Below are 144,179 nucleotides of genomic sequence, written 5' to 3' on the forward strand. Positions count from 1 at the left end.
GAAATACCACAAGGTATAGAAAATACGTATTCGCCTTTATACATCTAATCCTTTATATTGAACACTCAATATTTCATATATTCAATAAGACATATTCCATATATTCAATAAGACATTCAATACTTCATTTCATTGTACCATCCATTTTTATATTCCATATTCTATATCCCACATTAATTTTACAAGAATATAAATAAAACATAAAAAACAGACAGAGTTGAAACTCTTTTAAATAAAATAATATATTCCTCTATACACGATCATACAAAACCCCCTTTTTTGTATTTATTTTTACTCATATATATATATATATATATGTGTGTGTGTGTATATATATATATATATATATATATATATGTGTGTGTGTGTGTGTGCGCATGTGTGTATATATATATATATGTATATATACATATATATATATATATATATATATATATATATATATATATATATATATATATATATATATATATATATATATATAGGCATCATGTGCATTGGAAGTGATATGAATATAGCAACCAAGAGAGCCTGTTTTATTTTGTATGACCAAGAAGTTTACTTCACAAGTGTAGGCATAGCTGTGTGGTTAAGAAGTTCACTTGCATGTGCTTACATGTTCAGTCCCACTGCCTATCACCTTGGTCAAATACCTTCTACTATAACCCTGGGTTGATCAAAGCCTTGTGAGTGGATTTGATTGAGAGAAAGTGAAAGAGGCCCATGATATATGTGTGAATATATGTGTTTGTGCATGTATATGTGCATGTATGTGCATGCATGCATGTGTTTGTGCACACATGTATGTATGTGTATGTGCGCATGCATGTGTATGTGTGTGTGTGTATGTGTGCATACCTGTGTGTCCTTGTCTTAACATGACGTGATGGTGGCGAATGAGCATCACTGTCATACAAGCAATATCATTTGCTTCCAGTCTTCTGTAAAAAATATGTCTAGTCGTGAGGAAATATGACCTTACTTGGAAACAGGTGAGAGTCGGTGACAGAAAGGGCATCCTGTCATAGACAAGTGTACCTCAGCAAATTTTTGTCTGATCCAGATAGTCCTAGATACACTATGCTAGCAAATATGTGAGATGGTCAAAGCTGGAGTGTTTTTAGACTAGGGCTTAAACAATGGCATTTGGCCCTCAAAGACAGAACTATTGAATACTAATCTCTTGCATAATAGGTGACTGAAATTTATCACTGTACCACCATTCTACTGAGGTTGCTGCTGTTGTTCACCATAATTCATTTGTTTCTAATGATGCTAATCCTCCTCCACGACCACTGCCGCCACTACCATCTACTACGACTACTACCACCATCACCACCACCACTACTACTTTCTACAGATTAACTAGCCTTGATTAATTTTTAGCAGATTAACACTATCCTTGATCCAATTGCAGTCTTAAGTTTATCCTCTTATATCTCAATCATATTTCCATCTTATGGAGCTGACAGTTTACAACTGGTTAACCTTACAACACTAGTGTTTTCTGATGCCAACAGACAGTTTTGTTCATCTATTTAGTTTTATTTTTTCTATTTGTTTTTTGTTTTTTTTTACAGCTTTAACAAGATAGAAAATTTCGTTGAAGGTGAAATGTCTGACACTATTATTATATCTTGATCACCAAGGTTGACTTTACCTTTCATTCTTTTGGGATTGATAGAATAAGGACCAGTTGAGCAATGGGGTCAGTGTAATCAACTAGCCCCCTCCACCACCACCTTTCCCAAACTTGCTGGCTTTGTACCAAAATTTGAAACCATTATTATATCTAGATCAGATGGTGATGCTCATTTACAAGTATCACATGATGTCAAGACAAAGAAACACAAACTCATAGACACAGACACATATAGACTCCCCTATATATATATATATATATATATATATATATATATATATATATATATATATATATATATATATATATATTCTTTTATTTGTTTCAGACTGCAGCCATGTGGAGCACTACCTTGAAGGATTTTAGTCAAACAAATTGACCCCAGAACTTATTTTAAAAGCACCATACTTATTCTCTCAGTCTCATTTGCCAAACCACTAAGTTATGGGGACATAAACACACCAACACCAGTTGTAAAATGGTGATGGAGTAACAAACAGACATACAGACACACACATAACACAAGCTTCTTACCACACACCCACACCTGCACCTATTATATATGTCTGTATGCATATATATATATATATATATATATATATGTATAATCATCATCATCATTTAACATCTGTTTTTCATACTGGTATGGGTTGGGTGTGGCACCCACACAAGTGCATTTTACATGGCACCAGCACAAGTGTAATTTATGTGGTATTGGCATAGGTGCATTTTGTGTGGTACTGGCACAAGTGCATTTTACAAGGCACTGCCACCTGCAAGACAAAGACTTCTCAGCTGGGAGAGAGAGAGTGGTGGCATGATCATAAAGGACGTGCCTATATGTATGGATGGCCACAATTTTACTTAGCTTAATCACACAGCCATGCCAGCATCAAAGAAGAAAAGATGGAATAGTCATGCCTGGAATGTCTTTAATCATAGGTTTGCTCAGTCAGAGCTGATCTGAGGCGAAACAACAGCTACCACCACCACTAACCCTGTTGTCTTACAGAAAGGAATAACACCATGGAAAATGTTGTTCTGGATAATTTATGTCTATAGAAAAAATTGCTTTTGACCTTAGGTTTGCTTAATCAACGATTGTTGCTGTTGTTGGCACTCCGTCGCTTGCGACATCGAGGGTTCCAGCTGATCCGATCAACGGAACAGCCTGCTCGTGAAATTAACGTGCAAGTGGCTGAGCATTCCACAGACACATGTACCCTTAATGTAGTTCTCGGCGATATTCAGCGTGACACAGTGTGACAAGGCTGACCCTTTGAAATACAGGTACAACAGAAAGAGGAAGAAAGAGTGAGAGAAAGTTGTGGTGAAAGAGTACAGCAGGGTTCGCCACCATCCCCTGCCGGAGCCTCATGGAGCTTTAGGTGTTTTCGCTCAATAAACACTCACAACGCCCAGTCTGGGAATCGAAACCGCGAGTCCACTGCCCTAACCACTGGGCCATTGCACCTCCACTTAATCAATGGTAACCAAGGATTAAACAACAGCAACAATAAAAAGCAACAGCATCACATCGTCCACATTTTATGCATTTAATCCTTTGCTTTTCCAAAGTATTTTCATAAGTTTGTCCCAAAATAAAAAGCTTTCCTTTCGTAAGCCCCAAGTTACTCTTGTGGTTGAAAAAAATTGGGAATGTGTATCATACATGATGCATGGATGCCAGGCTACATCCTGTATGTCACATGTGATACACAGTATAGGTCAGTGTTTCTCAACTGGGGTCCATATAAGATTTTGTTGTTAAAGTTTATGAGCAATAAATTGTTTATACTTTTACAATGTGGAGGCGCAATGGCCCAGTGGTTAGGGCAGCGGACTCGCGGTCACAGGATCGTGGTTTCGATTCCCAGACTGGGCGTTGTGAGTCTTTATTGAGCGAAAACACCTAAAGCTACACGAGGCTCCAGCAGGGGATGGTGACGAACCCTGCTGTACTCTTTCACCACAACTTTCTCTCACTCTTTCTTTCTGTTTCTGTTGTGCCTGTAATTCAAAGGGCCAGCCTTGTCACACTGTGTCACACTGAATATCCCCAAGAACTACATTAAGGGTAAACGTGTCTGTGGAGTGCTCAGCCACTTGCACGTTAATTTCACGAGCAGGCTGTTCCGTTGATCGGATCAACTGGAACCCTCGACGTCGTAGGCGACGGAGTGCCAACAACTTTTACAATACACAAAATGTTTTAACAATTTTTAAATATAATTCTTGATAATATTTAATTGTATATATATAATAGGATTTATTGTTTATGGGGGTTCATGGGCAAAAAATGGTTGAGAATTGCTGGTAGAAGCAAATGGATAAATGCCACATGTTGTTTTTTCCATTTCTCATATTTTCATTAATACTTGTTTATAACTAGAACAAGTCTAATGAATATTACAGAATTAATTTCAAAATTAGATCAGGTTTAATCTAGCAGTAATAGTTTTTATGGATATGCTATTCTCATTCATTTTCTTCCATTTCTATACTCGTCTGATTTTCTATGCAAAATAAAATATTCTTTAAAACTTTCTTGTGTTAACCTGAAAGGAAATAACTCATAAAAAAAAATTGTTCTGAAGATATTCATATAGCTCTCTTGTCTCTACCTTCCTATCTATCTATCTGTCTAATATTTCATAGCGATACTAATAAGCCATTTTTATATCTATCTCTGGTGCCTGTTTTTTGGTGCTCCTTTTGTGTGCGATCTACAAGGGAGATTACTTTGGGTTACTTTTAAAATTATTTTGTACATACTGTAAATCCTCAAGTATAATCCACACTTTTTTCCCAAAATTTAAAGGTCAAAATTTCTAGTGCGTACTATATACGAGGTTAAAAATGAAAAATATTTTCTCAGCAAAATTTTCTAAGTGATAAATATGTAAAGGCAATTTACTTAATATTTATTTTTCACTGACGTTATTACTGTTATTTCTTTATTTTCTGCAAAGTGCACAAAAAAGCTACGTTTGCATTATGTTATATATACAATAATAATAAAGGACGTTACCATATATACGTTTACAAACCAAGGATGTTATATAGACCTCCTTGACTCAAGTTAGAGAAGGGGTTCGTATTATACACAAGGGTTAGGTTTTTCAGAGGTACAGCCCCCTAAAAATCCCGTGTATTATACTCAAGAGCAGACTATATTCGAAGATTTATGGTATTTAGCATTGTAAATGTATTTATTTTTTAATTCTTACTATTTTAATAAGAAAACCATATAATAATTAAACTGAGCATGTAGATCACCCACTAGAGTAAATTTGTTCATGTAGATCACACAGAAAGTAGCACTGACACAGAGTAAACTAAAAAGTAACCTAAAGTAATCTCCCTTTAAATTGTAGATCACACAGCAAAGTGGCACATTTCTGTTTTTTAAGAAATGATGTGAATTTAGTGCTGGTTTCTTGTAAAAATGCAACTGCTGTCTGGTTTCTTACAGAAATGCAACTACCTTTACCTTGTCACTAATCACATTGAAAGATCTTTACACCTTATGGGCTGTTAGAAATTGAAAAATAAACTAAAAAGTAACCTAAAATAATCTCCATTGCAGATCACACACCAAAGGAGCACCCTTGTTTTTATATCTGCATTCTTACGGTCAATATTAACATAGTATTCTGTCTGTTATGTATGCGTATGTATAGTTATATACATAGGGATTCATCATGCACCTTTGTATATACATACATATACACAAAATTACATAAATCTACATATTTCTAGGAGTGGCTTTTATCCTTCAAGCTCCATGCAAAATCATTTCTTATGCATTTTTACATATTTTCGATGGTGATCTCTTCCATATAAGTAAATGCTTCTCTGAGTGCCCTACATCTTATAGCAGAAAGAGTTGTAAGCAAATTAAATTCATTGCATAATCTCCTGTTCCTCTGTCCCTATATGAATGTGTTTGTGTGTGTGTGTAGGCACATACATAAATATGAAGACTATACAATGTTAGTAAGAATAAAATTGTTATATCGTCAATGTAACAAGAATTGGTTATCTTATTATAACCATTTGCACAATAACAATCCAATACTCCAAAGCAGAATCAATAGCAAGACTAATGCTCTCACAGTTCGACCTCAACTGCCTACCAACACATCTATTTATAAGACTTGTCCGGTCCACTGACAGTCATATGCAGGGGTGTCAGTTCACTCCACAATAAAGGTAAATCACAAAGAAAAACAAAGATAAAAGTAGCACCCATATTCAACTAGTCATATCAAAGAAACAAGCTATTGAACAAAACCACCCTCAGCTCATTGACTGCCCCATCAATAGGGCTCTGAGAGTAACTGAATTTCAGGATCATGCCACCCACCACACTGACGACAGCCATCCCAAACACTGTGCTAATTATTAAGCAGATGTAAATATTAAGTTAGAGACTGTTTGTGTCCCAAGGTAATAATAATAAACTTTAAAATTTATTTATGAACATAAAGATAAATCTGATACATTCTGGGAAAATGTTCTTTGGACAGACAAGTGGAAAATTGAATTGTTTGGACGAAATTTGCATAACCATGTTTGGAGGAAAGATGGTACCACCTATTCGCCAAAAAACACAATTCCTACTGTAAAGTTTGGAGGTGGCAATGTCATTGTGTAGGGGTGTTTCTCTGCAAATGGCACTGGCAATTTACATGTGATAGATGGTAGAATGAACGCAGAGATGTACCAAAATATTTTGAACAATAATTTATGGGACTCTGTAGAAAAGCTCCAGCTTTGTGAAGGGTGGGTTTTACAATAGGATAATGACTCTAAGCACACGGCGAAATCTACCAAAAATGGATTGTCAATCACAATATAAAATTATTAGAATGGCCAAGCCAGTCACCTGACTTGAACCCCATTGAAAATTTGTGGTGTTATTTGAAAATTAAAACTCATTCAAGAGCCCCAATGTGCATTCCAGATTTGAGGAAAATTTGTCAAGAAGAATGGGAAAAAATTCCTAAAGAAACATGCAAGTCATTCATTAAGAACTACGAGAAGAGATTTGTTGTAGTGTAACTGAATAATGGTTATGCTACGAAGTATTAAATCGGAATTATCAGTTATGTTCTGTACGAATACTTTTTTCACCCCTAAATATTTATATTTGTATATAAATTCATTAGTTACTATAATTTATTAGTTTCTTTTGCATATTCTTAGTTTATGCATGTGTATGCAAATATAGCATTAGTATATCCCATTTATGTTCATTAGAAATAAAATAATTTTGACATGTACGAATATTTACACCCGATAAGCCAGCTGGAGGAGATGTCCTCCTGGGGCTAAAAGCAACAGTAACATCCACCCCTAGGGGTCAGCCACACTTAAGTGGCAATATACTACACTTTATCGTGCAGTTACTGTTAATACTTCATTTAGAGAATTAACATTGCTTGTTTTCACCTTTTCAATATCAGTGAAGAATCTCACTGGAAAAGAAGATATAAGGTTTGCCAGGTTTTTGTCTCTCTCACCAAGGTCATCAGCTGTCGAACGCCGACGAAGGGAAATAACCCTGAAATCCGGATACGTTCGTGCTGCTGGTCGAGGTGAGAGGGATAACTCCCTTGGCAAACAGGACACAGTCGTGTGTCGATAAGCCAGCTGGAGGAGATGTCCTCCTGGGGCTAAAAGCAACAGTAACATCCACCCCTAGGGGTCAGCCACACTTAAGTGGCAATATACTACACTTTATCGTGCAGTTACTGTTAATACTTCATTTAGAGAATTAACATTGCTTGTTTTCACCTTTTCAATATCAGTGAAGAATCTCACTGGAAAAGAAGATATAAGGTTTGCCAGGTTTTTGTCTCTCTCACCAAGGTCATCAGCTGTCGAACGCCGACGAAGGGAAATAACCCTGAAATCCGGATACGTTCGTGCTGCTGGTCGAGGTGAGAGGGATAACTCCCTTGGCAAACAGGACACAGTCGTGTGTCGATAAGCCAGCTGGAGGAGATGTCCTCCTGGGGCTAAAAGCAACAGTAACATCCACCCCTAGGGGTCAGCCACACTTAAGTGGCAATATACTACACTTTATCGTGCAGTTACTGTTAATACTTCATTTAGAGAATTAACATTGCTTGTTTTCACCTTTTCAATATCAGTGAAGAATCTCACTGGAAAAGAAGATATAAGGTTTGCCAGGTTTTTGTCTCTCTCACCAAGGTCATCAGCTGTCGAACGCCGACAAAGGGAAATAACCCTGAAATCCGGATACGTTCGTGCTGCTGGTCGAGGTGAGAGGGATAACTCCCTTGGCAAACAGGACACAGTCGTGTGTCGATAAGCCAGCTGGAGGAGATGTCCTCCTGGGGCTAAAAGCAACAGTAACATCCACCCCTAGGGGTCAGCCACACTTAAGTGGCAATATACTACACTTTATCGTGCAGTTACTGTTAATACTTCATTTAGAGAATTAACATTGCTTGTTTTCACCTTTTCAATATCAGTGAAGAATCTCACTGGAAAAGAAGATATAAGGTTTGCCAGGTTTTTGTCTCTCTCACCAAGGTCATCAGCTGTCGAACGCCGACGAAGGGAAATAACCCTGAAATCCGGATACGTTCGTGCTGCTGGTCGAGGTGAGAGGGATAACTCCCTTGGCAAACAGGACACAGTCGTGTGTCGATAAGCCAGCTGGAGGAGATGTCCTCCTGGGGCTAAAAGCAACAGTAACATCCACCCCTAGGGGTCAGCCACACTTAAGTGGTAATATACTACACTTTATCGTGCAGTTACTGTTAATACTTCATTTAGAGAATTAACATTGCTTGTTTTCACCTTTTCAATATCAGTGAAGAATCTCACTGGAAAAGAAGATATAAGGTTTGCCAGGTTTTTGTCTCTCTCACCAAGGTCATCAGCTGTCGAACGCCGACGAAGGGAAATAACCCTGAAATCCGGATACGTTCGTGCTGCTGGTCAAGGTGAGAGGGATAACTCCCTTGGCAAACAGGACACAGTCGTGTGTCGATAAGCCAGCTGGAGGAGATGTCCTCCTGGGGCTAAAAGCAACAGTAACATCCACCCCTAGGGGTCAGCCACACTTAAGTGGCAATATACTACACTTTATCGTGCAGTTACTGTTAATACTTCATTTAGAGAATTAACATTGCTTGTTTTCACCTTTTCAATATCAGTGAAGAATCTCACTGGAAAAGAAGATATAAGGTTTGCCAGGTTTTTGTCTCTCTCACCAAGGTCATCAGCTGTCGAACGCCGACGAAGGGAAATAAACCTGAAATCCGGATACGTTCGTGCTGCTGGTCGAGGTGAGAGGGATAACTCCCTTGGCAAACAGGACACAGTCGTGTGTCGATAAGCCAGCTGGAGGAGATGTCCTCCTGGGGCTAAAAGCAACAGTAACATCCACCCCTAGGGGTCAGCCACACTTAAGTGGCAATATACTACACTTTATCGTGCAGTTACTGTTAATACTTCATTTAGAGAATTAACATTGCTTGTTTTCACCTTTTCAATATCAGTGAAGAATCTCACTGGAAAAGAAGATATAAGGTTTGCCAGGTTTTTGTCTCTCTCACCAAGGTCATCAGCTGTCGAACGCCGACGAAGGGAAATAACCCTGAAATCCGGATACGTTCGTGCTGCTGGTCGAGGTGAGAGGGATAACTCCCTTGGCAAACAGAACACAGTCGTGTGTCGATAAGCCAGCTGGAGGAGATGTCCTCCTGGGGCTAAAAGCAACAGTAACATCCACCCCTAGGGGTCAGCCACACTTAAGTGGCAATATACTACACTTTATCGTGCAGTTACTGTTAATACTTCATTTAGAGAATTAACATTGCTTGTTTTCACCTTTTCAATATCAGTGAAGAATCTCACTGGAAAAGAAGATATAAGGTTTGCCAGGTTTTTGTCTCTCTCACCAAGGTCATCAGCTGTCGAACGCCGACGAAGGGAAATAACCCAGAAATCCGGATACGTTCGTGCTGCTGGTCGAGGTGAGAGGGATAACTCCCTTGGCAAACAGGACACAGTCGTGTGTCGATAAGCCAGCTGGAGGAGATGTCCTCCTGGGGCTAAAAGCAACAGTAACATCCACCCCTAGGGGTCAGCCACACTTAAGTGGCAATATACTACACTTTATATATATATATATATATATATATGTATATGTATATATATATATATATATATATATATATATATATATATATATATATGTATATATATATGTATATATATATATATATATATATATATATATATGTATATATATATATATATATATGTATATATATATATATATATATATATGTATATATATATATGTGTGTATATATATATATATATATATATATATATATATGTCTAGATGCTAGTGCAAGGATAGAACAGATAAGTACTGAAACAAGTTTAAAAAAACAGAAATTAAATATGTATGTGATACTAAAGAAATTTACATAAGGTAATCACTGAATTTGGTTGTTTTGCACCAGGTCAGCCATAATTGAGCTAATCTGTGATCCAGGAATTTCAGTTGTAACATTTCCGTCTCCCCCACCCCCAACATACTGTAATTTATCCAGAATTATATGGTGTTCCCACATAATATAATCATAAATTATCTAATATACCAAAATCATTAATTTTTTGAGATCTGTTTGCTTTGAGTTTTGGGAGCTGTACTTTTGTGATCCTTTCTAACAATTTGTGTAAGAGTCCAACGGTTCCTATCTGAAAGTTTTAGTTTTCTTCCGGAGTTTTGTTTTGACGAGGAGTTTTTTCCCTCTTTCTCAAAGGCTGTCATTACTTTCAAGACAGTACTTCATGATACACCAAACATTTCGGCTGTTTTCGTTATGCTAGCACCTGCCATACGAGCACCAACAATTTGGCCTCTTTGAAAGTCCAATCGATCTATTATTTTAATGAATTTTAATTACCTTTTTCTGATGATATCTGAAAAGAAACAGCGATTTTAAGCAAAACATACTAAGCAACACTAATAATAAATCAAAAAACAAAAATAAACAAGCTTTTGACGGTTTTATAGATATTTCAAAATTATGATGCTATGATACTGGGTGTTTCCATTATTTTGTCCAACCCCTGTATATATATATATATATATATATATATATATATATATACATGAGGGAGTGCTGAAAAGCTCCTGGTTTTGGGTAAAAGAAAATACAGGAGGATCAGTTAAATATGATTTTATTCAACATATTTCCCTCTCAGATTTACACACTTATTGCATTAGTCCTTTAGTGTTTTTCTAAGCCCCATAAAGGAACTTGGAATGTTGGGCCTCCAACCAATCCTTTCATGATATCCTCAAAGCCAGGAACTCTTCAGCACCCCTTCATTCATTCATTCATTCATTCATACATACATACATATATACATACATACACAGAGTGTTTCAGCTAAGTTTGACAGTTTGCATAAAAGGAAAAGAAAACACAATAGCCCATTCAAAAGTAAAAGTATTTTTAAAAATCAAAAAATATCAACTAGATAATTGCTGGGAGATAACAGTTTGCTTAAAGTAGCTGCTCTAAGATTCCACTACAGCATCAAGAGGGTTCCAGAGCCTGATGCATGCACTTCTCTCTGTATCTGTGGTAAGATCTTCAAACACCTCCTTAATCTTGGCCACCAACTCTGCCTTGGTGTTGCAGACAGAATGGTTGATGTCTTTCTCAACTGCATCTTGCACATAGTAATCCATGGGATTACAATCAGGAGAATTAGAAGGTCAGCAAATGGAACTTATGATTCTTTCTGGAGGTGTGGCAAGGAGCCAAATCCTGCTGCCACACATATGACCTTACAGTAGCAAGCCTCTCCAGCCAGGGATTGACCACAGTCGCCAGCAGCTTCACATAACTATGTGAATTGAGATTAAGGCCCTGATCAAAGACGTGGGGATGAATTTTATCTCTTTATTGCCCATAGGGGGCTAAACATAGAGGGAACAAACAAGGACAGACAAAAGGATTAAGTTGATTACATCGACCCCAGTGCATAACAGGTACTTATTTAATCGACCCAGAGAGGATGAAAGGCAAAAATCAACCTCAGCAGAATTTGAACTCAGAACGTAATGGCAACGAAAAACCACTAAGCATTTCGCTTCACATGCTAACGATTCTACCAGCTCGCTGCCCTACTGTGGGGATGAATTCTGGCATACAGACCCAGTCAGAACGCCTGCTGTACCTTTTCCTTCATAGTGTCCATTGCAGCTGTCTATGTCATGACTTAAATGCTCACATAGCATTGAGTAGCAGTCATGATATTGGCCTTTTGATACCCAGCATGAATCATCATGATATAGACAACTCTTTTCCAATATTGAAATGGCTTCCAGTCCTTCATGTCAGCTAATTTTTTCTCAGCTACAGCTTTCATCCTTTTGCTCTCCAATGCTGTTGACTGTTCACCAATACATCAAGCTGTTCCTAAAAAAAAGGGAAACATAAAAACTCATCAAATTTAGTTCAAACACTTTGTAGACCAGAAAAAGTCAAGAGGTATGAGAGGTGAATACATTTATTTAACCACTTGTCATCATTGGGTATTACAGCTGTTTCGCAGCCTTCATCATGTCATAATAATTTCAGTATATTTATTTATTTATTTATTTATGTGTTTCAGCCAAGTGGCTGCGGTCATGCTGGTGCACCGAATTATTTTTCATGCTACACATTATACAATACAACTGTATATTTAAAATCAGTGCAGTTAAAGAAATCTAGTTCAGCAGATCACTAAAACATCATGGTTACACTAAATGTGAGTTGAAGCATTAATGTAAACATGATGTTCTAATGATCTGATGAGCTAGCTTTCTTTATCTGCATTGATTTGTAAATATACAACTGTATTGTATTGTGGAGACATGTAAAATAATTCAATATACACTGCAATTATTATTACATAATGAAGGCTGATAAACTACCAAGATCCTGAGGATGACAAGTGGTGAAATAAATATATTCACCTCTCACACGTCCTGATAGTTTATATACTCCTTATGAGTGTATATTTTATATACTTCTCATGAATTAATTTCATCTATCAGATCTGGATTTCACCAGCATAGAACTCTACATCATACTCCTCCGTAGTTGGTTATTATGTGGTCTGCTAACTGGGTTCACTAGAGGAACTTTCAGTGATAGTCATATAATCCAATGAATCGATATATTGCACTTCAAATAAATGGGAGGATGAACAGAGAATCAAAGGGTTACGCATTTTCTGTTCATCCTGACGAGGGGGTCATTGCCTAAGATGCATATAGTGTGCATAGAGGCAACAGCAATGAATTCCTGAAATAGCCATAGATGTTGGAAGTTAAATTACCTTTTGAACTGATTCGTGAAGATGTGAATTAGCTACCTGATTGGATTCATATCACACACCTCCAATTATCATGAACTACAACTATATTGACTTCTACATTTTAAATATAATTTTCATAGTTGGGTATAATTTCATTTTATATACATTTCTCTTTAAATTTTTTGTTGATTTACTTACTGTAATAATCTTTCTCAGATATTTTTAGTCAATTTTTCTATACACTTTCTGGACAGATCCTGTGTATTTTATACTTTTTTATATATGATTTTTACTTGGTGTTTGTTTTTTTGACATTTGAAAGCCATGGTATCATTTATGTCATGAAGTGTAGAAGCATGGATATGTAAAGTCCGTTAACCTAAATTCAATGTTTGTTCTTAAATTATATTAATGGCATTTAAATAAATAAATAAATATATATATATATATATATATATACATATATATATATATATATTTACACATATATATATACATACATATATATATACATATATATATATATATATATATATATATATATACATACATATATATATACATACATATATATATACATATATATATATATATATATATATACATACATATATATATACATGCTTATATATATATATATATACATATATATATATATATAGGCCATTACGTTTCCACATATAGGTATATATATATATCTATGTGTATGTATCTGTCCCTTCATCACCACTTGACAACCGGTGTTGGTGTGTTTACGTCCCAGTAACTTAGCGATTCCGGAAAAGAATCCGATAGAATAAATACCAGGCTTAAAAAATACATACTGGGGTCGATTTATTCGACTAAAAATTCAAGGCGGTGCCCCCATCCTGGCTGCAGTTTCACGATTGAAACAGGTAAAAGATATATGTATACACACACACCCAAGATGTAAACTACGTTAAAAATTTATTTTATGTAATTCAAAGATTGTCTGGTAATGAATTCAATGCACTGGTTAAAGAGAAAAATATGTTTATTATATTTATAAAATCGAAAGTATATATAACACCGGGTCGGTGTGATCGGTCGTTGGAAGCTAGATAAATAAAGCATTAACGATACGAGGTGAAATGACCTCAACCAAATTTTGATGATTCATTCTCAAAATATCGTCTATGAAACTTATCTCTTTAGTGTTACGTTTCAAGCTTCGTTTGAATTCTTTTTGATATGAACGAAATCCTCATAGGAGAAAGAAACAATTGTTGCCGTGAACCGGAATGCGGTTGAAACTGGACAGAGAAAATTATTTCTTGCATGATGATTTGAAATTAAGAAAGTATTAAAGGCCGAACTTTGAAGAGACTGAGCAGTATATTCGACTGAATTAATAGAGTTTGTTTAATATGTATCAGGTATTAATAATGATACTTATTTTATTATCTTGAGTGATGTCAAGCAAATTTTACTCTGACGTATATTGAACTCAGAAAGAATGATGTAAAACTAGATTTTGTACAGTGTCCAGTATGATTTGCTACTATATGCAGCTTAAGCTTTAAGAGTGAAGAATTAGTGAACTGTTATGATAACACCACGTTGAAAGTGAAAAGATACAAAGCATAAACTGAAAACGATTATCTTAATATATATCACGATAGCTACGTGAGAAAAAGATATCCACAAAAGATAATCGCGCCAAACACTACGTGATCGCTAGAAACAGTAGCTGAATCGTTCTCAAACCCACGCCCATCGCCTTAGAAACAAAAGATACATTGGGTAATGTAACCAGGACACATATGTGTCTGGCAAAATAACAAAATTCTGGAATGGGAAAGCTGCTAACTGATCATTTAACCGACTAAAAACAAAGTAAATTTTTTTCAAATCATACTGTCGTCTTACATGAGGTATGGATTGAGATATATTATATTTAGAATAAATAAAAAGGTGGAAGGGTCGCGGTTGCAATGTTTTCGCTCATTGGTATGCTCGATCAGGGCTAACTTGAACCTGAACATCAACAACATACGACGTGCGCCAGAGATATGCTTAGCCAAGTGGTTACTTGGAGCCATGTTGGTAGTATATCACGCTTCAAATTACGAAAATAACAGTTAACCCATTTATGTAACATGTCTTTAGAGACGTTGTAATTACTGTAAATATAGAGGGAATATTTTTAAAAACTATTTAAGTAATATTTTTTGTCGGTTTTACGTTTCTAAAAAATATCAAGTTGTTATCTTTTGAACTTTGGAATATTACTAAACTCTGTATAATTTTAGAATTCAATATATGGTAAGATCTGTTGCCCTTGTTCTGTCCGTCTGCTTACAACACCGACAATGTTGAAAAAAGCTGTTGAACTACAGGTTGAATACCAGACGTACTATCTGCACCCATAAGAACCACAGAGGTAAGATAATGAACGCACAATAACCGTGTTATTGTTTAAACCATGTGTTTCGAACTGAAAATATTAACGTGATCCAAGTCATGAGTCGACTCGATCAGTGGTACCGTCGCTTCTTGATATCGAAACTGTTCACCAAAGGCTGGGGTAAACCAGAAAACTTGAAAAAACTGTTCAACTGTAGGAAAGTTATCTCGAATCGAGAGGAATGCATTAAGTTGGTTCCACCCGACTATCCTGTCCATATCGACAAGGATATAGAACAGGATGACCACCGCATATTGGAAGGACATTTCCTCTCGCCCTTCGCAGTCTATATGTCAGATGTGATGCCCAAAGAAGTTGAAATCGCCAAATTTCAAATGATTTTACCTAAACTATGGAAATCTCAACTAAAGCCGGTTTGTGTTCAGCTGGGTGGCACCGGAGACCATTTCTACTGGAGAAGACGAACGCTGTTAGGGAAACCTTTACTGAAGGAGTTTGGAATCGCTTCAATCATCCTTGAAAATCCTTACTATGGCATGCGAAAACCAAAACAACAGTTACGATCGGCGTTGCACAACGTAAGTGACCTTTTCGTAATGGGCGGAGCTCTCATCCTAGAGTCGTTAGTATTGCTTAACTGGTGTGAACAACAAGGGTGGGGTCCTTTGGGCATCACTGGTATTTCCATGGGGGGACATATGGCTTCCTTGGCTGCGTCAAATTGGAATAAACCTCTTTCACTAATACCCTGTCTGTCCTGGAGTACCGCGTCTGGTGTATTCACACATGGTGTTCTCAGTGAAGCCATCCCCTGGCGAGTTTTACAGTCTCAGTATCTGGAAGAAAGTCAGTATGGGACCGATATCAAGAAAATGATCCACTCCCCCGAAGATGTGGCCAGAGCCTTCCGCCTTGGACAGAAATATGTACAAGATATGGACGAGTCCTTAAAAGATGTCCTCAACTTTTATCGTAGCCAAAATAAACCGTCTTTATTAAATCTAAAACTTGATTTTGAAACCAAAGAAGAATCCCTCTCTTTACGCAAAGAAGATGAAAACAAGATGGTCGATTTTAACCCTAGCAATACTATATCTTTGGAAAATACACAAGCTACTGCTGCTGATTCTTTTCAAGCCCTTAACAACACTAACATTCTCACAACTTCTTTGTCCAAACCGTCGAAAACAGACTGGAAATCTCGGTATTTATCCCTAAGCTATGCTGCTGCCAAATCTCACATCACCAGGTCACAGACAAGTAAAGAAAAAAGGCATTCGACTAAAAGAGTTTCTGAAGAAGCGTTAAATTTTATGCGAGACGTGATGGAAGAGTTCACTCACCTTGGCAATTACACACAACCCGTAGATACCAGTTTGATTATCATTGTGGCTGCAAAACAAGACGCTTACATTCCCCACGAAGGGGTCCTCAGCCTGAAGCAGCTATGGCCTGAAGCTGAAGTGCGCTACATTGATTCTGGTCACATATCTGCCTTCTTGTTCAACCAAAAAACCTTCCGAATGGCTATCAAAGATGCATTTGATAAACAGATTCAGAAGTATTACACGTAGATGTGCTCAAGTATGTTAAATATGCTAAAGGTACGCCACATGTCAGTATTTTTAGATAATTTACGGAGAAAATACTAAAAAAAATCTATTTGAGGTTTTAAAAATGTGATATTTAGAAAACGATTTGATGAAGTTATTGTATTTTATTTCATTTTTTTAACCCCATAATTTGATTTATACCAAACCTGGACATATTTCATGTCACTTGAGTTAAGGGTTGAGTTTTGTCATTTCTACTACGTTTTGTTTGTATGTGAAACCAAAGCCTCTCAGTTTAGTTTTAAATTACTTTATGCGGCGTTCTGCATCAGTGATATTTGTGTGTATTGCAGAAATAGAGACGTAAGAGAAATAAATATTTTAAGCTAGAAACTACAAAGTGAATTTTCTTAACTTCTGTTTATTTATTAGTGAATAATTTTTCATAATTCCCCCCTCATGTTTCATGCTACTTGTTAATCATTTTCCTAATCCACGGGTTCGTAAGGCTGTACACAGGCCGTTGTAGCATTAAGTGGATGATACACTGAAATTATCCTTGATTCATCGTAGTAACACCTGTGGAATAACAGATTTAGTTTACTTTGAAGATCGACTTTCTTTTTTATTTTCAGTGTACATATTTTGAACTTTATGATCTTGTTTAGTCTTTGATTTAATTATAATCGGTTTATGAAGATATTATGCTTTTATTATTATATTTACAGTTTATTTTATTCCCTACAAGATTCTTTAATTGAACAATTAAATTTCAGAACTCTACTATAGCAATTTAATTTTTATTAAAAAAAAAATGGCAGCACTAAAACTACACCTTTGTTTTAATTCTATGCTTATTTTTCCTTATTTTCAAAGGTTTACTCTGTCTTGTCTGTGATTAAACTACTGGCAAACGTGTCAAAGGAGGAGCCTTTATGCAGTCGTTCGATCTGTCAGAAATAGCAGCATAATCACCTTAAAATCACATTATACAAGTTTAAAAAAGGAAGGAAACATTTATCCAGAATAATGTTTTGGATATATTATACCTTGAAAAGAGACAAGTTTGAATGCCTTAAAACAAGCCTCCTTTCAGTATACTCTTTTGTAATAGCAAGAGTAACCAGTTGTAAATTCTGTCCCAACTTCTTGCAGCTTGATAGCAGTTTAGTATGTAGAACTGAAATGAATAGAAAGCTATTGTTTGACCTTTACATATTCTTTCTAGCAGATGCAGAAGTAAAATGGTTGAATTGATAATATGGCAGTGTTCTAGCATTCCATAGATTATTAATTCTATTTCACTGAAAATGTTTCTGTTAAAAAGTCTGCTTCACAACAAGGTAGTTCCAGGTTCAGTATTCACTATATGGCTCCTTGAGCCTATATACTACAGCAAAGCCTTGCATGTGAAATTGTTTATTGATAACTGTATCAAAGCCTATCAGAGGAACCTTTCCTATTCTTGGATGGTAGGCTTAATCTGTCATTTAGTTTATTGCAACTACCTTACCTTTTGGTGTCTTTAGCAGAGTTCACTGTTACCAAAATCCAAGTGAGGTCCCCTGTCTGATAATAGCTTTCATCTCAGCAGTCTCAGAAGCCCTAAAAAAGGATCTAAACCTTTACATGCATACATCATTTTACTTCACTGTTGAGGATAGGAACCAGTTTATGAGAAAAGTTTATTTGAAATAGGCCAGTTTCTTATCCAGGAGAATGTGTATCTTTCCTGTGATTAAAGCAAAACTGGAACTGAGAACCTTTCCCCTGCTCTTAAAAGTCATTTAGGGTTTCAGTAGCATTTGACTTCAGCTTAATTTTCCAGCATATAGTAAAGGAAGAAAAACCAATAATAACGAAACCAGTTACATTGTAATTGTTGCTAAGTAACAATTTCTTAACCCTAGGTCAGCCTTGATTGAACAAACCCATGGTCAAAGGTATTCCAGATGTGATCATCTCATCTTTACCACCCAGTTTGAGAGGACCACATTACCAAATTAGTCTTTCTATAAAATGGTAGGATATGATTTATGAGATTTGGCTGGTATTTCTAGCCAGCTGTGTGACTGTATAAAGGCTTTCCTATGTTATTGTTTATACAAAAATATGTGGTTTGCAGCGCAATGTACTTTTCTATATCAATCAGGAGGAGACTTGATTTAGCTTAGCATATATTTACAAGATTACTGTCTTTATGGTCGTATCAACTTACCCCAGTATTCTTGTCTGTTTTAAAAACATTATTCACAATAAAATATAATGATAGATGTTTATTGTTCTGCTTATGTAAGAGATTATTAAGAGGATAGTGAATAGCAGAATTGTTAAAGCAGACAAAAATGCCTTACAATATTACTTCCCTTTTGCAGCCAGTAATGGATAACATATCTATATCAGTCAAGTACTTGCATTTAAATCAACTACACTTCTCCCCCGGTATTTATGACCTTCTGTCTATGACATTAGTTTTATTGTCTGACAAAATATACCTTGTGATCATTAGTTGCACGGCTGTACATTTTTAGTTCAAATCCTGCCAAGTCGACTTCCCTTTTGTTTTTCCAGGACCAATGAAATAAGTACCAGCTATGTACCGGAATCAAATTTACTAAAAATGTGTAGCTTTGGAACCAATGGAGATCATTTTTAGTACTTCCTTTCTTTCTTGTTGTGTCTTAAAAAGTTTGCTTCACAACTAGGTTCAATATGCATTGTATGGCTCTTTACCACAGCAAAACAGTAGAACAATTTAACAACATAATAAAAATAAGTTTTATTTTTGATGATGCTTGGTTTTACAGTTCCTGTCACTCAGCTTAGCAGCTGATTAAGTTGTAATTTGGTATTGGAAGGTTAAGGGCTTCCTTGATGCATGCCAGAGGAGCAAATAGCTATCATATTGATAGCATCGTGGTGAAGAGTGCTTCGTTGAGGAGCGAGAGACCTTTAACGTGACAACTCCTCGCTCCTCAACGAAGCACTCTTCACCACGATGCTATCGATATGATAGCTATTTGCTCCTCTGGCATGCATCAAGGAAGCCCTTAACCTTCCAATACCAAATTACAACTTAATCAGCAGCTGCTAAGCTGAGTGACAGGAACTGTAAAACCAAGCATCATCAAAAATAAAACTTATTTTTATTATGTTGTTAAATTGTTCTACTGTTCCTGCATGATTAATTCAAAACAATGTGAATAAAAAGGCATTACATTTGACAGAATCTGAATGCTAAAGGGTTAAAGCTGTTACACCTGTGACTCATACAGTCTTTCTTTAATGGTTAGTACTGTATTACCTAATGTGTGCTTCCTTTTTCGAAAATGACAGAGTGTGATTTGAGGGAAATTAACTGCTAGTAGCTCTTTTGAATAAGTTTGTATGCCACAATGGAGATATAAATTCTAATATTTCATTAAGGGCACTTCTTTGGAGATAGAAAAAAACCCCAACAAAATTCTCACTTTTACTGCAGCATACAGAGAGGAATTCAAATTTGCTAAAATTTATTAATTACATTTTTGCTGATATGCTACACACTCTTTCCTTTGGAGTCTGTCTTTATTGCAGACTATATTGAGTCAAGATGCTGGTATAAAGTTGGCCATAACACTGGTTGATATAGTAAGGTAGCTGAATTCATGCACTGTGTAACAAAATTTGAAATTTTTGTCTTTGGTCAGTAAGTGCTATTTCCTATTTGCTTCTATCTTGAAATCAAAGGAAATGGCTACTATTCCCTTCAAACTTTGCTTTTGTGACCTGGACGTCAATGTTTTCAAACTGACCCATTTTCTATTCCATTTCATACAGGTTCAGCACTGAGTTGCTGAAGCAGAAATATCGTTATAGCTCAATATCACAGATTTGCTTGACCTTAACCACTTGAGAGCATATCCCTTAGTGACAAACAATATGTGCATCTCTGATTACGAGCAGCAGTAGTGTGGGAGCATCATAGCCATGTGTTGAGAGGGATGTTTTGGGGTTTGAATAAAAGCAAAGTTTGAAGGAAATATTTGCCATTTTTCATACTTTCTAGGGGTAAGCAAATAGGAAATAACAGTTGCTACACAAGAAATAAAAATCATGTTACACAGTGTTATATAAAAATGTTTACATATATCAAAATAGTCCATACATTGTGTTGAGCTTTTCTATGATGAACCTGTTTTTGGACATTTGTTGTTCTGAACAACAAATTTTGGAGAAAGAATATATTCTATTAAATTAAATTGGTATATTACTGGTACTTTTCAATTCAGAAAGGATTTGAGTCAAAGAGTATGTAACAAATTATGACAAAATTTGCTTGTACACTAATAACAATAACAATTCTTTCTAATTTTGGTATAAGGCTGGCAGTTTTAAGAAAAGGATGTTACTTGATTACATCAAATTTGGTGCTTATTTTATCAACCACAGAAGGATGGAAAGCAAAATTGACTTAGCAGAATTTGAACTGAGAGCTTAAAGAACCAGAAAGAATACTGCAAAGCATTTTGTCTGATGCACTAACGAATTTACCTACTCAAACTAAAAACTGGATCTTTCGATTCACTTGTCATATTCCTGGTAATATGGTTCACAGCATAGAGACATTGTAAGGAAAGTTGTCAACTGCCTCAACCAAGTAACATTCTACAATTTCATCATTGTTTTAACATCTACTTTTCCATGCTTGCATGAGTCAAACAAGAATACACTGGGCCAGTTTTTTATGGCTGGATGTCCTTGTTGGCAACCGTCACTTGGAAACAAGTGATGGCAATAATTTCCCAGTCTATCAAACAAGAAACCAGCCAGACGTGTTTTGGAGAACTGAAAATGACATCAGATGAAAGAGCCTTTTGTTTACAAAGGTTATGTAGAGTAGGTCAAGAAGCTCAAATGACAACGCTAGCAAAACCATTGTTTATAATCAACCAAGTAACATGTAGAAGAGGACTTCTGAACCCACACACACCTATACAATGAACTTTTTTCAATTTCCACCAACCAAATATATCCATAAGACTTTAGTTGGCCTGGGACTATAGTAGAAGACACTTACTCAAGATGCTATGTAGTGGGATTGAACTCAAGGTTGGGAAGTGAACTTTTTAACTACTTAACCATGCTTATGCCTATGACGATGATGATGAATTTATACACAGATGACTGGAGCCTGGTGCAGCTCTCCAGTCAGCCAGCTCCAATCAAACCATCTAACCCATACCAGTATGGAAAATGGACATTACATGATGATGATAAGTAAAAATGTAACAACAGAATGCTCCTATGTGCCAACACAGAACATCATTAATTTCACGAAATCTACTGTTTCATATAAAAAATGTGGTGTCATTTGGCCAGTTGAACAATATACTAAGGCACCAATTGACAAAATTTAATCCAAGTAATTAGTAATATGTCAGAAATTCAGGATGACTATTGGAATTGATTTCCATACTATACTGAAGTTTGGTGAATTCTGAAGTACAGAAAACACAGTTTCTGTGTGTGTGTGTGTGTGTGTGTGTGTTACCATGTAATAAAAGGGCTAAATAGCTGTAAATATGCATGCTGAATTATAACAGGTCATTTAGACTAGTGTTTCCCAGACAAAGCAAAGCTCTGTGGGGCCACAGAAATATTTGGGAATTAGGGATGGGTTCACACAACTACCACTCTGTTTCTTCCTAAAATTCTTTAAAATTTATACACAAAAACATACATGCAATGCATTATCTGTATCTTATGTTCCTTCATAAGAGTAAAAAAAGAATTCATTTGTCACTTTGAAAATAATTTATTATTGATGTGGAAAGTGTTGTATGAATTAAACATGTTACTGCTTTGAAGTTCATACATTCAAGGCCAATCTCTAAGAATAATTGCCTGCATTACTTCACTGAAGTTTGAGACAATGTTGCAATGTTTCTGAATGGTAAGCAGCATGGAGAAAAAATACTAACTGCCAAATGTGATATATTCTACCTTTCAGATGTATCTGAGAAGCTAAATAATACTAATCTTTTAATATGTAAAAAGCCTACTAGCACTTTTCTTGGAAAACTTAAATCTATTTAATACTGGGCATAAGTAATTCATACATTTTCTATCCCTTGCCACTAATGAAGAGGAGCTACTAGAGAATATTTTAGAGCACTTGAAATTGAACAATGAGATGGAAAATAGGTTCAAAGATCTCATGAAAATGCACATGCCAATTTGGGTAGTAGACTTATTTGTAACAAATACAGCTGATATTGATATCAGACTACAAAATAGCCTTACTGAGATGCACAGTAATCAAATTGTTCAAGCTAAATTTTTACCATGGGCTAGTAGTGAAATTATGATGAAATTTCCATTGCTTTTCCCTACTTCTTCAGTGAGTCAGGTTTTAGCCAAGTATCCTTCCTACTAACAGAACCTCTCAATCACTTAGAAATTTTAAGTAGAAGTGGTCTCCAACCAAGGACCCAGATATTGAAAAACTTGTGAAACTGCATCAACTGTAAGGATCTCAATGAATAAGTACAGTAAGAAGATAATACATGTTTTTATTTTGGTAAAATGATTTTACTTTTGTGCTCAAAAGGTAATATTTTTTTAGAAGTTACTAATTTTCTGGATATCAACAGAAATTTTTTTGTCCACAAATTATATTAGCAAAATATTGTTTGACTATAAATGGTTTTATTGCACAAAATATTTTTAGTTTTTTGTAAAATAAAATAATAGAAACAAATGTGAAATTAACTGACACTAATAGTTTGATGGTGTTTATTATGTTAATGTTAAATGTAAGTTTTATAATTATTTTTCAACCGTGACTTCTTTCTACAGTTAACTATTTGTTACAAAATTGAAGTGTTTTCAATAATAATGTCTAAGGGAGAGGACCTCAGAAAAATTAAAGATTCCAGGGTGGGGAAGCATTTTTGCTTGATACAACTTTCTTCAATCAAATATTTCAAAATATAAATGGTAAACATAACTTCACCCTATATACAGTAGTCGACAGTCTCTAGAATTTTGATAAAGTAGACATTGCTGTGTGGTTAAGAAGTTTGCTTCCCAACCCACATGGTTTTGGGTATGGTTCCACTGCTTGGCACCGTGGGCAAGTGCCTTCTACTATAGCCCCAGACTTGCTATCTGTTTCTGAGTGGATTTCACAGATAAACTGAAAGAAATCCATTGTATGTGTGTATGAAAGAGTATGGACTATGGGTTAGGGTATTGCACTCAGAATCACAAGATCATGGTTACAATTCCTGGAACAGGCAGTGCATTGTGTTCTTCATTTAAAGTGACTCTGTGATCACTTTGACATCTAATGTGTGGCACCTGTACAAGTAAATTTGATTTGATGGAGGTAGTAAGCTACGTTTCTGTCTCCTTGTCTTTACATTATATGAGTTATAAATGGGTGTCACTGTCATTCATTTCCATTATTCTGTAGAAACATGTCTGCCCATTAGGAAATTTTAGCTTGCTTGGAAATAAGTAATGGCTGGCAACAGGAAAGGCATTTGGCCATAGAAACTTAGCTTCAATAGATTCTGTCCAACTTTATGTGTGTACCCACACATACTGTGATGTTAGAATGTGAATTATTTGGATGAAACTTTTTCAGGAATACAGATTAAGAGACAGGACCTGTTAAATGGTCACTTAGGCCCTGACACCTCATATTTTCTTGCAGCATCATCTAAAGCCAGTAATCTACAAGAATCGACCAAGAACCATCAGTGTACTAAAGGAATTAGACATCTGTACAAATACTCCGAGTGTTTCAAAATCATGTGAGTATAACCAAAAATGCTTGCATGTTGAAGAATAGTTTGTACATTTGTTGTTATTTCAGAAAATGAATTAACATGTAATCACTCTTTCAATGTATTCAGATTTTTTAACCCATCTCCTATGTGTGGGTGTAGTGTGCATGTGCACAGGTGCAGAGACATTACAGGAACATTTTAAGATTAACAAGCATTTCATTGCAAGAAAGCACAGAGAAAATAGTTCTTAGTGCTGTTTGAAACATGTTGGGTGAATAACAATTTAGATAATATATAGAACAAATACACATTTTTCATACACTAAGAAAAACAATATGAGACAAGGAGTTTAGATAGAACTCTTATCTGTAGTTCTGACCATGAGACAGATTCAGCTGTCAGTAAACATAATTTGCATATGGGCATTAGTAGTGTAAATCATGTGAATTGATCTCATCTGAGAAGTGAGTGTGTGTTGTGACCATGTGTGAAGAACTTACCTTTAGACTATGACATAATTTTTTTTCTCTGGTTCCAGTAATATCATCATTATTTAATGTCCACTTTTCTAAGCTTGCCTGGGTGTCAGATGGAACTTGCTGGGGCAGATTCTCTACAGCTGGATGTCCTTCCTATCACCAGCTCTTGCCTGTTTCCAAGTAAGATAATATTTGCTGTGACCTGACATGTTTTTACAGAAGACTGGAAATGGAGGACACCAATTGCATGATGGTGATATAATTATCACATGAAGTCAAAGAGACAGTAAAATACACACACATATATATCTTATCTTTTACTTGTTTCAGTCATTAGACAACAGTTATACTGGGGAACAGCCTTGGAGGATTTTTAATGAAATTAACTGACCCCCAGTACTTTTCTCATTTCTAAAGCCTGGTTTGTTTTGCCAAACCACTAAGTTACAGGGATGTAAACATACCAACATCACTTGTCAAGTGGTGGTGGGGGACAGACACACACACACACATACATACATACATACAACAGGCTTCTTTCAGTTTCCATCAACCAAATCCATTCTCAAGGCTTTGGTCAGCCCTTGGCTATAATAGAATACATTTGCCCAAGGTGCCACACAGTAGAAGTGAACCTGAAAGCATGTGGTCAGGAAGCAAGTTTCTTACCACACAGCCATACACACATGGGCTTCTTTCAGTTTCTGTTGGCAAAATCCACTGACAGGGCTTTGGTCAACCCAGGGCTATAGTAGGAGACATTTGCCCAAAATTCAACATAGTGGAACTGAACCAGAGATCATGTGGCTGGAAATAAACTCCTTACGCAAAACCATGCCTACACATATCAATACAAATACTGAAAGTAATAAATATAAATTTAAGAAGAAAAAAAAGAAAAAAATTTAGTAAGTTTCTACATGAAAATATTGGTTTATTATCAATCCCTTACAGCGAAATTATGGAAAAACATTTTTAAACAATGGCAATGTGAAAAAAACAAAGAAAAATGTATCATTTAACCTGTTTTCTTAAGCAGATATAGATTTTATTGGTATTAACACAAACTATGATGACAATGATTAACCCCTCTTACTGTATTTCTGGTGAAATACCCTGCTTTATCTGATTTTTTTTAAATAATGAAGAATTGAGTAAAATAATTTTTGTCATTAAGATTTTGTATGGAACATAAATTAACAGAAAGCTTTAATTTAGATCCCTTCAATACAAGAAATTTGTATCATGGAGTTAGGGGAAAGGGGTTCAGGTGGGTGGGTGGGTTTGTTTTATTATAAAAAATAATTGAAATATATACACACACACACACATATATATATATATATATATATATATATATAGATGCATACATATACATTTATATACATACGTATATATAAATTTATATATATGCATACATACACATATAAACACATATTTAGAATTTATATATTTAGCATGCATGTAATCTATATATACATTTGCAACGTGTGTATAATATATATATATATATATATATATATATAGACACACATGCACATATATTTGGCATCTATATACATATATTTAGTATTTGTATATACATACAGGTGCAGGCAAGGCTTTCCAACCACATGGGGTCCTGTACCACTGCATGGCACCTTGGGTGAGTAAATTTGGTAGGTAGAAATTGAAAGAAGCCTGTTGTGTGTGTCACTGTCATACAAGAAGTGTCATGCATTTCCAATGCTCTGTGTAAACATGACCATGAGGAAATACTGTTTTCCTTGGTAGCAGATTAGGGTTGGCAGGAAGAAGAGTATCTGCCTCACTAAGCTCCATCCTACCCAAGCAAGCATGGAAAAGTAGATGTTAAAACAATGATACACACACACATATATATGTATTATGGGTAAGAAATTTGTTTCCCTACCATGTAGACTTAGGTGCAGTGCCTTGTGCAAGTATCTTCTACTATAGCAACCTTGTGAGTGGATTTGGTAGTCAGACGCTGAAAGAGGCCCATTATATATATATATATAATGTGTCGGGGCCAGTGCATACTCTCATCTTGCATCATGTGATGATTGTAAATGAGCATCGTCATCATACAAATGATGTTCATTTCCAAGCCTTCAATGAAAACCATGTCTGACCATAGGAAAATATTACCTTCATTAGAAACTAGTGAGGGTTGGTGACAGGAAGGTAGAAAATCTACTTGAACAAAGTATCTAGCCCATGTAAGCAAAGAAAAGTGGACATGAAACAATGATGATGATATACATATGTATGTCTGTGTGTATTGAGCGAGCATATATCATGCTTGCATGGGTTAGATGGAATTCACTGAGGCAAATTTTTTACATCTACATGCTCTTCCTATTGCTAATCCTCACCTGTTTCCATGTAAGTTTGAAAGTAAACTCTGCTTGTATGACGAGAGAGAGATGTAGACATACATGATGAATTCCTTTCAGTTTCTCTCAAGCAAACACATTCACAAGGGTGTGGTTGGCTTGGAGCTAAGCAGAAAATACTTGCTGAAAGTACCACATAATGAATGAAAATCACATAGTTGGGAAACAAACTTCTTAAGCACACAGTCATATATATATTTCATATACATATAATGTTTATGCATATATATTTATACACATAAAAGTCATTATCATTTAACATCCATTTTCCATGCTAGCATAGGTGGACAGCTTGACAGGAGCTGATAAGGCCAGGGGCTGCACCAGGTTCCATTGTCTCTTTTGGCGTGATTTCTATAGCTGAATGCCCTTCTTAAAAACTATAGCTTGAGGCACAAGCATGACTGTGTGATTAAGTTTACAGTTTCCTTTCTTCACAGGAACTGTGAAGGACAGAGTCTGGAGTAGTAATGAATAGGTGCTATTGCATGTTTGAATCATGGCATGGCTGTGTAGTTAAGAAGTTTACTTTCCAACTACCTGGTTTTGTGTTTGGTCCTACTGTGTAGCAATTTGAACAAGGTCTTGTGAGTGGATTTTGTAAATGGAAACAAAAAGAAGCTTATTGCGTATATGTATGCATGTGCACATATGAGTGTGTATCAGTGTGCTTGTTTATATTTGTACTTCTCTGAAATCACTGATGCTGTCATTTTCTGTTGTGAAAAATCATTTACTACCTTCATGCCTTCAAAGACATAAGGAATTCTTTACTTGAAAAGCAAGTACATGTTAGTAAATAGAAGAGCACTGAGCTGTAAAAAAATGCCTCAATAATATATACATCTAACTCAAACTACCATGGCATAACAGACATAAATCAAAGGTGTGTGTGTATCTATATATATATTATCATGAAATATTAATTTTATTCAATTTATTTTCCCTTCTCTTATAGCATTACTAAGTTATCTTATACAATTGAAACCGGTAGCATATTTTGATAAGAATATATTTTCTTCCTTTTATTCATAAATAGAATTCTCAAAATATTTTCTTTGTTTTTAATGTGTGTGTGTGCATTTAAAATACAATACATAAAAAACATATACACTTACATATATATGTATACAAACACATATATATGTATACAAACATACATATATATATATACAAACATACATATATATATATACAAACATACATATATATATATACAAACATACATATATATATATATACATACATACATATATATATATATACATACATATATATATATATACATACATATATATATATATACATACATATATATATATATACATACATATATATATATATATACATACATACATATATATATATATACATACATATATATATATATACATACATATATATATATATACATACATATATATATATATACATACATATATATATATATATACATACATACATATATATATATATACATACATATATATATATATACATACATACATATATATATATATATATATATATATATATATATATATATATATATATATGTGTGTGTGTGTGTATGTATGTATACAAACATATATGTATGTATACAAACAGACATATATATATATGTATGTATGTATACAAACATATATATATAGTATGCATGTATTTTTAGTATACTACACATACACACACAAATATACTGAATAAACACAAAATTTTTGTTTAAATAAAGATTTTAAATACCAAGTAATAGTTAAATTAGTGCAAACAAATTTCATATATCAACAAATGTTGAATTCACAAAACATCTTAAAGAACCCCTGCAACCACTACTAATACTACTACTACTACTACACACACACACACACACACACACAAGAGTATACTTTATAAATGAAGGGTTAGAGAAAATATGTAACGTGTCAATATGCAATGTTCTGATACAGAAAGATACTGTTAGGTTAAAAATGTTAATATTTTCCCTTTCCCATAGAATGAATAACAAAGACAGCTTGATAATAGGTGAGTTTTGTGTCGCTCAAAATACAAGACGGATGGAAGAGAGTATCAGAAAGGTTCAAGGAAGTGAAGTGTGTGTGAGTGTATGCATGCAGGATGGGGAAGGAGAATAGTTTTGAGTATTGAACTCCCTTACAGGGAAGGAAACCTTGCTAACTAGTGGAATAACATTGGGTCAGCAATGATGAATGTATTTACATGTAAGAATCAATATTGGAGAATAAAGGCATTTTCCTTTTGCCTTCTCTAGAAACTACTGGAATGGCAATACAAAATATCATTGTATGTATATGTATGGGAAGGGCATGGGAGGGTCAGTCAAAGAACCAATTTCATCCATATCAGCATTTGGATGTCCTTAAATATAGCTGACTCTTAGAATTCAAGGATAAATAAACATTTGGTCTGTTGATTGTGTCGATTCATGATTTTCTACAATCTTAAATCTTGCATAAAAACAAAACAACTTTTCTTCAAAATTTTAGCAGTCGTCAAACAAGGATGATGATGATGATGATTATGATGATAGAAAAGTCTCTCTGAGGAAGTTAAAATAACCATTGTCTAAGAACAAAAGAAGCAGTAATGAAAGACATATACAGGGCAATGATTGCTGTCTATAGACGAGGATACTCTTTCTTGGGATATAGTTAACAATGACAATAAAAGTAATTTCATCAAAGGTTATATATACATCTGTTCACTTGCTAAATTATCCATGAATGGTCGTACAAGGCCACGGGTGGCAAAATTGAAAATCAGTCCAAATGTAATCGAGATAGGCAAAGCAGGTAGAGCTTTTCGAAATATTGCCAACAGAAGCAGAGTGAAGCATAATCCCTGAAAAGAAAAATAAATATAACATATATATATATATATATTAATATTTTAGAACTTCAATAATAAATATATAATAAATCAATGAAAAAAATTTTCTAATATTAGTTTTAATATAGTAGTTTAACAATAGTGAAAAAGTTGCAGTTTGATCCGAAGTCATTCTCAGTTCATGAGACCTATAATCAAAGGTGATCCAGCCATGCCTATTCCAACATTTGTATTTTAGACAATATCTAGGGCCTCTTTATTGTAGACTTCCATTTTTAAAATGGTAGAGTGTGAAGTTGAGAGAGATTTGACTCCTATTTCTAATTAGATGAATAACTTGTTATATTGAAGGTCATGCAGAACATCAACCATTACTGACTATGTTTTCTAGTTATAATTTTGTGCTCAGTCATTATCAAGATACCATAGCATTAAGATGCTCATAAACCTTTATGAATTCCAACTGTTGTAATATTTATGCAGTGAGAACAAAGTGTCTAATTTAACAAAGAATTTGAATACAATCTGGCAGCTATTTCCAGTATGTTAAATAACCATTTTGAGCCATTTCCCCCTCATCGAGCTATGTTGACGGACAAAATTTTAAAAATGAAAATTCAAAGCACAAGTTCGCAGGTGGAAAAGAAAACAGAAAGGAAAGCACTTGTGACCATTGTGCAACACCTTTGCTAGAGTCATCTTTCATAGACACAGGTTGAGCAAAGTGTTATATATATGTATAGGCTTGGGAGTAGATTTGGCTGAAAGAAGCCCCTAATATATGTACAAGGGAGTGCAAAAAGTTCCTGATCAGTTAATTATGATTTCATTTAACATATTCCCCACTCAGATTTACACACTTATTGCAGCAGTCCTTCAGTTTATCTAAGCCCTGTAAAAGAACTTGGAAGGCTGGGCCTCCAAACAGGCCTCTCGCGAAACCCTTAAAGCCAGGAACTTTCCAACACCCTATCAGATATATTTATTCATAAGTACAAGGTGCAGGCATAGTGGTGGTAAAAAGTTTGCTTCCCAACCACACGATTTCAGGTTCAATCCCACTGCATGGCACCTTGGGTAAAAGTTTTCTACTATAGCCTCAGGTTGACCAAAGCCTTGTGAGTGGACTTGGTAGAGGGAAACTGAAAGAAGCCTGTTGTATGTATACACACGTGTGTGTGTGTTACTGTCTCCTTGCCATGACTTCATGTGATAATTGTAAATGCTACACAAAAAATATTTCTGGACATGTTACTTTACTTGTAAATAGGTGAGAATGGATGACAGGAAGGGCAGTCAGTTGTAGAAAATCTGTCCAACCCATGCAAACATGGAAAAGCCGACATTAAAATAATGATTGTGCTAATGATATATATGTACATGATAGGCTTCCATAGTTTCTACCAACCAATTTCAATGAAAAAGTATTGGTTGGCTCAAGGTCTCAGTAGAAAACACTTGCCTAAAGTACTGCACAATGAGATAGAACTCAAATCACATGGTATCAAACTAAACTTTGTATCCATACAGCCAAATATTTTATGGTACTTATTCTGAGTTGTACAGGCACTCCACTGTTACTCTCCAATCAGAACCAGTGACTGGCCTTTTAGAAATCTCAAGCCAATGCTTTTATTCACAAAAAAAAAAAAAAGAAAGTAATAAAATGACATAATAATTTCTGATACTTACAATCAATATAGCTACAAAACATGCCAGTGTTGTGTTCCAATCTCCATAGGAAGAAGCCTTACCAACTAGAACACCATAGAATATAAAGTCTCCAAGACCCAACTTTACACCTCCTAGAAAAACAAAAAACATTTATGATTAAAAACAGGAGAGTTTAGATAGAAAAAAAAAACAGATTAGGACAAAGATGCAAAACAGACAACACATTAAATTAAAGTCAGCAACTAGAGAGAGGACAGGAGATCAGGAAAAGTGATAAAGAAGGAAAAGCAAACAGAAAAGTAAAAATCATAAAAGATGAGAAAGAGAGTTGGTAACAATGCACCTACGCATATATTGGCAGAATTGAGTGCAGACCTCCACAACACACAATCATTATCATCATCACCACCACCATCATTTCAACATATACTTTTCCATTCTTGCATGAGGCAGATTTTTTTAAGGGCCAAATTCCCTTCCTATAAGGAACCCTCACTTGTTTCTGAACAAGTCAATTGAACTATAAACAACCTAGACATGCTTTCAGAGGATTGCAAACAAATGACACTCCTTGTTTGAATAATGTCTCTCTCTTTACAGTCAGCATGAATGTGTGAAAACATCATGGTAAACACACTCAGTCTCACACACACACACACACACACACACACACATTATAGACTAGCTGAATTACTTGGCATTGCCAGATTTACTGCACTTCTTATTCAGATTAGTAAACAATAAATATGAAGATATATTTTTTTCTCATAATTATTTCAAAATATCTATATTTTATTTTAAAATATCCAAATTGTAATAATAGAATTTAAAACTGAAAATCTGTCAATCTTGAAGCACCTCAGGGCAAACAATATTCATTGAGTAATTTTTTTGTTGGTGTCCAAATGAATAAATTGTTGCTGCTTCCAACTCGTGAGCAACCCAACATAGATTTGGTCAGGGGAGAAGCATGTAATAGAGAGAGAGAGAGTGATAAATATAAATTTAAAATAAAAATTTAGTAAGTTTCTACATGAAAATATTGATTTATTATCAATCCCTTTACAGCGAAATTATGGAAAAACATTTTTAAACAAAAAGAAGAAAACAAAGAAAAATGTATCATTTAACCTGTTTTCTTAAGCAGATATAGATTTTATTGGTATTAACACAAACTGTGATGACAGTGATTAACCCCTCTTACTGTATTTTTGTTGAAATACACTGCTTTATCTGAATTTTTTTAAATAATGAAGAATTGGGTAAAATAACTTTTGTCATTAAGATTTTGTTTGGAACGTAAATTAACACAAATTTTTAATTTAGATCACATCAATACAAGAAATTTGTATCATGGAGTTAGGGGGAAGGGGTTCAGGTGGGTGGGTTTGCTTTATTATGAAAAATTGAAATACACACACACACACGTGTGTATATATATATATATAATAACATAAATAATATATAATTATATACATACAAGCATATATGGGTACAGGACATCACAAAAAACATTAAACACACACACACACATATATATATAAGGGCATCCAGCTGTAGAAACTCTGCCAAATCAGATTGGAGCCTGGTGTAGCCATCTGGTTTCACCAGTCCTCAGTCAAATTGTCCAACCCATGCTAGCATGGAATGCAGACGTTAAACGACGATGATGATGATGATATATATATATATATATGTACATATGAATATATAATTTATATATATGCATACATACATAAATGAACACATACATTTAGAATTTATATATTTAGCATGTATGTAATCTATATATACATTTGCAACGTGTGTGTGTGTGTGTATATATATATATATATATATATACACACAAGCACATACATTTGGCATTTATATACATATATTTAGTATTTGTATATACATACAGGTGCAGGCAAGGTTGTGTAGTAAAGAAGTTTACTTCCCAACCACATGGCTTGGGGTCCCCTCCCACTGCATGGCACCTTGGGAGAGTGAATTTGGTAGGCAGAAATTGAAAGAAGCCTGTTGTGTGTGTGTGTGTGTGACTGTAAATGAGTGTCGCTGTCATACAAGAAGTGTATGACAGTCCTCTGCATTTCCAGTCCTCTGTGTAAACATGACCATGAGGAAATACTATTTTCCATGGTAACAGATTAGGGCTGGCAGCAAGAAGAGTGTCTGAACAAAGAAAATCTGCCTCACAAAACTCCATCCTACCCAAGCAAGCATGGAAAAGTAGATGTTAAAACAATGATGATACATACACATATATATTTTGCATATAACATTATATATATATAGAATAGGTACAGACATGCCTATATGGGTAAGAAACTTGTTTCCCAACCATGTAGTCTTGTATGCAGTGCCTTGTGCAAGTATTTTCTACTATAGCACTGTGCCAACCAAACCCTTGTGAGTGGATTTGGTAGACAGACACTGAAAGAGGCCTATTATATATATATATAATGTGTGTGTCGGTCAGTGCATACTCTCATCTTGCATCATACAATGATTGTAAATGAGCATCATCATCATACAAATGATGTTCATTTCCAAGTCTTCAATGAAAACCATGTCTGACCATAGGAAAATATTACCTTCATTAGAAACTAGTGAGGGTTGGTGACAGGAAGGTAGAAAATCTACTTGAACAAAGTATCTAGCCCATGTAAGCAAAGAAAAGTGGACATGAAACAACGATGATGATATACATATGTATGTCTGTGTGTATTGAGCATATATCATGCTTGCATGAGTTAGATGGAATTCACTGAGGCAAATTTTTTACATCTATATGCCCTTCCTATTGCTAATCCTCACCTGTTTCTAATGGCTAAACATGTTTCCATGTAAGTTTGGTAATAAACAATGCTTGTATATATATATTTATCAGATGAATGTATATTCATCCTTTAATAGGAATTATTTTCCTTAGATTTCTAATGCCTTTTCTTCATATTTTACTTTCGAATTTTTTTTAAAAAAGCTGTACAGGTATGAAAGCTTGTATAGAAACAATCAGTATATAACTTAAATTATTAAACAAAGGAACACCACACAGAAAAATGGAAAATTACAAAAAGAGACTACATACATTCTTTAAGAACCATGGCCTATCAATATCAATTGAAAAAGAAAATAACTCTGTAAACTTTCTTGATGTTAACTTTAACCTTAAAACAGGTATTCACCAACCTTATCAAAAACCTAACGCTAACATTATATATATATAAATGCAAATAGTAATCATCCACATAATATTATAGAGAACCTTAGTATGAATATCGAGAGAAGAATTAATTATCTATCTCAAAATGAAGAAGTATTTAAGAAACACAAAGGTAATTACATTACAGCACTTAAGAAGGCAGGATATAGTTATGAAATTAAGTACAATAAGAACTGCAACATCATGGAAAATCAAATTGAAAAGAAGTACAAAAATAATAAGGATAAAGCTAAAGATTTAGACACCTACAAAGAAATAGTATATCCTCACAAAGTAAGGATGAAAATACCCCAAAACAATTATAAATATAACAAACATGTTAAACAGGATTATTACAATAAAGAAATCAAGCCAATACATGGAGAACATAATACCAAAAAAAAAAAAAATTAAAATAGGAACAAGAATCATAATAATAATAACACAAATGACAATAAACTGAAAAATAATACTTGGGTAAATAACAATTATAACGACCTTCAAATAAAGAATATGAATAAAAACAAAAAGATAAGAAATAAGAAAAATATAAATTGTCCAAGTACGATTATTAACAAGAATAATAAAATGATAATAATGATGATAATAAAAACCTAGAAAGGAAGAAACTAAATACCTTGTGTGAGAATGAATGATATTGTGACTAAAAATCAAAGTATGAGTAAGGTAGACCCAGATAAAACTACTTGGATCATAATACCTTTCGCTAAAAAAATTAAAGACAAATTTTATTAAATCTATTTAAAATATGGAAAAAATATTTAATAAAACATATAAGATTTGGATTTTCTGTTTCTTCCAACCTTTTAAGGATAATATCTTCCTTTAATAATAAAAAAAACTCTGATTTATTCTATGTAAATAAAAAAAAAACACAAATTGATACTAAAGCACACAACAAAAAAGTAGAACATAATAGTGTAAACAACATCTTTAACAATATAAATACCTCTACTAACAATAACTTATATAACTCAACAAAGAATAATATTGCATTATCTAGACAAAATATAAATTGTAATTGTAGAGACTCAAATACATGCAAGTTAGACAGGGATTGCAGAAGAAAAAATGTATACCAGGCAACAATAATAACACAAGATATGACTAAGTTCTATTATATCGGATCGACACAGAATTGGATTAAATTAAGAATTGCAAACCATTCAGGGGCCAAAACAAAATGAATAGTACAGGACTTTTAAAGAAAATATGGCATCTCAAAAAAAAAAAAAAAGTTAATTTCACAATCAAATGGAACATTTTAGAACATGCACCTTGTTACAAAATTAACAATAAATTCTGTAGATTTTGCCTAGAGGAAAACTATAAAATAATGAAAAGAAAAGGGAACCTAATTAATAAAAATGCGAAAGTTTTTTCATGTAGACACATAAGTAGGTACCAGTTTATTAAGCTAAAGTGATTTATTGATATGATTTAATGTCACCTAAACATCAACTTTTCTTAAAATATAACCACTATGTAAATTATAGATATACCATCACATTATATATTAATAGCTAATTTGAACTATACAATTGAAGAATTCTAATATAAATCAATAATACCCTAATAGTCAAAATTAACTAATTGATTTATAACCAAACAAAATGACTATAATAGCTTATTTGGACCAATCAGATTTTTAAAAAAAATACGTATATCCATGTTTTAAGTATGAAATACCTATAGATTTAATATCCATGTTTAAGTATGAAATACCTATTGATTTACATGTACAATCAGATCCATTTCTGAAGGTGTATATTTTTCTGATTGTACATGTAGATGATCTTAACACCCAGAATTTGCGAAACAAGATATTTGTATGTCTATATGTGAATGCAGATATGTATGTATATATATATATGTATGCATGTGTGTGTGTATATATATATGAATGTATATGTATGTATGTAGGTTACACCTATCCATTGCCACTATATAGAGTATGGGTGTATGTGCCGATACACACACACAAGAATATATGGACTTATTCTCAGAGAGTGTGTAAATCAAAGTGGCAAATACACAATTTATAATTTCTATATAGATTGATTTAAACATGTAGAATATATTCTTATCGGGCAAATATGTAGGTGAGAGAAAATCTTTCACCATATGTATTTGCTTATTTGTGTTTTTTCTTTTGTATGTGTATATGTATGTATATCTAGGTATGCACATGTAATTCAGTATATATTTTTGTAAAAAATCATGATTGTATATAAGCATATATACAGAAAGAATTTGTAGATAGTATTTGATAGGAGAAAGCATTGGTCATTCCCCTAAAATTCTGTATAGATATTTAAATATGATCTCTGATGAAGTTTTGACTAATCAATACATGCTTTCTTCAGTCCTGCAAAGGACTTACAGTCATTTGCCCAGAAGTGACAAAAAGCACATCTAGCTACAGTATTGTTTTTGTGAACGTTCATATAATATTTCAGTCCACCTCCTGATGTATATTTTTTTCTACATTCCCCACATGTAGAAATGCCATACAATGCAGAATCAACAACTCCCTCATGTGTGTGGATTTTTTATGACTTCTAAGGCTTGCCTTACTTTATCAGACACAACCGCACTCATCACGTTTTAAATTGGGCTGAGTACCAAAATTCTCAGGCAAATTAAATTTAAAAGCCTTATGAACATCTCTCTTGAGCTTTTCATGCTCAATGATTTCATTTGAATTCTCTCCTCCCATCATACACTGCTTTCTTCCGCAATGAACAACATAGAGCAAGGTTTTTCCATCCATTTTCCAAAATTTCGACCATCTCCACTGTATTTTTAATGCAGTTGTTATACCTTATTTCAGTTTGTGCACTGGTCATTTACCTTGGGCTAACTCACCAAATAGAAATTGCTTAGGGATCCAATCATCTTCCATCATGATCACCTAACTACTCCATTGTAATCTGTGCTGAAATACTAGAAATGCTGTACTGGTAGACTGACTGCATTCAATAACTTCACTGTCACCCACATACATCAGCCATTGGATACTCAGTATACAGTAGAGACACCATTGATGAAATGGCTCCAGCCTTTCCATGTCTCAAGTAACCCAGATCTCACAAATATACAGTAACAAAGATAAAACACAAGTATTGAAATTACACACCGAGACCATAAATATCTCACCAATTTTCCAAATGCATCACTGGCTTTTTGATTCGGAAGTAGATTTAATCAAGAGTATTTGACATGTTCACAGTACTTCCTAAATACACAAATGAGTCCACAACCTGCAATTTTTATCTATACATATAAATGTTTGGCTCAGAGTAGGGTTTACCTGGTGCAGGTTGGTACATTATGACTGTCTTTTTTAGGCTGATTGAGGAGTCCATAACATGGTGTATATTACTCTGAGAGTGAACATTTAAAATCATAGTCATCAGCTCACAGGAATTTATATATTAGTGATGAGAACAGCTTCGTTTTTGGTAGCAAACTGTTTTATATTTAATATCCTATTCATTGTTCAGTATTTGATGTAAACCCCAAACATGCAACCCTCAAAAGCCATCAAGAAAACTATAGCAAAGTACAATGCAAACAGAGTTGCAGCTGGTATATTCCCTTGCTTAACACCATTTTCAACCAAAATTAGATCAGAGAGCTTACCATAAATGTTGACACATGCTTTCATTCCATCATGAAATGTCTAAGCACAGAGATAAACTTATCAGGACACCCACGTTTCTTCAGAATGTTCCAGAGCATTTCTGTTCTTAGTATCAAAAGCCTCAGTCAGATCAACAAAGGTTTGATACAGGTCCATCTGCTCAATGTACTTTTCCTACAATTGCATAATAATAAAGATCATATCTACTGTCCTCCTACCATGTTTGGCAAGAACTTCCTCAGCTATGTTGTTGAGAAGTCTGTCCAGCATGATCCTAAACAATACCTTGCCTACAGTCATCCGTCTTACTTTTCCCTTTATAGAGAACAACTATCAGTGTATATTTTTCTAATCACTTGGAACATGCTCTTCAAACCAAACCTTTTACATGGTTCCTTACCTCACACATCAGGATCTCAGCACAGAGATCATCCATCCTGGGCAACTTACCACCATTTAGCTTTTTTACAGCACTTCCAAGTCTTTCAAGGAGTTACTGCCAAATGGTCTTTTGTGAGCATTCAGGGAATCAAGCCAACAAATTCATCATCAGCCTGATAAGGCCTATTTAAGAGTTCATCTAAGTTCAGTAACAAAAAGCAAACACACTTGCATACATAGACGCACAAAAAAAAAAGCACTTACTTTCTTCTTCCTCTTCTTCTCCAGAGCCTTGAGAACGTTGGTTTCTATCAGCAGGAGGGCGATTATTAGCTTCTGAATTTGGATCATTCTCCATTTCGCCAAGGGCATCAATAGCTCGGCGTGCTGTTTGGGAATCAATACTGTTGGTTAAGTTGTGAGCATCAACATCATTACGGTAGATATTAGTTCCTGCTTCTGGGTTAGATGTAGCATTTGTAGCTAACAATGTAAACAGAATCATTATTAGGAGTGTGAGTATGTGAGAGAGCTGTATGTCTGTGCATAGTGCTGAATAAGATATATCAAGACTACAATATCTCAAAAAGTACAAAAAAATGATGTTATCTGGATCCCCAAAACTGAACCAATTTATCTCCTATGCCATTAATTAGACCTTAACTAAGTAACAACTTCTAAAATAGTCACAAAAGTATACAGGCGTTTTTTTGAGGAAGGGAACAACTGATCTAACTGATCCCTCTGTTTGGCAGGTTCTTTCTTTACCGCCTCTAGAAAGATGAAATGTAAAGCTGATGATAGCAGGGTCTAAACTCCAAATACACCTCAAGGTATTTTGAGTTCTGATATAAGAATAATTTTTTACATTGGTACTAGGTGTCAACTATATAAAGCAAGCATGGGCAACCTTTATCAAGACACATGGCACATGAGACATGGATCATCATCAGGCAAGCCACACTACAAAAAAAAAAAGAAACTCCCATGGGTTGCAGGTTGTCCATGATTGCTAAAAGAGAAGAGTGCAAACCACTTCAGTAGATTTATTGGCAGGGTGCTGATTTTTTAAATTCTTTAGAAATGAAAGACAAGGTAAACTCTGAATGAGTTGAAAGCAGAATAAACAGACAGAATTAATACAGTATTTCATTTATTTATTCAGTCATTACACTGTCTCACTTATTTTTCTGGCTTAAAGCTCCTGGATAACTCCCTACTTTGGTACAACACCACAATTATATGTCCTTTTCTATTCTAGGCACAAGGCCCGAAATTTTTGGAGAGGGGGCCAGTCGATTAGATCAACCAGAGTACACAACTAGTACTTAATTTATCGATTCCGAAAAGATGAAAGGCAAAGTCAACCTCAGCGGAATATTGAACTCAGAATGTAACGCAGACAAAATACTGCTAAGCATTTTGCCCAGTGTGCTAACGTTTCCGCCAGCTCACCGCCTTACCACAATTATATATTAGACACATAATGGGCATATATTTGCCAGTTAGTTTATGTTCTGAGTTCAATGCTACCAAAATCAACTTTACTTTTCATTATATAGGATTAACAAAATGGTACCAGTTGAGTACTGAATCAATGTATTTATTTCCTCCTCTCCTCAAATATTTGGCCTTGTGCCAAAATTAAAAAGAAGTATTCATTATTATTATAGAAAGGATTGAGGTAATTCCTCCTGAAGATATAGAGTCAAAATTAAAAGAAGAATGCCATTGTTATTTAGTGAACGATATTTCGACATCTTGTGTGTCTTCAACTGGTTCAAAAAATAAATTTGTCAATCTACTTGAACCAGTTGAAGACACACAAGATGTCAAAATATCGTTCACTAAATAACAATGGCACTCTTCTTTTAATTTTGACTCTATATCTTCAGGAGGAGTTACCTCAATCCTTTCTATATTAACCAAAATGAAGTAGATTGACAAATTTATTTTTTGAACCAGCTGAAGACACACAAGATGTCGTCACTAGATAACAATATTATTATTATTATTATTATTATTATTATTATTAAAAGCAACAAGCTAGTAGAATTGTTATTACACCGCACAAAAATGCTTAGCAGTATTTCTATCCAACTCTAATTCTGTGTTTCAAATTGTGCTGAGGTCAAATTTGCCTTTCATCCTTTTGAGGTCAATAGAATAGTACCAGTTGAATACTAGGGTTGATACAATTGGCTAACTCCCTCCCACAAAATTTCAGTCCTTTTGCCTATAGAAGAAAGAATTATTGTTATTATTATCATTATTTGTATGCATAGCTGAAAAAGCTGAAGGGAAAGATAATATAGAAAACAGCTATTACCTGGTGAAGAATGGACATCTGTAGCGAGTGTTGAAGTACTGTTTGCACCAGAATCTCTTTTAGGTGACTCATCTGCCATGGTAACAATCTGCCATACCATTGTGGCTGAAATAGTGAAAGATTCATTAGAAGAAACACAGTTCAGTTTTTTTGTGACTATATTCCTTACATATTGATTGTGTAATAGTTCTCAATAAATTCAACTTAGGAAAGAGTTTATCTGTAACTTTTATATAAGATACATTACTGTGGATCAGATGTACTCACAATCACAAGATCGTGGGTTCAATTCCCAGACTAGCAGTACATTGAGTTTTTGAGCAAAACACTTCATTTCATATTGCTCCAGTCCACTCAAATGCGACAGACCGCAACAATTAACTCTCTACAAACCTCAGAAGGAACCCACAGTGTGAAATCACTCTTACATCTGAATGGTGCCACTGTTACACACATACAATTGATTGGTAAGAAGTCAATCACAATTACATTCTAACTTCTAGCCAACAGACGTCTCCACTTTCTGTTTTTTCTATTGTTACTGCTGTAGTCTTGGCTCATCAGAACCAGACGGTTTCTTGCCACTTCCACTCATGCACAATCAGTTCATTCATTTCTTCAGCTCTATCATTCATACCATGTCCATCTCCATCTCCAATATACTAACCATTACTCCCAGTTTTTCTTCCCCAGAATTCTGGCTGTCTGAAATTCCCTTTCTACACATGCAGCTGTAAAGTTGCAACTGTACAAGAGCAATATTAACAGTATCAATTTCACTTGTCTCAGAAGGACTATGAAAGACACAAGGACAGCCCCTTCCTCCAGACCAAACCAAATAACTGTACTTCATTACTACTCAACATCATTATCACCACCCTACATCCTTACTGCCATTGCATTACACCAATTACCTTCACTCTTATCAAATAAGAAAGATGCGTATTTTGAAGTACATAGAGTTGTACAGTACCACTGCTGAGGTATGAACTCACAACTTTTTGGTTGCATGACCAACATCCAATCTACTTTATCCAAACACACACACACAGAGAAACACTTGAAACACACTTACAGGAATATATCAAAGCTGGGAAAATATCTTCGTTTCTGTGCTGAGCTGTCTCTACTAAGACACGTAGAGGACCTTTAGGACAAAGTACAGCAACTAAATCTGAAAAAAATATTAACCATCTTTCAAAATAGAAATAAAAAAAAAATTATCAACATGTAATGATATCTCCACCTTAGTTCAATATACTTGCTTTTCCTTCCTATCATGCTTCACTTCTTAAATTCCTAGTGAACACTTTGCTCAACTCTTTCCATTCCAAAACCATGACAGTGGAGCATCTCTTTTGTCTATGAATTCCAATTAAACTTTAGTTAATTGTTTCATGGATGAGTGCTGGATAAAAGAAGTGATGTATGCAAACAGTGAATGGCATTTATGGTAGAAGTACATGGGAAGAAGTGATGACATTTCAGAATATTAACAGGGTGTGACAACTTGTTAACATTGCAGTCTTGTCTTACACCAGAATAGAGGGAATAAATTATGATAGTGATGAACAATCAATCAATGGAGCTGATGCTTAACTCAAATTTCTGAAACAAATCTCTCTTCAGATAGTGGCTTCATTGTTGTAGATATTTAACCTAGAAATGTGTTGCATTTCCAACAGTTAGATAATATGAAAACTGAAGAATTGCACCTTGTCCATTGATGCAATAAGACAAGTGCATGAGATATGGACACAAAACCTATGAGTTGGTAGTTAAATATCTTATACTGTTGACCAGTTTGCCATCATATTTAAACATAGTAATATTGCTTCTCATCCACTTATCCAGAACACTCAGTTTAGGAAAAACTTATAGATGATTAGGACAAACCAAGCACTCACCAATCTTGTTTTTCTTAATCTGCTTGAACTCAATTCATCTTTTAAATGAGACTGAGCAATAAAACAGACCAAACATTAAGTTAATTCCACTCCAGTTACTATACATCCTCTGCCTTCATGGTCATACAGTCTTTCCAATTATTTACAAGTCATTTATCTTCATAGTCATACAACAGTACACTTCTGGCCCCCTAGACCATAGTTTCTACAGTTGCTTCAAGACTTCTCGTTAGAGGTATACAGTATCACCTTTATCGTGTAGGCATTACATAGCTTCTATTATTATTGTGTCCTCATTAGAATATAGTATTCCAGCTCTAACAAATACAACCATAATCTGTACTAATGTGTTACTAAGTTGTTACCCTAGCATCTCACACAATTACAAGCACAGACACAGAGAGCAGAAGAGAGAAGGAAACATAGATATCACTAAAAGGAAATACTTGCAAAGATAAGCAATGTATTACATATAAGGTAATTTTTGAAGGTTCACTAACTATTGTCAACAATCAAGACCAACAAGTGATTTATACTTACCCCAGAAAACCATAATTCCAAGCACTGACCAAGTAGTCCAATCAGGTAAGTATTTAATAAAAATAAGTGCCATCAAAGCACTAATCATCAGGAGGTAGGCTTGCTGCAATAACAATGGGCCCTTCCAGTGAATGCAAATCATTCCAATGACCCCAAAGTTCCACATTAAAATGGCCACAGTGATGTAGTCCATGGGAGCATTGTAAGCTTTTAATACTTCCCTACCAAATAGAAAAAGAAACTGTTTTACATGCAGTAACTGTGTGCTACCAGAACTATCTCCTGACAGTCTATGATCAAAAGTCAGTAAATTATCTTAGAATACTCAAAACATATTAAAGTAACATATTTATTTACAATATAAAGTAATTAAATAAAGCAATAACCATTAAATAATGCCACCAGTAGGTACTCAGTGTAATGTAATGAACAGTGAATAATTATGTATAATAGTAACCTTTACAACCCAGAAGCTATGGAACTAAAAGGACAGAAATAGATAACACTGTGTAACATAATTTTTGCCCTTGAATAAAATTTCCTATTTGCTTACCCCTAGAAAATATGAAAAAGGGCTAATATTCCCTTCAAACTTTGCTTTTGTTACATTTATCCAAACCCCAAAGAATCCCTCTCAACACATGGCTATGATGCTCCCACACTACTGCTGCTCATGATCAAAGATGCACATATTGTCAGCCACTAAGGGACATGCTCAAGTGGTTATGGTCAAGCAACTGACTAGCAAATCTGAGGTATTGAGCAGAATATTTGCTATAATGACATTTCTGCTTCAGCAACTCAGTACTGAATCTGTCTAAAATGTAATGGAAAATAGGTCAGTTAAAAAAACACTGATGTCCAGGTCACAAAGGCAAAGTTTGAAGGGAATAGCAGCCATTTCCTTTGATTTCTAGATAGAAACAAATAGGAAATAACACTTACTAACGAAAGAAAAAAAATATTAATTTTGTTACACGGTATCCAAAATTTCAGCTAGTGAAATTCAGATAAATTTCATCAATTGTTATTCGCAATCAAAAATGTAAGTGTGAAATAATCTATCCAGTTTTCCATCTGTTAAATAGAAATAATTATAGTTCCCATTTTTCTTTTTAATTTCAACATAAATTAAAGAAATGTTGCTTAAAAATTACATTCACATGACTTTTCTTTTTTTTTTTTTATAGATTTATTCACTGTTCACTTCCTGTGCATATTTCTTTGTACTGTTCATGCAGTTTTGGTTACTTTCTTTTCAATGAGTTGTAGTGCACCTGAGCACTAAATAAATTAAATAAATCCCTTACAATGGAAAAACTACAGAAATAAAATATGATGATTCATGTTGTGCAATAGTAATTTGAATAGGAAAAAAACGTCAGACCAGTTTGTATTGAGAAAACTTCTTTATAATATCATTCTTTAGAACTCCCATAGGGTGCTTTGTTAAAGTCTTTAAGACTATACCCCTCTAGGTCTGACCAAAAGAGGGTTAACTAGCAGGCATAATTAATTAGCGGTTTAGTTACCATTGCTACAGTTGTTACTTAGCCTCAGATCAGCCCTGATCAAGTAGACATTCTTGCCACAATCATCCAATCTTTGCAAACAATTTCTCAAACTACGTTACTCAATATGCCCTTTCTTTGTAAAAAGGAAAACAAGTGTAATTTAAGAAGGATTTGGCTGCTGTTTCTAGATGATCAAACATTTTTTTCATTTGCTTGCATGGTTACTGGCATTAGTAACAAGTATTTAAGATTTGGTTTAATTAGAACAAGTCTGGTGATACGAGCGTTGCTAACTCCAACCAATAAAGGGAGGGAAGAATCAGGAACGTTATTCCTCAGTTGAAGTTAAAATGAATAAAAATCAATTACTATTATGAGTGAACCTAAATTTGTTGAAATTTTGTCAACAACAGAAACAGACAAAAACAAATTGGTTAGTTTCAGTGTTAGGAGATTGGCAATGTGCAACACTTACCCTAAGTACATGTAGGAAAACATAAAGAGCAACAAGAGGGAGGATACAATAAGCCAGCCATGTATGACCTACAAGATGGTGGGAAAAAAAAGAAATAGAAAAGGAAAACAAATATCAGAATGTTTGACAGATAAGAATCAATAAAACAAATAATCTTTAAAAGTATTGTACTCGAGAAACATGTTTTATTTTTTCACAGACGCTTCTAAATGAAATACTAAAAATTATGTCTTCAATCAATAAAATAAATAGTAGCAGTAGTAACATTGCATTAGTACACTGACTTTCCACAACCATTAAAATTTATAACCTCATGCTTAACTGAGAAATTATCATTATTATTATTATTTTAAATTCAAATTACGACAAACGTAAATAAACAAACGAAGTTTGCTTTTAGAAGCGTTGAGATGTCTTAGAAAGTTAAAGAAGTGATTTTAAATTCTCAATCGCAGAATAATGCTAATAATATAGCCTGAACAGGATAAACTACCCCTATTTTGCAGAGAAAAGTGTAGGTGGCTAGCTGTGGACTAGAACTCACATCCCCGTGATTACGCGTCACGATGCTTTGACCGATTAAGCTAAACTACCCACTACAAATTCCTATTATTATTATTATTATTATTATTGTGAGAGCGCATAGCTTAGTGGTTAGTGTATTGCACTCATGATCTAGCAATCATGATTTCAATTCCTAGATCAAGTGGTGTGTTGTGTTCTTGAGCAAAACACTTCATCTTACATTGCTCTGCAATCACTTCAACACTTGACATGTGGTGCACAGTGCACCTGTTCAGACAATGTCGATTTGATGGAGAAAGTGAGCTAATGTGCGGCACGAACATTTGATCACTATAAACAAATCATTTGTGCAGATCGTTCGGAAAAAACTGAATGCTCATACATCTTCTTTGATGGGAGAGTCCATCATCATCATCATTGTAAAGGTGATGAGCTGGCAAAGTTGTCACCATACTGGACCGAATGCTTGGCAGCATTTCTTCTGGCTTTATGTTCTGAGTTTGAATGTAGTCAAAATCAACTTTGCCTTTCGTTCTTTCAGGGTCAGTAAGATATTAGGATATGATCTGAGGGAATTTAGCACTTATTTCTAACAGGTTGAGACCTCAAAGATACTTACTAGTTGATTTGGGTATTGCATCAATTGATGCAATAGCAGCAGATTAACTGCTATACAGTGCAGTAAGAGGAAGAATAACTAAAATATTGTGAGATGTGAGATGGTCAGTGAAAAACCAGAAACAAAGTAATATACTACCAGAGGGAAGTTAAATCAGTAACAGTACATTGTGGTGAGAGACAGATTGACAGTGTTGTAAGATGGGAAGCAGATTAACAGTAATGTTGTCAGGTGGGAATCAGATTAACAGTGATGTTGTAAGATGGGAGATAGATTAACAGTGATATTGTATGATGGGAGAAAGATTAAGTGCAATAAGGTAAGTTGGGAGACAAATTAACTGAGATGTTGTAAGATGGGAGACAGATTAACAGAGACATTGTCAGATTGGAGGCAGACTGTGTGTGACAGGAACTGATTAGAGCATTAGACAGTGTGACAGGGACAAAAGATTAACCAACTGGCTGGAAGAGAGCAGAGATTAAATAATGTAGAGTATTATAGTGGAGGGACATACTAACCAAGATGGCATACAACAAGAAAAAGCATAACTGATGCACTGTGTGTACAGCTAACTGTCACCCATGAGCAAGTAAGATATGTACCATGCTTTTGCTAATTGTTTTTCTATGCTTATGAAGTCGTGACTTGAAATAGACACTCTTCCGGTTCCTTCACCCTTCATTCAGCAGCATATCCAGGATGTAAGAGAGAGAGAGAGAGAGATATTGAGCGAGAGAGAAAGATTGAGAGAGAGAGAGAGAGAGAGAGAGAGAGATATTGAGCGAGAGAGAGAGAGAGAGAGAGAGAGAGAGAGAGAGAGAGAGATTGAGAGATATTGAGCGAGAGAGAGAGAGAGAGAGATATTGAGCGAGAGAGAGAGAGAGAGAGATATTGAGCGAGAGAGAGAGAGAGAGAGAGAGAGAGATATTGAGCGAGAGAGAGATATTGAGAGAGAGAAAGAGAGAGCCTTATACCACCATCTAGCTAGTACTCATTTTCAGCTGAGGAGATTGAAGCAACACGAAATGAAGTACCTAACTCAATGGTAGTGCATTGCGCCATCTAGGAATTGAACCCATGAGCATGAGGTGAACACCCTGACAACTAGGCTGTGCACTTTTATAATGTGTGTAGGGAAATATGCTAGTTAATTATTAGCAAATGAAGTAATATCCTGAAGACTACCAAAGCAATCAATCAATATGATTCAAATACTCACCTTATAGCACCTGTATTTATATAATAACAGCAGCACAACAGTCATAACAGCTATGACTCCGAGAAGAATGAAGGCATTGGCAAAGGATTGCCAAACTTTTGTTCCAGAATCATCTGTTTCTTCGTGAAATGGAGTGTAGATCCTGTGAAAAAATGAAATTCATTCAAGAATAATAGCAAATCCTTTGATGAAAGGGGGGAAAACAAAGATTTTGCTAAAGAGTTATAAGTTAACTACAGCTATTACAACATGCACATACATAGTGAAGGAGGGAGAACATAACCAAAGCAAACGTACCATTCATTTAGTAGAACTTATTCATATATGTGGTAAGAATTTTGCTTCCTAACAATATAGTTCTGGGTTCAGTCCCACAGCATGACACTTTGAGCAAGTGTCTTCTACCATAGCCACAGGCCAACCAAAACCTTGAGTAGATTTGGTAGATGGAAACTGAAAGAAGCCTATCATATATGTATATATGTATTTGTGTCTGTATTTGTCCCCCACCACCGCTTGACAAGTGGTGTTGGTGTTTACATCTCTGTAATTCAGCAGTTTGGCAAAAGAGACCAAAAGAATAAGTACCAGGCTTTACAAAAAGTAATAAGTTATAGAAATAGCTATTGCAAAATTAACTACGAACATGGTTATCTTGAATGAAATACATTTTGTCTTTCTGTTAGGAAAGGTATCACCAATGCCATATTCCTAAGTGAGACAACAGTAGGAAAGTACTTATCAAAGAGTAAGCCCCTATAGCATTCATTAACCAAAGGATAGACTTTAACAGATTCTCTTGCTCTGTAATCTGGTGGTCACTATGGGAGTTAGATTTAGATAAATGGTTTGTAGGGGTTATGACAGCTATGTACAGAGGTGCAGAGAACAAGGTGGAGAGTTAAAGAGTTCAACAATGAATTTACCTTACAAGTAGGGATCTATCTTTTGTCTCCTCTTATTTATTATAGTGCACCAAGCCATGACAGAGGAGTTTCAGACCAGCCGTTTGTGAGGACTCTTCTATTCTATGTCAATGACTTAGTTCTTACAACTGACTCTGTAGAACTGGAAAAAAACTCCAGATATGAACAAACTCTGGAACTGAAGGACTCTAAAGCTAACTTAGCAAAACTAAAACTTTTAGTAACTAGGGAAAAGACAGGACCCTGCTACAATCATGGAAATGGTTGTGCCCTATATACAGAATAGGAGTATGTAGAAATTCCAGTGTAAGTATTGGGCACATCAGAGGTATAATTGGATGACAGGAAGGTTAACAGAAAAGGTACACTTCATATGCAGCAGGTGCACAGGGGCAATAAATACTAAGAGCCCTGAGAAAAATGTACTTCCAAATGCCAAAGTGGTTTCCAAGAAGTAGTTGACAATTACTGTTACCTAGGCAACCTAATTAACAGTGAGAGTGCTGTGAAATTATTGTAGCTAGAATAAGAAAAGGAGAGAGAGTGAGAGAGGAAGAAGACAAAGAAGAAGAAATCAAAACTGATCTGATGTTCCCTTACAAGTATCCACCTGGCTGAGTGTAGTATGTGACAGAGCTGATTGTTGCCACAACCACAATCATACACAATGTGACAGGAACAAACAACATGATGACATGTTTGGCACCATACAGTAGGGTCTCTTCTTCTTCCTCAGTGCCAGAGCTGTACCCTTTCCTACGGGCCACTGTTGCAGGAATGCTAACTTCTGATTCTGAGGGGTCAACCTCAGCTTCTCGATCATTCTGAAAAACAATGGCATCACAGAGCAGGTTATAAAGTCATATACATATGTACATTCACAGATTTATACAAACAATCATGTGTAGACATACAAAACCACACATATACACTCATGTGCATACATACATGCACATACATATATACATTCAAATATATACACATATTTATATATACATTCAAATCGGCTTGCAAAGAACTGTTGAGGCAAGCGAAAGTGAAATCGTGATGGCACCTGTGCCAGTGGCACGTGTAAGGACATTCGAGCGAGATCGTTGCCAGTGCCGCTGGACTGGCTCCCGTGCAGGTGGCACGTAAAAGACACCATTTTGAGCGTGGCCGTTGCCAGTACCGCCTGACTGGTCTTCATGCCGGTGGCACGTAAAAGTACCCACTACACTCTCGGAGTGGTTGGCGTTAGGAAGGGCATCCAGCTGTAGAAACTCTGCCAAATCAGATTGGAGCCTGGTGTAACCACCTGGTTCACCAGTCCTCAGTCAAATCGTCCAACCCATGCTAGCATGGGAAGCGGACGTTAAACAATGATGATGATTGAAATGTACACATATGCATATATTACTGATGCACATGTGCACTTACACATGTACGTACACATATACTCAAGTATACTCAACATATACACAGAACACTGAATAAAAAAAGTATACAAACGTTAAGTAGAGAATTTGAATGAAAATGAGCTGAGAGAAAAATAGAGGGAAAGGGGGAGTTTATAGAAGAGAGAAAGGGAAGGATGATGGAGAAGTAAATGAAATTAATAGAAGGGAAATAAGAAAGTGAGAGATTCAGAGAGGAGAAAGAGAAGAGAGATAAAGAGAGGTTGCTAATGAAGCTAAAGACAAAGATATTTGACAAAGGATAGTTACATCATATATTCCGCGTATGTCGGGTCGTTGACCCCGTCGATTCATACGTTCAGTGCGCTCAGCATCAATATATGTCTCCATGTTGGGATGATTTCGAGGTGGGCTGCCTGAACTGGCTGGTGATGAAAGCAAACTAGTACGTTCGGTAGGTTCGTCGTCACTGGAACTCTGATTCATACATAAGTTTCGGTTTGTTGGTTTGGGCAAACTGCAATAGAAATTGTTTAAATTCCAAAAGGAATCAATTATGGAACTTCTTTCTTTATATATTAATGGTAGCATTATAATTTTTTTTTTTTTTTTTGCTATTTAGTCCCTGATCAGCCCTAATAATTAAGGACATTCCAAGTATCATCATTCCCTCTAATAATAGGGGTATCTATAATTTATTCTGTCCAATGTACTTACTAATTTTTGTTTTTGAAAACAACAGGGTGTGATTTGATTTAAGTGATATTTGGCTGCTATTTCTAGCAAGCTGAGCAACCATGTTGAGGCTTCCAATGTAGACTTGTTACAGACCAAAGAGTTCAACTTCATCGAACTGAAGCAAACAAAAGGATCTCCTTTAACCAATACTAGAACTGTAAGGTACTGTACCACAGTAAGTCAAAATGCAGTTCATGATGGCCGAGACCAGTGTTTTCTAACCTATTTTCCCCCAGGCCCCACTATAACTTTCCAGAAAAATATATGCCCCACTGCTGGTTAGAAAAACAACTTTATAATATTTCATAATTATATACTTTCCTTAAAGAAATATCCACACTAGGGCATTAGAATAGTGCTATACTGTAGCAAACAGTCTTCACACAGTGTGCTTGACTGGAGGGATTTGTTTGGCTAGACTGATTATAGGTGTAGTGTGTTTGCTGTGGAAAAAAAGCTTTTTACAATCCCATGTCCCACTAAAAAAGAAAAAAAAAATTTTTTTATCCCATGCCCCCACCGGTCGGGTGTATACCCTACATTGAGAATTACTTGCCTAAACTATATAATTGTGAGTGCTATGGCGGGGCACAGTTCACTAAAATAAGCAGTGAGAGCACACACATAGTTGACCAGCATTTTGTAAACTTATATAAATATACCTGCAAAAACAGAAATTGTGGGGAAGCCAATCATGTGTGTGTTTGTGTGTACAAGTGCATGTGTATGTACATTTGCAGGAGGCAGAAGAATCAGTAGTGCTAAACAAAAATACTATGATATTTTGTCATGTCTCTTTAAAGCCCTGGTCAACTTTGACTTTCTTATTCCACATACAAAAAATCCTTGAAAATAGTGCCCTATGATGACTAAACACACACATACACACTCTCTCTCCCTCGGAAACTACCCTAACATGAATAAAACCAGTAAAAATACATACACACACACATATCAATAGCTTGGCGTGAAACAGAGATTTCAACTCTTATTTTCCTTAGATACATTACACATAGGTGAGGTCTTGTGATGCTTCAACATCCTCATAGGTTACAGGTCATATCTTTTTTACCTTGTAAGTCACACTAGCTTACTCTTTATTCTTCTCTAAAATGTCATTCCTCTACAATAAGCCCCCCCCCACACACACACACACACATACACCTGTATATGATTACTCGTTCCAATAACTTGAAACAATTTAAAGAGACACCATCACTTTATCCACCCTACCAGCACCAAACATTACACCTGTCAATCTAATGAAAGAACTTTTACAGGCACAGGTATGGCTGTGTGGTAAGAAGAAAACCTTTTGAGTAGATTTGGTAAGCAGAAACTGAAAGAAGCCCGTAGTATACATGTATATATACATGTGTGTATCTTAGTGTCTGTGTTTGTCCCCCACCACCGCTTGACAACCGGTGTTGGTATGTTTACGTCCCTGCAACTTAGCGATACAACAAAAGAGACCGATAGAATAAGTACAAAACTTTAAAAAAAATCCTTGGGTTGATTTGTTCGGCTAAAAAAAAAAACCCTTCAAGGTGGTGCCCCAGCATAGCCGCACTCAAATGACTGAAACAAGTTAAAGATAAAAGATAAACCAACAAAAGACCCTCTAATGGTTGTTAGAAATAGCAATTTTAAAAAAAGGAAAGACACATTGGGTACTATATCTGGAAAGAAAAAGACAAACTAGTCATGGTTAGAATGTCTTTGGTCATAGGTCTGTTGAATCAGATCAAACTTGGAGCTGAACAACAGCTAGTGTTGAGGTTGTATTCATAATGCATTCTTTCGCACAAAATTTCAAACGTACGACCAACCAAAACACAAAATAATAATTTTAAAAAACCTAAAAAATTATATGTACATATATTTAATATACTGGCACTGTGGCTTGCCATCAACTATTCTTGGATACAAAAAACATGCCAAAACTGCAAAGATGCACTTCCACCCAACGAAACTTATGATGAAGTGTTGTGTGGCTCTGAAATCAGACTAAAACATGGTTTTGTTTAGATTTACAGGTCAACCTCAAACAGATTTCGGCGATCTTTCGGATTTCCTTCGTCAAAGATGTCGTGACAGGATAGTCAACAACAACAACAGTTGAAGACATACAAGGTATCTGGACTAGACAACAACAAATAAGATATAAGAATAAATATAAAGGAGTTCATTGTTATTGCGCCTGTTCAACACCACCACGTAGCCCTTGAGTACCTTAGCAGAATCCACTGTTTGAAACATTCTGACGTAAGTCTTTGATCCGAGGATCATCAAGATGTTCCTCCATTTCTCTCACCAGTTCTGGAAGTGCTGTAAAAATGCTATGGGCAATGCCCTTCCTTTTCTAAATCTAGCAACAAAGCCATATTTCTAGGGAATACAGTTTTAGTCATCTGTTATAATTCTATTCACATCTTGGCTGCTTTACAGAAATATTAAATCAGTTTTCATGCTTGACTGGTACTTATTTAATTATTCCTTGAAGGACAGAAGGCAAAGTAGACCATGGCGGGATTTGAACTCAGAATATAGAGTAAACAAAACTAAATAGTATTTTCATGTAGTCTGTCACTTTACTAGTTCTACCAATAATAAAGTTTAGAGGAAGTCTGCTGAGAATACATTAAAAAACGTGTCTTTTGATTTTGAGTAATAGGAATGAACTTACATTGGATTCAATGGTATATCTTCCATTAGTTAAACAAATATGACTTGTTTTTAGTTTGTTTTTTTTAACTATTGATTACACACACGCATGCAAGTGGTGGCATTTTGCACAAATATACTACTTTCTTGTGAAAGGAAAAACTGGAGAAATTTTCAGAGCAGTCCAATCAGTATTTTTCAAAAATACACCGTCTGGCTGAGCCGTGTCTATAATAAACATCAAAGACAGAAAGAGTAACGAATGTAACTGTAACGGTAACAGCAGCAGCTGTAGTGAGTGAGGTGTATTACAGAGGTTGAAATAACAAACTTGATAGAGGCAGTTAATAAAGTGAACAGCTATGGCCAAAATAAGATTAATGAAACACCAGTGTAGAGAAATCTAACAATCTGATGCTGGGCCAATTAAATTAAAAAAAAAAAAACATACTCAATGACTGGTTTAAGTACACTGGTTTAAATACCTCCTCCCAATTCATTCAATATATTGAATTATATATAGTCATCAATGTTTGCTTATCTTTCTCTTTTTGTCTTTTCCCCCCAAAGAGAGAAGGGGAGGAAAGAGGACGCAGCTTGTATTATTATGGTTTATGTATGGAAGTGTCAAATTGTCTAACACACTGTAACTACTACCACCTAAGATTATATTTTAAAGTATGTACACATACATTGTATTAACTCTTTATCCTAATATAGTTGTCAGTCAATTCAGCTTAAATCTATCAACCATAAATAAGACCTTCCAAATTATGGAGGTTACAAAAAGATTTTACAACAAACATTTAACTGGTCTTTGCTTCCCCCCCCTCTTTATTTATCATCAGTTTCTTCTTATATACAAGTGATGTCAGATGTGTTTTTTTTTGTTGTTTTTTTGGTCTCCAGAGGCTTTACAGCTTCGTATGGACGCTTAAAATGGATAAATAATGGCGTGTCAATTAATCTGAAGATAGATATATTTTAAGATGAACATGTCTGAAAATGAAACGAAAAGAGGAGAGAAAAAAACAGATTAACTGTTCAACATTTTTGTCAATTAATAATTGCTTGGCTAATCTTACTTGATTGAAGTTCTATCAGCTCACTATATTACAAATTATTATATATGAAACACTCTGCTGCATTTGTATTTAGTATACAGAGTGCTCCCTTGAATTTTCTCTCGGCCATTTTGTTTATTTTCATAATTAGCGTCGGTTGCAAATTGTTTTCCGTCGTAAAAAAGTGAAAGTAAATTGTCCTAAAAATGAAAATAAATTGCGATAGAAACCATATGAGACGACTGTGATATACAGAATTTCATAAAAAGGAGAAACAGAACTCCCACATTATGACACGCCTGTATATATATATGTTAACTTCAAGCATTCACTCGATTTTGCTGATCCAAATGAAGACAGACTAGCGAAGGGCGATGGATGCTCGCCAAGAAACTTAGGTGACAATGTGGGACTAGCGATGATTTATTTACATATCTTCCTGAGCATGTGTAGCGAAACAAATTTGGAGATCGTGGTAAAATATTCACGAATCTCGTTTCATGTTTCAATGACAGGTATGTTTTTCCATGAGTGAAATTGTTTCCATCTTAAATAAAATATATGTACAGTTTTCATGTTATATTAAATATTATATTAAATACATGTACTTTCTATGTATTGGAATGCCACTCGCCACTTGCAGCTTCCATCACAATTTCCTTCCATTATTTTTAGGCCAATTTAGTTTCCTTTTTATGACGGTAAACTGCATGTTAGCCATTAGTGTTATCTCATTCTCTCTACATCTAAAGCCAACTAAGACTAATACACTTCACTGAGGTGTGTATTTTACTGAGCAAAAATAAGACAAAAATATCCATTGCTCTCACCTGTCGGCTTCAAAGAACAAATCCGCTCCAATCTAAACTGACCATACTGTACAAAAATTTCAGTCAACTGATCTTATTGGTATTATCTCCCTTGCTTGTTTTTCTTTTCTTTTTTTTAGAGCTTAAATATTCTTAGAGGAAGTTTTGCTCTATCAATTGCTTAGATAAACTCAAGTGATAAAAGTTTTTCATTTCATATTATGTATGAGATATGCTCCATATTTGTACTATTACATCAAACAAATATAAAATTAAATTTCAATTACAATAATGATTTCTAATACGAGCACAAGTCCACAAATATGGAGGTAGAGTAAGGGATTTGTTGATTAAATTAACTTCAGTTTCAAGTTTGGTATTTTATCAGCCCCGAAAAAATTAAAGGTAAAGTTGACCAAGATAGGAATTCAACTCAAAGCATAAAGAGACAAAAGTAAGAACAGCAAAGTATAGGCACGATGCTACACATCGAGTCACAGGGTGTAGTCAAATTGATTCCAGTATTTTTTCAGGACTTATTTTATTGTTGGCAGAAAAATGAAAACCAAAGCAGACACCAGCAGGAATTAAATCCAGGACAAAACATAACTAAATACCACACCACAAGGCATTAACACCAATTCACTACCAAATACTAATGAAATACTAAAAAATATTTTTGAAGGGAGAATGGGATAGGATTTCAATCAAAAAAGCTTGAGAAATGATTTTAAAAATAAAAAGATAACAAATACAGTAGTGATTCTTGCTTAACTCACCTGCCCATCAATTTATATCATACCTAATTGGGTAGACCTATGTTCAAAGACATTTCAGCCAGGACTATTTCATTTATTTTCCTCACATATAGAATATATTCTCGTCTACATTATCCAATACGTCAATTTTTAGGAAAATGGGGGCGCAGTTAGAAAGAGATTTCACTGCTATTTCTATAATGTTGAGAATCCTCACTGTTAGGTATGTAATTCACTTTGCAACTACACTGATCACACTTCTCAGTACTTTGGGTAGGTATCTTCTACCATTGTCTTACTTCAAGCAAAGCCTTGTAAGCAAAATTTGGTAAATACTTAATCTGGGAAAGCTCTCCATAAATCAAATCTATGGACAGAATATACAGAAAGCTAATGAGGATGGATGCTAAATTCATTATTGTCTACCACAGTTAATTTCCATCATATTGTGACAAGTGATTAGTTATATTAGAAACAAACAACATGACATGGTCACAGTATACATAGGTAGCTTACTCTCAAATGCATATAAGGAAGCTAACAACCTCTCAAATCATGTCCCACCCCAAACTAGCAGCCTGCACATGCTACTGAGAGTACTAATCATCATCATCATCATCGTTTAACGTCCGCTTTCCATGCTAGCATGGGTCGGACAATTTGACTGAGGACTGGTGAAACCGGATGGCAACACCAGGCTCCAATCTAATTTGGCAGAGTTTCTACAGCTGGATGCCCTTCCTAACGCCAACCACTCAGAGAGTGGTATAACAGAGTGGATGTCAATTACAGTGTTTGTGACATTAAATTACTGGTCTACTGTAGACAAGTTTATATTTTCAAACCTTCACACTGCTATTGTTGTGACCGTGAAGCAAAGCTCATGAAACACCCACCTCTACACTGACTGCAATCTCGCAAAAGGACAATTCACACTTGAGTAGTTAGTATTCTTCTGGAAAAATAAGTACTCAATTTTTGCAAAATTATATCCAAGCCTTTCTAACAAAAAAATTTAGATGTGGAGCTTAAAAAGTAGAAAAAGAAAACTCAATTCTTATTATACATCTTTAATGATATTAGATAATGAAAAGCTAAGTAACTAATGCCCTAGACTGCTAAACCAGAAACCAATACAATAGATGTGACATTATAGTTCCCTTGGGATATGATATGTGAGGCTGTTTCAGAATGGCACTTGCATTAATCTGCTAATAAACAAAATGAGATGCCAAGATCAGATGGAGAACACAAACTATATCATAAAGTTACAAAAATAAAACTATGAAAATAGTAGAAAGAAAACGATGCCACATGAATGATAGATAAAATACTACATTAATGACAGGAAAAAAAACTATATCCTGCAGCTGCTGCTTCATGCTCTTGCTTGATGGGTCTGGGGTCAACCCAGGTTAGTGGTCCCAGAGACATCTTCATGTGTAGAGCCAACTAGGCCTACCAGTGCTCTCCATTACTGGCAGTCCTATGCCGGACCCTCTGCATTTTCTAAGGTGATGTCAAGCCTCTGGAAATCTTCCCCAATCACACCTAGCCATCTGGGGCAGGGCCTGCCACAAGGCCTCTTCCAATACACATGTGCTGTGTTAAATGAGAGTAATGTCCTGGTAGGATGATCTAGCAGAAGACAGAGGACATGTACCTACCAGACATTCATCATCATTTCTAACTACAAACATCCTTTAGCTGTTGGTGAGAGATGGAGGAGGACTACATTATAGAATAATTCTATTTCACAACAGACGTTGGTTTCATCCTTAACAGGTAAAACCCCATCAATTTGAATGAACTTCTCCATTGGAAAACATTCAAATATTACTAAATGTATCCAGCTTGGTGGACGAAGCTATCTCCTAGATCAGTGGTTCTCCACAATTTTTTACATATGGACCCCTTTGATTACTATTTTATATTGGTGGACCCCCATTGCCATTTGATACTTAAAAACTAGCTTTATAGATACTTCTTTCAAAATTGCAGTTTTTTTTTTTTTCACACATTAACATGTGTAGGTTTGCAATAGTACTAAGAGACTGGAAACATGTTGAAATGTGTAAAACATTACAGAAAGAAACCTAGTGATTTTTTTTTTCAATTATCCTTTAGATATTACTGTGGATCCAATTTACTATTTTACTTGAGTGGACCCCCAAAAATCTTATATAGACTCTGGGTGAGAACCACTTACTAGACCAATGTGAACCATATCATAGACCAAGATCGGTGTCACTTCAGTGTGCAGTCTAGCCCTAACCTAACCTAAATCAGGACACTTCAAAGTGTAAACTATGGATGCTATGGTAGACTGCTTGCTAAAGTAGTGCCCCTAAATCTTAGTTCTGATTGTGAGCTGTATGTATTGAATTTTGAACAAGTAGCTATCAGTGAATGGATTTTTCAACTGAATACAAGAGATTGCACGACAAGACTGCGAACTAGACAGAATGGTAGAAGCATTTCCTTGTAACTTTTAGCCTGTTGTCAAGCCTAACAAAGCTCCAGCCTTTGGAATGTCATCCTCGCTGTATGTAGCCAAACATTATCCTGATAGAAGAGCACCTTTCATCTTGAAACCAAAGATGGTCATTTTTCTTCAAGTGCTGACTTAAGCTGCTTGCAGTGAATCTCCTGTTATCGTTTGGTTTGAGTTTAAAAGTTCAAAGTGGACTAAACCTTTCATATCCCACCAAACAAATAAGAACAACTTATGTGGGTGAAGACCTTCTTTAGCCTAGGGTGCTGGTGTTTCTCCTCTCTCTACCCACTGTCTTCGGCACTTGACATTTTTATAGAGAACCCATTTTTTGTCATCAGTCATTATTTGGTCCAAAAAAGGTTCATTTGTGAGACATGACAGCAAAGAGCACACATTCACCCTTAGGAAGATGATCCCAAATATTGGTCTTGGTCTCCAAAGAAATTGATGCTCTTTTATTTTTCTTAGATGTATCAACCAACATTTTAGGGTAGGTTATCACTATCACGATCACAAATAAAAAATATTGTGGAGAATGAAACTTGTGACATGTCTTTCGTATTAGACCCGATGCTAACGACTGCCACTGCGTACCATCTGATGGAGCAGTTACACACATCCAGAGGTATGTACAGTGCATAGGTCCTGCCCACACCAGAGAGTGAGGGATCACTATAGGGAAAAAATAGATTGGATTCTATTTTACTTCGCTAAATTGTTATTTAATCATGTTACATAGAGTTTCAGCATTTTGTAAATTATAATTGATTAATGTTACTTAATCATTTACTTGCCATTTATAATAAGTTCGGTGGTCACACAAGGACAGAGGTTTAAACCGTGCTAAAGTAAAAAAATAGTGCAAAAAAAATAATCGGTTCTTTTTGTTGGACAGTGTTATTTCAGAACTGTACAAAAAGAGAATTGAGTATGTATGTATATATATATATATATATAGAGAGAGAGAGAGAGAGAGAGAGGGAGAGAGAGAGAGAGAGAGAGAGAGTGTGTGTATTTGGTTAAGGTGTCCTGTTCATGACTACTAGGTCATGAGTTCAATTCCTGGACCAGATAATGTGCTGGAACCAAGGAACTTCATTTCAAGTTACTCCAGTCTACTAAGATGCAATAAATAGCAGCCAGCAGCTCAGAACTCATTAGACACCTACAACAATAAGCGAAAGTATAGTACAGCTGGGTATTATGTAAATATTCTCATGTATGTAAAAATGTGCTTGTGTTTAAATATACTTATATTAGAAAAAAAGTTTGCTATAAACTTCAAGTAAACCTATGCCTTCTAAATAAATTGGGTAAACAGAAACTATGTGGAAGTTTCCTTGTTGCATTGTAATTGTACTTCAAAGATCTGGCCTAGCCACATACAGAATAATGCTGATCTTTTGTGTTTGGCTGCACCTATGGAAATTTTAAAATTTGTTGTATTGATGTAATTTTCCATGCTGAATCTCAGGGACTAATTCATTTTTTCCAGAACATTTTTTGAAAAAAGTTAGAGGTTTAAAGTTTGATCATTTTTACCTAGTCAGAAAACAGGGTTTGGAAGCTGTTGTTTTGTGTATGACAGCACATGTCAACTGTAAACAAATGAAATATTGGCAGAATTCTACTTTATGCACGTCATATAACACCTCATAACATTTTAATTCTTTGGAATTTTCAGATAATTTTTGTGAATTTGTATTTTACACACGGGAATTCATACAATTATGCAAACCGCCCCCACCTCCCAAAAAGCTTTTGGTGCGTGATTTAAAGCTTATTTAGTTATTACTTTTAGCACATCTCACGACCGCGTGAGTAAGCAGCTTGGCTTGTTACTATGGAAACAGGCACTTATATGTCTGTGACTTTCGATTGGCTAAAATTACCCAAACTTTGCAAATTTTAAAAGTAATCAACTCTTTATTTATTAATTTATGGCGAAAATGAATTTCATGTCAATGATTACCTTACAAAACTACACCAATACGCCACATATGAAATCAATTGGAACAAAAATTAGAGAAATTGAAAAGTAGTAGCCAAACAGAAAAGATTCGGCGCGTGAATTATGGTAAAGGTACAAATGTCAGTGGAATGTTTCCACTGAATACTCATTAAAAACAAAAAAAACATTTATGTATGTGTATGCTGAGTGTGTATTTGAATATAGTGAATGCTGGAAACAGGTTGTTTTTTTCTCTTTAATATAGATATTAAAATAATTTATACCTAATTCGATATTTTCGTAAATATATATATATTTTGTGAGGGACTTAATAATGAAGAGGTGAGGAAGAAATAACAGAGAAAAACAACAAAAAGAGAAAGGATTGAAAATAAAGAAAATAGAAATAAGTAGAAATTAAACGGAATGAAAACTAAATGGAGGCAAAAAAACAGTATGGAAAAGAAAGACGACAAAAAAAAAAGAGGATAATAAAGAGAAGTGATTCATTTTACTACTTGAATTTGAACAACCACACATGACAAATTAATTTTACTAGTGGAAAAGGACCCGTGAACAAGCTCCTAGAAGCTTCAACATGGAAAGTATCCAGTATATCAAAAGGGGATCCAAAGAAAAAAATAAAACGGCATTCTTTCGCTACTAGCAGCAAACTTTAGAATGCCAATAAAACATAAAACATTCACATGACTAAACTACCACTGCTACTCGGCACAAGTTTTTTTACCCTTTACGCACTCGTTTGACCAGCTAGAAATAGCAACCAAATCTTCCTCAAATTCAACCCTAGCATCTTAACAAAAAAGAAAGACACAGTGGATAATATAGTCCATGATAAACTACACGCCAAATCGATCAAGGTTAAATAACACAATGGGGATACATTAGATATTTAGGAGGAAGTCAAGTCAACAACAAACAAGTAGATTTCACAAAGAAAGTCACAAGTTAGACAGCAGTTAAACGAGAACGGATATTAGCTACATTGACTTTACAGTGAGCTTTAAGTGGTAATTATTTTCGACAAAGCACAAAAACTTTTTTCTTATTTTGTTTTTTATATGAATCGCGGATACAACACTGATTTCTATTAACAAGGCTGTTTGTTTGTTTTTTCTTTGGTTTGTGTAGCGGATGGGATATAGTTGATTATATCGACCCAAAAGTTTTGAAATGTTGTCCATCGAAGTTCATGAGAAAGGAAAAGGTGCCGAAATGAGGGCAAAAAATATTTTTTTAATTTGAAATTTTTAGAATAAATTTTATTTTAGAACCGTTATTACTGAAATACTAAAATATATAGGTGAGGGAATATCCTTTTCCTTCGTCATTGGGTACGAGTCTTCGAGAGACAGCTACGCCAAAACCCCGCCAAAGAATCAAAGGCATAGCTAATACCTTTAATGAGGGCTGCCCATGGTTTTAAGTCCGTAGTCCCAAAAACTTGGCTAAAAAGAAAAAAATCACAAATTTTCCAAAATTTTTTAATAAAAAGATAACACCCCACGCACCTTTATTTTCAAGGCTATGCTATAAAAAAAAAAGGAAAAATCCCAGTCAAAACGGAGAAAATCCAACTGATGTGGCCGTCCTGATCCGAAACTTGCTGAGTAAATTAGTCTTGAAAAGTTTAAAAGGCTTAACTAGCTAACACGGTCATTCAAACCTGCTAGAAATAGCAGCCAAATCTGCCACAAATGACTTCTGCAATTGGATTGCTCAACCTGCTAGAAAATGTAGCCAGATCTCTCCAAAATCACATCCTATCGTCTTAAATAAAGCGGAATATATTGGACATTATAGTCCACGATTAACAAAAGACAGGATTGTCACAGCTGGATCAGAAGTTTACTAAACAACGACCACCGAATACACAAATTCATTATTGACTGTCAACTTTTTAAAAATATAAAACCCATAAAAATAAAATAAAAGTCGTGACAAAATGACAAAAGCTTAAACAAACAAACTTCCTCCCAGCTGAACGTTTATGGAGGAAACTTTCTGGTCTTACCTCATGTTTGTTTAAAAGAACGTCAATAGGATAGTATATATGTGTGTGTAAGTTTTAAAACGATCCAAATACCATAATGATATCAGAACTAGCAGAAGTAGACGTAATAGCTGTAGTGGTAAGATGGTTGTGATTATTAAAATCCAACCTCGAAAACAAAACAAAAAAGCTTGAAACAAAGTCCGGGAAGTTTTATAATGGGGTGAGGTTGGGGTAGAGCCAAGTGGAGATAACCTACAGTGCGCTTAAATTACAGAAGTCAAACGCATATACACACACAGATTACTTCAACTCACGTCGTTTTGGGTTACGTCTTTTTCGACTTTAGTTTTTTGTTTGCCTTTTCTTTAAGAAAATTCATGGCAAAAAATAAACTTACACTTCAGTCGATTTATCCGACTTTACGTTGGTCTCACTAAGCGCATAAAAATTCAAGAAGAAAACTAATACGGAAGTAGAAAATCACACGTGAATATACTACGTACAAACCACTTATTAAAACATATGAGCTACTAAATTTTTTTGAATGATTTTTTCGAGTCATGTCCTTTTCGAATTAAGTCGCTCTTCCTATCAACAACCTTCACCTATTTTCCAAGTAATTAATTTTTTTTTTTTTAATGTTTAATGGTCTTCAAAAATACAGAGCAACCTGTCAATTCTTTCAACTATAAGCAGAAGGCCTGAAATTTTAGGGGAGGGGCTAGTCGATTACATCGACCCCAGTACTCAACTGGTACTTATTTCATCAACCCCCGAAAAGAGAGCAGCATGTCATAATATCCACAAGGAATGTAAACATCACTACTGCTTCATTCATGCAGTAACATGCATGGAATGTTAACATTCCCAACATTCCTGCACACGAGTTTCATTTTATCTGCCATCATACAAGAGCTCCTTTTCTCCAGTACATCTTGGATCTGATATCATTCTGTTTCCTGGATCATAGTGCCTTCTATCATTGCCCTATCTTCTTAGCTATATCGTCTTGACTATACATACACATCTCAGAATACTGAGAACTACTATCGCTCATCTCCCTATCATGTATCCCTGTTGTACACTTATCAGATATTCACACCCCTACCTTTCTCTCTATCACTCTGAAAAGAGATTGTTGAACAAGCAGATAATGTTGGATTGTGAGGTTCTTCTAATCATGTTAAAGATAAGACATCACAACCTCTTCAAAATGCTGTATTAGAAGGGGCATACGGCTGTAAAAACAATGCCAAAAATGAAGAAACACAGGAGAGATATAGTCTTCTGAGTGAGTAGTATCCCTGAATACATGTTGATATTAAGCTTGTTAGCATGGAAAGAATGTAAAATGATCACACATATATATATATATAAAATATATATATATATATATACATGTCAGCTTTGGCATGGTTTCATGACTGGATATCCTTCCTAACATTGACCACTTTACATTTGTACTGGGTGCTTTTTTATGCCACTGGTACTAGTAAGATTATCAGGTAAGTTGCAAAACAGGAAAAGATCAAGAAAGGAAAAAAGCACCCTCAACTAAGTGGGGGAGAAGTGGCTTTATGCCATGTGTTTTAGGAGGTTAAAGTATGATAAAGGGACAAGCATAAATGTCTTGAAATAAAGAAGATACACAGCTACTCCGCATTACATACAGGTGGGGAAGAAGATAAGACGATAGTGACAGTGTGTCACGAAACAAGAGAGGATACAGACAGCAGATCAGGAGAGAGGAATGAAAGGTGAAGATTATTAGAGTGTAAGAGGAGGGTAATAGATGGTTAGAAATGAGGGTAGAGGTGAATGTAATGAGTGATGAACGGGAGTGGAGATGCATCTTGAAGAGACTTAACAATATGAAGCTGTAAAGAGAGACAAGTGGCTAAGGAAGTAGGAGCAGTGGGAAGAGAGAGATGTAGAGGTACATAAGGGTGGTTATAGTGAGTGGTCATGGTAGTAGATATGAGAGAGCACTGAGAATGATAGCAGATATAAGAGGTTTGAAGATGATGCATGCCAGAAGAGAGGGTGGGGGTTAATGGAAGTAAGAAACAAGGTAGTCAGTGAAAATAATGTGGGAAAAGATAATAATGAGAAAGATGATTGGAAGCAGAGAGGAAGGCAGAAACAGGTAATATAAGGAATTGGGGGATGTAATAGGTATCAGGGAAGGATGGGTGTTGGAGGAAGGAAGATACAATGTGAGAATGCTCGACTGAGAGAAACAGGATCCAGCATGTACAAACATAGACAAAATGTTTTTAGGACATCATATTTGCTGTGTTGGATGGGTTTTCTCAAGCAGAGCAAATTGTCAATCATCTTGGTCCTCTGTCATCCTCATGAGACTTAGCATCTTGAGATCAACCTTCACTGTTTTGTCATATCTTTCTTATTTCTTTACTGCCCACTAGGGGCCACACACAGAGGGGACAAACAAGGACAGACAAACGGATTAAGTCGATTATATCGACCTCAGTGTGTAACTGGTACTTATTTAATCAACCCCGAAAGGATGAAAGGCAAAGTCGACCTCGGCAGAATTGAACTCAGAACGTAACAGCAGAAGAAATACCGCTAAGTATTTCGCCCGGCATGCTAATGTTTCTGCCAGCTCACCGCCTTGTCATATCTTTCTGGGTCTCCTTCTCCCATAAGTTCCATCCAATTTAAACATCCAGTGCTTTTTAAGGAAAGATTTGCCAATGTTCTGCGCCGTGAGGACCAAAGACTCGAGGTATTTCGGGTTGCAAGACAGTGTAGGAGAGAGAATAGTGATGTTGTAGGAGAGAAATGTGTTCGCATGGATGATGGTACGCTTGCATTAAATGAGGATGCAAAGAAAGAGGTCTGGAGATGCCACTACGATAGATTGCTTAATAAAGAGAATGAATGGGAGAAAGAGAGCCTGCCTTATGTCGACCCAATAGAGGGACCAGCTATCCGAGTTGATAGTACCAGGGTAGATAAAGCAATTAAGAGTATGAAGACCGGGAAAGCCCCCGGCCCATCAGGAATCACTGCAGAGATGCTCAAAATATCTGGCAGTGTTGGCTATAACCTAGTCACCCGTATTACGAACCAGGTGATACACGAAGGAGTCATACCCTATGACTGGTGTAGCAGCATCATAGTCAACTGCTACAAAGGTAAAGGGGACGCTTTAGATACAAATAATTACAGAGGCATCAAGCTGTTAGATCAGGTTATGAAAGTTACAGAGAGGGTCATAGCCCAACTAATTAGGGAGCGAATCAATTTAGATGAGATGCAGTTTGGGTTCGTGCCAGGTAAAAGCACTACTGATGCCTTATTTCTAGTGAGACAGTTGCAAGAGAAATACCTAGCCAAGGATAAACCTCTGTACCTGGCTTTCGTTGACATGGAGAAAGCCTTTGACAGGGTCCCCCGATCCCTTATCTGGTGGTCAATGAGGAAACTTGGGATAGAAGAATGGCTAGTGAGAGCTGTGCGAGCCATGTACAGAGATGCGGCCAGTAAGGTGAGGGTTGGAAATGAGTACAGCAATGAATTCCGGGTAGAGGTAGGGGTCCACCAAGGTTCCGTCCTCAGCCCCCTATTATTTACCATAGTCCTCCAGGCAATCACAGAGGAGTTCAAGACAGGTTGCCCCTGGGAGCTCCTCTATGCTGATGACCTTGCCCTAATTGCGGAGTCACTATCAGAACTAGAGGAGAAGTTTCAGGTGTGGAAGCAAGGTCTAGAATTGAAGGGCCTTAGAGTCAACCTAGCTAAAACCAAAATCCTAATAAGTAGGAAGGTAGATAAAACACAAACCCCTTCAGGTAGATGGCCCTGCTCAGTATGTAGAAAAGGAGTAGGTAGTAACTCTATAAGATGTACCCGGTGCAAGCTATGGACACATAAGAGGTGCAGCAACATCAAAGGCAGGTTAACTAGCAAGTTAGTTTTTGTTTGTGGCAGATGTTCAGGTGCAATAAAGACTGCAAACAAACAGGAAACAACTTCTATCTCATTCCAGGGTGAAAAACTAGAGGTAGTCGATAGCTTCCGCTATCTGGGCGACCAAGTTAGTAGTGGGGGTGGGTGCGCTGAAAGTGTAGCTGCTAGAATAAGAATAGCCTGGGCAAAGTTTAGAGAGCTCTTACCCCTGCTGGCGACAAAGGGACTCTCACTCAGAGTAAAAGGCAGACTGTATGACGCATGCGTACGAACAACCATGCTACATGGCAGTGAAACATGGGCTGTAACTGCTGAGGACATACGTAAGCTCGCAAGGAATGAAGCCAGTATGCTCCGTTGGATGTGTAATGTCAATGTGAATACCCGTCAGAGTGTAAGTATCTTGAGAGAAAAGCTGAACATTAGAAGCATCAGTTGTGGCGTGCAAGAGAGACGATTGCGCTGGTATGGACATGTGGTGAGAATGGAGGAGGATAGCTGCGTGAAAAAGTGCCACACCCTAACAGTTGAGGGAACCCGTGGAAGAGGTAGGCCCAGGAAGACCTGGGCTGAGGTGGTGAGGCAAGACCTTCGTACATTGGGCCTCACCGAGGCGATGACTACGGACCGAGACCTTTGGAAATGGGCTGTGCGTGAGAAGACCCGGCAAGCCAAGTAAGATCGTTGCCAGTGCCCCTGGACTGGTTCTTGTGCGGGTGGCACATGAGATGCACCATTTTGAGCGTGGCCGTTGCCAGTACCGCCTGACTGGCTCCTGTAGGATTTTCGAGCGAGATCGTTGCCAGTGCCCCTGGACTGGCTTGTGCGGGTGGCACATAAAAGACACCATTTCGAGCGTGGCCGTTTTCGTGCGGGTGACACGTAAAAGCACCCACTACACTCTCTGAGTGGTTGGCGTTAGGAAGGGCATCCAGCTGTAGAAACTCTGCCAAATCAGACTGGAGCCTGGTGTTGCCATCCGGTTTCACCAGTCCTCAGTCAAATCGTCCAACCCATGCTAGCATGGAAAGCGGACGTTAAACGATGATGATGATGATGATGATGTTATCTATACACATCACATGACAAAACCAACAGTCTTCTTGCTTGCACACTATATGCGATACATCATCTGCCTAACGTTCCTCTCAATACATTTACAATTTTTTATACTTGCACTCAAATATTGCACATCCAATAGGGCATACTAGCTTCATTCCTCTCTAGTCTTTGCAAGTCCTCTACATTCAGGACCTACATCTCACTATCATGTAGCATTTCATACATAAGCATCATGCAATCTACCTTTCACTTAGAGTCAGTAACCTTTTGTTGCCAACAGAGATAATAGCTCTGAACTTCCTCCATCCTGTTCTTATTCTAGCATCTATACTTTCAGAACATTCCTCTGCTATTGCTAATTAGATCACCTAGGCCATCATCATCATAAATTAACATCTGTTTTCCATGCTGGCATGGGTTAGATAGATTGACAGAAATAAGTATCTTACTGTAGATATATGGATACCCCAGTTGGAAAAGAAAGGAGAGTAAAGATAGGATAAGGAGAGAGATGATGGTGAAAATGTGCAAAGACGTGCCCTTGAATGACATTGGGGATGTGATACAGAGATTTGAATGGAGTGAGTGAGCAGGATAGAAGTCACTGTAGCAAATGATGGAGAGAAACCTAGGAGAGGGTCAAGGGCAGGAGTTGCAGTAGATATGTGAGGGCATTGAGGTTAATAGCAGATAGGTGAGGTATTAACGATGGAGAACAGCACAGGGGATGAAGGCTGAGAAAGGAGATAATTAATGGAGACAGCAGGTAGAAGGTAATAGGAAACGGAAGAGGTTTGAGGTGAAAAAGAAAAGTAACTGAGAAAGCCAAAGCATGTACTACATGCCTGTTCTAATTTTAGGTGATAGAGAAGTAATGGATGTCAGAGAGATGAAATGTGAGGGGGGGGAAGGTTGATGGGGCAGAGAGCATTACCAAGATGGTTTTAGGATATCAATTTTGCTTTGAGTACAGCACAATGCATGATATCTTGGTTCTTTGTCACTTCTTTGAAAAGGCTCAGCATCTCAAGATCATCCTTCAATGCTTCATCTCATGTCTTCTTGGGTTTGCCTCTTCCACAAGTTCCATCCACTTTCAGTGATCAGCACTTCTTTATGCAACTGTCCTCATCCATACACATCACATGACCAAACTAGTGCAACCCCCTCTCTTATACACTGCATCTAATTTCCTTCATGCCTAGCTTTTTTTCTCAATACACTAGCACTCTGTTGCACATGTACACTGGCATTCCACATGCAGCAGAGCATACTAGCTTCATTCCTCTCTAGTATTCATATTTCAACTGCATTCAGGGCCCATGTCTCACAATCATGTAGCACTGCTGTTCATACACATGCATCATACAACCTTCCCTTCACTTGGAAAGAATGACCTTTGGTTGCCAACAGAGGTAAAAGCTCTCTGAACTTTCTCCATTCTATTCTTATTCTAGCAATTAAACATTCAGTGCATCCTCCTCTACTGATAATCAGTTTGCCTGGGTAGCAGAAATTATCCACTACCTCTAGAGAGCCACTGAGGCATTTAAGTAAAACCATTTTCCTGTGTATCAGTAGACTTTATAGCTCTTGTGCACTTTCTACATAGAAACACAACTTTCTCTGTTAACCTTCCTATTATTCCAATGCACCTCTTGTGTGTGTATTTGGTGCACCAAATGAAATTCCTGCCTACACCTTTCCTACATACTGAGCAGGGCCATCTCCAGGGCATTTCAGAGAATCTATTTCCCATGTATCCTTAGTGTCTTGCACATCTTCCATTACTTTCTCCATTAGTCTTTCCGTGATTCTGAGCAGACCATTTACCTGAAGGGCAGAGTCCTGTCTCTGTTATTATTATTATTACTATCATTTTAAGGGTAAGTGATTGGCAGAGAACCAAAAACAAAACATCTGGGAAACATTTAGTTACATCTCTCTATTTTAAGAGTTCAAGTGTCATTAAGTTAATTTTGTCTTTAATCACTTTGTAATTGATAAAATAAGTACTAGTAAAATACTGGGGTCAATCATCTGATTATACTCTCCCCAAAGTATATGGCCTTATTCCAAAGTTAAAATAAATATTAAGTTTACAATCTCATTTGAAGTCATCCTCCTGGAGTAGATAAAATAAGTACCAATCAAGAATCCATATCCATATAATCAATTAACCCCTCTGAAATGTGTGGTTTTGTACCTGTGTTAGAACAGTGTAGATGACTTAGACAGTAGAATAATATGCAAAATGCATTGCACTATTTAGTTTTGTCCTTCATAGTTCCAATTTTATACGTTATTGTTCTTGACATGGCCTTTAATTCTTCTAAAGGAATAAATTATGTACCAATAATAACTGAAAGAATCAAACTAAAGAAAAACCATCTCAGGAAACACTAGAGTCAATGAAGAGAGAAATGACAAATAAAAGGCAGTGCCCAGAAGGTGGAAACATGCAGTAACTTGTAAAACCATTAGGGAAAGATGGAATACAAAATTTTTAATCTGCACAAAATTGAGCAAGCAATTTAGAGAAATAAGATCTTCAAAAAAGATAAAGGAACTCTTGCTTTATGAAAATCACAAACTATTACTTTGAAGTTAAGTAATGATCAAGTTATAAATGAAGAAATCATTCATAGATTAGAAGATTCCAATCAATATATTCACTCAAGAAAGAAACATTTAAAGGTCCATAAATACTGATGATGTAATTGTAGTATCAGATATATTAAGTGACAAAATTAGGAAAGATATGACACTAGATGAAGATAAAATGCTTATTGGGTTCTTCAAAGAAGAAAGTCTCTTGAGTTTGTACATAGCCAGCAGCTGAAATAATCCTTTCTACCATAGGCACAAGGCCTGAAATTTGAGGAGAGGGGACTAGTCGATTACATCGACCCCAGTGACTCACTGGTACTTAATTTATCAACCCTGAAAGGATGAAAGGCAAAGTTGACCTCGGCGGCATTTGAACTCAGAATGTAGTGGCAGATGAACTACTGCTAAGCATTTCACTCAGCGTACTAACAATTCTGCCAGCTCACCACCTTCAGCTGCTGAAATAATGCCATCATCATACTTCTATCTAAGGTGACATTACAGATCTTGAAAATGACAAATCAATCAGCCTACTACCTGACTTGTATAAACTACTTGGCAAAGTGTTCACAAATTACTTGACTAATGCCTTAGACTTCAATCAACCAAGCTGAGTTCAGAAACATATTTTCAACAACTGATCACCAACAAATCATGAAGCAAGATATTCAGGAAACATTAAGCTTACAAGTAGATTTATTAAGACAATATACATTAGGTTAAGAGAACTTTATTTCCATGAGATTTAGCAGCGAAAGAAACAAATTGAATTTTATTGAAAGAGACGTAAGATAAGCAGATATATCACCCACATTATATATATATATATATATATATATACACACACACACACACACACCATCATCATCTAGCATCCGTTTTCCATGCTGGCAAGCCAGAGACCTGCACCAGGCTCCAACTGTCTGTTTTCGCATGATTTCTACGGCTGGATGCCCTTAGTAACACAAACCATTTTACAGAGTATACTGGATGCTTTTTACGTGGCACCAGCACCAGTGGGGTCACTAACAACCTTGCAAGACAAAGACCTCTTCGTTGAGAGAGAGAGTGGAACCAAGGGGAGTGGCTGTGTGCCAAGCAAGAGGTTAGAGTATAATAGAGGGACAGAGATAATTGTCTTACCATAAAAGAGATACATGGCTAACCAAGTAGGACAAGGAAGAAGGGTGGGGAGATAGTAAGAGAGAAAGACAGAGAGCGAGTCAAAGTGAGAGAGAGAAACAGATGATGCTGGAGATGTATTGGGACCAGAGAGAGAGAGAGAGAGTGTGTATGTGTGTGTGAGGTGGGGGAGAACATGGACGTAAAGTACATGCCTGAAGCGAGTCGACCTCTATGCCAAAAGTGGGAAATCCCTCGCTAGCATTCCAATCTGAAATTACCCGCTGACGAAGTTCTCAACAAAACTATTATAAAAAAAACCAATTTAAGCCGTAAGATCAAATTAGTAATTTTTATATAAGTTATGTAAGTTTTTATATAAATTTGTAAAAGTCCATTATTTTTCTCAATACAAATACATCCTGCAAAAGTACTGATGCACTAGCAATTCGCTTCTGGTATTAAAATGATTCCCCATCCCTCATCTATATGATTGGTCGACCGGCAAAAAAAAAATAGTAACCAAATCTTTCTCAGATCAGTTAACCATTTTCAACAACATATATTATCTTCATCCTGCGGTATTTTCTTCGGTTGGTAAGAAATGACTAAGCATTCGTCACAGATGAATTTGATCAAACACTCAGTCAGATATGACAAGTTTTATCACAAACTAATAAAGAGTTATAAAAAATATTTATGGTATCATTTTGGTATTCTAATTAACGAAATACAATTATAAACAAGGGAGAAAACTGTTTTTGTTTCTTAATACAAATAACAATAATGATTTATTACATTAGCATAAGGCCACAAGTTTGTAGAAAAATAGTAGTCCATTGATCGACCACTGTACATATCTGGTGCTTCTGTATCAATCCTTAGAGAAATGAAAAGTCAAGTTGACCCCCACCCCGTGGGATTGGGCCCTACATCGTACAGGAATTAGCCTTAATACTGTATGACGTTTCATTCCGTTCTCTTCTATTTGTTCAGCTCTAGCCTCTAATAATTATCGTTTTAAAGTTCGCAGAATAAACAAAAAATATCCTATTGAAAGCTGACAAACGAGGAAATGTTAGGTTGAGTGTATTGTATGTGTGTGTGTGTATATATATACACACACACACAAGTGTGTACTTAAACTGTTTACCAAGAAACTGCTATAAATGTCAACGTATGTAAAAATGGTTTTACTCTTAAAGCGAAGTCGTGATTTCGAGGAGTTGAACTGAATAAAAGTGTGTATTAAATAAGGAAACAGGGGCAAGAAAGAAAAACCAAAACAAAAATATTTGTATTACTCACTTATATTCTTTCTTTCAGAAGCGATTTCATGACAATCGAGGAATTCTGATGTCATATCCGGTTAATAACCGGTGTAGTAGGATTTATTGTATCTAAATACTTAAAAGACCCACATGTCTACCCGACCTATGCCGTCGGTAATTTGTTTGTTCTTTAACGTTGGTCTAAAAACACAGGTGGATTTCGGAAACATTCTGAGTTCACAACTTGCCGGGACCGGTCGATTTTATTTTTCGCCCATCTTTGATCGATAGTACAAAAAATACCAATAATATACAAAGTGAATTCGATCGACAGTGCACCACTCCCAAATATGAAATCTTGTGCAAAATTGATTCTCGTGGAGGTAATCCTCTCAATAACACAGGACTGGATTTCGACGATACTTTCTCGCTTGTTACGTCTTGCTTCTGAACCCAATTTAACTCAACAATTAACCCTCTTGTTAAGCAGAGATCTATAAATTAAGTTTTTAATACCTCCTTTAGGTAATCTTGCTCGAAACACTTGTAATGAACTTTAGGTGCAAAACAAAAGTGACGTAATGTATTAAACAACTGATCTAAGAGAAATAAATTAACACATTACAAAAAAAAAAAAATATCTTAACAGCAGATCTTGGTCCAAAATATTGACGTTTATTCATGTTATCATTTGATTGTTTCTTATAGCTCTCAATGAGAAATCATAGATATTACAGAATTTGTTGATTGTAATAAAACAGTAACAATACGATTTAAATTTGAAAACAAAATAAAAATAGTAATGACTAAAAGCTATTTCAATGTAGTAGAATTATAGCTCTTGAGTTAGTAACTTTGGATGGATTTTTAGCATCATGTGAACAAGACGTAACATGTAAATTTATTAACCTTTAGCCCAATTTTGCTTGTTTTCATTTTGCACTGAAGGTCAAGGATATTTTATTTAATAATTGCCAATTTGATGGCTGCAGGAAAAATAGGTAGGGAGAGAATTCCAGAAGTTTGATGATCTGAGAAGGAAGATCTGAGCATAAGGGTTAATGCAAAACTGGGTGCCTGGATGAGAAAAAAATATGAATGATGAGAGAAGAAAAAAATCAGGAAATTGGGAGTGCTTGAGAGGAATTTTTTCAGTATATGAAAAAAATTCCATGAGCAGGCTGTTCTGTTGATTGGATCAACTGAAACATTCATCTTAAACAAGAGAGTGCCTGTATAAATAAATATACATGTATACACACACATATATAGTTCAGCAAAAATTTAGATTCAGATGAATATGCTACTTAAGTTAAGGCACCAGAATTTAGTACGGTATTATCCATACAATTTCAAGATAGGGTGATTAAAATCAAAATAAGCAACAAGGATATCCAGAAGTAATGCAGTACAATCGTTTCATGCAACTCTATTTAATTGAACAATGCAACCATTAAATGCAGAGCAAAGATATAGAATTTAATTAAATTGAAACAGATGGACACATGAGTATAATTTTACTTAAAATCTCCAAGAAGTTAAGGAGATAGACAAAGAACATGCTGCCTTCTCCTTAACTTCTTGGAGATTTTAAGTAAAATTATACTAATGTGTCCATCTGTTTTAATTTAATTAAATTCTATGTCTTTGTGCAGCTGAGGATTGCTCTGCATTTAAATTGATGTAATGGTTGCATTGCTCAATTAAATGGAGTTGCGTGAAACGATCGCACTGCATTACCTCTGGATATCCTTGTTGCTTATTTTGATTATCTATCTATCTATCTCTATATATATATATATGGATCAAAACAGTTTGATTCAAATTCCTTAGTATTTTAAGTTTCAAAGCGTGATGCTAATCCTCAGCCATTGGAAATTTGAATGAGAGATTAGTTGGAGAAAGTCAATTATTATTACTGGAAGGTGGGCTGTGATTGGTTGAGAAAGGTCATGTGGAGTCACAATTTGATATTGATATTTCAGCAACAATAATTACTTGGAAAATACTAGAAAATCAACTGTGTGGTGGACAGGAAATTGGTCACATTGTTGAATGGAAAATAGAAAGGGGTAGTGTGATGTGTAGATGTGCAAGCTTATACCTATATATGAGTGTGTATGTGCTAATATGTCTGATGGGTGTGTCTGTATTTGTGCATGCATATATGCATAAGTGTACATGCACACATCCACACACACACACACACATATATATCTATATGTGTATGTATGTATGTGTGTATCTATGTATATATATAAATGTATTTATATGTATATGTATGTGTATGTATATATAAGTGCGTGTGAGTACATACATGCACACATACACATACATATATAGGGATGCACATGTGTGTATGTTTGTATGCATGCATACAGTGTGCACATGCATATGCACATGTGTGTATATATATATATTGGTGTGTACATTTGTATTTATGCGCATGCATGTATGCATACATAGGCATACACATATACATGTATATACATATATATATATATATATATATATATATATGTACATGCACATACATATACACATAGACACACAGGGTGTACTTGCATATCCACTCACATGCAGGCACGTGCATATATATTCATGTGGGTACATACAAGGGGTGAGGGTATGAAGGCGAACAGGCATGAACAAGTGTGGGGGATTGGTGATTGGCAGTCCTGCTCAGGGTGATAGTGACCTTGGTGCAGGTGATGCAGGGGAGCAGCTGTTACTAAGGTGATATATCTGGGTTGCTGACGGCCAATGGCTTGAAATTTACAAGAGGGGCATATCTCTGGTGACAGCAATGGAGGGGCGATTAACCAGATAATTTTCCTCTTCCTAATCCTCTTGTGGTGAGGAGAGGGGGTTTAGGGATCGTCCACATACATTGAGCTTCTCAGTAACCCAGCCAAAGCACCATTGTAGGTGGTGGTGGTGGGGGCTATTAAAGATCTTTGTGTTGGCCAAGAGTTTATATACATATGCACACATATAAATGTATGTGTATGCATGTATATCTACATACACAAAAATGTTTTCATTCAATACAAGTGGGTGTATGCTGACAACAGGAAGGGCATCTGATTGTAGAAAGTCTGCCTGAACAAATTCCATCTGACCCCTGCAAGCATTAAAATGACAATGACAACGACCATGATGATGATTCAAAGAACAAGAAAAGTAATTAATGAAAAGATGATATAATTAAAGTCTAAATAGAACAAATTAGTAGCAGGTGAAACAACAAAGATATTACATAATCATGTGACTGACCAGACTATCTAATGTTGTTACACATTGCTGGTCACAATGCACTTTGCATCATTTTAGCCTTTGAATGATGCCACCCTACTGGCTAAGTGAGCAGGCCAACATTCTCTCCTGATTGAAAGGGGGACTGGAGCAATGTGAAATGAGCTTTTCTAAAGAACACAACGCACCACCTGATCTGGGAATTGAACCCATTGATCTAGTGACCATAATTGCAACAGCTTAAGATATAAGGATTATATTCTTGCCCTGATATATAAGCTTATTCAAATTTAGGAACGTACTCAAATGATTTTTGTCACAACAGACTACCGAGGGAGCCTCCTTATGATCAACAGATCTGCTCAAAATAGTAATGACATTTCCCTCAGATCATACTCTACCATCTTAAAAAGGACACATCACATAATGTGGTCATATGTTCCTGACTTATGGGAAAAAAATAGGATGATGATGTCAAGTCTGTTTGATCAGAGCTGACTGGGGCTAAACAATGGGTTTGTCTTTCTATCTCTGCCTCTCTCTCTCTCTCTCTCTCTCTTAATTTTATTAAAATAACTACTTGCCTTGTACTGCAGTCGATTTAATTAACTAGTCCTTTTCTACAAAATATGCAATAAATATATAATTTTGTGCCTTACACTAACTATTATTCTATTATACTAAACTGTCACAAATGCAAATTAAAATCTCTCACCGTAATTTCATGTCAAAAAAAAAAAATCTTTTGCTAAAGTATTTTTCAACTGTCAACCCAATAATGACAAAATTATTTATCTTACTAAATATTTTCATATCCTAGATGATTTTCAAAAGTAACTGAAACACAAAAATATTAGAAAAACAAGTCCAGTTATTAGAAATTCAAAGAGCAGACGCCTGAATTGGAACTCTTCAGTAAAAAAGCAAATATCTGTTCAATTAATAAAGCGTCCCTAGTCGCACTGTACGGTCATCTAGCAACAAGCTGCAACTTGTACACTGGAGAATATTCAAGAAATAAACAACGCTAAGTTTGCTATAACTTTCTCCCACTGGCAATGGATAAACCTCAGATAATTTGCCACATACAGAAATCTCTCAATTATACGATATTTGATTGCAAATGGATTCCTTGTTCGGCAAAATTTGTTGTTCTTGGCAACCGTGCACGCGGTACGGGAATGCTTCAAACCTACGAAATATCTCATGGTGAAGTCAATCTTGTTCACGAGGTAACTTGTGTTTGTTTGTATAGTATGTGTGTGTGTGTGTGTGTGAAAATTTGTGTATGTACACATACAAGCAACAGAGAATCCGTGAAATGTATGCACTTACCGACGAACACAAGCGGTCACACTTTTATATAAACAGTCTACAATATGTATGTTTACCAGCCCCCATATATATATATATATATATATATATATATATATATATATATATATATATATATATATATATATATCTGGCGTAAAATTTCAAAGCTGATGGTTTAGGTTTCACCTTTCAAATTTTAGCAGTTTCAGATCTTGCTAACACAAAACATACTGAGGTTTTGGCCATGGCTCTCGCGTCACTTTCGACTATGTGTGTTCCAGGACTGTTTTGTGAAGGCGCATGGCTTACTGGTTAGGGTATTCGGCTCACGATTGTAAAGTTGTGAGTTCGATTCCCAGTGGCGTATTGTGTTCTTGAGCAAGACACCTTATTTCACGTTGTTTCAGTTTAGTCACCGGGCAAAAATGAGTAGTACCTGTATTTCAAAGGGACAAACATGTCACGTCGTGTCACGCTGAATTTCCCTGACCACTACGTTAAGGGTACGCATGTTTTCGGAGTACTGAATCACTTGAACGTTAATTTCACTGGCAGTCTCTTCCATTGATTGGATCAACCGGAACACTTATCGTCATAAACGACGGAGTGCCATTTCCAGAACTATCTACTTACTATGTTATAATGCGACTGAGAATTCCACTGATACTTGTGCCTTTAACATAATCACCAAGCAGAATGAGCGTGACACTGTGTGACACGTCAGCCCCTTTAATTCACAAGGCTCTTTTAGACTTGAGGCCATAGTAGAAGACTTAGGTGGGATAGAATTCTGGAATTCATAAGTGTGGTTCGAACTTCTTAAATCATTCGACTATGCCTGCGCCCTTTCTCAGACATGCAAACATTATTAATACATATGCAGGCATCGGTACACTGACGTAGATCTTTATACTGACAAACACACGTATACCCCATTCTGTGGAATACTGAGGTCCCAAACTCAGGAGGTAATGAAAGCAATCTAAATTGAAACTGATAATATTTTCGAATTTAGGCACAAGGCCAGCAGTTTGAGTGACAGCTTATTTTATCGACTTCGGAAAGATGAAAGCGAAGATGAGGACTGCGTTGTGTATGTGCAGAAAATTGGGAGCTGTTAACTTAAATAACCAACGCTTTAAGGATTCCGCCTCTTCTACGCCTTATATGAGGCTGATAATTAAATTAGTATTTTATGTCACTTGCCAAACAAGTACGAGTTAATGAATTGTTTTAATATTTTTTGAAATTACGAATATTGTTAGTGATACTCGGAATTTCATGGACCCATTAATTGGTGTTCACACTAATTCGACTGAAAATGCTTTTAAATTAAGTGGCGTACAAATAACAACTTGGATGAATTCATAGTGCAATCATTATCTAATTGGTATCCCTTAAACTAAATATATAAAGAAAACTTTCAACTAAATAAAAATTCATTTCTGTTTATAAATAATTTTTTGTCAATCTTTTCGTAGCAGACTTTTATTTTCTTCATTTTTAATCGTTCAATACTTCTTATTATTTCCCCCTGATGATGCATCTGTGTTCATTATGAAGCAAAGAGTAGGCTGAATCAGAAGTAGACTGATGCCTCTTCTAGAAAAAGAATTATTTAATGTCTTTCGGAGCATTAAAGAAAAAAAATTTTTCCAGTTCACTGTATTAAACTGCCACACTACATTCTTCAGTGTCACACTAAACTGAATGGTTCTAAAATAATACAATAGCATAATGTTTCACTCCTATTTCTTCTAAAAAAAATTTCAACAATGGAGATAAGGTATTATTAAGAGGAAATTATTTGCTCTAGTCTCAGTTTCAAACTTGAGCTGGACACTAGTGCCATCTGAAGGTACAGGTACACTGGGCAGTTGCCCTGAAGTCCCATGGATCTTGGGAGCTCATTGTTAACCTAGGTGTGCTGTGGTTATGTATGTTGGGGCCCCAGTGCATTATCCAAGGACCTGTGATGTTAACACAGCTCTGCTTGACACTGTTCTGTTTAAACTTCTTGGAGCTTTTAAAGATATACCTTGTGTAAATCAGTAGCAGTAGATTGTCAAAAAATTATTTGAACTTCAGATAAAATGCCCTCAGCTATTGGAATCAAGGTGCACTGACTGAGCCCATCTGTCACCAAGGCCAACCATAGCTGATTTCTTTCATAGAGAACAAGAGAGAAGACATGGGCATAGTACTGAGCTGGTACTTTATTTGACAACCCTGAAAGTATGAAGGCTAAGTTAAACTCAAGAGCATAGAGAGCCACAACAAATACTACAAGGTATTCTATCCAATGATATAATGACCTTCACTTCTAATGATTACTTTAGTGTATAATCATGGTGTATAGTTACAGTACTTTATCCTTTGAATTCAAATCCTGATGTGGTTAAATTTGTCATTCGTCTTTCCTATGTTGCTTAAATAAAGTACCAGTCAAGTATTTGATTTATATTCTATATAATGATATAATGACTGCTTTAGTGTAGTTATGGCCCTTTACCTTTTGAATTCAAATTCAGATGAGCTCAACTATTCCTTCATGTCAAGTTCGGAATTGATTTATATTTCTATAATGCATGCCAGTTGTGAATGGAATTATAATAGACTAAAACTCTTGAGTGTTTGGTCAATGAACAAACCTGAATGAATTTTTGTTTCTTTCTTTAATCATTTTGTCAAAGCTTTTGTGGCTGAAGGAAGTAATGGAAATAGAAGTCATGATTCAGCAGGGTGCAGCACATCACTGTATTAAGTTTTTAGACTTGAGACCTGCTTTAAATGCTTACCACAGAATGAACTTTATTAAGATACCCAAAGGCCAAGCAGTGTGCAGCAGATTAAGTTTATCACTCAAAATGTGATCATATTCAACTTTAAAATCTTCTTTCAAAATTACCGGAAATATTCAGCTTGTCACTAAACTTTTTTTTAATTATTAATCATACATCTTAAATTTTATGTTTGATTTGCATGATAGAGTGTGTCTTTATTGTATCGTCATAGTCTTCCCACCTACCATTAAAATATCATTTTCTGTTTTTAGACTGAAAAACCAAAGTCATTTCGGTGTTGTACATTTGCTGCTTCTGACATACAAGAAAGACATCTGGCGACAGGTAACTTTCATGGCAAAATGGAAATTTGGTGAGTTGGATATATAATTTGTTGGTAAAAATCAGTTTAGCTTATTATTTACTTAAGTTGATTTTCAGACTTTGTTTTAATTAGTGTAAAATAAAAAAAATTAAATGCTTTTGTTGTTTTGAAATGAATTTGCTTAGCAAGAATGTTTTGGCTCTAAGGAATAGGCCTGACATTTGTGATGTTCACAAATACAGACTTTTTCTTCCGGGCCAAAACCTATTTCAGTTCTGAACAATGGCTAACACCTTTACAAAACTGAAATATTTTTGTACTAGAGTTATTCTTCATATCTAAGAATGTTATTTGCTTTACAGATATACACTTTCTAGAATGTGAAGGTACCTAGAAATGACATCTACCTCAACTCATAGTAGCGACATAAAAAGATGCACATAGTTGGGATAATAGAAAATGAAGTCCAGGATACATTATGTCTGGAAAAAAATATTGACAGGATAGTCATGGTTGGAATGTCTTCAGTCAAAGGTTTAACAACCCAAGGTGCTAAACAACAAATGCTATAAATGTCTTCAAAAATGTTAAGGAGTTTATTAAGATATGTCCTTTTTTCTAGTTTCATGGTGTTTAATGGATAAGAGTTTGATCTTATTCTTGATATTAATTCTTGACAACTAGGTGAGCTGAGCTATGCACAGTTGAGTGTTTCACCTAGATGCAAAAGTGCATACAAAGTATTTACAGCCAAAAACGATGACTAGGTAACTTAAAATATAATCTACTCAGCTATCCTTTTATATTCTACATTGCAGCTGAATAAAACCCTTTCTCGTTGATTAGCAATAAACAACTATCCACAGTCAGCAAGCTATGTATGACCTCTGTTCTGAATTTTCTTCTCTGTAGCAGTCCCATATAAACATTTCCAATACACTTATTTCTTTCTCTCCTCTTCTTCTTCTTTTCCCATTGTGTTTCACTTGCTAGACCTTTCACACCATTATCACCATAATAAACATTTTGCCAAATTCTGTTTCTTCAAATTGTATCCCTCAGAAATCCATCACCTCACTTGTGTTTTCTCTCAGTCCATGACTTGTAACTATTCTGTTATTGTCTCCAATTGATTATACTAAAGATTAAAATGTGGCATGTATTATCAGTAGCATAGCATAGGTACTGAAACAAGGTTTGCAGATCTTAAAGGTAAACTTGTTTTATAATAATTATAGATATCATATATTTAATGGACATTTAGAAAAGTGTCTATAAACTTAACTCTTTTCTTATATTTCTTTTGAAATACACAGCTTTCGTTTCAATTTATTTTGAAAATAACAAAGAGTTTAGTAAAATAACTTTGCCATTATTAAGCTGGTGTTTGGAACATAAGTAAACTTAGGATTTTGATGGAAAGTATTAATTTAGATCACTTTAAAACAAGAAGTTTGTATCATAGAACCAGGGCAAGTTAGTATCAAAATATTGTTTTACAATATAGATGTTATATGTAGAGGACATTAGATATAATATCTATAAACTGCAGAAAATCATGTGGATATTAACCCTTTAGAGACAGTCTCATTCGGAGTTTTGGTACCAAGAAGACGGAGCCCTTTTCATGAGTCCTACGGAGGGCATGCACTTATTTTTCAATATATATATATATATATATATATATATATATATGAAATGAAGTTATTACTTAACATATATAAACTTATATATATTCTTGTAGGAAATTGAATGAACTAATATGATCTTCTTCATCATTTGACTCTCTGGCTGATAGGTTAGTCCTGTCATCTCCTCAGGGTTAACAAATAGAACTAGAGAGAGAGAAGGAGAAGGAAGTGAGGGGAAAAGAGAGAATTAGGTGTTTGTGTGTATGTAATAAAATAAATACAAAAAATTGTGAATGAACAATATATTGTTATGGTATGTCAACACATGAAATTAAATTGCACTAGTTTTATATAATGTATTCCATATTTCAGGGACCTTGAACATTCTGAAACTCCTGTCTACTCTGTAAATGGCCATACCCAAATTATTAATAGTATTGATGGTGTTGGAGGTTTGGGAATAGGAGAAGGTGCACCAGAAATTGTAACTGGCAGTAGAGATGGTAATATCATCTTTCATATTGTTTTCTTTAATTCTATCACATATTACAGCTGCTGGCAGTACTATTTAATAGCACCAATCATATAAACATTTTAAAGCTATTCATCTTGTGTTAGTTATCTCTTTTACTTGACCACAGCAATTAACAGCAGTAGCCAATGGCTTATATATAACTATTCAAATGGTTATTATATATGCAGTTATATATTTATATATAGCTATTCTAAGGGCTACTATAATAACACTTTGTAATAATTACCACTTGTTTTAAGGTGGCAAGCTGCCAGAATCATTAGCCTGCCAGGCAAAATGCTTAGCAGCTTTTCCCCCATCTTTATGTTCTGAGTTAAAATTCTACTGAGGTTTCTTTTGCCTTTCATCTTTTCCGGGTTGATAAAATAAGTACCAGTTGAGCACTGGGGTCGATATAATCGACTTGCTCCCTCCCCTGAACTTACTGACCTTGTGCCAAAATTTGAAATCAATAATTACAGCTTATGTCACTAACATAACTATAAAAAAGTGTTAATTATTTAACCCTTTTAAAATTCAGATACTTTAACAGTTGTATAATGGCTACTTTTTCATCAAACTATTTAACTGTAAATTTTTTTATTCAGTGATTTAACTCTTTCACTATTAATTCTGTATTACTGTCAGCATTCATAATGCCAAAATAATGCTAACATCAAAACTCAGATAAAATGGTGACACATGGTGATAAAAATGTTAATTTTACTTTACAAATACAACCATCTCTTGTAGGTTTGGTGAAAGTCTGGGATCCAAGACAGAAAGATAAACCTGTGGCAATAATGGAGCCAAAAGAAGGGGAAGCTAAAAGAGATTGTTGGGCTGTAACATTTGGTATGTATACTCTAGATCTTCTGTGTTGTTAGGAGCCAATAGTCTATGTTGTTGCTTCCTTCTACTTTGTTGTATTAACATCTTTATCTTTCTCTCTCTTCTACAATATGGATTAGATGAAGCTTCCTTCTTGTTTATCCTTTACTCAGCCCAACAAAACAAGGATTCCTGTCACATTGCTTGATGTTTAGAAAGTCTTACATTGTAGATTAGTGTTAGCATGGCATATTTATTGATGCATTGCATATGTATTGCAGTTATCATATTGATATATCAAAGACTCCATTTCACATCCTCCACACTTACTATCCATTTTGGTCTACTGTAGAGCTCATTACTTTTTCAGAGTAGGAATGAACTGCTGTACTTCAAAATATCTTAGAATTCTTCTTGTAATGTATTTCCCTATTTACCATTGTAGGTAATACTTTTACTGCGACTGATCGCTGTGTATGTTCTGGCTATGATAATGGCGACATTAAATTATTTGACCTGAAAACAATGTCTTTGCGTTGGGAAACCAACATTAAAAATGGAGTAAGTCTATTTTATTAATTTTTTTTACATTAACATTGTTGTCTCTTGAAATATGAGGAAAGGCATAGTTGATTGAATTGTGAGAAGTGTAGGAATGTGTTTAAAAAATGTAAAATGTCTTCAGTAGCCTTTTATGAAAATCTTATGGGTTAGTGCTTAGGTCTAATTTCATGGTATTATGTATATCAATGATAATATACCAATACAGCAGATAACATAGGGCTCAGTTCATATAGCTGTCAAGAAGCGATACTGTTTTGGCACCTCCTCCTCTGGCAGCTATATGAACTGAATCCAATAGACTAAAAAGTACTGTATGAATGCCCAGCGCAATGTCTGTGGCAGGATTGAACAGAATGTTTTTGAATTAGTAGTCTAGTACCATATACACTTTTCTTCAGAGAAAGCTATGAAATGGAACTTAAGTTGACAAATGAATAAATTGTGGGAACAATAATTTCCAAGAGACTATATTATTTGTGTGATGTAAAACATTTCACTCATGATTCTCTCCAAATATAACTGCACAAGTGATAAAAATTTAATCTCCCCACTTATAAAATGAGTGTTTGGTAAGGTATTTGACAAAATTCAGATTTGAGAAACATTGCTTTATATTTAGTATCACCTCAAACACTAGCAAATGTCAGCTTCAGTTTATTCAAAGTAAAATATGTTGGGCTATTATCAACACATATTTAATGTTATTACTACAGAATTTACAAGGCTTTCTATTAGGGTATCAACATCTATGAAGTGTAATTCTATGAGGGTATCAACAGAGATATGTAGTGGTTTCTAAACTTTAAAATCTATTATTTTTGTGCTTATTTAACAGGTCTGTTCTTTGGAGTTTGATAGAAAAGATATAAACATGAACAAACTTGTTGCCACAACTCTTGAATCAAAGTTCCACGTTTATGATATGAGAACACAACATCCAACCAATGGGTTTGCATCAGTAGTAGAAAAAGTAAGACTAGTGAACAATACCACTGATTTCACCACCTCTCTACCTTGCTTTTTAATTATTATTATTCCACTTTATATACTTTATGTTGATTTATTTCGCATGAAGACAGGAAGACAGTTCTAGAGTGTTTCAATGATGTTAAGGCTAATATCTACATATTGCACAGCAGACTTCTATGTAAGCACTCAACCTGATGAAAACAACAGCCAAATCTTTCTGAAATTACAGGCTACTACCTCAAAGAAAGAGACATTGGACAGTGTAATCCTAGATAACTGGAAACATGATGGCCATAGTAAAGATGCCTTTTGTTTTTGTAGGTCTGCTTAGACAAGGCTGACTTGTGACAAAACAACATAGCCGACAGCCTCCATGAATTCACATTGTTATGTTTCTTGGTATGACTAGCATTAGGTTTCACTACTAGTTCATGACTGAGTGGTTAACACTAAGTAAAGTATCAGATGTTAAACCTATGCTGCAGCAACCATATCATGTTCCTTGGTAAGGTTTATAGCTGACTATGCTGATAACTGATACAAGTTCTATTTTACAGTTGTGTGTTTAATGGTAGGATGGATACCCAACTATAAAAATCAATGGTTCCAGGATAATCCAAATTTGCTAATCATGTCATTCATATGAAAATTAATACAAAACAGTGAGAAAGTATTTTTAGTTGATGGACTAAAAAATTCCAGATCAGGCCTGACTGAGTAGATCTATGGCCACACAAGACTACATTATCTTGGATATACATGTTTCTCTTCATTTTTTAAGGCAGTCAAGGGAGGAGATATTTGATTGCTATTTCTATCAGATCGAGTGACCATGTGCAGCCCTTGATAAATTGCAATGCATATTTTCGCTTTCTTAGCTGATAAAAGTCATCCCAAGTCCTTTACCAGAAGTTAATAGCAATTATGCACAATTACTTAGACTTAGAAAACGTCAATCCTTGCCAGAAGAGTGGTATATTAATTTGGTAATAAATTTAGCCTCAAATTTTGTCTTTCTCTAATATTGCCATTTTGTTTCAATTCAAGTTTTATGTTAGGTTTTTAACAGTTCTTTTTATTTTTGTGTTCATTTATTAATCCACCCCATTCTTACAACACAATGAGTTCTTTGTTTTTTATGAGTATAATAATTTGCTCATGTAGTAAAACTTGATAGCTGTTTCAAAGTTCTTATAAAATTTTCAACTTTATCACAATTTCTTGGTCTGAAAAGATTAATTGGCACTAAATTTAAATTCTAATTACTTGTCATAAGATAAATTATGGCAGAAATACTACATAAGCAGATCTAGCACAAAATACAAGCATATGCACATATATATATATTTCACTTAGGCATTGTGATATTAATAACCTGATGTAGAACACAATATACGTATGCCTCAGAACAAGTCATTAGTCGAGTATAGAGCAGTAATAAGAAAAAAGATGGCAAAGGAATAAACGATTATCTTTTGAACTTCATTAGCTTACAGCTGTTTCCACTATGAGATGTGGTGGATTCATAGTTGAGTACCTGAGGAACGTCATACAATTTCATCAGAACTTCAAATATCAAGTGCAATTTATTTGGGAAAACAAATACATTTAAGTATATATACAGAGAAGCATTACCAATTAAATAGCTATATGCGGAAGATGGAAACCAAGGGCTCCTCCTATAATTAGGATAAGATTAATTCTCTTAAAACCTCATTTCTTGCCAGAAGAGAGCTCCAAAGGCTCCTCTCACAATTAGGATAAGATTAATTCTATTAATCTTTTCCTAATTGTGGGAGGAGCCCTTGGTTTCCATTTTCCACATATATGCTATCACATTGGTAATGCTTTCCTGTATATTTGCTTAGTTTTTTTTGCTTTTCCAAATATTTGGAGCTCTGATCAAATTGTAAGATGTTACTCAGGCACTCAACTCTGAATCCACCACATCTTATAGTGGAAACAGCTGTAAACTAATGAACTTCATAAGATAATCATTTATTCCTTTTTCTCTTTACTTATACATGTATAAGCACAGGTATGATTGTATGTTTAAGAGGTTAGCTGCTCAGCCATGTGATTCCAGGTCGTTCAGTTGCACATGGCACCATTGACAAAAGCCTTCTGTAATTTTGACCAAAGTTTTGTGTATGCATTTGAGATGTGTGTGTGTGTGTATTTGTGTCTCCTTATCTTGACAACACAAGATAGTTGTAAATAAGTGTCATCATCATACAAGTGGTGTTCTCCATTTCCATTCTTTCATGAGAAATGTCCAGTTGTAGGGAAGTATTAACTTGCTTGGAAACAGGTGAGGGTTGGCAACAGGGGGGGCACATGGCTGTAGAAAATGTCTCAACAAATACCACATCTCAGTTGTGTTATTTCATTTATGAAGTACTTGTGTTGTTCTTTAGCTCTAATTAAGATTGAAGTCATTTCAGGCAAACATATATTCTAACACTACGTTTTCAAATGTAATATTCTTTTGTTAAAGGATATAATGGGGTTTTGGCTGCTATTTCTTACAGTTTGAGGTCTTCTTGTGGGCTCAAGTAACTCTGCTAATACCTGATATAACTACCATTCTAACCTTTGCTATTCTGCTTCCAGTATGTGTATGCTTTACTACAATCAGAGCCAAATCTATTTATGTGTCATTTTATGGACATGTTTGGCTCAACAAGTTTTTCAATGACATTTTACACATTTAACAAATAATATATTTATAAAAATGCTAAAGTGCTTTTAGCTTTATTACTTGTAATTTCAATGATCTGTTTTAATCACATTAATACATGTATAAAAAAATCTGCCTTTCATAAGGAGAAAGAATCCATTTGTTGTTAATTGCTTATAAATTATTATAAAATTACAATTCTCTCTTTCTAATATCTACATTATTTTGTGTTTTTGTTTTTCATTTCTCTAATGTATAGGCAGCACATAAATCAACAATTTGGTCAGTTCGCCATCTTCCTCAGAATCGAGACATTTTTATGACAATGGGAGGTAATGGCTCAGTAAATCTTTGGCAATAGTAAGTAAATATATTTCTGAATATTTTATCTGACAACAAGCATTTGGTGTTAAGGATATATCAAAACTTAAAAATTTTATTTATTCCAGCTTCAGGTAGATGATAGTCACATAATAATAGTTAGGCAGAGCAGAGACAATGGTATACATTTGGTTATATCCTAGAAAGCAATGCTCTAACATGACCACAGCCCAATGTCTGAAGTCAGTAAAAGAATATTGTTGAAATAAACTTAATATACTTTTGCTTATCTCCTACTAGTCTTAAAATATTTTATATTGTAGCTTTTGTTTTTTTAATCTCTTAAGCTATTTATGTTGTTTTTAGTTATTACCCTGAAAAGCGTGTCACTAAGGATTCTAGAGGAATAGAGATGGGTGTTGCTGGTAAAGTGAATCTACTACAGAATATAACCATTTCCACGCAACCTATAGCTACTCTGGACTGGAATGCTGACAAAGCTGGCTTATGTGTGTGTGCAGCCTTCGACCAAACTGTTCGGGTCCTCATTGTTACCAAGTTAAACAGACTTTAAAATTTCACTAATTTTTTAAAATTTCCTATTTTGAATAAAATAATAATTTTTTTATTTCTGTTGTTCATTATTATTATTATTATTATGACTATTATATCACATGGCTTGATGGCAGAATCTTTAACCCTTTTGTTACATTTCTGCTGAAACAACACTGCTTTTGTTTCAATTAATTTTGAAAATAATGAAGAATTTAGTAAATTAGCTTTGCCACTATTAAGCTGGTACTTGAAACATAAAATAACATGAACTTTCGAGGGAATCACTTTAAAATGTGAAGTTTGTATCACTGAATCAGTTGTCTCAGATAGATTGATATTAAAAGTTAAAGTGCTAGAAAATGCTGACAGTATTTAATTACATCCCTCTAAATTCTAAATATAGAATTTAAATATATATATATAAGGTAGTGGAAGAAATTTCAGGGTACCAACAAAATGCTCAATAATATTTTAATTGTATCCCTTTTACATTCTGAATTCAAATCCTACCAGTATTAACTTCACTTTTTCTTTCTTCTCGTGGGCTGATAAAATAAGCAGCAAAATGTGCTGCTTTTATCAGGTATACAATTTGTGATGACAATAAATTCTAAATCATCATTACTATTATATTAAGGGCAGTCAACTGACAAAAGCAATACAATACCTAGACAAAATAATTGAAGTATTTCACCTCTTAACTCCCTAAGTTCAAATCCTTTTGTGGAGAGTTTTTGAGGGAAGACGAAGGAATAGAAGAACAAAGGGTAACAGAGCAACAAGAGTTAATTGAATCAATTATATATATATATGATATATATCTTACGTATTAAAACTGAAAATGTCTGTTTGTCTGTGTGTATCGGTATGTCCTCATTTTGCACCAAAACGGCTCGACCAATTTTTCTTAAACTTCACACACACATTGCTTATGTGACTGGGGAGGTTTTAAGTATACATTGATTTCGAAAAAAATGTTTGGGTAAACGGAGGGAGGAATAACATTTGGGCATGGTTGAACGGCGGGAGTAATTATTTTTAAACTTCCAAGGGAAATAACCTATTCCCTCCTTCGTAAATTATTTGGTAAAAATGAAACTGAGTATATTTATTTCTTAGTATTTGAACTATTTTAGTTATTTTCTCAATTTATTATCCAGTACAAGGCTTAAACAAGTTAATAGTATTCTCCTAAACAATAGATCCACTTATTTGGGAATATACCAACAATATATTCATGAATATACCAACACTAGCACCGGTGAGGGTAATATTCTCTGCCAATGCACAAAAGCTTTTTTCGTAGTTAATTACTTTGAATTGTTATTATCTGATTAGCCTGTTATTACAAGAAATTGAAAACAAAGCACAGGTATTTTCTTGCTTTAAAATACGTTCACCTTCACATACAAATACAATAAAATGATTAATATGAATTGTTTATTGAATTCTAATCCAAAATAATAAGGAGAAAAATGTTTAGAAAAAAAAGGGTGGGAGAGAGTTTGTCCAATTTCCATTATCTCATTAATTTAGGCTTCTTTTCTGGGGGAACTTTGGTTCCAGAAGAATTCTGTTTGTCATCCGTTTTATCCATTCGACTTTCCACTCTCACTTCAGGTCTTTCATCTGAAAAAGTAGAGTGGTTATTATTCAATAACTTGTGTTGGCGGTAGTAGATATGTATGTTTTCACAAAAATTTTTTATGGTTTTAATCAGGAGGAAGAAGAAACAGGAAACTTGGTTTGAATGCTTGCAAGTGAATGAGCACCACTAATCAACACACAGAGTGCAAAGAGAGGATTATATTTAAAGCAATGGTACAAGCTCAGGTTAACAGAATAATTTAAAAGACATAAATAAATAAAGATGATGTTAAACATAAGTATTTCTTAGGGTCAAATGATGACCTAGGTGTCTGTTCAACTAAAACATTTTCTTTTTTGTTCCATGTTTATATATTGTGAAGGAAGAAAATTAGTGTTTATTGTGACTATCATTGGAGAATTTTACCTTCCAAGAATTCAAGTCATTTCTATCTCATATCACTTTGAACAAACTGATAGATATAGAAAAGGTATCAGGCCATAAGTCATCAGCTGAAATACAATATGCAGGATAAAAACCTGGAAAGATGGTCTATTCTAGACCAAATCAACGCATGCCAGCATGAGGGAACAGACATAAAGGCAATGTTGATGATGATATCCATCTTAGCAAGAGTGAGGTTACATTTTATAAATATGTTTTGACAGAGACAGTAGTGTAGTTACAAAGTTCACTACACAATCAAATGGTATCTGGGCTTCGTCCCATATCACACAGTGCATCGGTGCAGAAACTTAACGTGTGTGTGTGTAAGTAATCAAATTCAGGAGAAGTAAGAGGCAAAAAAATATTTTTCCCTTTCTCACTTCTCCTGAATCTGATTAATTATCATATACTTTCCAACACTGTGAATCATAGATTTTCAGAACCATGGTAATGTTAATATTTACCTACACTCAACTACTGTTTTTATGGTTGCCAAACAATCTGCAGAGAGCTTACAGTAAGAATTGCTTGATTCTTTGAATCCCTATTTCCAGTTGTATACACATAGATAGATGTGTGTGTGAGAGAGAGAGTAGGGTAAACAAAAACCAGTACAATTTCTGACCAATCCATAAGAAAGGTCTGGTAAGAAATGTCTAGTTTGAATGAGATTGATGCTTGTGTACAGTGAGGTACGAGGGGTGTTCATTAAAGATTTTTCCTGACCCACTTCCCAAGGACTGGGATAACGAAACTTGGCATAATTATTAGTCATTCTCTATATAGCTACCACCAATGGTGACACACTTCTCCCATTGCCTTATGCAGCTGTGAAGACCTTATCTGTAGAAATCAGTAGCTTGCATCTGGAGCCAAGACTTTATTTTGGAAATAAGTTCACATCATCATCTGAAAAGAGCTTCCCCTTCAAAAAAGACTCCATGGTTGGAAAGAGGTGCAAGGTCAGGAGAGTAAGGGAGATGAGGAAGGATTTCATAGCCACAGGAGTGTGTTTTCATCTGGGCAACATGCACATTGTGAACTGCGGTGTTGTCTTGGAGGAGGTGGACTCCTTTGGTCAGCATGCCACACCTCACTGCAGCAGAGAAGCATAATATGCCCCATTAAGTGTGGTGCCCTTTGCCAGAAAATCCATCATCACTACTCCATGCTGGTCCCAAAACACTGTGAGCATCACCTTGCCTGCTGAGAGTTGGACATGAGCCTTCTTTGGGGTTTGTGAGTTGTCATGCTTCCATTGTTTTGATTGGACTTGAGTCTCAGGATCATAGTGATGGACCCATGTTTCATCCGGTGTGAAAAGTCTGCTGAAAAAGCCCTCCTCATTTTCTTGGCACATTGCCAAAAGAGCCTGGGAGCAATTGACTTGATCCTGCTTCTGAAAAGGTGTGAGCATCCGGGGAATCCATCGAGCAGACAACTTCTTCATGTGCAAATGGTAATGAATGATTTCGTCACCATAAACTTCTTTCATCTCATGAAAAGTCTGTTTTGGTGTATGACCTTTCAAGTATAAGAACCTGATCACTGATCTGCATTCAACTGCCTCCATTATATAACACCCTAGTCCACTTCAGCAGCTGTAAAAGACAAATGAATACTTGTGGAAAGCTGCAATTTACAATGTGACATGTAGAGACATGTATGATTATACCTGTACAAGTTCCGTTTCCTGCAATAACTGAAAGTGGGTCAGGGGAAATTTTGATGAACACCCCTCATATCAATTGCACGAGTGGTTAGAAGTAATAGCGTATAGGCCATCTATGTACAAGGGGAAGCTCAAGCAGAGCTTAAATCTCTGGCTATGTTTTACAATAAATCATACTGTTATCTGTATCTAAGGTTGTGTTTGCATAAAAATGAAGTTGAGACATTACCCTTCATTAAAAAAAAAAAAAGCAGCTGAATCAGAAGTGGGTTGCTCTACCTAACATCACTGGTTAAAGGACTGACCAAGAAGAATGAAAGTGTTCAAGAAATTACCTTTTTGGTCTGGCTGTGCAGGAGCTGCAAACCGGGGAGGGAACTTTTTGCTCAGTTCAGAAAGTAGTAAATCAACTCGCTGTCGTTGGAATACTGAACTTGGTTCCTCTTTTTTCTTGGTGTCTTTTACTTTACTCTTTTCTGTAAAAAGAAAAGTTACTGGATAACCAAGTAATTAAGCAAATTTATACAAAAACGAAAAGCTGTCAAATCATAAATTATTAATAACTATAGATTATTGTAACTGACTTAGTTACGGCACAAGTAAGTAAAGCTGGGCAGCAATACCATGAAGAAAATAATTTTATGTATTAATTATATGTAATAGCATAATCAAAGAAACAGCAACTAATGTGATTAATTCTGGAAGGTTCTTCAATAACCTTTGTAGCACTGAAAGTATTAGCCATTTATTTATTCATAATCTAATAATGTTTTCTTCTCTTTACACTGGCACCAAAGCACACCTTTTAGGGGAGGAGCATAGTTGATTACTCAATTCCTGTTAGATATTTTATTAACCCTGTGCAAATTGCATGTGTGTGTGTGTGTACACACACATATGGCATAGGCATAGCTGTGAGGTTAACAAGTTCACTTGCCAGCCACATGGATCTGAGTCAGTCCTACTATGAGTTATCTGAAGCGAGTCTTCCACTATAACCCCAGGTCAAACAGAGGTTTGTGAATGAATTTGGTGGACAGAAACTGAAAGAGGCTTTGTGCATATGTGAACGACTGCACACGCATGTATCTTTCTCTCTCTCTCTTTGAATTATGACATCGCATAATAGTTGTAAATGAGTTTTTCCATCGTTTGAAGCCAATTTTCTATAAGACATGTCCAGCTCTGGGTAAATATTAACTTGCTTGAAAATAAGTGAGTGTCGGTGATAAGAAAGACATCTAGCCATCTGCTTCAATGAATTCTGTTTGACCCTTTCAAGCATGGAAAATTTGGCATTAAAACAGTGATGATGATATACATATCTATATGTGTGTGAATGTATGTATGTATACATGTATACACACACATAGATACATAGATGTTCACAATTAGAGGCTTTAAAATTGAATGATATATACTAATAAGCGAATGCTGAAGAAATAATGTGTGAAACAAGGGAACTTTATAATATAATATTTACATAAGTCATTGACAAAGTATGATCAATAAAACAGAATCGTATAAGTTACCTGTTTCTTCTTTATCTTTGAATTCCCACCAATATCCTTTTGATGGATGGTACCGAGCATAACTGAGCGCTGCAAAACGTTTGGAAATTAAACAGTTAAAGGATATTAACATTAGTCCAACAATATAAATATGTATATATAGAGAGAGAATAAAGAAGCCTGACCTTTGGTCTGAATACTTGCAGACAAATGATTGAATGGGAAACCATGAACAAATAATTACAGTGGAATATATTACTAGAGAGGAAAAATTTCACAAGGTGCTTAATAGTGGAGTTGAGGTGGTGGTAGGTGTTATTGAAAAGAGTAGTAAACACATCAAGCAGGTTTTAATTTAGATATCTTATTCTATAAATAAACAAATATTCAATAGATATATTATTCTTTAGCCAACAAGATATTTAAGAGGTTGCTAGTCAATGTTTGAAGAACTAATGAGTCAAGTAGAAAGGTATCAACTGAGCTCTGAAGAGTCTCTAAGAGACAGTATTTAACTCTAGTTTTATTGCAGGATGAACCTAGGATACATTTTCCTCAGATAAGTCACTACTCTAATGCAGATAACATTACAAGATGAACTGGCACATATATCTGACAAACAAAATAAAGTGTACCACGTAAAACAAAATAAAAATTGATTTCATATGAGGAGTAGATAGTTCAATACCTTATCCACTCAACCGTTTCACCTCTACAAATTAACAATAACTTTACTGCAATTCACATATCTTGGAATGAAATCATTACCATCAATGTTCCAATCTTTACCTGTTTTTGAATGACTACTGTATTCCATGTCTCCACCACTGAACTTTTGTGGAGGACATGAACAATGTCAACACCAGCCAAGCAATATCAATGAGAGGACACATGAAGACTAGCATATATTCACCCACCACAGGTATATGCATATACTGCAAGAGAAGGCATTACTGTGTTGTTAAAAGTTTGCTTGCTTTCAACCATAATTGCACAACACCTTGTGCGTCTTGTTTTATAGCCTTGGGCTCAACAATGCATTGTGAGGGAATTTAGTACACAGAAAAGCAACAAGTTAGTCACACACACACATTTGACATTTACTGTTGATAGTCCTCTAACTCTGTGCTTTCAAATTCCTTGGAAAAAAAGGTAAAGGTTGGTGACAGGAAAAGTATGTAGCTATAAAAATCCTGCCTCAAGTACTTCCTCGCATAAAAACAAAACAATATGATGAGCTTCCATAGTTTCTGTCAAGCACAATGCACTCCCAAAATGTCTACTATAGCCTCAACCCAAGGCTATAGTAGAAGTCACTTGCCCAAAATGCTACTCAGTGGAACCAAACCTGAAATTGTGTGATTGTGAAGTGAACATCTTCACAATGTAGGTATGTCTGTGCCTTAGGCTAAAAAATTCATATAACTGCCAAGTATCATATTGATGAAAAGTACTATTTATTAATGAACTCCAAAAGTCAACAGCTAATTTGACTCAGATTTTCACATAGGGGATAATAAATCTTATAACTCAATGGAGTGGAGTTTTCTGTGTAATACCACCAAATACTACATCTTTCTGAAATTTATTGCAAGCAGCCCAACCCAGCAGAACCCATCTGTATCTCCAAAACAGGAGTTAAATTCAGCACTACAAGCTAAAGAGATACTCATACATTATACAATATTATATTTATGTGGGAGATAACATTCTTAATGTAGAAGCCTCAATCCTAATTATTTTAAGCAGATAAAATTACACTCAATGAAAGGAAGTATCATTAATCATCATCATCATCATTTAACGTCCATCTTCCATGCTGGCATGGGTTGGACAGTTTGACAGGAGTTGCCCAGGCAAGAGCCTGCACTAGACTTTTGTGTCTGCTTTGGCAGGGATTTTATGGCTGGATGCCCTTCCTAGCAGAATGGACCTAGTGCTTTTTACGTGGCACAAGCACAGGTGAGATCAGTTTTGGAAAGGTTTTTATAGCTAGGTGCCCTTCCAAATGCCAATCACTTTACAGTGTAGACTGGATGCTTTTTACGTGGCATCAGAACTCTTAGTAATATTAATAGAACATATCTTTCCCAACTTAGACAATGAGATGTGTGTTCTATTAATATTAATGGTAATTTTTGTCAACATAGGTAAGGAAGACAACACTGAAATCCAAATTGATTAAAAATTTTTGTATAGTTTAGAACAGGAAAAGGTAGCTATCCCTGGTACAAAATGCTTTCAATGAGAGGTTAGTTTTGGATTAATCATAAAGCCTTACCTTCTGTAAATGCTGACTGCAAACTGTGAACAGTGTTTAACTGAAAAAGAAACACAGTCACTGGAGCAAAGTAAACTTGAAATGCTTGATAGAGGGAAAGAGAGAAGGGACAAAAGGACAATAAAAACAGAAGACACATAATAAGCATGATATTAAAGTAGGCAAGAAAATAAAATGCTCTGTAACAACTGAGAGTAATGGTTGTATTGGTAGCATGTAATAGTAGTATTAGTAACAAGAGCACTAAAAAGACAAATAAAGGTTTCTTTTTTCTGTAGACTAGTGAGCAAGAATGAAAGTTTCCTAACTTGTCTTACAAACTCTTGATACATAAATTTAACCAATGAAAACTCAGTTTATTATTTGTGCCCGTGGTTAGAGAGTGGAAATGGACTAGTACCTACAGACGTTTTTTTACCCCCCCCCACTCTTAGGGTGGGGGATGAATATAACTAGAAGAAATTAATATAATTAACTTTCTGTTTCAATTATTAAAGGTTCTTTTTGGTGGTAAACATGGTTAAGGAGGAAACATTGGTTTAACTCTTTAGCATTCAGATTACTCACTCAAATGCAATGCTTATTTATTCACATTGTTTTGAATTCATCATGCATTATCTCATACCCTTGAAATTTCAATGATGTGATTGATTGTTTTTAAAACGACATTGTAGATAGGTGTGAGAAGTCATATCTGGCCAGTTTAAATACAAAATGATTAAAATTCTTTGTATGGCACAAGGAAGATGAGAAACAATAAATAAGACAAGAAGTGATAAGGGTACATTGAGAGAACTTAAGTGATGATGGTATATATTCAGTTCTAAAAAAGAAAGCCTAAATTGTATAATTAAATAATAATTACCATTCTGGAGTTGACTACTGAACCTAAATCTGGTGCCTGGTAGACAATACCGGCACTGATGTAATAGTCAGCAAGAGGTGTAACTGGAAAAGAAAACAAAAGGAGTCAATAATTTTGGACAAAAAGGGGAACAAAACAAAATTGCAACATAATTTTGGTGCTTAGGAATGTGGATCCTTTGCAAACACAGATCTAGCAGTAAATGTAATGTGTAAAATCCTTCTCCTAAGAGAGGAGAGATTCTTAGAATCCAGAGCTTAATTCCCATTTAATCATGTGAAACAATGAAATATAAGTCTACCCTTAGATATGATGCTTGTCAATATTATACCTGTCAAAAAGACTGAACTGGCAGAATGCTTAACAGTATTTCGTTTGTTGTTACATTCTGAGTTCAAATTCTGCCAAGGTCAACTTTGCCTTTCATCCTTTTGGGGTTGATAAAATAAGTACCAGTTGAATGCTGGAGTCAATGTAATCGACTTACTCCTCCCTCAAAATTGCTGGCCTTGTGCCAAAATTTGAAATCAATATGATACCTGTCAAAGATAACACTCCCAAATGTCCTGATATCTGTTCTCAACAGTTAGGTAAACTAAGTGATGTAGACAAATGTGACTTGTTCAGAAGCAGGTAAGAACACCAGTAGAAGATTTGAACTCCCTCTGTGCAGGTATCCAATACAACATCTCCACAGTCAACTCATCACCACTAGATTTAGCAGTGAACTGATATGCTGATAATGAATAATGGCATAGACACAACCGACACTGACTCACTTGAAACAGCTGATGCCAATGCAGTAGGTTGTTTGTTTGTATGCATAAATGCAGGTAAATACACACTCACATATGCATGGAAGAGAGGAGGGAGGAAGGTAGCTGGAAGGGAGGGGATGTAATATTTGCTAATTCTGCTCTCAGCAGCCAAGATAGGGAACAGGGGCAAGGCCCTGCATGTACGAGCATAACTAAGTCGTTTTAGGATATCATTTTTGTTGTAATGGACAAGTCTTCTCACACACAGCAAAAGCGCACAGCGAAACACCAATCATCTTGGTCCTTTGTCATCTCCTCTGTAAAGCTCAGTATCTTGAAATCAGCCTGTAATTCTCTGTCTTATGTCTTCCTGGGTCACCACAAGTTTCATCACCTTTAAGTGACTGGCACTTTATGGAACTGTCCTCATCCATACACATTATGTGATTAAGCCAATGCAGTTGTTTCTCATGCACACTACATCTGATTCCTCTATGCCTAACTTTTCTCTCAGTATATTAGCACTTTATTGTACATGCACAATGACACTGCACATCCAGCAGTGCATACTAGCTTCATTCCTATCTTTTCTTTGCATCTCACTACCATGTAGCATTGCTGTACATACACAAGCATGATACAATCTACCTTTCACTCAGATAGACCTTTTGCTGCAAACAGAGGTAAAAGCCCTCTGAAGTTAATCCATTCCATACTTATTCAAGCAACTATACTTTCAGAATATCCTCCTCCACTACAAATTAGGTCATCTAGGTAACAGAAACTATCTACATTCATAATCGCTGACATGGCTGATGACAGTACCGCCTGATTGGCACTCGTGTCAGTGGAATGTTAAAAGCACATCTGAACGTGATCGTTGCCAGGGCCACGGATTGGCTCCCGTGCCAGTGGCACGTGAAAAGCACCATTCGAGGGTGATCATTGCTTGCATTGCCTTACTGGTACATGTGCCAGTGGCATGTGAAAAACAACATTTGAGCGTGGTTGTTGCCAGTGCTGCCAGACTAGCTCCTGTGCAGGTAGCACATAAAAAACACCTTTTGAGCGTAGTCGTTGCCAGAACTGCCTGACTGGCCCTCATGATGGCGGTACGTAAAAGCACCCACTACACTCTCAGAATGGTTGGTATTAGGAAGGATATCCAACTGTAGAAACTTTGCCAGATCAGATTGAACCTGATGCAGCCTCCGGCTCACCAGTCCTCAGTCAAACCGTCCAACCCATGCCAGCATGGAAAGCGGATGTTAAACGGTGATGATGATATATATATATATATATATCATCATCACTCATCATCATTTAACGTCCGCTTTCCATGCTAGTATAGGTTGGACGATTTGACTGGGGACTGGTGAACCAGATGGCTGCACCAGACTCCAATCTGATCTGGCAGAGTTTCTACAGTTGAATGCCCTTCCTAACGCCAACTACTCTGAGAGTGTAGTGGGTGCTTTTTACGTGCCACCAGCACGAGGGCCAGTCCAGCAGTACTGGCAACGGTGATGCTCAAATGGTGTTTTTTACGTGCCACCTGCACAGGAGTCAGTCCAATGTTTTGTTCACATGCCACCAGCACAAGTGCCAGTAAGGCAAAGCTGGAAATGATCGCGCTCAATGGTGCTTTTTACGTGCCACCGGCACGAAAGCGAGACTATTGCTCTGGCAGTGATGCCGCTCAGATGGTGCTGTTATTGCTCCACTGGCACGGGTGCCAGTCATTGAATTCGAATTTTATATATATATGAAATTGAGTGATAAACAGTACAAATATGTTCACATCATTGGATCGTACAGAACAGGTGTTAGTTGTGCTGTGACAGAAATGCAAATGAAACCATTTTATTTTATAGAAAATGTTTCCAATTTCTACTGTGATTTGAACCATAAGTCTCCAACATTATGTTAACATCAGGAAGGCGGCAAGATGGCAGAAACGTAAGCACACCAGACAAAATGCTTAGTGGTATTTCGTCCATCATTGCGTTCTGAGTTCAAATTCTGCTGAGGTTGACTTTGCCTTTCATCCTTTAGGGGTTGATAAACTAAGTACCAGTTGCGTACTGGAGTCGATCTAATTGACTGGCCCCCTCCCCAGAAATTTTGGGCCTTGTGCCTAGAGTAGAAAAGAACATCAGCTATGGGTTCCTATGAGAAGTTTTGGTTAGCATTATTCATGGAATTCCTTAAAACAACCTTCTAATTCACTTCCAACTTCTGCAACCTTTAAGATACAATTTATAAAATAGTCTGCTTTGAAAAACTTTTAAGCTTTCAATCACATACTCGAAACACTTTTTACCCACTACAAGGCCTCTAAATTAGTACACAAAGTACCCTTCTTTGACAATTCACAAAAACAATGAAATAGCGACAGAATATGAAAGAGGAATTTACCTTGGGTTGGTGAATGCCGGTGTTGTTTCCGTATGACATAGAGAATAGGTTCTTGGACATGGAGCAACTCATATTCCAACCCAGTCATTGAGCTGCAATGGAAAAAAATTACAGAAATTGGTGGGTAAAGAGGGTAAAATTATTACAAAATAAAAAAAAAAAAATTTGAAGGGGAACTAATATCCCAGATTTAACAATTTAAATTATAAATTGACACGAAATGCAATTGGTGGTGAGCCCCATCATCCATCAGATTATAAGATCCTTTTTAGTATTTCTTTAGGATCAGAAAATATCTTAACCCACCTCAGTTGTTGAAACCCTAACATCTTCTAAGATTTGAAGTGATCAAGTGATTTGTAGATAGGAGAAACAACAATATCACTCACCACACTTTCATACAAACAACTACAGATGTAGACAAATATATAGACATGCGCGTGCACATACACAAAAACTTAAAATGAGTCTTCTCTCAGTTTTTGTCCAACAAATCCACTCATCAGGCTTTGGCTAGTCTGTGACTATAGAAGATACTTGCCTAAGGTGCAAACTTCTCAATCATACTACCATTATGCTTTCTTATTATTCACTTCTATGGCAAGGCAAACTGGACAAATGCTAGGAACAGTGTGATATGAACTTTGGCAAAAAGTCTAATACTTACCAATGTAGTCAGTTGAGTGTTTAAAAAGGTTATGCCTTTGAAAAATACAGGCTAGTTATAGGGACAGCTAGAGAAGGGGATGTTCTCTCTCTCTCTCACAAACACACACAGATAAAGTATAAAATCCATCTATAATGATAATTTAGGTTACAACTCACCTCAATTGCTCTGGGTTTAGGTGCTGCATTTTTACATTCTCATTGTTGCATGTTCGATCATAGAATGGATTAGTTCGTTCAGAAAAATAATCCAATACATTGGAGGAGTTTAACATGGGTATCCATGCACTGTTTTGCCAGGAGATTCCAAGAGATTCTGAGGAAATTGAAAAAGTAAAGTTCTAATAAGTTTAAGAGAGTGAAATTTATAACATGTCTTTGTATGTGTGTGTGTATGTGTATTAGTTTGGTTGCTATTAAAGCTAGAGAAGTTTGAGGTTTTTCCTCCTTTCTCATGATATGTTTATTCTATAATGCTTTCAACATCAATTTAAAACAGACTATTCTATACATATACTTCATTTGATTAGATTTGAATTAAGAACCATTATTCATAAGGATTCAGTACTATTTATCCACTATGGTACAGCTGATAAGGAATAAGAAGAGAGTCAATAAGTCAATACAGTACTAGACAACCAGCCTGAGGTCATTAGTACTGCATTGTCTATTGTAACAATACTTAATCTCAAATGGCTAGCTATAAATAAATACTTCAGCATACAGACAAGTATTTTGTTAACACTAAAATTAAGGCATCTATATCAAACTGGTGAGCAAGGGTTTCATAACACATCAGCTCACCATTCACATATAATAGCAAACTGAATCCCTGAATCAGTTTCTTTAAGCTTTGAAACTACTGGCTAAAGAATGTAACTTTAAAGTAGTGTCAATAATAGGTGTTTTTATTTCTGGAATAATGAAAGACTCCGACTACTCTAGAATAAAATGCTAGATTTGGAAACAGCGGTTCCGCAAGACAGTGCCTTGGATTACAGATAAACAAAGCCAGTATTTACAATCTAAATGCTACAGGAAGACACTGAACTGGAACTTATTTCCCATTCTCAGTATCATCTCTTACCAATTTATTTTCTATTGAGCACCCCTTTCTCCTAAACACCTTCGCATATCTGCCTTCAAAGTCTCCTCCATCTTCATTCATCACATTTTCCACCTCTAGATTCCTCTGATCAGTGACCTCCATCTCTGTCACTGTGCAGCCCTCTCTCACCTATTGCCCCACACTTCACAGCATCTCCTTATTTCTGATGTTACTCCACTTCCTACCTTTCTTTAGTAGTGTTACTCATCTCCTCTTCCCCCTCCTTGACCCAGTCCTATTTCTTTCACCTTAACAGCATAGTCATCATTGACTGCATTCACCTGTATCTCCATCTCTAACTATTTATTATTCTCCTATCCACCTAACCATTCAGAGCCTCTGTCTATATTCTTTCTTATATTCACCTTGTACATTAAGGGTGTGCCCTAATATATCATCACCATCATCTCGTTTCTCTCTCTTCAGCTGGGATAGCCATGTACCTCCTCTACAGCAAGACACTTGTTTCTGTCCGTCTATCATACTTCACAAGACTTCTCAAGGTAACCTCACCAGTGCCAGTCTTGCTTGGATAAAGTAAGACCCTTAATGAAATATATTACTTTTCCAATATTTCAAGAAATTGTTACTGCCTTCAAAAGTATTAAAGTCAACATAGAAAATACTTACCCCCATGCTCTTGACAACTCTATCCCATTTACAGTTGAAACCAATACATCAGACACTGCTCTAGCTGCAACATTAACACTGAGAGGTCACCTTTTTCTCACACTCTAAAACTGAATTGTTGTATCCTTCTATTGAGAAGGAATCTGTCACAATTGTCAAGAAAATTAAGTATGGTAACACTACCTCCTGAGATCTCACTCTCATTAACAAAACATTCAATTTATGTTTGATAAATTCTATAAATCCACAAATTAATGTGCTGGACTACTGAACTTTCTCTGGACATTCTTTTTTATTAATGAGGAAAATAGAATGTATTCTTGCTTTTGTTGACGTGGTCGTGCAACATGCTACAAATAGTTACCAAATCTCCCTTGAATAACACCTTATCTTAAAGGGCGGATACAAATACAAAATGGTCAAGGCTGCAATGCCTCTAATCACCAGTTTTATTCACTATATATATATTTAAGCTTGGTTAAGTTCACAATCACATAATCGCATACATCATACCACATTGGACTAATGTCCTGTTTTTTTTAGTGAATTCGGTAGACGGAAACTGCGTGGATCCCAACCGTGCGTGAGTTTGTTTTTCACCACTTTCTCACGGCTTTACAAACGGGTCTCGGTCTGTGTGCCCGTAACTTAGCAGTTCGGCAAAAAGGCCAATAAAATAAGTATTGAGGCCCATTTGATCAACTAAAACATTCCAAGTAGTGCCCCAGCATAGCAGCAGTCAAAAGACTGTGATAATATATATATATATATACTCTTTACTCTTTTACTTGTTTCAGTCATTTGACTGCGGCCATGCTGGAGCACCGCCTTTAGTCGAGATAATCGGCCCCAGGACTTATTCTTTGTAAGCCTAGTACTTATTCTATCGGTCTCTTTTTGCCGAACCGCTAAGTTACGGGGACGTAAACACACCAGCATCAGTTGTCAAGCGATGGTGGGGGGACAAACACACATACATATATATATATACGACGGGCTTCTTTCAGTTTCCGTCTACCAAATCCACTCACAAGGCTTTGGTCGGCCCGAGGCTATAGTAGAAGACACTTGCCCAAGGTGCCACGCAGTGGGACTGAACCCGGAACCATGTGGTTGGTAAGCGAGCTACTAACCACACAATTTGCTTCAATTTTTTCATAGCAGTTTATTAATACCATGTCGAGCACTAATGTCACATTGTGACATAAAAACATTAAATGCGATATTCTGGAGAAGTCGACCAAATATGACTCACTGTGGCACAAGATCGTCAGGTTTGAAACTGTCAGACAAGAATGTAAATAACGATAAATTGAGACATTGGAAGAGATAATTCGATGTTTCCAACTGAATGGTTTGAAACCGGATTGCAAAATCAGTTTTTTTAATTCCCTTTGTAAGAGAAGGATATGATGTGCTGATATTTATGCTTTTGGTAAAGAATTTTCTTTCTTTCTTTTTTAGGACTTAGGTGAAACAATTCCAACAAACGACCGAAACAGTCAGACTCCGTGACAGTAAATATTTCCGGTATGTTTACATCTCTTTTTCATATATATCAATTCACAAATTAGAATTAATTAAACGTACGATATTAAAAGCACAATATCGTAGATACACTGAAAAACAAATGGAGGCTAAATTAAAGCAACTAACACAGATTTTGTAAAAAAAATAGAGTTAAACAAGATAACTAACCTTTCTCAGCCATTCTTCTCTTCGTTCGGGACACACTGTCGAAGTAGTCGGCACTAAATGCAGTTGTTTGTTATTTTCTCATATTATTACTTTTTATTCAATATTTCCAGTTTTTACAATTTAAAAAAACACTATTCAAATTATTAATATAGTTTCATATTCTTATTCACATTTTAATATTTTGTATTGGGAACATAGTTATTGTACTAATTTGTATATATTACTCGTTTTATTGCATCTAATTGGACATGTACGGTGACAATTTACTTTCAAAATTGAACAAAAAAATTTAAGTCTCTGAAATGTAAAAGAATATGGCAATTTATAATTTTTTTATTTCATTCTTTTCCTGTCTATAAGGTTACCGTGTGAAAAATATTAACTGCAGAACTAGTCTCTTGTCTCAACTTCCGGCTTCAATTTTATTTCTAGGAATTTTTGTTTTGCTCTGAAATTGGATTACAAGACAATTTTAAGATGGTTTGTTCATTTCCGTCATTACATAGTTTCATAGCTATTTGTTTTATTGCATTATCCTTCAAAATTTATGAACTAAATGGTTGTTTATCCTTATAGTCCTTTGTAGTTTTTAGCATTATACTTACAAGGTATATACTAGTCTGAGGAAGAGAAGGTTTTTTTTTTCAGTATATTTTACAATTTAATTTTAAAGGATGATTATTCTTGTTTTAGCTATTGTTCGGAGGTCTAAAATTATATACGAAGCCAAGGAATGAAAAAGTACAAAGAAGCAATAACTTTTTCTGCATTCTCTAATTAATGATTAACGCCAGTAATATATATATATATATATATATATATATATATATATATATATATATATATATATAAATATGGAGGGCTTTTCTTCTCTCTTAGAAACCACACTAGAAATTGAATTGGATTGCAGCCTAGGGAGTTAAGCATCTAAATCGACTTCGACTTTCTCAATTATATATTAAACAATTACTACCCACATTTTGTTGCTAGTAACTAAATGAAGTATTTAAAATATATTTCGGCCTTATTTGAAAGTGCTTGTGTCATGGGGAAATTATGTAAGAATTCGTTCGTTTTGCCACTGAGGGTAAAGGGGTGTTTGTGAGCTAAAAAGGAGCTTCTGTGCGATTGTTTCACCTATTAAAAATATCAACTAAATCATAACCTACTTACATTGGATGATGTGGCCTTAGGTACATTACTGTGAAAGAAAAGACAATACCTTCTTAACCAGGGCTGCCCTGGACTTACCGACGACAGTGAGGTTTGTGCTCGAGCGACTTGTCGATCATATCTAACCAAACTCTTTACTGCCCTTCTGCTTTTGTTTACTTTTGGTTCTCAACCTGGGTTCATATGACCCTTGGGGGTCCACGCAAGCAAAATAGTAAATTGGGGATCCATAGTAATATTTTATGGGTTCATGAAAACGTTTTGCTTTGCATGTATTTATTGGAAGAAACAGCTAGATTTCTTTCTCTAACATTTTACATAGTTCAGCCTACACAAGTTAGTGTGTAAAAAACAAAATAGAAATTTTGAAAGATGTATTTATAAAGTTAGTTTTTAAACAACGAATGGCTTTGAGGATCCACCAGAATAAAATAGTAATAGAAGGGGGGATGGGCATAGATAAAAAAAAAATAGAACCATCGTCCTAGACTTCATCAGGACATTAAGCTTCCAGTTACAGAAGCTACATTGCAAACTGATCTAGTTTTTTTTTTATGCTCCATGTATTAAAAGTTAGCATTCACTGTTAACTGTGTTACTTCGAGCCAGACCTGCTAGAAATTGCAACGAAATATTCGTAATACACTCTACAGTTGTAAACAGATTCAGTGTCCAATAAAAAAAGATGGGATGGACATGGCTGGCTCAGTAAATTCTGATCTGGGGCTAAACTTCGATATTTCATTATAACCCTCACCGTTACCGCTTCAGTTTCTCAATCAAATTGAACTTTTGTTCTTTTACTTGTTTCAGTCATTTGATTGCAGTCATGCTGGAGCACCGCCTTTAATCGAACAAATCGTCCCCAGGATTTATTTTTTGTAAGCCTAGTACTTATTCTATCGGTCTCTTTTGTCGAACCGCTAGCTTACAGGGACGTAAACACGCCAACATCGGTGTCAAGCGATGGTAGGGTAACAAACACAGACACACAAATATATATATATATATATATATATATATACACGACGGGCTTCTTTCAGTTTCCGTCTACCAAATCCACTCAAGATTTTTATCGGCCCGACATTTGCCCATGGTGCCACGCAGTGGGACTGAACCCGAAACCATGTGGTTGGGAAGCAAGCTTCTTACCACACAGCCACTCCTGCGCTACCTAAGTTAATTCTTTTTCTTGAGATTTTAAAAATTGTCGAGTAAATTAAATTTTTTTTTTTTTTTTTTTCTTCAGAAAGTCTAATTTTTCATGCGTAAACATTTTTAAAATATATATTTTAAGTTTCGTATTGCGTAGTCAATTTCTTTTCACTTTCATTTTAAACATCTAAAACCTTGGGCCAACTTGTTATCCTCGTTTCAAGGCTGTAGAGCCATGAGAAAAACGAGTTACACATTCAATAGTGTAGATGGATTGTCATGGCTTTTCATCAAATGTGTCTTCGTACAGGACTACACATCATCTAAACTTTCCTGCTCTACCCCTTTGACTATAATCTTGTAAATTCTCGCTTTGCTTACTCATCCTCTCACTATTCCGATTTGACTTCATCTTTGTTAGTTCTTTTGATGTTTTCATGTTAGGTATTTTATTCTTCTGAAAATGAACGTCGCAAATATGTGTTGCTAGGCCACCGAACGCCCGTCCCTCGTCTGGGAGCTCCTGGTCAGTTCTAACAGCACAGAGTAGAAAACTGATTTGTGTAAGACAATCTCTAGTGCTGCTGGTCATCGTAGTATTTACTTAATTTTGTGGTGGCCTCTAACAGGACCATTCAACATGAGAGAAATAACAACCAAATCCCCCTCAAATCAATTTACTGCATTTTAGAAAAGAATGGGAAGGCTTGAAGTGTCGTCGTACATGTTTGATATCAGACGTACTCAATCAGGGTTGACCTGATGCTAAAATAACAATTCTACTATTTGGGTCTTGGTTGTTTTTAATATGGTTCCCTCTGTTGCAAACATTCAGACCAGCTTCCTCCACCTTCCAGTTTGAAGTTTAATCTTGACCTTCCCTTGTAGAGTAACCATTGTTTCTGTGAAGGTACAAGTGTTAACGATTTCCATATGAAAGTCCCCTGTGAGTTAAACCCAAGGCATAGAACTCTTGGGAGGCTTCTCTATCAACTGTTGCATCCCATTCTGTAACTGGTGCCCATCTGTTGTCACTGAATTTCAGCTAAACTTCTTACAAAGATTCATGTGGAGAGAGATGCTTTCCTCTTACCTTTCTTCCACCAAAACAGGCAAGGTAGAAGTCTATAAAAGATCAGTGTCAGCCTGCTGGACACTGCCCTTTTCTACATCTGAAGGCTTTATTATACCCGTTGGCTCTTTACATACACCATATTGCTGATCTTAACAACCTACTACTAACATATATCATATTCTGCTCTGAAGCACAGTTCTCATCTTCAGTATTTAACTTTCCACTGTCTTGACTACACTATATTTTGACTTCATTTTGAAAGATGATGTCAGTGTATATAGAATCCATTCTCTCCATCACTTACATTGATATTAGCCACATAGACTTCCGGTTACTCTGGTTCAAAACCTCTCTGAAAGTGTTCCAGCCATCACCACCAATTAATTGACTGTTTCATCCTGCATCGAGAACATCTGTATTATTTTACCTTTCTCTGAAGTCATCCTTTTTACTAACTGTAATAACACAATTCTGCACTGACATAGAGACTAAATCACTTGCTATTCTAAACCTTATCATTTATCAGTATCCTTTGCCAACATTCCAAATGCCCTTGACCTCTTTTTTCACTTAGCCAGTACTGCACCCGTCATATCATTTGACCATTTCTAATCAAAGCGACAAAGCTCAAGTCTTCCTCCTTCACAGTGCTTTTCTGCTTCCCAATTCTGGTAATTGAAGTTAGCAAACTGGTCAGAGCCCTACCAGTTTTAGGTTGACCACCCATGATGCAAAATGTAATTAATCCCTGATTCTTTTGTGAGAGATAAGCAAGTTACTGAAGACTTCTACATAGGTGCTTCCTTTCCACATTCCTACACTGCACTGTAGAAGTACAGTCAAAGAATACTAAGTACAAGATCTACAAAAAGTCACTCACAACAGGGATTGTTTACCCGCTACTGCAATACCACAAATGACCATCAAGAGATTAAAAGAGACTTTTGTGTATTTTACACCTGAGTCTTTTGGCTTTTGCTAAATGAGTTTCTACTAACTTTGCACAACCTTCTGCCTTCTCCTTCCCAACCAATATGTTTCTAAGCAGCTCTCCTGCTGATAAAAACCACCAAATCTGCTTTCCATTTTACTGTTTCTATAATATACCACCCACACATAACGAAATTCTTCACACTCTTTTTTTTTTTCTTCTCTGCCTATCTCATCACCATATTCATACAGTTTCCAAGTTCCTCTGTTTGTTCCAAAACAATACTGGTCCTGACATTTGTGTCTTCCATACTCTCCAACAGTGCACTTCAGAAGTAGCTCTTGTCATTAGACTCTTCAATCTTTTTCCCTGCATGGATATATCACTAAACCTGCTAGAAGTAGCAGCCAAATCTCTCAAATCACACCGTACTGTTTTTCATAACCAGAAGGATACATTAGCACATTAAATAATGTCTTGTATACCCCCCTCCAAAAAAATGTGCCATTCAAAATTGGAAAGGTCTTCTCAGTCAGTGTTGATCTGGGGTTAAACAATTACACATTTTGACCATTATATAGTGTCAACACTCCATCATGCTCAAAGTGTGTTCTGGTTAAAAAAATTGAAGTACTCTTTACTTGTTTCAGTCATTTGACTGCGGCCATGCTGGGGCACCGCCTTTAGTCGAGCAACTCGACCCCAGGACTTATTCTTTGTAAGCCTAGTACTTATTCTATCGGTCTCTTTTTGCTAAACCGCCAAGTTACGGGGACGCAAACACACCAGAATTGGTCGTCAAGCGAAGCTGGGGGGGGGGGGCGGGGACAAACATAGACACACAAACATATACACATATATACATATACATATATACGACGGGCTTCTTTCATTTTCCGTCTACCAAATCCACTCACAAGGCTTTGGTTGGCCCGAGGCTATAGTAGAAGACACTTGCCCAAGGTGTCACGCAGTGGGCCTGAACCCAGAACCATGTGGTTGGTAAGCAAGCTACTTACCACACAACCACTCCTAAATACTATTTTTTTTTTTCCATCCTTTCCTTCATTTCACTGTCTGCTTACTGACTACCTGTTCAGTGTGATGACTATTTCTCTCTTTTTCTTTCTCTCCCTTATTCTCAGTATGGCCACTGCATGATAAGAACAGGTAAACCAGCAAAGAAAGAACACCTGATGTGGCACCTTAAATAGCTACTGTTGTTTTGTTCCATGTTAGCTCTGATCAAGCAGTGCTTTGATCAAAGTATTTCAGCCAAGACCTTCCCATTTTATTTTCAAGCAGTATCCACAGTTACTTCATTTAATGTGTTCTTTCCTAAGATGGTAGAAACGATTTGGTTGCTATTTCTAGCTGGTTGAGCAGTCATGCAGAGATTCCCTGAAATTATTAAAATTTTCTTTTCTTATTGCAGACTTTGCTATTTAACTTGTATTTTATGATACAGACTTTGCTGTTTAACATTGTCCACTGTCAGTAGAGATTTTATTTCTGAATTTGCGCATTACACAGCTAACAACAGTAATACCATATTCTCTCTCTTTTTATTTTCTCTTATTCCTTTTCTGTTGAAGAGTGTCAGATTGAAATGTAAAAAAACTTTTTCATTTTCCTGAGCGTCAAACTAATACACCTGCTTGTTGTTCATATACCTGTCTTCGTCTTTTGTTTTTCTATAAATTTCAACTATATATATATATACACACACACATATATATATATATACACACACACACATATATATAACATTTGATCACTTGTTTTCTGTATTCAAAATTTGGACAGAACTCATAGGACAACCTGATACAGACAAATGTGTTGTCAATGATCTTTAAACACTATATGGGATATTTTCATCGTATCAAGAGTTGCAAGCCTAGTTTGACAGTTGAGTTTTAGTCATTAAGTGAGAAGTACTGGCTGCGATTGAATAGAAAACATTTAGAATGTATGCAAATGCTATGCCTCTTGTGGATGTAGCTATTAAAGCAAAGCCTATAATTTAGTTAATGGTCACCAGACAAGCCAAAACAGAATAGTTTAGTCAAGTGCTGACTATTTGTAAAAAAATGTTAGCAAAGCACTTACAGCACAAACAATTGCCATTTGACTTACTGAACTGTGACAAAAGCTGTAAGTGTTTTTGTAACTTGAATGCTATTTTATGGAAGTAATGTGTTGTCAAACCAGGTCTGCAACTCAAGTATGATGGAAATACTCCATACATGATGTCCTTATGCATTGTCTATATACTTTAGACACTGTGTATGTATGTGTATCCATGTATATAGATGTGTGTGTAAATAGTTTGCATATCTTGTAAGCTGTATACAGTAATATACTGGGATTTTTTGCAGTTTATGTAAGAAACGTTTTTCACAGACATGAAGAATATAAAATCTTACCCAAACAGTATCTACAATAGATTTAGTGATAGTGATCCAAGAATCAGTTGTATTTATCTTCCCTTTACTCTCCTGAGCATTAGCATCAAGCCTGAAAAAAAAAGCCATACAGCTGCACCCACTCCACTATACTCTGAACCAGTGTAGAAGCACATACATGATCACTTGACCTGTTAGAAATAGCAACCAAATTTTCATGAACACTTTATTACTAAACTTAAAAAAGGAAGGGCACTTTAATTAATGTAGTCCTGGAAACATGCTGAGGTCCCCTTCGGTCATGACTGACCATGGGATTGCACCTAGAAAGTTACCTTCCCAGGCACAAGTCCGGGCAAGGTTGTTTATGGAAGACCAGCAGTTGCCCATGCATACCGGCCTCCCCTCTCCATGCCTCCAGTGTTATCCAAGGGAAAGGCAAAGGCCGATACAGCTTGGTACCTGTGACGTCGCAACTCATTTCTACAGCTGAGTGAACTGGAGCAACGTGAAATAAAGTGTCTTGCTCAAGAACACAGCATGCAGCCCGGTCCGGGATTCAAACTCACAACCTCATGATTGTAAGCTCAACGTTCTAACCACTGAGCGAGGTGCTTTCACATACCTGGAAACATGTCTATATAAAAGGCAAGATGGTCATGATTGAAATACTTTGGCTTGGTCAGTACAAACATGAGTCCGTCTAAAGAACAACAACCATACTTCTTACATTGACTGTTTTTTAAATTATATACACATATGTACAATGTGATATATGTATATATACATACACTGTTCTCATCCTCATATGTAAATGTTTTTTTTTCCCTCTCATTGTAGTCTCACACCATTATGTTAATTCAACCTAATCCGAAACCAGAAACTCGAACTTATTCAGATTATGAATCCCTGACTGATTGCCTTGAAGGTTTGTATATTGCAATATTTTATCTCTTTAGGTTCCAAATTTGAATCCTACCAACGTAGATTTTGTTCTTCATCCTTCTTGAGTTGATAAAATAAGTATCTGTGAAATACCGAGTTCAATTTAATCAACTGTTTTTCTCCCTCATCCTCAAATTGTGGTCTTGTGCTTATGTTAGAATTTAGTATTGATTTCAAATTGTGGCACAAGACCAGCAATTTCAGGGGTGGGGGTTTAGTCAATTACATTGATTCCAGTGCTCAACTGGTACTTATTTTATCGACCTCAAAAGGATGAAAGGCAATATCAGCTTATGTCTTCACAAACATTTGATCACTATAAACAAATCATCTGTGTGGTTGTTCGGTAAGAAAGTGTTGAACTCTCACACATCGTCTAACGACAGGGGATTCCTTCATATGTGTGTGTTTGTGTGTGTATATATATATATATATATATATATATATATATATATATATATATATATATCGATTTTCAATTCCTCTGCTGATAGAATATGAATTTCAGAAGATGACCAGATAAGAAATTTTATCTTTTCAACCTCGTTCATGTACTCCTGTTTCTGCGTAGATCATTAACCCCCCCCCCCTCTTCGTTCTTTATTATCTATCTATTTCCTTACCATGTAAACATAGTTCCGATAGCTTCATCTTCCTTGTTTGTCTTGTTTGTATATATATATATATATATATATATATATATATATATATATATATATACACACATACACACACTTCTATAACAGATTTCAGAGGAAATAATAATGGGATACTTGGTAGATCTGTTCAGTCTTACTGTCATGGAAAAACTGACAGTAACCTCATGATGGCAGTAGTAATACAATCCATACACTGTTTCACTGAATTGTAATTTTTTTTTAATGGCTTAATGAGGAGTCTCAGTGATTAAAGGGGGAAGTTATCTTCACACTGGAGGCCTGGCCTGAATGCTTGCAGCAAAGAGGGTTTTGCTAAAGGCACCCAAGAGCCATGTGAAGGACTTCTACACAGCTAAATTTCATTCACGGCCAAAGCTATGATAGGAAACACTTGTCCAAGCTGTTGTGAAATGAACTTAAGTACATAACCATATCTATAGCTAGACAATATGAAAAGAACATCACTTTAGTAATGTTTTATTACCTCAATGATGGGCATAATCGTCTTGAGCCTGAGTTTTGAAAGAACCTTTACATTACATGCCGTACTCAATGTTTTACATTTTCAGGCAGTGATGATATTTAAAATGTACAATTTACAAAAACAAAAGTATACACTGTTAGACAATCATGTACACATTTTTATGTCTATTTTAGCAATTTAACATGAAATGGTAACGTGATTTCAATTGCCTTTTCATGCCTTTAACCTTTTAGCATTTAAACTGTCCGTATCTAGTCCAAATATTCTCTCTGCTATATGTGTAAACTGGCTAGATCAAGCCTCCCATACATACTCTACAATTTCATTCTAAAAATATACAATCACACTGAAATCTTGAAGCTATGAGATAATGCAGGATTAATTCAAAACAATGTGAATAAAAAAGCAGTTCATTTAACAGAATAATGTGAATGCTAAAGGATTAAGTATTTTTCTTTTTTGTTATCTTTCAATTCTTAGCATGAAATTATATTGGGTAATCCCATAAATAATGCAGTCTTTTCAATTGCATAAACCAAAAGTCGGAGGAGCACAGGATAAACTACCTGCATCAACTTGTTATAAAAGCAGGTAGTAATTTTAACTTGTCCTTATTCTTAGTGCAAGTTTTGAAGAGTGCAGTTCGATTTTAACAGTTTTTTTTTTTCAAAGCTATAACAGAAACGACAAAGGAGTATATTTGGCATATTTTGCTTTAGTTGTTCAATAAATGCAACAACACAATGGAACGTGCAAGGAATATTAATGCAGTATATGGAGATTGAACAGTAAGCATAAGCCAGTGTCAACCTTGGTTCCAGAAATTCTGAGCCAGAAACTACTGCCTGGAAGATCTGTAGAGCTTGACGAGGACATCTTGCAAACCCTGGTGGTACAAAATCCCATTGAAACTGTTAAGGAACTAACAGAGAAGCTTGGGTCTGGTCATTCAAGTCAGCACTAAAAGAAAAATGACCATCTTTGGTTTCAATACGAAAGGTGTTCTTCCATCAGGATAATGCTTGGCTACATAAGCAAGGATGACATTCCAAAAGCTGAAGCAGTTTGAATGGGAAACTATGCCCCACCCACCATATTTGCTGGACTCTGCAGTCTTCAAAATCATTTGGATGGAAAAAATATGAATTCTGTAGATGAGGTCAGAACAGTATTGGAGGAGTATTTTTCGTGACGGATAAGTGAATTTTGAAAGAAGGGTTTTGCAAGTCAACCAGGGAGATGAAAGAGCTTTGTAGAAAATGAAGGAGAGTATATTTTAGATTAAAAAAGTTTATCTTAATTTTGAAAAATAAAAGAAGTAAACAAAAAAAAAAACTGCATTATTTATTGGATGACCCAATATTATTGCTGTAGAACCATTTGAAATCAGTTCACTCCTACGGCTAAGTTTCAAGATTGTTTTTTTTACTTCTCTTGGGAAGATTGACTAAATATATTGTTTGTTTGCAGGAATTTGCAAAATCTATGAAGAACATCTGAAGAGGATGAACCCAGCTTGTCCTTCCATCACATATGATATTAGTCAGTTGTTTGATTTTATTGATGAACTCACTGATCTGTCATGTCTTGTGTAAGTACTTTACTTCCAAACTTCATATTGCCTTTTATAGTATAGATATACACACACACATTATACATACAGGTGGCCCAGTGGTTAGGGCAGCGGACTCGTGGTCATAGGATCGCGGTTTCGATTCCCAGACCGGGCATTGTAAGTGTTTATTGAGCGAAAACACCTAAAGCTCCACGAGGCTCCAGCAGGGGATGGTGGTGAACCCTGCTGTACGCTTTCACAACTTTCTCTCACTCTTACTTCCTGTTTCTGTTGTGCCTGTAATTCAAAGGGTCAGCCTTGTCACACTGAATATCTCTGAGAACTACGTTAAGGGTACACTTGTCTGTGGAGTGCTCAGCCACTTGCACGTTAATTTCACGAGCAAGCTGTTCTGTTGATCGGATCAACAGGAACCCACGACATCGTAAGCGACGGAGTGTCAACAAAAATTAAAAAATTTACACACACACAAACCTACAGCCTCTGCCCTACAGTTTTTAAACTGCCTTTGGATAATGTAGCGCAAGGTATACTGGCCCAGAGGTAAAAAAATAGGAGTCACAGCAGTATGCTCTTCTCGATCAGGACTCACCTGGAGTTAAATAAGCATATTCATTGCTAATTCTATAAAACAATTATGAAGTTTTTGTTAACATGTCTCTTTTATGTCTGACTATTATCACACTTTGTTTAATTGCAAAGGATTTTGACTACAGGTGATTCTTTTAAAGAAATAGTGAATTTTATTTGGGATTTTAAAAATAAAAGTTAACAAAATTTTCTTCTTACAAAACCTAAAAGGTTAAATTTTTCTTCTTTCATCAGATTCCAAAAATCTACTGGGACTTATGTTCCACACAACAAAGAGTGGATGAAGGAGAAAATCTATATAATGCTGCGGAAACAAGCTGGATCAGGTTAAAGCAAGCAGAACCACACTATCTCTGTTCATTTTTATTTCATCATTTTTTTTTTTTTTTTTTTGAACAAATGAAAAAAAATTATTCTGCAGTTAGGCAACTATTTAACATTTAGATACCTTTGTCATATTGACCATTTTTCATATCTTAGCTATGTCATATTTTTATGATAACTAACATCTCAAATATCATGTTAATTCATGGCTTTGATTGGTTCTATGAAAGTCAGGCCTCATATAAAAGAAAACTTTGATATTGAGAGATATTTGCCTCTTTTGGAATTAAATAGCAAATAAATATTTTTTAATAAGACTAAAATATATTGCTATGGTGAAGCTATCCAGCAGAAATCTCAGCAATGCGTGGCAAATATCCTTAATATTGTTATAAGGTGTGTATCAGTTTGTGGAATTTTTGACATCCATCTGGAAATATTTTGTAAACAGTCTGTTCCCATCTCTTACATTTCATGTTTCCATAACAATGGATGATTATTTTAAATTTACAGAAAACTCATGTTTCAAAAATATCTGAATAAAAGTATTTCTAAAATATTTTGTGATCACTTGTCTCATTAAATACTTTCCCATATAACAGAACTGCAATTGTACATAGAATCATTTTAGTACCTCAAAAATCATGTAGTAGTTACACAAGAAAGCAAAACTAGCCATGGTATGTGTTGAGCTAAAAACAAGAGATGGAATGGAGGAAGGTTAAATATTAAGATTTTGATGACAACTTCAAAAGTTAGAACTTTGGTAAGGAGTATACTGGAAGATACTATCACACTCCAAGTGAAGACTTGGAGTGAGATGGTTTACTAAAGCTTGCTCTGAGGTCCACTTGTGCAACAATATAGAATAATTTGCATGAAAGTGTAGCAATAGTGAAAAATTAATATTAGTCTATTTTGGTAAAGCAGTGTTGGAATGTTTAGAAAGATGCTTTATTTGCAGACTTGTTTGAACAATAGAGGAGGGTAACACTGGTAGAGAATCATACTTAAAACAAAACTCATCAACTTCGTTACACTTGTATAGTTAAAACAGCTTTTCTGTCTGACATGCAAAACTCAGTGAACCCTTAAATGTGTTTTAGTAAAAAAACATTTTATTTATGCTTGAAAATAAAAGGAAACTTAAAAACATAATCAAGTTTGTGACATTCCAAAAAAAGCATTTAACTTCCAATAGAAAATAACCAGAACATTTTAAAACTAATGGATGAAATGAATATTTAAAAAAAAAATTAACATTTAACAATCTTAAGTTTGGGAAAGAATTTTAAAGAAAAACAATTATTAGAATTGTAAGTTAAAAATTGTCAAAGAACAATTATATAGTTAATAATGTTGCATATTTAAAAATTCTTTATTTCATCAAATAACTTAGTTCTTTTAACCAGAGGTTAATAACATAAAGAAAGACAAATCAGGGGAAATACAGTGTACAGATCAGATCAGATTGTTTGTTAATATAAGAAATCCCTTAATAATTGTGTTCTATGGAAAGAGGGGTAAGTTTTAACTCTTTTGTCACCATATTTCTGTTAGCATATACTTCCTTTGCTTCAATTTTTTTGACAGAAGGTTTTAATTTAGATCACATTAAAAGAGGAAGTTCATATTTTTGCAACTACAGGCGATGTCATGAGAGTAGGTATCAAAAGAGTGAATCTTAAATTTTCAGCAAAAATGCCAATAGGTATCAAAAGGGCTAAACAATCTTAAGTTTTCAGCAAAAATGCTAGTACTCTGAGTTTCATGTTGCTCCTCCTTCGGCTGACAATCTAAGCCGCCTGTTGTCTCTCAAATCATCAGATTTTTTAAAAAATAAATTTTCATTTATGAAAGCATACCAGAAAAATGATTATCATGATATTTTACAGAACTGTATTTATATGTGTGTGTGTGTGTGTGTATATATATATATATATATATATATATTCACACGTGTGTGTGTGTGTGTGTGTGTGTGTGTGTGTGTGTGTGTGTATGTATGTATATATATATATATATATATATATTCACACGTGTGTGTGTGTTTATAAATACTTTTCTGGCAGAGAAATAGATTGAGGTTGTGAGGGTATGTAACAATTATTAAGCTAAGGCTAGTTACAGCCAATAAACTAGCAAATAACTTCTGCCTGTGTACCACAGCAAGGACTGGCAGATAAATAAACCATTTCTATGAGGTACTCTTGAAGATGACCTATTAATAGTGGCTTGGGATTTCAATAGCCATGTTGAACAACACAAGGATGGGTATGAAAATGTATATTGGAGCTATGGCTGTAGCAAAAGGAATAAAGAAGGGTCCAAATTGGTTTAGCTTTCGAGAAGTGCTTCAACATTTTTGCAATACAAATTTTAAAAGGTCAGCCTACCACTCAAGCAAATATGCAAGCTAGAAAGACTTTATACTTAACAGAAAACAAGACGGGCAATTGGCTGTGAATACTTTTTTCCTAAGTGAAGACTGTATTATATAGCATAGAATAATGACCTCGACATAAGGACTAGATGAACTTAAAGATAGAAAACCCAACAAGAAAAAGGTGTTGAAACTGAAAGATTTTTTGCCTTATGTAAGTTCAAAGTAGGACCAAGCAATGCCTATGATGAGGAGATACAGGATTGACATGAGACAAGACAACCTGCTAAGAGCAACAATCAGAGAGTGACATAATGGTGGAATTGTATACCGTCATCAGATAAAAAAAACAGGTCTGGAAAAGTGAGCAGTTGGTGGTGGAGTCGAGGTTAATGTCAGATATACCTAGCAAGGGAAAAAGCTGGAAGAAGTTTGCCTATGTTCTAGATTACAAAATAGTGGATCATATATCATCTCTGTTTATAGTTTTATTTGTTTGCATTGGCTGTGTGGTTAAGAAGCTAACTTTACAACCACATGGCTTCATGCTCAGTCCCATTGCATGTCACCTTGGGAAAATGTCTACTACTATAGACCTGAGCTAACCAATGCCTTGTGAGTGAATTTGGTTGACAGAAACTGTGTGAAAACTTGCCATGTATATGTGTGCCCAATTCATCTCTTGACAACCAGTATTGGTTTATTTACACCCCCATAACTTAGTGGTTTGGTAAAAGAGACCAACAGAATAGGTACCAAACTTAAGAGTCAGTACTGGGGTTTATTTGTTCAACTAAACCTGTTAAGGCAATGACTGAAACAATAAAAAATAGAGATAACTATTTATCAATACATCTTGTAAATATATATAATGTGTTGCAAGAAGTCTGCATTTGCTCATGTAGCAGTTTAAAATATGCTCTCACATATGTAGTTCTTGCAGTTAGTGTACTTGTTTACTGTTCTATTTTTAAAACCTCCAGCTCCCCATCACCTCTAAAAATTAGCCTGATGCACTTGTTTACATCCTTTCTGTAGACATGTTTTTTTTTTTTTATATATATATATTCTAACCACTCCTTTAAAACTGTAGACTTTTCCTTCACATTTTTTAGTTCTGACAGCTCACTGACTCTCTCTCCTCTTCCTGCCCAGCTTGTTGGTCTGTATTTGCTTCTTTTGTCCTGTTTTCCTAGTTATCTCCCACTTAACTGACATAGGTCATGCTCCGAAATTTGACCCCTCTTTTACTTCCATCCATGTCAGCCAGCTCACACTGACTTTTACTCCTCTTCACCTACATCTACCCATCCATCACTTTTTTCCATTTCTCATTTAACAATTTTGTCTTTGGAGACTATGTTTTAATAAACATAGTATCTTTCTAAAGGACAAGTGTTTGAAATGTTGGATTTTTAAAATCTCTAACAACAAATCAATGTACTATAATTTATTTTTCTTCTACAAAGAACAGAAGTTCTTAGCTAAGTGCTAGCCACTATACCTACCATACATTAACATGGAAGCCTTTAACAAAGTATCTCACTTTGTAGTCTGGTGATCACTAACTCAGTGTAGATAAATGGTTTGCAAAGGCTGCGGAAGACAAGCAGTGTTGCTGTTAGCAAGGTAAGAATTGGCAATGAGTTCACTAAGGGATTTAGTGTGCAGATTGGGGTTCTCCAAAGCTTGGTTCTCATCTTTCTTCTGTTTATTATTGTTCCCTCTGCTGTAATAAAGGAGTATAGGACCAGCTGTACCTGGAAACTAAACTCCTGCATGCTAACAACCTAGTTTTAATAGCCTAATCATTTAAAGAATTACAGGAAAAGTTCCAAACATGGAAGCAGGGCTTAGAACCAAGAGGTTTAAAATGTAAACCTAGGAAAGACAACGTTTCAGTTAACAAGATAGAACATGTAACTCATCTGGAAAATGGCCATGCTCAATATACACCAAAAGAACAGGTAGAAATTCTATATACTGACAATCAATGTAAACTATAGATACAAAAGTCACAGCAAGTTCACAGAGAAGTAATATGCAGCAGATGTACAGCAGTAAGATCACTCATGACATGAATTATTTCAACTGTAGAGGTTTGCAAGAAGTAGTTGATAGCTTCTTTTACTTAGGTAGTGAAGGTATGTAAAGCAAAAATGTAACAGCCAGAGTAAGGATGAGAGGGAAAAAAAATTAAGGAAACTATTATCTCTGCTGACAATAAAAGGTTTCTTTCTTCATGTGAGGAACAGATTTTATGGCGAATGTCCGTGAAATGTGGTAGTAAAACATGAGCACTAGATGCAAAGGATGTGTGGGGATTAGAAAGAAATGAAATGAGCATGCTCCACTGAATACATTGTTAGCATATATGAATGATAGAGTACAAATGAGCAATGTCCAAGAGAGAAAGAAGATTGTAGTAGTATGGAGATGCGATGTATATGAAGAATGTGAGTTTAATGACGTCCCTAATGATCCAAGTAGAAAGAGCCTGCAGGAGATAAAGGCTAAAGCAAATGTAGGAAGACATGTTGAAAGCTAATTTGAGAATGTTAACCCACATAGAGATGACAGGAATTACAAGTAATGAGATGCTGGCGACTATCTGTCCAAATGATGCCAGTACGAGAAAATGAATATAAAATAATAATGATTGTCATCATCATCTTCATTGCAATATCCACTTCTCCATGTTTGCATGGGTCAGATGGAATTCATTGAGGCAGATGTCTTTCTTATTGCTAACCCATACTTGTTTAAAAGCAGGGTAATTTTTATCCCACAACTAGATATGTTTTCATGAAAGATGGGAAACAAGTAACACTGCTTGTATGACAGTGACACTTGCTTACAACTATTCCATAATATCAAGGCAAAGAGGCACAAACACACATACATACATTCATATATGACAGGATTCTTTCAATCAAATCCACTTGCAAAGCTATGGTTGGCCTAGGGTTATAGTAAAAGACACTTGCCCAAGGTACCATGCAGCAGGACTGAACCTGAAAGCATATGACTGGGTTCAGTTCCACTACACTTGATTTATACATGTAAAAAGAAAAAATTAACTTGTGTGCTCAGCTCAATTCTTCTTCAACTGTCATGTACTAAGGGATGGGTGCTACCAAGCAAGCAATGGTATAGACACTACAAAATGAAATCTTCAATTGGTGCTCCTCTAACAAGCTAAAGGGCATGGAAACATTTACTTCTGTTTACAGTAGTACTGAGTAAATGAGAGAGCAATCTCCTTTTACTCACAATAAGGTTTCAAATTACCACCTCTTAGATCTGGAGTTCATATCAACTGATGGATGTTTCTGTGTGTGTCAGTTTAGACAATTTTACATGACTCACTTTATATGACTAATGAAGAGCCACAGAAACTAGACAGAAATGTTATGAAAGAGTCATCTCATCCAGGAGTTGACTAATCTTCAATCTGGTCAATGAATTATGAGATGAACTTGGATATATGTATGCTTGTATCCTTTCAAGTGCAAAAAAACAAACAAACTGTAATTTGGTATTTCAAAGTGTCCTTTTAAAACATTGCTTCAAATTTATGTGAAGATTTTAAGACATATTCTTATGGCTTTTCATGGGTAAAACATTGGACACATTGATAGAGTACTTTTACTTCCCTCTTAGCTAACATTAATTTAACACAAGTTAACGTAACAGGCTTCCAATGGGGACTGAAACCATATAACATACACGTGTGTTTACTTCTTGCTCTACAATATTTACCACTGTTTTTTAATGGGAATTTTATGATCATTTTATGAAGTCACTATAAAATACAACTCTCACCTTGCAATAATTGAACAATGAGTAAAAAATAAACACATCAAAGACCATGACTGGATGAATACCATTTTGTTATAATGAAGAACTAATAAATCATGGAAGGAAGTTGATTGCAAAGGAAATCAAATTGAGCTTTTTTTGTGCGAGTGTGTTGTCCATATCTCAATTGGCATATTCCCTATTATCTTCAGATACCCTGTTTCTACATATACACATTTTCTTTGACTGGTTTTGAACTCATTTAAAATCTAGTCAGAAGGTATACACATGTGCAGGGGAGGACAATAAGAGAATAGACTATGATGCTAATAACAGATACACAAAATATTTAGTTAAATAGAATGGTAAAGTCCAGCAACAACACACACACATCAGAAGTATACATTCTTATAGTCTTTTACTGTTTTCAGTCTTTGGGCACATCAACTCCAGTACTTATTTCAGTCTGATACTTATTTTATCAATCTCTATTTATTGAAAGGTTAAATTACTGGTGCATAAGTAATCTTTTTCCTCTTTGTAATTTTTGTAACTTCTTTATTGAAGTGAAAAGGAAAACTCAATACAGATGGTATAAAAAAACAAAAAGAAAAACAATTGAAGTGAAAAGGAAAACTCAATACAGATGGTATAAAAAACAAAAAGAAAACAATGTCAATGTTCCTGAGAGATTTACTAGAGTCTTGACTAGATGTTAACAGAGAAGGCAATAGTGGTGATTGATTACTTTCAGATGTTCATTATGCGCCAAGGTTTGGAAATTTCGAATGAACAGTTTTACACAATGTTTGAAGGATGCAGAGCTTGGGCCATGAATGCTGTTGCAATAATAAAGAGATCATAAAGTTAGGCTTTAGAAAGCTGAAACTAATGAAGAGATGAGGCATACTGGTCAAAAAAAATTGTTATCCCCCCTCACCTAGTTCTTTTGGTTGACTTCTATCTTAGCTACCCTCTTTCTACTACATACACAAACTAAGGTTTAAAATAAACAATCTAGCTTAGAATTTTACTTAACTTATGTGTATTGTATCTATCCTCCATAACTAACTCAAACATTTTAATACATTTTACTGGGTTTTGTATTTCAGTTCAAATTCCACCAGAATTATGGTTGTGCCAAAATTAGAAGCAATCTGTTATAGATCGCTTTCTACAAACACATTGAAAACAAAGCCATCCAGTATCTACTTGGACCCATTTGCAACTACCAAGAGCCAATTAAGGAAATTTGACATGCTAGAAATAGCACCCAAATCTCCCTCAGATCATAGCCTTCTATTTTAAAATCATTAGATGATGTGTAATGCAGGGAAACATTCATTCCCATGTACCTGTCCTGTCATTGATATGAAGCTTTTTATAGGTTCTATGTAATACTCTTTTGTTAAGATGTGCGACATACTAACATATACACCAAATGATTCAGTACACTAACATATTTTTGTAATATTCTAAATCTCAGTCAACTCCACACTACATCCCAGTCTTCTCACTCAGTTCTGCATTACATTCAACCATCCTCTCTTACTGCATGCAACTTTCTCAGCCTCAAATTAGACTCAATCTAACATTCCTAGCTTTTATTTAACTTTTACATTATACATCCAGCAGAGCAAATTCAGTTTGTTTTATTCATTTTTTTACATAAATATAAAAAATCTGATCAAAACTTAATTAAAATCTGTCTTTGATTAGATGCATACTAAAGTTCTTGATTATAATTAGGTACTAACTGACATTGTCTGATGATTAACATCATGTCAGTAATGTGTTCATAATGAAGGCAATTTAGTTCACAGTGGCTCATTCCATTCAGCTGTATATAGGTGTTTTCGTGAAGTACAGTTTACTGCCGAAATATGAGAGCTGTATTACTTGATAATTCACATCACTAAACAAGTCCATGGAGGTAAGTATCTCCATGGGCTTGGAGAGGCCAGAAGATCAAAGAGAATCGTTCCATTTTCTATTGAATCATTATAAAAAGTGACGTCTAAACAACTACTTAATGCTCTAACAGAATACTATGCTATGTATTCTAGTATTAGAATTACCAAAGGTTAGATTACTTACTGTGAACAGGGGCAGTATGCCACTCCATACCTTGTTTGGCTTCTGAAGTAACAAAGCTAAATAAAAGATGATGTGGTGCTAGAAAAGAAACCAGTTGAAAATTAAGTAAAACCTACATTAGAGTGAGATCTTGAAACATAGTAACTCACTAGCATTTCTACTTTTACATATTAATTGTGATGATAGAGGTTGTGGTGATAAATGATACTAATGATAATGCTGGAAAGAAATTTAACCAACCAACCCATCAAGTCTTTTAGATATCAACCCTAACAAGACCACCTCTGGTTCTATATAAAAAACCTCATGTTTTCAAGCATTCTTTCATACTTAAATTACAACCTTCTACCATAATTTCATATTAAGTTTAATAGTGAAAAAATTATTTTACTGTATTCCCCTAAATTCTTGATAATTATAAGAATTAATTGAAACAAATAATGTATGTTAAAAATATGGTCATAAAAGTGTTAACATGACCAGCCACATCAAATTTTGGCAAGTTCTTTATGAGAAACGCTTATTTACTCGTCGTTATCATCCTATTGTTACTGGGTTAATATTCTGACTGGCACAAGTTGGACCAGAGGGTAGTCGCTCATCAACTCTATATGAAATTATGCTGATCACTAACTACAAAATGCCAATGGTATACACTGATGAACAGAATAGGTAATACTGAACATAGCTAATGTTTGTGCATGTTCATGTGGAATGATATCCAGCACCAGATAATGTAAATAATGCTAAACTGTGGCAGACAATGTGGAAATGTACTAACAATATATGCACTATTGCCGCCACCACCACCACAAATACGAACCCTTCCAGGTAGCATAATATCATTTGATAACCCTCTTTTCAGGCATCATGTAGTGATATGGCATTTCAACACGAAGGAGATGTGGACTCCATAAAACCTCAGCCAAGACAGTTCATCTAGGAGAGTAGCAACTCTGAATTAGAACTGATAGAGTAGCAGGGACAGACAACCTACCTTCTGCTGATGGTACAATAAAATGCAGCCAGTCTTTGCAGTAAAATTTTACAAAAAGCAAAACACTATAACATGCACAACAGCAAAGATTCACCAGCATAAAAAAAATAATGACAGTGATGACAATAGTATAGGTTAAGGGTTCAATTTCCAGTAGAATTAATGGTATTTTAATATTGTAAGGATGGAACATTTCCCCAACAGGATTTGAATTCAGAATCATGAAATTATAAACAAGAATAACGGTACCATAGAATATTCATTACAGCTCTTCATACTTAGCATCAAATTTCCAGTTCTCTATCATGCAATAAAACAAAAGAGATATCATCTTGCAACATCCATATTTTCAGATTGCATAAGTAGAGTAGTTCTGCAAATTCAGTCATTTACATATGAATTATTGAAGCAAGTTACTTTTACAATTGAACACCATTACAGTGCAATGGTATAATAGCAGAAGCTATGATATTACTTGCTGTTAGGCAGGCATATGTGGTAAACAGAGTAAGCAATGTGTCTTGTTAATAAGATCAACCACAATAGACAGCTCAATATTTGAATTTCATCTGGATCTAATAAATACAACCATGAAGCAGAGACTGATTCTGGTCAATAGTCAGGCCGTGTTAAAGAAGCAAATAAAATACTCCTGTTAAACAACAATGCCTAATTTCTTAATTGATTCCTTCTGTTGTAAGCATCAAAGATAGGTTTCCAATATGAGGATAACTTTCTCCCTTCCTTGTTCTAGTCATAGAGGCCCTCAAAGCAGTCATAAGCACTACCATTCCTCCTCAAAATGAAGGCATTAAAACAAATTGTAGGCTATAAACTTTAGATTTTTAGGTTGAATTTACACACTGACTTTCTATAAACCCTATCATACCTATTGTCTTTAAAATTTCTGAAAACAAATGTGCTACATTGAACATAGTGGGACATGAACTGAACAGGTGATAAAGTTCCATGGCATTCCTGAAGATGTTGAACCAATGGATTTTTCTCAAATATTAACCACCTGGGCCATTGTCAACTTGAAAAGAGCTGACTGGAACTACTTGATAATAGTAGCAACAATGAACCAACAAGAAAGCTTCTATGTAGTTGTTCAACCTACCAGAGTAGCTACTAAATCATGCCCTATCATCTTAAAAAGGAATGACATTGGTCAATGTAATCCTAAATACACAATAAGAGAGAATGCTTTTGCTCAATCAAGGCAGGCCTGGGGCTAAACAACACTATAATGACTGCTCTAAGGCTGATATCATGACAGCCTTTGTTGAAATGAAATGAAACTGTGAAGTATGAAAAGTAATTATGCAAGTAACAGTATATGATTTGCATATAATTTGACAGCCAATAAAACAAAGGAGCTAATTTGCAGTCACTCAGTCTGATAAAAGTACAGCCAAATCTCCCTCAAATTAGATTCTATTGCCTTGAGAATGAAATGACACAATGTATAACATAGTTCTAAATACACAATACCTGAGAGACAGCATAATCATGGAAGGAATACCCTTGGGTATAGCTCTGCTCAGTTAGAAGCAACTTGGGGTTGGAGCTAAACAACAACAATACAAATAATGTCAAAAAGAAAAAAACAAGATAAATGTAAAAGAGTCAACATACCATTTTGACCCCTTCAAGAATGACTATATCTTTGATGTGGGTCATGTCAATAAATTTGGTGGTGCAATGACCAAACAGGAACTTTGTTTCAATCTGGACACCAATGGCAGTCAGAAACAAGACTGACTCTGTGTGTAGAAAGAAAGAAAATAAGAGATAGTTTGTAGTTATCATATTTCATATCATACAGTCAATGTTTATTTGATGGTTCACCATCAATCCTGCATTGTAGAGTAACACTTGAATAATCATTTGATATATGTACAAGGTCAGATAATATGGAAGAAGGGGAAGGGAATCTAACTGATTGAGATCAACACCAGTAATTATTTTATGGTCCTTCGAAGAATGAAAAATAAAGGTGATTACAGTGTAACTACATATTGTAAGTTAATTTGTCTGTCATTTGATTACACTAATATTAATAATAATGATTCCTAACATTAATATGATTCTGAGATCAATGTGCTACCCTTTGAGGTTAATGTTATAATAATAATTGTTTCTAATGTAGGCATAAGGCCAGAAATTTGGGTGACGAAGAAAATCAAATATATGACTTTGGTACTTTATTTTATTGATGTCTAAGAGATGACTTTGGTACTTTATTTTATTGATATCTAAGAGATTACTTTGGTACTTTATTTTATTGATATCTGAGAGATGAAAGGAGAAGTTGACCTTGACGGGATTGGAATTCAGAATGATTCTGTTGATTCACCACCACATTGATCTCTAATATAAGCACAAATCAAATAGAGACCAAGGAGCACTTGATCACATTGATTCCAGTATTTGACTGGTACTTAATTTTATTGATCATAGAAGGATGCAAAGCAAAGTTGATCTCAGTAGGATTTGAATGCAGAATGTAAAGAACCTGAACTAAATACTGTTAGATATTTTGTCCAAGAATTCCACCCTAATAATAATTTGTTACATAAACAAAAGACCAGAAATTTGTGAGGAAGGTATGGTCAATTATATCAGAGTACTTGACTGCCGCTAATCTTATCAATCACAGAAAGAGGGAATGCAAAATTGACACTGGTATTATTTGAACTTAAAAAAGAAGAAAATAACTAAATGCAATGATTTCTTATGTTGACACAAGGCCACACATTATAGGAGAGAAGCACAGTTAAATTAATCAATTCTAGTACCTTACTAGCACTCAATGCATTTTACTTGACAATTTCTAGCATTGATATAAAGCCATACACATTTAAGGATGATCAAATTCAACCTCATAATTAACATCCCCTGAAGAACAAAAGGCAAAGTTATCACCATAATACAAACTATTGTTTCTAACAAAAATAAAAGGCTAGAAATTTGAGAGAAGGAAGGAAACAGTTGATTATATTGACTCTAGTACATGATTGGTACTTAACATTATTGATGCTAGAGGAACGAGGCAGAGTTCTATGGCTGGATGCCCTTCAAGCAAGGTAATATTTTCCCATGGCCAGACATGTTTTTGCAGAACATCAGAAATTAAATGACACTTCTTATAAGACAATGACATTCATTTACAACTATCACACAATGTCAAGACAAGGAGACACAGACATACACATGATGGGCTTCTAAGTTTCTGTCGACCAAATCTACTCACAAGGATTTGGTTGGCCCAAGGCTATAGTAGAAGATACTTGTCCAAGGTGCCATGCAATGGAACTGAACCCAAAACCATACGGTTGGGAAACTTTATTTTCATGCTTTATCAATAATGTCTTTCCAATCTCACCCAAAAATGATTTGGTTTCACTTTCTATTGAAAGCTGATTCACATCAATCATCATCATCATTTAAAGTCAGTCTTCTATACTGGAATGGATTGGTTGATTCAACAGGATCCAGTGCACTGGAGGACTGTTACATGCTCCAGTGTCTGTTTTGGTTTAGTTTCTACAGCTGGATGCCCTTCCTAATGCCAACCACTTTACAGAGGGTACTGTATGCATTTTTCATGGTAATGGCACAAGTGAGGCCACCAAGCAACTCACAAGCCAATGATACATAACCAGCCCATTTAAGAGTACCTTTCAATCATTGGATAATAAACTACACTTGTGAAGACCTGTTGAGGCAAGTGAAATCATTGTTGTTGCCAATGACAGTACCACCTGATTGGCACCTGTGCCAGTGGAACATTAAAAGCACCATTTGAGTATGATCATTGCCAGGGCCAGTGACATGTAAGGAGCACCATTCGAGCATGATCGCTGCCAGCATCGCCTGACTGGCTCCTGTGCCAGTGGCACATAAAAAAACACCATTCGATTGTGGTCGTTACCAGTGCTGTCGGACTGGCCCTTGTGCCAGTGGCACATACAAGTATCCACTACACTGTTGGAGTGGTTGGAGTTAGGAAGAGAATCTAGCTGTAGAAACTTTGCCAGATCAGATTGGAGCCTGATGCAGCCTTCTGGCTCACCAGCCCTCAGTCAAACCGTCCAACTCATGCCAGTAAGGAAAGCAGACGTTAAACGATGATGATGATGATGTACCTGACTTGATTTTGCTTCTACTTATATTGTTAATAATCTTTGAAAAGGCACAAATTTATCAAACCCCATAGCTTATGTATAAAACTTTTATTATACCAATGAATCAAGGACTTAGATTCATAAATTCATTAACATGCTAGTTAATTACAAAAACATCATGCTAGATATCGCAAATGTTCTTTCTGCTAAGAGAAATATTTAACAGAAGCTCCCCAATTATTCTTCAATGACCTTGTACCTGAGGAAAAATAGTAGACATTTAATGCAAGAGAGAGAAATTGAAAATAATTCAGCTAAGAATATTTTACTTTTTACCTGTCAGAACTTTCCGGTATAGTTTGATAACAAAAACAGCAAGGAGTATAATGAAGAATATGTACAAACTACTGTCATCCTGAAAATAAATAAGATACAATATCAACATACATTAACATATAAATATATACACATACATAGCCATAACTACATGTATATATCTTGAGGTGGGAACAAGACTCTTGGAGTTCTGTGATACAAATGACCAAATCATCTGCAACAATAACTTCAAGAAACCTGCCAGTACCTGATCAATCTGGTGAGCACACAAGCCAGATTGACTACTTTCTCACAAGAAAGCAGGAGGGGCAGATGGTTGTAAATGCAAAGTCCTTCTCCCGTGAAGAATGTTCTACTCAACGTAGGTTAGTAGTTAGAACTGGAAGAACTTAGAGACACAAGCCAGTCTGGAAAAGAGATATATGGAAGCTTAAAGAGCAATTGAACAGTCAGAGATTTAGAGAAGTCCTAACTGAAGCATCTGATGAGCAGGAGGAAGAGGACCTATAACATACAGGAAAACTTACTGAGGGCAGGCAACAGATACCTTAGAGAGGAGTAATTACAGAATATCAAGTTGCTGGATCAGGTCACGAAAGTTACGGAAGGATTCAGATGAGAGTTAGACTAGATGAGATGCAGTTTGGCTTTATACCAAGAAGTACTACTGATGCCCTCTTTCTAGTAAAGCAGAAGTACTTAGCCAAAAATGAACTGTTGTATTTGGCTTTGGTTGACCTAGAGCCTTTTACAAGATACCTTACACTCTAGCCTGATGGTTGCAGTGGAAGCTAAGAGTAGACAAATGGTTGGTAAGAGTCATTCAAGCTATGTACTGAGGTGCCGTCAGTATGAGAGTTAGCACTGAGTACAGCAATGAATTTAGTGTACAAGTAGGAGTTCACCAGAACTCAGCTCTCTGTCCCTTCTTAATTATCACAGTTCTCCTGGTTATAAAAGAGGATTTTAAGACCAGTTGCCCATAGTCTCTTTTGTACTGAGAGCCTTGTTCTTATAGTGAAATCTGTAACAAAATTAAGAAAGAAATTGTAGGTGTAGAAGCAAAACCTGGAACCAACAGTCCTTAAAGTTAACTTAGCAAAAACCAAAATTCTTATTTCTTTATTGCCCACAAGGGGCTAAACACAGAGGGGACAAACAAGGACAGACAAAGGTATTAAGTCGATTACATCGTCTCCAGTGCGTAACTGGTACTTAATTTATCGACCCCGAAAGGATGAAAGGCAAAGTCGACCTCGGCGGAATTTGAACTCAGAACGTAACGGCAGACGAAATACCGCTAAGCATTTCGTCTGGCGTGCTAATGTTTCTGCCAGCTCGCAAAAACCAAAATTCTGGTAAGCAAGAAAACAGGCAGCATGCCTTCAGTAATTGCAGGTTTTAGTTGCTGATATTCAATGAGAAAGTAGAGTGGTAGGGTGAGTTAAATCTATATATGCATAGACACCACCTTTCAGAGTGAAGTTTAACCGGTTTAACCGGTTACTCCCAAACTTATTGATAGCATAAATGGAGGAAGATTTCTGTATCAGAGAAGTAGATGTGTGGTTTGTGTACTAGGTTGTATCAGAGTCATGGATAGTGGAGAAAAAGAAAGAGAACTGTCTTGTCATCTAGAATTATTTTTTGCCATGACAGGAAGCATAGAGAGTGCCAGCGTATCGTGAATTCACATTAACCTCAGTTGAAAGCCTGGTCTGAATGCTTGCAAATGACTGAACTTTGCTAAAGGCATCCAAGGGCCAAGTGGGTATAGTAAACCAGACAGTATGATGCAGCTACCAACAGGGATATATAAAAATTTAAAAAAAGGAACCTGCTGTGCTAAATGCAACTTCGTTGGTTCATAAGTCTGAAACATGATGTGTATGTGGTAAATAGGAGTAAAAACCTAGACCTAACATTATTTTCATAAATTGTTTGATTGAAAATATTCCATACTTATTAGTAGATGCAAAATAATAAATAATAGCTAATGACTAAACATTTCGAATATATACCAGCTGACACCATAAGCTGATTACATAACTCAAGTATGTCACATAACTCAAGTATTACACCATAAGGCCAAATACCATTCATTACAAGTTACAGTGACTACTAACTACAGTAAAACCATTTATATTGAATTATTTCAGTTCTCAAAGACTGTAAATTTAATTGTAGAAATACCTAAAGAAAACTAAAATAACTGTAATAGAAAAATAAGCCCAACTTTCAATGGCTTAAATTTTGGTGTCTAAAAGAGGATGGCATTGAGAAAATTAATGGGTTAACCGGTTACTCCCAAACTTATTTTTATTTACTCTACAATGCATTGTGAATAAAACATTATACAACACTATATAAATAAATATACCAAAAAGAAATCTATACTTTGACCTATATATGAATAATTCAATATTTATTTTATTACTCAATAACTGAAGCAGTTATCAAGACTAAATAGAATTTCAGTTTGTATTTTTCACATTATGTTCTCTATTAGGTTTTATTTAAAAACCATATTACTTCATAGAAGAATGTTATATTACATCTCTCAGCAAGATATAAACAGTAGCAGTACGGAACTGTAACATATATTGGCCAACTAAGTGTGGCATCCTATACAGGACAGTGCTACTGATGTTTATAGCCCCAGGAAAACATCTCCTCCAGTTGGCTAATGACACATTCTGTCTGATTAGTATTTGCCTTATGTGATATGCTCAGACTTGAGTTTCTGGGTGGTTACTCGTCCTCAGTGTGTTAATCATCAGTTAGTGATGGAAGCTCATTCTGCTCACAAATTACTATATATTTTTCTAGCGACTCACTGTCGCTGATCTCGTAGTAGAGAGAATGTTATATTAAATCTCTGAGTGAAATATAAACAGTAGCTGCATGGAACCATAACATATATTTGCCAACTAAGTGTGGTGCCTTTACAGGACAGTGCTACTGATGTTTATAGCCCCAGCTGGCTAACGACACACATTCTGTGTCCGATTAGTATTTGCAAGGGGAGGTTATCACTCCCATCTCTAGCCTTATGTGATACACATGGACTCGAGTTTCTGGGTGGTTACCCATTCTCAGCATGTGTTAATCATCAGCTAGTGATAGAAGCTCATTCCACTCGCAAATTACTATATATTTTTCTAGTGACTCACTATTACTGATCTCGTACAAGAGAGAGAATGTTATATCAAATCTCTGAGTGAGATCTAAACAGTAGCAGTATGGAACCATAACATATATTTGCCAACTAAGTGTGGCATCCTATACAGGACAGTGCTACTGAGGTTTATAGCCCCAGGAAGACATGTCCTCCAGCTGGCTAACGACACACATTTTATGTCTGATTCATATTTGCAAGGGGAGGTCATCGCTCCCATCTCTAGCCTTATGTGATACACACAGACTCGAGTTTCTGGGTGGTTACCTGTCCTCAGCATGTGTTAAACACCAGCCAGTGATAGAAGCTCATTCCACTCGCAAATTACAATATATATTTTTCTAGCAACTCACTGTCACTGATCTTGTAGAAGAGAATGTTATAATAAATCTCTGAGCAAGTAGCTGGTGATTAACACACGCTGAAGACAGGTAACCACCCAGAAACTCAAGCCTGTGTGTATCACATTAGGCTAGAGATGGGAGTGATGACCTCCCCTTGCAAATACTAATTGGACACAATGTGTGTCATTAGTTAACTGGAGGAGATGTCTTCCTGGGGGTATGAACATCAGTAGCACTGTCCTGTATAGGATGGCACACTTAGTTGGTAAATATATGTTACGGTTCTGTACTGCTACTGTTTACATCTCGCTCAGAGATTTGATATAACATTCTCTCTCTTCTACGAGATCAGTGACAGTGAGTCGCTAGAAAAATATATAGTAATTTGCAAGTGGAATAAACTTCCATCACAAGCTGGTAATTGTTGGATTTTTTCAGCTGCTGCCTTCGTGAGTTCATTTTGCAGTAATTCTAATGTTATGCTTCTACTGTTTGTGCTTTATTCCATTGAATTGTTGTTGAACCTGTGAAGTTTGAACCTCGGTTGTTTTGTTAACAGTTGTTTTCACCCTGCAGGGCAGAAAGTTCTGTTATGTTGGAGAACTGCGAACTTTGATTTTTGCCCTTTTACAGGGTAAAAATTGTTCTGTTTAAAAATTATTTTTTGTAAAAGACAATTTTTTGGCAAAAAGTTTGTCAATTTTTGAAAACACTTTTTGAAAATTTGTGTGCTGTTAAAGGAATTTTGTATTTAATATGGAATTTTGGACTTCCCAGAGGGCAAAAAGGAAGGTGCAAAACAGGTTCAGAAGGAAAGACCCAGTTTTTCAGCTGCCATTGGCAGCAAGCAATATGGTGAATTTGAATGTATCTGTCGCAGAATTATTTAAATACTGGAATATGATTAAGAAATCAGGGAGTGATACGAAGTTGCTCCCTCCTTAAGATATACTACAGAATATAGCTGCCAAGACTGTGGTCTATAAAACGTACAGTCTTAAGGAGAAAAAATGTCTGTCAAAAATGAAGTAATTCAGAAATGCATGCAACCCATCTGGAATAAAACAAAAAATGTCAGAGGCAGTATAAGAAGCGCTACAGTGGAGGTACAATTCACTGATGAGAGTACAGCAAAAGAACTGTTGACATTAACACTGAGAAATGATGAAATAATTCTCCAGCCAACTTATCTAGGCAAGAGAATGGTGAAAATTAAAGTGAAGGAGATTCCGGTTGGTTTGGATGTGTTGTGGTTTGCAGCAGCCATAACATACGACATGGAAGAAAAAAAAACGTCAATACTACAAATACAGAAAAAAGGAAAGGCCACTGCCTTGAAATGGTGGTCCAAGCCAGCCCCGAAATCCTTGAAGGACTTCCCGATAGGGTGTTCATAGGGAAGGAGCTGAGCATAAGAGTGAGTGTTGAAGGACGTAGGCCACGCTATTTTAAGTGCGGTGAAAAAGGTCACGTCTGCTCAGAATGTAAAGAAAAAAAGTGCAAAGCCCCTCTTCAACAAAAATCTAAAGATACAGAAGGAAAAGGAAAGCAACCAAAAAACAAGCAGAAGTGCCCAAGGAAAGCGAACCAATAAGGCAAGAAACACCAACCACAAAAGAAGAAATAGGATTTACATTAGTGAAATTTCAAAAAAAGAGAAAAGGCCTCAGTCCCAGACTCCCCTCCCCATACAGAAACACCTAAAGCAACCGCAGACATACAGGAAAAATCTCCTTACACCATCCCCCTGTTAAAACCCATCTCCAAACCCCACCCCAAAATACAATACAAAATTGTATCATTTAAAGACAGCAACAAAGTTTTGTCATGAATTATACGTGCACACCATAAAGCACAAGTGTACAAAGCAAGCCAAGACTTGCCACCTCACATTCGGATGGCCAGGATGGAGGCAAGTTTGTTCAATGAACTGACACAAAGATATAAAACAAATTTTGTTGTCTGGGGAGAGTCATATTGTTTTAATGTTTTATTATCTAACACACTCACTGGTTCTATTTCCACTCATTTATTATTTATATTTTTCCTTCCAAAATTTTCGTTGCTTTTGCAACCTTGTCATTAGATGCTGAGAATCAGGTACAACAATAGGTATGTATGTATACACACATGCACATGTATAAATATGTCTATGTATGTATATATACACACACACACACATACATATCTTTTATGTTTTACTGGTTTCCGGCAGAAACTGAGGCCATGTTAGAGCACTGCCTTGCAGTGAGTTTGGGTTTCTTTACTGTACTGTTTTTGAAGTAGTTGGATGGAACTGCTCTTTGTTCCTCCTGCAGTGTTATGGGTTCATCTGGTATCTCATAAAAATTTGTCCAGATGCTGTTTGAAGGCCTCCACATCTACACCTCACAAATTTATGGGGTTGTCTGGCAGAATGTTGAACATTGTGGACCCTTGAAATCCAAGCAGTTACAGTACTGGGGCCTAATTCTAGATGGAGAAGACAGGATCTTTGATACTACGCAGTGTTGTCTAGTTCAATGGTTGATATAGCTGCCAATTCCAATTTGGGAGCTAAACTTTCCAGGATCTTCCACATGTATATCACTGCATATTTCCTATGCCTTTTCTCTAGAGAGTAGCACTTCAGTTCTTTAGCCTTTCCCAATAGCTCATCTGTTTCACCAAGTCAATTTTCTTTGAGTAGTGGCACTGGATTGTCTCAAATTCTGCCACCAGTTCGATGCTCTGCAGTGACCACAGTTGGGAGCAGTGATCCAGATGACTGAGAATGAAAATTCTCCATAGGAGCAGCATGGCATCCTTTATCCTAGTTGTGAATGACCTCAGAACCCATCCAACTACTCAATCTAAGTATGGAATGTTGCATCATTACTCATGTGAATTCCCAGGTCACTGACTGACTGACTCTGGGATTGCACTACCTCTGGTCATGCATGCCAGTTTCATCAGCCCATTTGTACATCGCATTCAGGTCATTTTGCAGTTTTAATATGTCATCAGGGTTCTTGATAGCTTATGAAAGTGTCTGAGAGAGCCATCACAAACAGTAATGGTCCCAGCACAGTTCCTAGAAGAACTCTGCAGTGAAATGATGTCTTCCCAGAGAGAGCACCACTGGCTGCAACTGTCTGACTTCTGCCTTTCAAAAAGTCATGCAGCCACTCACCCAGTTTTCCAGTGATACAAAAGTCACGCAGTTTGTGACATATCTCATGATTAACTTTGTCGAAGGCTTTGCCATAGTCAAGATATATCACATATACATTTGAGTAGCTGAGCTGCTGGGTCAGTACCCAGTCATAATGCTGTAGTAGCTGTGTGAAGCAGCTCCTCCCTGAACAAAAGCCATGTTGTGTGTTTGCGAACAAGTTATTTTCTTCCAGAAATGTGATCGGAGATCTTCTGACAATGCACTTCATGACCTTGCTAACATGAAGTCAGAGAAGCCTGAAATTTTTAGCATCTGCTCTTCTTTTAACAGTTTGGGAAGTTTACCGCATGCAAAAAAAAACTCTGCAAAAGTATCTGCAGTAGTTTCGCAAGAGCTTTCTTGCATGTTTGACATCCATCTGGGCCCACTGCTGAGTTTGAATTCATCTCCTCAATGGTTGATATTGCAACTTCTTTTATGTTGATGAAATCAATGGTTGGCTCTTTTCCAGGTAAATCTGCAGTGTTAAAAAAGTTATCAGGCTTGCTTATTTGCAGGCTCCCCAGCAGATAGGTGAAGACACTTTGGAATTGTTTATTTAGCACTTCACCTGTCCTCCTGTAGTTAAAGAGCCTTCTGCAAACAGTGACTCTATCTTGTAGAGCACCAAGGCAGATTCTCTCTCAAACATACAGAAAGCTTTAAAGATTCATTTCTATATTTTCCACTGTCCTGGTTTTTCTTTCTACTCTTTAATTTTCATGGGAGAGTTTGAGTTTATTTTCAATATCTAAAAGTGCCTTTTTGAGGAGATATTTCTTGCTGTCATTAAGTTACTTGTTTAAGCATTTGGAGATCTTTATTCTCTTCATCTCATAAGCACTTTCCTGTTTTGTATGTAATGACTCTCTGGAACAAATTTAATGTATATGGATCACATTATTGACATAAATTCATTAAGTTTCATATCAATGGCTTCCATAGAGAGACTTTTAAGCCAATTTTGCTAGAGTATCTGTTTTTCAATTGACTGTCAGTCAGCGTTGCAAAAGTTCAAACTGGATAGGGTTTGGGTGCTATCTGTTTAGAATACATCATTAATTAGTTTTGGACCATACATCAGTTCTGCTATGTTGTAGTCCAAGAAGATTGTTGGTGATATCTTCATATTGTGGATAAGTTCTACATTGCTGGTGAAGCAGAGTTTTAATATGTTATTGTTTCTGGTTGGGAAGAATATGGTTTGCTGCATGAACAGCATTTTTGTGAGATCAAGTGAAGATCATACTCGATTGTGCGATTTGCATGTCATTCCTGCAATTATGGCACTTTCTAGCCATTTAATGTTGGGGAAGTTGAAGTTATCTATTATTTATTATTATTATGGCCAGATTTCATTAGAAGTACATTAACACATTGATCTAGTTTTGTTAGTACTTATCATAGTAAACCTTTCCTCAAATTTCCCACTGTGAGTTGAGGCATCAGGTGGGTGATATAATGTGCACATGCATATATGTATATACACATATACATGTACACACACATATATATGTATATACAAAGACACACATATGTATATACACATAACCATGCACATATATACATAATACACACACACATATACATGCACATATGCATATACACATAATACACACACATACTTGCACACATATATATATATATATACATGCATACAGTCCTGGATTTACCATTATGCTTAGGGATGCATAAGCACAGGGCCCTGTTGACCAGGGAGCCCATCTTTCTGCCCCCCAAATTTTTTACGGTGACCTTTTCAAATGTCAACATTCCCTGGGCCCTGATAATTCAAAAATTTGACTAAGACTGGTTTAAAAAAAAAAAATAATGATTTATCCGGTAACACAATATTTTAACTACTACTAAATTTCTTGAGCATGTATGCCTGACTGTCCAAGTAAGGGGCCTCATTTGCTCTAAGTCCAATGCTGCATGCACATATATACATACATACATGTGTGTGTGTGTGTGTATATATATATATATATATATATATATATATATATATAGATTCAAGGTGAATATGGTATGGTATTATCCATACAATTCAAAAATAAGGTGATTAAAATCAAAATAAGCAACAAGGATATTCAAAGTTAATGCAGCAAAGTTACTGCATTAACTTTGAATATCTTTGTTGCTTATTTTGATATATATATATATATATATATATATATATATAAATGAGAATGTCTGTGTGTGTGTGTGTGTGTGTGTGTGTGTGTGTTTCCCTAAAACTCGAGAACTACACAACCAATTTCATTCAAATTTTACACATGCTTTACTTAGGGTTCAGGTTGTGTTTTAGTCAAAAAATTTTTTTAACTTCTTGCATAGTTCGAGCACACAGCAACATCATATCTCCTCCACTATTTAAGTATTATGTGTCAAAAGTGAAACAAAAACATATATATATATGAACTGTATCGTATGTAGATTTAGCCCACAAACGAACTGCAAAACCAGAAATGTGGTCTATAGTATAAGATGTACAGAGGGACGATGCAGAAATAAGACAATGACATATGTAGGCGAAACAGCAAGGAGCATAGGGGAGCGGGCAAACGAACATTGGAGGGAACAACTCATCAGTTCTGTACCAGCACGCTGAGCAAGAACATAGAGGCTCAATCAACAACATAGACATTAAAATCTTATCTACACATAGCAGTGATGCAGCACTTAGACAAATTACTGAAGCTACACACATAATAGAAGAGAAACCTAGCCTGAATAGGAAACTAGAATGGAACACTAACACACACCACTAACAAACCACAAACCACAGCATGTGACAACATGTTACCCATAAACCAATAATAATATGAACAAAGTATAATACAATACATAGATAAACAAATGGAATTAAATACTACATACGTTAACAAAATTTAATTAAACACAAAAAAAAACACACACACATGAACAAATAAATAAATAAATAAAAACAAATACAATAGGAATACAAAATGGCTGATAGTTAGCAAGGTGAGACACACATAAGGAAGGAAGGAAACAAAGGACCACTGATGAGGTCACAGAAGTGTAACGAAAGAACTCTGGCCGAAATAAGATTAAGATTAATGTAATATAAAGCTGAAGCAAATTAACACCAAATATACAGTGCGTGTGTTTCTATTGGCTAAACTGGCAATATGACCATCCCCAAGTACAACAATATATATATATATATAGAGAGAGAGAGAGAGAGAGAGAGAGAGAGAGAGAGAGAGAGAGAGAGAGAGAGAGAGAGAGAGAGAGAGAGAGAGAGAGAGAGAGAGAGAGAGGGAGGGAGAGAGAGAGAGAGAGAGAGAGAGAGAGAGAGAGAGATGTATATGTAAACGTATATGTATAGATATATATATATATATATATATAGATCTACATGCATACATGTATATGTATACATATGTATAGATGTATATATATAGGTGTACATCTAATATGTACACATATATAAATGCATACAGATATCTATACACCCATACACATACATATGCACACAAACACACACATTAGTCATTTGTTTTCTTATCCAAAACTACGTCAAAAGTATTGAATGGATCTTTAAGAAATTTAGAAATTATATTCTATGCATGATGGCCATAACCCCCATGAAAATTCATATATTTTTGATGTTGATGAAATTTTAACCATGCATATTACACACAAATAAAATAATATTTCTAAAATTTTTTCTTCTTAGAAGTTACAAAGACCCCTTCATGGGGACTTCACACCCACAATTTAGTCATTTTTCCTAAGCAAAGACGAATACAGTTGTACCATTGGTAACTATAGGGTCACCCGAACATAACAGATGAGCATTATTTGTAATTCAACGGTACAACAGTGTAAGACTATCATTTCAGATATACTTACATTGTGATTTCTGCAATGTGGTGCATAAATTGTCAAGTAAATGAGACTTTGCCTCCACTGATTCACTTGCAAAGTGTTGAGTAAAATTATTTCGTTGCAGACCTCCTTTCAGTCTTTTTATTATCACTGCGACACATATAGTCCCCAATTGGTAACATTGATGTCAAGGCCTTCCCAGATAAGTGACTGGTTGTTCTAAGACATTTATTGATTGTAAATATTTTCTGCACAGTTACCTATCGGTATAGTGGTCATTTGCAAACTCCAGAGGCAACACTTTCATTTCCCTTTACTCCAAACGTCACACATTGTTGTTTCAATTGGGTCATGCCCTTCCAATTGCTATAAATCCATAATGCATCTTAAAGCTGTGCCTGTCACCTGTATGGTGAGGAATCCTACATTGGGGAGTAGTAATGACTAGGCTACGGTAGCTGACTGATTATCGTGATCATTCGTCTTTTGCTTTCCTGTAGCTTTGCTCTCTTTTTCAAACCCAGTGAACATACATATATTTCCTATTTCAAAGAAATTCAAACAATACATATTACACACAAGTTAAAAAGATTCCCAACAATTAAACTTCTCTGGTTGACATTAATACACCCATCACCAATAGGAGCCTTAACTCCCACATTTTTCAGGAGCAAAATTCTTTTAGGGTCCATGTAGTGTCTTAGGCCAAAAAAATTTTTAACTTCCTGCATAGTTCGAGCCCACAGCAATATCATATCTCCTCCACTATATCAGTATTACGTGTCAAAAGTGAAACAATAACATCACTCTACTGTAATGTCAGATACTTTCACTCTAGCACTGAAACTATTTCATTATTTCAGTATTACCTATCAAAAGTGAGACAATAACATGTCGCTACTGTAATTTCAAATATTTTCACTTTAATACTTTCAATTTCATACTGAAACTATTAAAGTGAGACTATACTCTCACATATATACAGGCATACTATAAGACCCAAGTTAAAAACATTCCCAACAATTCAACTTCTCTGGTTGACATTAACACCCCCACCCCCAATAGGGGCCTTCATTCCCACAATTTAGAGCTCTATGAGCTCCATTTTGCAGGAGCAAAATCTTTTTTACAGGTTCCAGAACACTGAAATTTTGGAATATGCGCATAAAGATCAATAGTATGGGATACGTCTCATGATTAGAATTTTTTTAGGGTGTGTAAAGAGGGAAAGAACCCTCATGTGCAATTTTGATGAAATTCGAATCATGTATTCCAGTTCCTTACAGAAAATATAACAGAAAAGTCTCATTTTTCAATTGCATGTAACACGGGCAACGCCGGGTATCTCTGCTTCGTTCCGTTGTCTGTAGTTTATTGTTCTAACGTCCTGTACCCTGATATGCATGTCTATACACATGTAGATGTGAGTATGTACATATATGTGTGTATACATGTATATATATTCTTTGTATTATATATATATATATATATATACACACACACATCAATGCACATATATACACACAAACATACATACAATGTTCAAAATTGCATAACCCTAACCCTTATTATGAAAACCATGAAATATTTAAGTTTTTATCGAGTACTCTCTTAAGAGCCATAATGAATGAAATGCTGTTCTCACATCTGGGACAATGCTGTTATTGCACACATGAACAACCTAGACTTCATCCAACTAATTGGCAAAATTTCATTCACCAACCCAATAGTCTTTTCTTTTATTTGCCCACAAGTACACTATTGCCTCAGTATCCCTTTTCTACAGCTATTACAATAGCCTCGGCTCGTTTTAACTAACTTGTTGCATATCACCATCACACAGGTCAAGCAGTCTCTCTTGTCACCCATACTGTTTCTGTCCTTTGCATTAACCACTTGTACTCCATAATTCTTCACCTACAGAAGTTCAACTCTCAGAAATTCTCTTCCCACAAACGTACACTCACAAATTCGTTAAACTGAACACTTCCTATAGCAATCTGACTAGCCCCTGGGCTGCAAAAGTCACGAGCATTACTCACCCCACCTAACTAAACCATTCAAAAGATTGTCTGAGAGCATGTTTTGCATTACTAAATGATGCTTTTGCTTTCTAATTCATTAATAAATAAGCAAAACATTATTCAAAGTATATGGGAAAACATTTCATTTAGGCATGCTTCGTTAAACAAATAAGTGGAATAACTGCTGCCCTGTTTAACGAGTTTCTTTCTTCTAATTCTATTTACATAAGAATACGCCTTGTACGTGTCTGGTACTTCATTTCATCGACCGCAGAAAGATGAAAGGCAAAGCTGACCTCAGCGAATCGGAATACCTGGTTTGTGGATGTAGATATTGTATTGCTCTTTTATTCGAAGAAAAATTAATCGAGCTATTAACCGAACTAGTAGCCATCTTCGATCAGGATAGATCTTGAACTCAGAAATGAGAGATGAAACTAAACTATGCTAGGCATTTAGTCCAGCGACCTACCTTTTAACAGACTGATGAGATAGACAGAAGGATAAAAATGAAGGAAATGTTTGTGAGAGAGAAAGGTAAAACCAGACTCTTAAAAAGGTGAGACAGAAAGATAGAATAAAGGAGACGCAGCAGGTAGAGTTAGAGAATTGCTATGTAGACAAGTCTATATATATGTGTGTACGTGTGTGCATATATACACGTCTATGCGTGTCTGTATGCATACATGTGTGTGCAAGTGTATGCATATGTGTGTGTGTAGTTGTAGTCGCTGCAGTTTTAGTATAGCTGTTCCTTCAAGTCCTATAACTCACAAGAAAGTAAATGGGTGGGCTACAAAAATGTGAAAATTTGAAATTTAGAGAGACAAAAATATCGCGGAATCGTTAAAAGAAAAAGAGAAACTACCTTTTCCTTTCATATGAGATATGGGACTTCGAAGGACAGTTATATATATCACCATCATTATCATTTAACATCTATGTTCCATGAAACATGACTGGACGGTTTAACATGAGCCGATGGGCCCGAGGACAGCATCGTATTCCAGTGTCTGCTTTAGTATAGTTTCTACAGCTGGATGCCTTTCCTAACACCAACTTCACAAATATCTGCCTTTAAAAATTTTTTTTTTTTTTTTAGACATCAGTACTAGTAAGGTTGTCATACAGCTTCCAAGACGGGGCAGTTTTACGCAAGGAGACGAGGGGTAAGTATAAGAGAAAGGGCTAAAGCAGAACAGGATAATTGCGGAAAAGGAGTTACATGACACATTTTAGAAAAGGTGGAGAGTAATCGAGTGAAGCAGAAAGAAAAATAAAACAGCGGTGAACAGAGGTATCTAGGTGGACCCTCAAGGTACGAAGTGGAAAGAAACGAGAGGGACAATGGGAGAGGGTGGAGGTTGCAAGATAGTATGAGGGAAGTAGTTTTCCCTTTCCCAGGAACTTTGCAACACTAATTCATTAGCATTCAATTTTGCTATATTCGTGAAATATGTTCTGTAATTTATTTCATGAAACTGCAATTCCATATATTCCAGATATTTTGATTTGCTGTAGATTACATACGTGAACAGGGTAGTGGTCGAGGGTTGATCAAATATTACCCTTACTATGGGCGAATAACATTGCCTTCATTCTTATTGCTATGAAAATATTTTCCTTTATTTAAAATTCTAGTGATTTTCATTTCCAAAGTCCCTAAACAGTGAAACATTATTTTGAAAAGTCATTGGTTTTCCTGTAAATCTGAGATTTGAGTTAAAATATGAAATTTTTACAGCCACCGAGTAATTCCTCTATTTTCAACTCATTTTATT

At 35.6% G+C, this 144,179-nt stretch overlaps 6 protein-coding genes across 18 annotated transcripts in view; 3 read left to right on the forward strand and 3 right to left on the reverse strand.

Annotated features, from left to right (window-relative positions):
- Window positions 1–15,289: 15,289 nt before the first annotated feature.
- LOC106879937 (cardiolipin-specific deacylase, mitochondrial) lies at window positions 15,290–26,099 on the forward strand. 3 transcript variants are annotated; one of them, XM_089360587.1, is made up of 2 exons: window positions 15,290–17,011; window positions 24,663–26,099. In XM_089360587.1, the coding sequence occupies exon 1, from the start codon at window positions 15,503–15,505 to the stop codon at window positions 16,979–16,981; it is 1,479 nt and encodes a 492-aa protein (XP_089216713.1). In that variant the 5' UTR covers window positions 15,290–15,502; the 3' UTR covers window positions 16,982–17,011; window positions 24,663–26,099. The 3 variants fall into 3 exon arrangements, with proteins under 3 accessions (XP_089216713.1, XP_089216712.1, XP_052827579.1); XM_089360586.1 differs by lacking the exon at window positions 24,663–26,099 and adding an exon at window positions 21,324–23,719; XM_052971619.2 differs by lacking the exon at window positions 24,663–26,099 and adding an exon at window positions 17,837–19,606.
- A 3,229-nt stretch (window positions 26,100–29,328) lies between these two features.
- LOC106879938 (presenilin-1) lies at window positions 29,329–73,921 on the reverse strand. 7 transcript variants are annotated; one of them, XM_014929694.3, is made up of 12 exons: window positions 73,384–73,431; window positions 54,269–54,474; window positions 51,154–51,361; window positions 50,048–50,271; window positions 48,522–48,663; window positions 46,156–46,223; window positions 44,167–44,387; window positions 42,795–42,893; window positions 41,720–41,824; window positions 39,655–39,873; window positions 32,153–32,265; window positions 29,329–30,472 (listed from the first exon to the last, which is right to left on the reverse strand). In XM_014929694.3, exons 2-12 carry the CDS (start codon window positions 54,292–54,294, stop codon window positions 30,317–30,319), a joined length of 1,581 nt encoding a protein of 526 aa, XP_014785180.1. In that variant the 5' UTR covers window positions 54,295–54,474; window positions 73,384–73,431; the 3' UTR covers window positions 29,329–30,316. The 7 variants fall into 7 exon arrangements, with proteins under 7 accessions (XP_014785180.1, XP_014785182.1, XP_089216710.1 ...); XM_052971617.2 differs by lacking the exon at window positions 73,384–73,431 and adding an exon at window positions 63,361–63,511 and having other exon boundaries at window positions 29,944–30,472; XM_014929696.3 differs by lacking the exon at window positions 54,269–54,474 and having other exon boundaries at window positions 73,384–73,921.
- Window positions 73,922–77,522: 3,601 nt separating this feature from the next.
- Window positions 77,523–89,164, forward strand: LOC106879941 (dynein axonemal assembly factor 10). The gene is made up of 8 exons (XM_014929702.3): window positions 77,523–77,833; window positions 80,974–81,074; window positions 83,030–83,160; window positions 83,925–84,026; window positions 84,448–84,563; window positions 85,402–85,536; window positions 88,475–88,575; window positions 88,903–89,164. Exons 1-8 carry the CDS (start codon window positions 77,660–77,662, stop codon window positions 89,108–89,110), a joined length of 1,068 nt encoding a protein of 355 aa, XP_014785188.1. The 5' UTR covers window positions 77,523–77,659; the 3' UTR covers window positions 89,111–89,164.
- A 1,352-nt stretch (window positions 89,165–90,516) lies between these two features.
- Window positions 90,517–105,181, reverse strand: LOC106879940 (mediator of RNA polymerase II transcription subunit 6). Of its 4 annotated transcripts, XM_089360593.1 has the most exons (9): window positions 104,734–104,759; window positions 103,036–103,099; window positions 101,457–101,613; window positions 100,632–100,723; window positions 97,456–97,538; window positions 96,591–96,630; window positions 94,331–94,399; window positions 93,134–93,274; window positions 90,517–90,720 (listed from the first exon to the last, which is right to left on the reverse strand). In XM_089360593.1, exons 3-9 carry the CDS (start codon window positions 101,570–101,572, stop codon window positions 90,611–90,613), a joined length of 651 nt encoding a protein of 216 aa, XP_089216719.1. In that variant the 5' UTR covers window positions 101,573–101,613; window positions 103,036–103,099; window positions 104,734–104,759; the 3' UTR covers window positions 90,517–90,610. The 4 variants fall into 4 exon arrangements, with proteins under 4 accessions (XP_089216719.1, XP_014785185.1, XP_089216717.1 ...); XM_014929699.3 differs by lacking the exon at window positions 103,036–103,099 and having other exon boundaries at window positions 104,734–105,181; XM_089360591.1 differs by lacking the exon at window positions 103,036–103,099 and having other exon boundaries at window positions 93,134–93,292; window positions 104,734–104,878.
- LOC106879939 (enhancer of rudimentary homolog) lies at window positions 105,089–116,610 on the forward strand. The gene is made up of 4 exons (XM_014929698.3): window positions 105,089–105,213; window positions 112,313–112,400; window positions 115,031–115,151; window positions 115,962–116,610. Exons 1-4 carry the CDS (start codon window positions 105,211–105,213, stop codon window positions 116,056–116,058), a joined length of 309 nt encoding a protein of 102 aa, XP_014785184.1. The 5' UTR covers window positions 105,089–105,210; the 3' UTR covers window positions 116,059–116,610.
- Window positions 116,611–122,910: 6,300 nt separating this feature from the next.
- LOC106879936 (phosphatidylinositol N-acetylglucosaminyltransferase subunit H) overlaps window positions 122,911–144,179 on the reverse strand; it is a 22,225-nt gene continuing 956 nt past the window's right edge. Inside the window, exons 2-6 of one of the 2 annotated variants that reach the window (XM_052971620.2) lie at window positions 129,796–129,874; window positions 126,968–127,095; window positions 125,579–125,629; window positions 124,333–124,410; window positions 122,911–123,074 (exon numbers count right to left, since the gene is read on the reverse strand). In XM_052971620.2, the coding sequence (XP_052827580.1) occupies window positions 122,997–123,074; window positions 124,333–124,410; window positions 125,579–125,629; window positions 126,968–127,095; window positions 129,796–129,874 (414 nt within the window). In that variant the 3' untranslated portion in view covers window positions 122,911–122,996. The remainder of the gene's footprint in view (window positions 123,075–124,332; window positions 124,411–125,578; window positions 125,630–126,967; window positions 127,096–129,795; window positions 129,875–144,179) is intronic. The other variant, XM_052971622.2, reaches the window with a different exon arrangement.

Source organism: Octopus bimaculoides, chromosome 11 (assembly GCF_046866305.1).
Source record: "Octopus bimaculoides isolate indiv1 chromosome 11, ASM4686630v1, whole genome shotgun sequence".
Lineage (NCBI taxonomy): Eukaryota > Metazoa > Mollusca > Cephalopoda > Octopoda > Octopodidae > Octopus > Octopus bimaculoides.

Coding starts and splice junctions, on each gene's coding strand:
- LOC106879937 (XM_089360587.1), top strand. CDS start 15,503: ATGAGTCGACTCGATCAGTGGTACCGTCGCTTCTTGATATCGAAACTG.
- LOC106879938 (XM_014929694.3), bottom strand. CDS start 54,294: ATGGAAGATATACCATTGAATCCAAT. Junction 46,224..48,521: donor ATAAATACAGGTGCTATAAG/GTGAGTATTTGA, acceptor ACCATCTTGTAG/GTCATACATGGCTGGCTTAT. Junction 44,388..46,155: donor TTTTCCTACATGTACTTAGG/GTAAGTGTTGCA, acceptor TCTATTTGGTAG/GGAAGTATTAAAAGCTTACA.
- LOC106879941 (XM_014929702.3), top strand. CDS start 77,660: ATGGATAAACCTCAGATAATTTGCCACATACAGAAATCTCTCAATTAT. Junction 84,027..84,447: donor TTGTTGGGCTGTAACATTTG/GTATGTATACTC, acceptor TTACCATTGTAG/GTAATACTTTTACTGCGACT. Junction 84,564..85,401: donor AAACCAACATTAAAAATGGA/GTAAGTCTATTT, acceptor CTTATTTAACAG/GTCTGTTCTTTGGAGTTTGA.
- LOC106879940 (XM_089360591.1), bottom strand. Junction 100,724..101,456: donor CTAAACCCAGAGCAATTGAG/GTGAGTTGTAAC, acceptor TTTCCATTGCAG/CTCAATGACTGGGTTGGAAT. Junction 94,400..96,590: donor GCAGTCAGCATTTACAGAAG/GTAAGGCTTTAT, acceptor AACGTTTTGCAG/CGCTCAGTTATGCTCGGTAC.
- LOC106879939 (XM_014929698.3), top strand. Junction 112,401..115,030: donor CCTGACTGATTGCCTTGAAG/GTTTGTATATTG, acceptor GTTTGTTTGCAG/GAATTTGCAAAATCTATGAA. Junction 115,152..115,961: donor ACTGATCTGTCATGTCTTGT/GTAAGTACTTTA, acceptor TTCTTTCATCAG/ATTCCAAAAATCTACTGGGA.